The sequence below is a fragment of the Abramis brama genome (assembly GCF_963993115.1).
Source record: "Abramis brama genome assembly, chromosome: 20".
NCBI classification, from domain to species: domain Eukaryota; kingdom Metazoa; phylum Chordata; class Actinopteri; order Cypriniformes; family Leuciscidae; genus Abramis; species Abramis brama.
The window spans coordinates 24,825,574-24,969,752 of record NC_139982.1 but is presented as its reverse complement, the minus strand read 5'-3'; the positions used below and the strand labels follow the sequence as shown (position 1 = coordinate 24,969,752).

Here is a 144,179-nt window from a genome sequence, read left to right as displayed (position 1 = left end):
ATGAGAAAAACATTGTACTAAGAACATAGTGAAACAGATAAGTAAAATACAAATTCTTTTGTTCAATTTTTTTTTTTACTGAAGAATAGGAAGGTCGATTAATGCAGGGCTACAAACTAAAAATATCTGGGCCAATGGCTTCTAAAATTTTTAGTTGCCAAATTACAGAATCACTCTATAGCTCACTCTAGATTTATAATACAGAGAGAGAGAGAAAGAGAGAGAGAGAGAGAGAGAGAGAGAGAGGTTTAACACTTTTATTTTAACAAAAATTATAAACAAATATATTTGTTCACCACAATATGATGATGATGATGACAATCATTCATCATCACAAAAAAAAAATAAACACTAAAATTTCAACACCAATTCAACTTCATAAACTGTACATAAGACATGGTTTATGCCCCAAATTTCCATAAAAAGTGGTAAACGCCCAACCAATTTGTAATATGCATATTCCACTCTGAGACGAGAACCCACTAGGCCCAAAAACATAAAAATTGGATTTACTGCACATTGTCCTGATATCTTATTTTTCCTAGTTTTCCAGATGGCTAATTTAGCATTACCAAATAAGAAATTAAGTAAAACCAAAACATTATTTTGCTCAATGGTGTACTTTGGACTAAAGATAAACAACTGAAAAGAAAAAGTTTCACCCAAAGATGTAACCCACTCTGTTAACAAGGAAAAAAGATCCATCAACCTTGTACATTGCATAAACAAGTGAAAAACAGATTCAATCTCTGCACAAAAAGGACAACCCACACTTACACTAGGATCCAGATGCACCACATGTCTGTTTGTAGCTATAGATCCGTGTACAATCCTCCACTCGAGGTCACCAGTCCGCTGGTCGATCGGACGTTTGTACAGGATATGCCAACTACCTTTAGGGGAAGAGTCAGAACCAAAAACGTCTGTCCATTTCGTTGACAGAGCCCCAGTCAAAGAATATAAATTAGACACCTTTACACAGGTGACACAAAGGGCTTTCTTTCCCACTGACTCAAATCCATCCATTTGTGGAGTTCTGAATGACAGTAGACATTTCTTCTCTTCCTGCCAGTCCCCCACAGCAGCTCTCACAGTCAGAGAGGGAAAACAATACTCACATCCACTTCTCCATTCATCTATCATAGCTGAATTGTCCAGGAAAGAACGATAGTTAAAATCCAGTTCTCCAATCACCTCTGTGGTGAGTTTTTGTAATATTCGCGTTGACTTAACCCCAGCTTTCTTGCCCAAGAATTCCGAACTGGTGTGTCGTATATGACCCAGCTTTGTGCACCAGTAAACGTGAACGCAGAAAGGTTGAGGATAAAAGTCTCGAAGGCAGGAAAGAGTTAATAAACAATGGTTCCTCCAACAGCCACATCCCAGCAGGTACTTCAGGTGATCTTGGAAAAAAAAAAAAAACTTTCCAGGCTTCCAGAACAGATTTGTAGAAAAGAGTAAGCTCAGTCTCTTCTAGCTTCATCAGAAACAAATGGTTATCAAGTCCCATTCCACCAGCTCTTCTCAAAAGTGCCACTGCGGTGTCAAACCCAGCACTATCATTGTTGTATAATAGTCTCTGGGCAGCTTGTAAACGAAATGTCATTAGCCTGGACCTGATATCCACCAAACTGTGGCCTCCTTCTTGTATCGGAAGAAACAGTACAGAGGAACGCACTGAAGGGGGTGGATTGGAATCCACTGCTGCTTCAATGTATATGTAATGCGTGATTATAATCAAGGTATTAATCAATATTTTTCGTTCTAAATATCAAATGAGTTGAATGACTTCTCTGGAGATTTTACTTTGTTATAGAAGTTACCAGTGTGATTACTGAAATGTTCTTTTCATGTATTCTTTAATGTCAGTATTTGATATCTGAATGCAGTAACATTGCTTGCCTATTTATCCAGTCTTCCAGAAATGAAATAGGGACTGGTTTTGTGTTTGAGAAAGGTCTTTAACATGTTAAAACATATAGGGGTCATTGAAGTCTATAGTTTAAGGGACTATTTATCATTTAAATCCTATTTAATCCACTTAAATCCATTTAGACTAAAGTGTATCCTGAGAGAAAGAACTTGTTATCTTGATGTTTTGAGACGAGACTCCTGTTTGTAGCTTGGAAAAGCTGTGTGTCGGGTGTATGTGTTAGTCTTCTTGCTTACAGGTTAAGGAACCACTGGCATTGTTGGAGACTGACTGAGTTGTTGTTCGAGACATGCTGGCGCCCAGCAACCCAAATCTGCGACCTGGAAGGTCACGATGTGTCTAACTTCAGGGTCCGAGTGTTAGCTGCATAATCTATTGAGATATGCTTCTGTCTATCTGTATATGTGTGGAAAATTACTATGTTTATCTATTTCTTAGCCAATTAGAATCATTCAACCTGTAAGCAATGACGTAGCTTAGACCTTGGAAATGGTATAACTGCTGTGATCTTTGTAACTGTAAGCAGGGCGGCCTACGAACTCCTGTGTGAGTCTTGAAGCAGACTTCTGCTCATGAAACTGCAAACTATCTTCAGTAAAACTTTTCTTACATTTTTTATAATTCTGACTCCGGGTCTTCTTTCAAACATCTGGTCCATGGGTCCTAAACTGTTAACCCCTAACAGCACCCAATGTTGTCCGGACCAGAAAAAGGTCACCAACTTTCTTTGTACTTCTTGCACTAGTCCAGCAGGTGGTCATAGCACATTAAATCTGTGCCACAATGTGGAAGCAACCAAGTTATTGACAATCAAGACTCTCCCCCTGTAGGATAGTTTGGGTAGCAAGTTAGCAACCAGGTCCAGCAAGACAATCGGGTGCATACTTTCTCCATTACACCCTCCCAATTCAACTTCTGAAAATCACTTGAACCAAAATGAACTCCCAAGATTTGTAACCCTTCTTTGCCCCAATTAAGCTTTCCTGGCAGTGATGGTAAACAATGTAGAGTATCTTGACCTGCCCAAAAACTTTTGTCCCAATTTACTTTTGCAGATGAAGCCTTCTCATATGAATGAAGGACTTCAGACAGAGCATTAATATCTTGCCCACCGCTAACCAACACAGTCACATCATCAGCATAAGCAGTAAGAGAAACATTTGCATTCTGAATCACATTTGGTATTGAAAACCCACATAAAAGTCTTTCTTAAATTAAAAAGTAGAGGTTCAATGGCAATACTATACAGAAAACCAGACAACGGACAACCTTGCTATATTCCTCTTTGGACAGAAATTGGTTTACTCAAACCGCCCCCAACTTTTACCACACATGAAGCGCCAGCATTAAGGAGTTGTATCCAATTTAAAAAACCTTCCCCGAAACCAAAAACTTTAAGTTGAATAAATAACTGTGATCTACCCGATCAAAAGCTTTTTCCTGATCTAAGGCTATCCTAACTAATCCAACTGCTAAATTAAATGTTTTAGAAATGTTTAAAATGTCTCGTACTAAAAACAAATGATCCATTATTGACCTATTTGGTATGCAATATGTCTGATCTTTATGCACTATTTTATGTATACATATTTCTTTAACCTACTAGCAAGACATTTTGACAAAATCTTACATTATGTGGTCAGTAAGGAAACAGGACTACAGTTCTTTAACAAAAACAAATCTTCCTTTTTAGGAAGCAAAGAAAGAACAGCACAGCGGCATGTAACGGGCAAAAATCCATCTTTGTAACATTCACAGAAAACCTCATAGAGATCAACACCAAGAAGGTTCCAAAAGTGTTTGTAAAACTCTAATGTCAAACCATCAACACCAGGGGAACGCCCCAAGCTGAGCTGTGTGGCATCAAATGAAAGTTCCTCGAAAGATCAAAAAAGAGTCCAAGGCAGTCTTTGAGTCAGAGTCCAATTTAAGAAGACCTTGAAATAACTGTTCGGCACAATCCGAGTCACAATGTTCTGCAGTATATAAACAGGAATAAAAATTCATTGCATGATGATGCATTTCTGCAATGTTGGTGGTAACCCTTCCATCAGGCAGACGGAGGCAGGCCATTTGTTTGTGGTGTGCTACTGAACGTTCCAAGTTAAAGAAATATGCACTTGGGGCATCCATCTCATTTACTGAAATAAAACGAGACCTCACCAAGGCTCCTTTCACCCTTTCATTTAAAAAGGACCCCAACTCACTCTTTTTTTGTTGTAAACAGTGAGACAAACCAGGATCATGTCCATCCAACAAATCTTTCTCTATTGAATCTATAGATCTTTCAATAGTTTGAATAGTTTTTTGTCATATTTGTGGAATTGACTGTGTATTGCTGACAAAACATTTGTATTTGTGTTTTTCCAATTTCCCGCCATTGTCCCAGAAAACTACAAAATGTTTACAGAAATTAACATCTTGTAATAACTTAGTGTTAAAGTGCCAATATGAAGATTTCCTTGAAGACTGTGACAAAACTAATGACATAAAAACCATATGATGATCTGAAAACCCCACTGGTAAAACTGAACACTCAATGACCCGATTACTAAAACATTTAGATATATAAATTCTGTCCAACCGGGCAGCACTCACTCTATTATCAGATACTTTTACCAAAGTATATTGTCTGGCAGTATTATGTTTGGTCCTCCACATATCTAAAAGTTCAGTTTCTTTTAATAATTTAGACAGGTAAATAGAGGATTGCATATGAGGTTCCTCAGAAGTTCGAACAAAGGTAACATTTTCTGTGTAATTCCAGTCTCCCCCAATTATCACATTGTCAGTATTGTGACACTGTTTCAATATTCCACTTAAAATCTTAAAAAACGTGATTCTCTCATGTCCCACATTCGGTACATACACATTTATGAAACAAAAAAGAAAACCTTCAATTTCAGCCTTCACTAAAACAAGACGACCTTGTATAACTTCTTCGGAGCTTAAAATATTAACTCTAGTTTCCGGAGAAGAATTGCCACACCTGCACTAAAATTTGTCCCATGACTAATTATCTGTTGCCCCTTCCAGCGCATTTTCCAATCGGCTTTATTATCTACATCACTATGAGTTTCCTGAAGCAGAAGAAGTTTTCACTCAACGCCACTCTCACCCCAAAACTTCCAGCATGCAGAGAGAGAGAGAGAGAGAGAGTGTGAGAGAGAGAGAGAGAGAGAGAGTGTGTGTGAGAGAGAGAGAGAGAGAGAGAGAGAGAGAGAGAGAGAGAGAGTGTGTGTGTGAGAGAGAGAGAGAGAGAGAGAGAGAGAGAGAGAGAGAGAGAGATTTACCTTCCTATCAATTCAACATTAGAGTTGGAACTCATATGCCAAACAATGACCTATAAAATATATTTTGGGAAATATCTGAACATTTGTTTGTTTTTTGGAATATCATTTATTACAACACAACCTCTGCAGTGAATATGTAGCTTTGATTATAATTAACGGTTCCCACTCCTGTTCTGACATAACCGGAAAATGATTCGCGATTCAGTGAGGGAGTCATTTGCAAACTCAGCAATGGCTCTGATCGATTCACTGAGTGAGTCCGATTCAAATCGCATGAGTTTGAGACTGATTTAAACTCGCTCTGTGTTCATTGTGTCTCGCCTTCCTACATTTTTAATGATTGGGGGGGGGGGGGTTGGGAGGGGGTGCATTTCCGATCATTTTAGTTGTGATTTTGCCTACATAATTGAAAATTGAAGAAAATACCATGCTTTTCACAGGTATAAGAAGCAGCCTGTCAAAGACAGATTTCACAAGACTCAATCACCAGATCTCATTACCTCATCCTCCACTCTCTCGTCTCCAGTGGCCCATGTGACCTTGCCCGCCTCCGCCCTCTTCTTCCCACTGCTGCCCTTTTGCCGTTGGAGGCCTGTGTGGCCCCATCACTCTTAGTGCTGGTCTCTCTGCCAAACGCCAGGGCTAAAAATATCTGTGCCAACAAGGCAGAGTGGGTTCAGCCCTCGAACAGGAATAGCAGAGGAGCAGTCAACTGCTGTCTGACAGAGTCGGTGGAATTGTCAGCTTGTGAGAAGCACAATGCCCTCTGTTTCTCTTTCATTTTCTCCCTCTCTGTTTTCCTTCCATAGGTTAGACAACATCTCCGTCCCCTCTGATTCATGACAATGTTTCAGACCAGACTGCTGCAGAGAGGAGGAGTTGTTTAGACAGAGGAACATGCAAATAAATACACCATGCTGTGTATGAACTCATATCAAGCACTTAATACCACCCACAAACGTTACATTAATCTCACCATGGACCTCAATTAGGGTTGGTTTGATTGATTAGTTAATTCGGTTGTACTGTTATGTACCTCGGTGAAACGTTCAGCCCACAACACATTGAAAATAAGACTTTCCGACAAAATACTAGACATCAGTTGGGAAAATCAGACATTTGAACACGCTGTTTGTTATAGAAATCAGGTATGGTGAAAAAAAATCATCTATAATAACCCCAATTCACATAAAAAGGTGGTGTGTTTTGCACTGAAATGTCTTAATTTAATCAGCACTTTTTCACCATTTAGCACCATGGTTAAACTGTATGTTTGCATTTTCTTTTTCTTTTTTTAAATTGCATACTGCATTTAAAGGGTTTAACTGTATATAAATTCACCCCTAACATTGTACTTATTAAATGGACAGCCTTCTTTCATTCAAAATAATTTACATATAGACCTTAGTCAGAGTAGAAGCCACATGGGTCAATATATGAGCATGCAATGATTATTTTAGACTATGAATGGTGTACATTAAATTTGACTCCTGGAGTTAAGAAATACATGTTTCTCTTTTTCTTCTCATATTTGTGAAATCATTGCAAGTCTGAGTCACTCTCTCTCTCTATTCTACTGTGGTCATGATGAAATATTCAAATACTGCTCAAGCTGTTAGAAAGCTAACTATTGCCATCTAGTGGTAAGATACAGAAAGACAGTAGCAGCCAAATTCAAGCTCATGAATAATTAATCAATATTGCACAAAATCACAGTGCAGTAGCTGAAATAGGTGAAGATTTATGATGTGTAAATGCTTCTGTTCCACTTTGATTGAATCCTGACATTAGCATTTTTTAAGCTTAAAGTAAAACAACTGTTTCACTAGTACTTTTCATTTCGTAAGATTTGGCACTAAACACCACAACCACATGGGGGCGCTGTCATTGGCTGAAAGCTTTTGATTGTTTGTTGTTGTGCATCAAATAGACCTCGAGATACATATTCAATTGGTTGCTTATGTAACATCCATGAATGAGAATTGAATTCCTTTTGTTTGGGCTTCTGGTGTGTTACCACATCCTAGACTGACTCTTGAGCAGCAGATCTCCAAACAAAAGCTCTATGACCAATACATTTAATTGAGTTTTATTCAATGGTCAAACAGCAGGAACTGTGGGGATTATAGTTAATGCACACTGAGAGCGATTGTGTTAGCACTGTCAGGAATATTTATTTATGTGTAATTGTAGCTCCCTTCTTGTGCATTTCCAATAGACCTCATGTCAGCTTAGGAATTATTCCAATTAAAGCATTTAATGCTGAATAAACTGTCTTAAGCGTGTGTTTAATATTGCTTGCAAACAATAAATATTGGCTCACACTTTATTTTATACACCACACACATAGAATGATGAAAAGCTAAGAATTGTTAGTTGCTTTATAACAACGAAAACTGTTTTTTTTATTATTATTATTACAAATTGTTAACCTGAGTTTCTAATTACTTGTAATTTTATTATTATTTAATAAATCTGCTACCATGTCTAAACAAGATGTGCGAGTGCATTAAAGATAACATTATAAAGCAAACACTACATAGGAAGGTAGGTTTTTTAGACATTAATATAAGTCAGAAATACATCCAAAACCTGTCAAACTGCAAGCAAATGCATATGTTTTAGCTAAAAATACCTGACACAGCATGGTGTTATTCCGCGTTTGAGGATAAACTCCCAGATCTCGTCCTCTGGAGAAGACTTCCCTAAAAGTAGACAGAGAAATCAATAACTTGAATCATTAGTCTGGCTCATGTGGGCAAATTATATAAACATTAATTGGATATGACAGAGAGAGATTGCTTTTTTTAGCCATTTCCCATAAGCATTTGTCTTCTTGTAGTCTATTTGGTTAAGACAAGCATCCATTGTTGTTTTTACTGTAAATACAGCTGTGCTTAAGAAAAAAAGTGTAAATGAAATTGTTAATATTATAATATAATATAGTTTAAGCCCTTATATTCAAATGTGTGTCCATGAGACTACAATGATGTTCATGTAAAAATAATAATAGCAATTTAAAATGAAATCTCTAATGTATCCTTAAATTCTCATAATTATATCCTCTGACCTAATCAAAGCCAAACAGGCAGTTTTTATCAAAGCTTTATATAGAAAATAATCATGCACTTTTTAGTAGCATTCTTTTTGGAGTCAATCTGATAGGCTACCAGAAATCACATTGTTAAAAAACAAAAAACAAAACAAAAAACATTAAAATAAATGTAAGAATCTAAGAGCTCCAAACGGGGTCTTTGTATTGCACGTTATTAAAGAACAGCTACTGTGATTAGCACTGCCCTCCTCTGGTTTCATAGAGAAAAGCTTGCAATGGAGTAGGCTACGTGTGTGCTGACGTCTTTGACTGACGGCAAAAAAAAGTGACAAAAGACTTCACGAATCCATGGGTAACCTGCTCAGATACTCTGAAAAAGAAAAAGCAGGTGTTATTTTTCTACCCTGGTTCCTTTTAAACAGGATCAGCATGTCTTTAATATGAAATATGCACGTGTTTACATGTGCGCACTCACCACATGGTGGCAGCACTGCACTAGCCATACCAACGAAAAGACTTCCACCCTACTTTTCGGCACAGAGGCTCACCGGGGTAAAACCCACCTGACTCGATGCCTATTTATACAGACAACGCTTCACTTTCATCCATAATGTGATTATGCCGTCCCGGGGAGCAAAACGATACCACCGACCGCAAACTGTCAATATGAGTCTCCATGTGCCTACTGTACCGCCGGGCACGCGTTGTGTTCTGCCCGTACCCCGCGGCTAGGGACAGGTCACATAAAGATTAGTCGGGTCTCTTCTCATCAGTAGGGGTCCCGACTCCCATCAGGAGAAATAAGCTTCTTCCAGGGAGGTGACTATTATAAACAGGTGCCTCCTTTTATTCTGTGTGTTGACACAAGGTGGTCTAATTTCGCCTCTGGATCTTTCGGCACCATATTGTTTCGCCTGTTCTCTTTTGGCGCGAACCTTCCTCTCACGATTTTTTTTTTTCACTCGCGAGTTTTTTTGCAAATATTAATAGGTCTTACTCATTTTGCCTCCGCTTCTGTTTCTGTCAGATTTGTCTGCTGTGATAATTGGGCTCAATCAGAGATTATTCATGGTTCTCTCAGACATGACCGAGCAGCTTTGTTTGCCTTGTGCCTCTCTGACTGAACCAGCCCACACGTTCGGTTTCGAAAATGCCTCTACCTCACAATGAGTACCGCACTCATCCTTTTTGTGGTGCTTGCATGTCCTTAATTATGACCAATTAACGCGTGGACGCAAACGCGGTAAAACATCCTACTTCTAAATGGACATACCCAGGAAAATAACATGACAACCTCACCACAAAAAAAAAAAAAGCACATGGTACATCATGCAGCAAAATAACCCCCCTGTATGTTGTAGTATTTTTCAAAGAAAGCAAATCGCTGATATTTTTCGAGTAGTACATCTTGAAAATAATTACAGCGGTAATGACTTTTTCCCGGTAATGCCGGGAGACGAGGGAACAGAAGCCGGAGACATGTAGGCCGATAAAATATCAGCGTCCAGGCCTCCCGGTGCGCTGCCCTCCGCAGCCCCGCTACGGCCCAGTGTCTACACAGCTGATAAACCATTAGCCGGAGCCGTGACTCACTCGTTGATCGTAGTGAAGTGCGCTAGCGGACAGCCTGGCCCAATACTCCCAATTGTTCCCCTAATATCTGTCTAATGGCCTCCATTTAATCTAGGGAGGATGATTATTACGTATCCGTCCCCTCCCTGGACGAACATGCAGACACACAAAGCAGTGGTCGTAGCAGATGAATACATCTCGGTCATCAGTGTAAAGTAAAACATAATCAGTGCATTTTGCTCCAGTGCATGAGTATGCTAATGAGTTAGCTTCGCTGTGTAATTTTAGATTATGTTCCGATAGCGACATGCAGTGTCCGTTTGTCTCGGGTACGTGTTGCACGATCATTCTCCGCGGTTTTCTTCCTATCCACTAAGAGGGGTTTTATGGGTTTACAGATTAATTGAATGCAGATTATTATCCTACATTTAATTAGACAAAATTTGGTAACTTTTATGGTCCTAAAATCCTACTGTAATGGTCTCCCTGCCTGGCGGCCAAGATGGTTAAGCTAAGCAGTTTTGATGGTTTTTAGATGGGTTTTGTTCAGCTGGTTAGGTTAAATAGCTGAAAACTAGCGTGGTCGGGATGAGAGACCGGTTAACCAGCTAAGACTGGTTTGGTTTTCTGCAGGGAAGCAAGAGTTGTTGTCCCTCTTATTTTTCCCCTCTTCCATTCCTTTCCATTATTTTCCCTCTTCCAGTATTATTGGACTGATTACTTATTTTCCTTCCTTCCTCTTGTAACTTATTTTCTGTCGTCTTGCTTTATCTCTGTCTTTGTTTTCCTTTTGTTTTCTTCCTTCCTCTATGCAACATTCTGTCGTCTTTGTCTTTTTTCCCTGCTAGTGTTCCTTTATTTTCTCTCCTTCCTTCTTCCTTGCAACTTTCTTTCTGTCTTCCTCCTTGCCTTCCTTCCTTTTTTCTTTCCTTCCACCTTCCTCCTGTTTTCCTTTTGTTTCCTTCCTTCCCCCTTGCAACGTTCTTTCTTTCTTCCTACTTTTTATCATTTCCATCTTGCTTTTCTTCCTTTTCCCCTTCATCCTTCCTACTTTTTTGTTTTCCTTTTGTTTTCTTTCCTTCCTACTTTATTTTATCTTCCTTCCCCTTGCAACTTACTTTGCCTTCCTAATTTGTCTTCCTTTCCTCCTTCAAGCCTTCCTTCCTTTTTCCCCTTCCTCTTTCCTACTTTTGGTTTTTCTTCCTTCCTAGTGTCTTTTTTCCTGTGGCACTTTCTTTGTCTTTCTTTCCTCCTGCATGCCTTCCTTCATTTTCGTTCCTTCTTACTGTTTTCCTTTTGTTTTTTGTCGTCTTCTGGTCTTCTCACATTCTTCTTGACTTACCTACTTTCTCTAATTTTCCTCCATCCTACTGTATTGTTTTCTATCCTTCCTTCCTGCTTTCTTCCTTGCATCTTTCTCTACAACTCTCTCTCTCTCTCGATTGTTAACGCCAAATCAGGTGTGGTGACTGGAAAGGAAATTAAGTCAGTCCTACACTCACTACAACACCCTGGACATGCACCAGCATGCAGACCTTCATTCGCAATTCACAGCCGGCTTGAAGCTCCCGTACAGCTGGACAAAATCCAAGGAACAGCAAGTCCTAGTCAAATATATTTAGTCAATATTTAGGCTTGTTCTGTTTCTTTTTCCGCCTCAACAAAAGTTTCATTTTATTGAGTGTCTTTGCAGGGTTTTCCGTCTCTTTGCAGGATTTTGGAACAATTGACCCTCGAGGTGCTCATAGAAAATGAACTGCAATTCTCAATCAATATTGGTCATATGAAGGAAAAGTCTACATGGGATGATATTAAATGTTGACAGAGTGTTCAAGACATGAGGTTCAAATATTGTGCCAGCATTTGGGGATATAAAAGTGCCCAAAATATGATGCAGAGATGGATTTCTTCTGTTCTCTTGGTTTACAAGACTGTTTGAGGTGGGTAAATAAAAGCAACAAAGACAGAATTGTACTACAGAAGTACCTCTGTATACTTTTCAAAACTAGCAATATTCTCACAGCAAAACAAAATATGGTGAAAAAGTGGGGGGGGGGGGGGGGTGGGGGGGGGGGGGGGGTGGGGATTCTGTCATTCATTCTACTCCGTTCACATTCTTAATTCTTTCTATTTGACCAAACTCAGAGTGACAAATAACTGTAATATAATATAAAGAATATAACTATGACATAACACAATATCATGAACCAAATATGGATATAATACCTTACCGTATGTGTATATGCCAGTTCAATTGAAGCTTAATGTATCTGGAAAACAAACAAGAACAGAGGCAGTGTTTTGCAGATCCAAAACTATTTTTACCGGCAGGTTGACTTAGCTTGACTCCAGTGTTGTTTATTTGTTTAGTTAGTCGTTCATCTATAAAAATGGAAGCACACGGCAGAAGCCGTTTGTGCTATTATCCCACTTAACCATGTTTCCAGCATTTCGAAAAATAATATCATCCAGTTCGTATGGGCTCATTAGCTCCAACTATGACCTTGTGTGCAGGAACAATGAAGGTAACACTTTTATAAGTGCTCTTCACTCTGCATACTCTAACAGAGAACTATCAAATTAGCTTGATTTCTTGGAGCGCAGGCCTCGGTTAGCGCACCTGACACATGTCGCGGTGCGTTATTGGGGCAGTTACCTTTCAGACATGTGCTGAGGAGTGAACAGGGAAAGGTTAGAAGGTTTCATTCCCCAGTTAAAAATAGTAGAGCCTTGGTAATGGGGGAATGATCATTTCCACCGTGCAGCGAGGTCTTCGATGGCTGCTGACAGCATTAAGGGCGTAGCAAGGATGTGAGCTACTTCAGAAGAAACTAATCAGGCGCAATACGTCTCACTGAAAAGGTTTGAAGAAGGCTGCAAATGGAAATGGAGAGCAAGGGAACTTATTTAGAAATATATCTAAATATTTGCACAGCCACCGCCGCACGTTTTGTTAAGAGGTAGATGAAAGTCCTATTAAGATAAAGCATACGTTCATTGATTAGAAACGAGGATAGTGATGGTATACACAAACCATTTGCAAGAGCAAAGCATTTGTAAAAGTACAATGGATTTGCTTTCAAAAATTAAGAATGAATGACCTACAAAAGATTTGTCCAAAACAATCTAAATTTAAAGAGTACAACGGAAAGCACACATCAAAGCTGCCGTTTTAAATTGTCTGCAATACACTGAGATTATTTTGAGTTGGTGCTGAATGCAAATGTTTCTGGATCAGAAAATGGGTGAGAAATAACTATAGTTTTGATGTATGCATCTCATGACTCTGTATAAATTACTTGTATATGACACACATAAATTCACACTCAAGAGAAAACAGTAACACAAAATCCTTACGCACATGGTCGTTTTTTAAACTCAATGCCCACTAAATGATCTCTGGAGAAGGCTTTAGCTTTTTCCTAAGCTACAGTTTCTCAGAAATGTTTTTAAACTAAACGGATTTGCAGTGCTAAATGTTTATAGCATCCCATTTATACAGTCAAACTAAATGAGGAAATTTGGGCTAATTTACAAATATTGTGAGTGAGCAATGGAAATGTATACAGTGCAGTGTAAAGGGTTTTTTTTTTTTTCAGGAATGAATTACTGAGTAAAAATCAGTGTTTCAAACCTTGTTTTTGCCATGCTGCATCATAGGGTAAGCCTAATGATTTAATCGGTTTTGATGGGACAAAGGTAGAAAGAGAGGGACGATAGAAAGAATCCACCATGTACCTTTAAACACACTGCAGCTGCAGTACAGAAATCTTTATATTAAAATAGAGCTGTCAAATCGATTAATTGCGATTAATCGCATCTAATATAAAAGTTTGTAATTATATATATATATATATATATATATATACATATATATACTGTACGTAAAATTGCCATTTACTGGGAATGTTTGGGAATAACTTGGAATAGGCTATAGTGCACAAGTAGCCAGTTTTATGATGCTTGTATGCTGCTTTTTGTCATGTTGGAGTCCTTATTTTCTTTCATTTTATGGAAAAGATTGCATTAAACAGTATTGGCAGCTTTTTTTTTATAATGTTGGGTCCATTTTTACATCAGCAGCTTATATATCAAGAATTAAAATGTCCTTAAAGTGCATTCATATTGACGTTTTATATTGCTGTTTTATAAGGTACAGTGGGCTAATTGTGTACATTATACAAAGAGTTACTGCAGAATTAAATTAAGTGAATTATTGGACTAAACACGCACATTAGACTCATTGTCTCCTCTGAATGATGATGTGCACATCTCACTCCGGTGAAAATCAGTGTAGGTCCTCTCTATTGAATTACACGATAACACACGATGCGACACCAGACCAGGCCCTTTCCGTTTCATATTACACTGCTGTCTAACAGGTGGCCGACAGCCCATAGTCGAGGTTGCACTGAAATAAGTGTGATCTTGTAAGGTCAGGTGTGTTATCTCACTTTATTCTAACCTCAAATACACAGATTGAAATGTAGTCTTGTTTGCCGAAGGAACGCCAAAGGGAAGAGGCTGAATTCTTCTAATGAATACATACATTTGTTGCAGATTGTTAACCATTTTTTTCCAGATTACACTGGGCACCTTGTTGCCAAGACAACAGTAATTAGCAAGAACTGGGTTACCAGGCAGACAGCAGCTGCGTCCCAATTCAGAGGCTGGAACTTTCGAAGGCCGATTGCATCACAGCGGCGCGACAAAGGCTGTCCACGAAGGCTCCTTCAAATGCGGCCTCGAAATGCGTCCTTCGTTCCCCCGTGAAATGAAGGATACAATGGATCAACCCCATTTGTTAATTTATTTTTAGATTTTTTTTGTGGTATCATCCACACATGCATTGATAACATAACTGAAATAAAGTAAGTAATAGCCTACTTAGCATTTACTTGTTTGCATAGGATACTAATGTATTTTATTTTATTCAAGCACCTAAAAACTTATCAGTTTCACAGAATTTTTAAATCAAAGTGCCATGGGGTCAAACTAACTTTATTTAACATCTTACATTGAACGTACATTTCTTGTCATCTCTTGGAATATCTGAAAGCCAGGTTTTTCCTGATCTGTCATTATTAGCAGAACACATTTTGGGGAAAACCAATTGTTTAGTCAATACTTTAAGAAGGTCCTCTTGATTCTAACTTGTACTTGAACTAAAAAGTGACATAGGTCTTGTAATTGTTTAACAATAAGGCTGCATTTGTTACAGTAAGGACCTTAATTACAGTTAAGACCATTGATGGCTCCTCATTACCATGCTACAGCCAATGTTAACTTTTTTCTTCCTTTTTTCATTTGTAATGAAAAATAGCTACCCGTATATTCAGAAACTATATATACAACATGCCACCATTGTAATATAAATCTTTATTGAAAAATATAGGCCTATTCCATTAAAAATAGGCTAATCTATTATAAATTCTACAAGTTAATCAAAATTTGATTTCGCTCATTTAATTTCGTTCACTCCTTGCACTGCTTACAGTGCACTCAAATGCTCAAAACTCATTAGTTAATGAGTGAACGAGTGAGCGGTTTCGGACACAGCTTTTGTGAACACTGTTTTGTTTTCAGTCAGTTGAATATAATTATAAAAGGTCCAGTACAAACGTTACTGCCGCTCGTCAACGGCAGCTGTCACAGTCACAGAGCGGCGACGTCCCACTTAACTCTTTCCACGCCACTGACGGAATTTTCCGACTTTCCGTGTTTTAACTGATACGGTAGAGGGGGCGCTATTACACATCTTCTGAAAGAGTAGAAAATCTCCAGATCAAAACACAGGCAAAAAAAGAGCAGAAACAAGTGATAAAAGCATTGCTTATGTACAGGGGCGGATCTAGAAAAACATTTATAGGGTGGCGAGAGGGGGGCAGGAATTTTTTATTTGATTTGATTTGATTTTTTTTGGCAACATATGGCAGACGTATACTGAATTTAATCACAGTTAAATTGGCCATAACTTTTAATTCGTTGCTGCCAACTGGGGGTGGCAGCAAGGGTGGCAAGGCTTTCTTTTAGGGTGGCATTTGCCACCCTATGCCACCCCGGTAGATCCGCCCCTGCTTATGTCCATAGTCTTTGGTGGGGAAACGCGATTTTCTCAGCTTTTTTGTTTTGTATTTAATGAAACTTACCCACATTCAAGAGTTGATCAAAATTAAGCTAGAATAAAACAGGGTGTTTTTAAAGCAGAGGCTTGTTCTTTCTTTTGATAGGCTATATTTGATGTTCAGATATTTATACTACACATTCTGGGTACCATGAAAATTTTGCAAAAATTCTCAAAAATGCTGGCTGGCAACTTAAAAAAAAAAAAAACTCTGGCTGGGAAAGAGCTAACAACGCTTGGTCCAGCCTTTGAAGTCCGCTTCCTTCGAAGAATGCAGCAATTGAATTGGGACACAGCTGTTAGCGGCTACAACAATGCACACATCGTAACCATAGTAACCAGGGTCAGGCTAGAAACGCATTTCCGCCTTATCATAAAGACTGATAACACAACATGAATGCTGCAAACACTAACATATGGTCCATGACCTCTCATAATTAACCTCAGGTTAATGTTTCACTAAAGCAACTGACTGACACATGAATTTCTGTTGCTATTTGTACTGCCCACTCACCGTTAATTCAAACATTGACCTTATATGAAACCTTTTACCCATTTTGAAGCTAACAGATCTGCAACATTCCTTATTAACAGATACAGACACCCATTACTAAACATGCAAGCATCTCTTCATATTATTATTCAATAATCTGATAGGCCTGTCCATCATACATCCATTCATTTACTGTATTAATGGGAAACAATTATTTTTTGCGTTACATTTTTTTATAGCCTATATGAAACATTTTATATGCATTTCAGTAGCAGTAATCAGTCAGTAGCTTATACATTTCACCGACCTTTGCTGAAAGCGTTACAGTTCAATTTATTAAAGTGAAGGATTCGGCAAACTGATTTAACCCTCATGTTATGTTCGAATTCTGCATAATCTTGTTGTTGACCCCATTTGTATCCAATAATTCCCCAAAAATCACACTATGAAAAAAAAAAAAAATAATCAGCTGAAAATTATTGACTTTTAATATCAATACTTTACACACATTACAAAGAATAAATATCTGAATTTATGATTAATATTATGTTTTTAAGCACTATTTTTAAGATGGCCCCTCCCCCACACATCTGGGATGATTGCGATTACACATTTTTAACAATAATATCTTAGTGTCAAGTAATCTTGACAAACTATATATCATTTAAAAGCTTTCAGACTCTAGTTTTCATATTTGGTGACTGATTTGCAAAAGAAATGACAGAGCAATAGATAGATAGCGAAATTTTCTTCATTTGTGATGTGGTGCCAACCGTAACGCATGCCCTGGTTCTTTCTGTATGTTTTTATGTGGGTTTTAGAGGTTGAATTCAAATCAAATATTAACATTACTGGGCAAACCAGTACTGAATAGGATGTCTACTTCATAAATATTATGGAAATATATGATTGAAATCGCTCAAACCATATATGGAAATGTCCTTATATGGTCACCAGTGGAGCCTGGATGTCATCTAGTGGAAAAGTTTGGTACTGCGCCAAAAAAAATCGTGCTGAAATTGAGAAAAAGTCACAAAATGTTTAGAAAAAACTCATTTCAGTTTACTTAAAAATCGAAATGGGACAAATTGACCCGTAACATAACATGAGGGTTAAACTAGTAACTTGTGAGTTTGTTGAACAATTCAATGGCTCATACATTTCATTTGTTCGTGAATCAGATTACACTGTTTGGCCTGTAGCCTACATGTTTGGTCTACTAAAGAACCAGATTATGAATCATTTCTTTTATGAATTCGTCGTGCTGTATGATTGTGTTCTTCACGCGAGGACAGTTAAACAGAAAGACGTGTTTTAAATGTTAATTCGCGGTACACTGTCTTTTGCTCGTTCACATTCAATATGGACTGTAAACGTGCATTTACAGCTTGTTATGAAACTTATTTTTCTGTACAATGCACAGTACTTTCATCACTGCCAAAAAGCGGTGCAGGAAAGACTGGATTTAATATTAGAGTTCGTTGAGTCTTTTAGGCTCGAAACCTAAAATGTGTCTAATTTATTAGTAGCACTTTATTTTAGAGTCCTGCTCCCCATGGATGTACTTATTACACTAACTGGGTAACCCTGAACCTCCCCCTAAACCTAACCTTAACTCATTATATTACCCAGTAGGCTACTTTCTAAGGAAAGTACACTGCTAGTGCACGTACTGTAAAATAAAATGTAACCAATTTATTTTTAAATCGTTCAGTCCAGTGAATAGAATGTATGGTTTTATATTTTTTTGTAAGCCCAAAAAGCAAACTGCATTGTATTTTCTCCCTCTCTCTCTTTTTTTACAATAGGGGTCAGTATACTTTTTTCTCAAACCACACACGGTTGGAGCCCGATCCCTCCCACTCTCATGTCCAGAGGCTTTCCCCAGGTGTCCAGAGGTCGTCAGAATGTGTTCAATTAGCTTGTGTAACCAGAGGCAGGGCGGACACTTAATCCCACAGCACCTGCTGCCTCTTCACAGGTTAACCCCAGTCAGCATGTCACTGAGGGAGGCAGGATATCACACGTTAGCCCAGCTCAGTGGCCCTGGATTTACTTGGCCGTCTGATTGGACGTGATCTCCAAGCTGGCCCGACCGGAAAGCAGCTGGACACCTAATTAGGCGGCCGAATAAACCCAGATGAAGTTTTTCAGGTGACCCGCACTCTCTCCGCATGCTAGGTTGCTGCCATTTGTACAGACCTAATTAACACAAAATAAGTGCGCCTGATTAAAAGTTTGAAGAGCCTGTACTTATAAAAAGTGGAAGTGTTGCAGGGCCATCAAACACTTGCCACCTGTGTCGTTTCAAAAGCACAGGCAAATTCAAGACAAATAGGCAATCATAAAATGCATGTAAAATTGATTAAAGATACATATTCAAAATTATGTATATATACGGGAGACCGAAGCTAGGTGGATTTTTAAATAGACGCATAACAAAGAACAAATTGAAAAATCCTGCGTTATTGACCAAGAAAAAAAAAAAAAAAAAATCAGGGCATGTTGTCACACTGTATGAGGTAAGTTGTCACAATGGAACCTGCTAATAAAAGGCATCTGGGGAAGAAAAAAATAATTAGACAACAAAAATGTAAAAGGTACAAGTTTTGCTTGAATGTATGCCGGTGTTGTGTGCACTTGTTTCCCAAACCGCTATTTTAACTAGTATGATTAATCTATAAAATTAAATAGTTTTGACTCAAGTCAAGTCATACATTCACACACACACAAAAAAAATCCAATCCTGTTTTAATTTATACAATTAGTATTTTAATTTATAAATCAAGTCATAAATAAATGTAAAAATATATCAGACATTCTAGTAACTGAAACGTAGCCCTTAAGACAACTTCTCTATTGGAGAATTTTAAGAGTGCACCAACATTCAGCTCAGTTGATTTGTCAACTTACAAAGTACAAGCATGCTAAAATTATGCTGAACTGAATTTCTAACTACTATTTTTGTTTTATGCCATTACCTAGAGTAGTCTGTCGGTACATTTAAATGAAAAGAAATCTTGAAGTTGTAGTTCTTATATAAGTTAAAGTCGTTCAGAAGTGAGAACCAGCCAGACATACACAATCATTATAAGTTTCAAACTGCAAAATACTGCAACTAACTCTAACTTCAAAATAGACTAAAAGGGATTGTAATTGTATATCGTAAAAGGCTTTGTGACAAGTTAGGGAAGAAGACAAGTGACCTATGCAATGAGTTCTGCAACTTCACATGTGGCAGAGCCTCTATAAAAACCCATGAAGCAAGTTGAAATGTCAAGCTACTTTAACTGTTCCTTCTAATAAGTCACTAGGTTGGAGAAAAAGCACAGATTTTCAATTGAAAACACACATATATCCCATGTTTTACAAAGCGCGCCCATGATGGATGGTTAGGGTTCAGTAACACCTTTTAAACCAGAGCGATAAAGACTGCAATGAAAGACGCGCTCTCTCTTTCTAACAGCGCAGGCAGCCACAACAATGACAGCTATTAAAGCTCGCGACGAGGTCGGACTGAAAGAGCATGGCATAACATCTCTGTCGGCAACCAATTCTGTTGTGGTAAATGTTTTAGTTCTTCTCTCTCTTTATCTAATTAATTATCTCATACCCGGAGCAATGTGGATCATTTGCGATGGGGACAGGTCAACGCGACGCATAATAGAGACACAAAAGGAGGAAGAATGCGATGGAAAACGTTGAATAATGCAATCACAATTCACACCGTTTCACTTAATTTTCTCCTCAATCAAGTGTTCCGTGCGTTTCACCTTTCTTTCTCCCTCTCTTCTTTCTCTTTTTTTCTCCATGCAGCGCAAAACTGAACTGATTGCGCAGGGAAATTATAACCCTGGTAAGATTTTTTTTGTTCCGTACCGCGGCAGCACCATTACAGATGAATTAAATGAGAGAGAAGCCCTACGAAGCACAGTCGACACCCTCCCACTCCCGCCCACGCCGAACCCTAGGATCACACTTTTCAATCCGGTCCACGGCTAAAAGCATTCATTCCTGCGTTCAGGGGCCCCGCGCACAACCGTGCCTGGAGCACCTACAAGAACGCGGCCATCTCACCGGACGGGAAATTTCTGTCAGTAACTAGCGGGATATCAGGGATTCGTATTCATAAAGCCTTGAGAGAATGATTACACTTACAGTAGTTGCACTTAGGGGTCCACTCAAAAAAAAATGGCACTCTGGGGAACTTCAAGAAAAGAAAGCTTTTAGACTGGTGGGGGGAAATTTGACATAGTCCTTTCCCACCGAGACAAACGACTCCAAACATGAGTCGCCTGGGATTTATGCGTTCGATTTATTAGTTCTAATTGTTTTTCTTCATTATGAAGGGGGGGAAATCTTCCCCCTCCCTCCGAGTGGAAGTTCACAACACAGCCGTTTTAAAGCTGTCACAATCTCCCGTATTTAAAATTGTCCTTCAATCAGCGCTGAAGTGCTTGTTAAAACAGATGCATTTTCTTCAACCTCTGCTCTATCAACTGAACAATCGTATTCCCACAGGGAAGCTTCTCACTTAGTAAACTGGCTATAATGAATCATTTTCAGAATTAGTTTTTGTTGTTATTATGGCATTAGTGTTGGTGTGGTGTTGTGTGCTTCGAACCCACCTCCGTTTTTTTGTTTGTTTTTTGGTTAATGCTGGTCGACAGTGGGAGCTGGCTAGGTAATGGAAGCTGAACTATTTCATTAGGCTTTTGAGGGGGAAAACTGCTAAAAGGGGGCATTAGCATATTCTATACTTTCTCAGCTATTTAAAAATGGCAGTAGATGAATGTCAACTGTGAATATCTTAATGTTCTGTCATCTGTTTTGACAATAACCTTTCACTTTCAGCGAGAAAAGACAATACACACTATAAAACAATACAATACTATAATATAAATATTAGAAATTTGATTTATTTTGCACACTGCTTAGTAAACTTAGTTAAAAAAGATCAAATATATAAAAGCATTTAGTGTATGTGCATGAAAGACATCACATTTGTAATAAATAAAACTTTAATATAAAAAAGGATGTATAAAAAGACGAAAAAAAAAAAAAAAACTCCATGAGTCTCTCAAATCACACATCTGTACTCACACATGCAATATCATACGCATACGTGGCGCATGTGAAAGTTGACAACGTATTCGGCGTTGGTGCGCTGCACAGAGATGGCGAAGGGCTCGAAGGGATGGAAGGTGAACGCGACCAGTCTCCTGACAGCGTGGTTAATGGGTCTGCCCAGCAGGCCTGCCTGGATCTTAAATTTCAGCAATCCAGAGTCCCTCGCGTAGAACCTGCGGGAGGGGAAAAAAGCAGTGCCAGTTTATTATGATGGCAAATGGCATGGCGACAGCAAGAAACCCGTGTATTTTACAGCATAAGTGAACTGTCAGAAAATTATGGTAACATTTGTCAGTTTGAAATTTTTGAGAGCTCTCAGGAAGTGTTTTAACTATCGCCTGTCATGGCATGAAACTACACATCAGTGTTTCAAGATTTAACAAGGAAGTTGATGTAGACCTCACGCTGGGCCTCATTTTTCACTATACTGGGAAAGTGGGCGTACATTCTGGCCTCTTCTGCAATTCACTCTCTTTGTCAACAATATTTAGTCTGTGCGTATATCTACATTTAAGGATAAAATAAAAACTCAATAATATTCAGGAATGCTTTAAAAGTCAAAAATGTTTTTAAATAATATTTAACAGAAGGGACTCTTAAGCTTAGAGGTACCGTATGGGATGATCGCCACAGGTCTTTGGCCGCTCCATGACAGACACCCACTTGTCATCGTAGCTGAAGAGGGAAAGATCCAGATACGGGCTACTGCTGTAAGACTGAGCACTGATGGGCAGCTGCCCAAGAAGCCTTCGGACCGCTTCTGTGTGCCCTCCGTATTTGGCATTCACGATGGTGTCTTTGAACCTGCGCACAAACAAACCTGACCATAAATAATGTGCAGACTTATGGAACTCACATTAATTAACTCTTTCCCCGCCAAACGTGGAATTTTTTCCCGGGTATCCGTGTTTTCACTGTTATACGGTAGGGGGCGCTATTAAGCGTCTTCTGAACGAGTACTGAATCTCCTGATCAAAACACAGACCAAGAAAAAGCAGAGACAAGCTCTCTCACAATGCAGTCATATGCATATGTAAAATAACACGATCACGAACATTAAACAGCATATAAATCAAAACTGCCTAACGTTACTGAATGAAATGTTGACCCAGGACGGGCTGTAGGACTGTGCAAGCTTTGGGGATGTTGATGGACTCGATCTACTCCATCTGTGATTTGATCCTCATTCTGAATCCCATCCAGATGTAGCTTTTGACAAAAACATGATTTTCTCAGCTTTTTGCTCAAATTGTTGCTTTTTTATTATGAAAATTACCCACATTCAAGTGTTGATTAACAAAAAGAATGTATGAAGCTAGAATAAAATGTTTTTTGTTTTTGTTTTTTAAAGCAGAGGGTCTGTTCTTTCTTTTGAGAAATTGCATGTTCAGATATTCATACAAAATAATATTCTGGGGGCCATGACATTTTTGTGAAAAATCAAAAACTGCTGGTGGCTGGCAACTTAAAAGAAAAAAAAAAGCTGGCAGGCAAAGAGTTAAACAGCAAAACCCCTTCAGTGTGGGCGGTGCTACCAAATGTGATGGCAAACAAATAGAAACCAAGAAACAGCTGCTTAGGAAAAAACCTTGGATCAAAATGGAAGAGAGAGCTTGTCACCTTGGTAGGGGGAGGTGAAATATTACAAGATTATTATTATAAGTTTATACAAATTGTATTACTTGTAATTTATACAAAATTACAAGATATGATAGGTAAAAAAAAATATTTAGTTTGATAAATACTTTTGTCAGCAATAATAAAATAAAAAAATCTGGTTTAGACACTATGTACACAACTGTTGGGTCAGTTTTTTTTTAAAGAAAATGTTATTCTTTCAGCAAGGATGCGTTATATTGATCAAAAGTGACTGTAAAGACATTTATAATGTTGCAAAAAATTGCTATTTCAAATAAATACTGTTTTTTTTTACTTTATATTTATCAAAGAATCCTGAAAAATTGCATCACAGTTTCCACAAAAACATTAAGGAGCACAATTGATTTCAACATCAATAACAATAATAGTTTTTGACCACTAAATCATTATATTAGACTGATTTCTGAAGGATCATGTGACACTGAAGACTGGAGTAATGATACTGAAAATTCAGCTTTGCTTCACAGGAATAAATCACATTTTAAAATATGTTTTAATAGAAAATGGTTATTTTAAACTGTGATAATATTTCACAATACGCAGCCTTGGTGAGCATAAGAGACTTATGAGCATAAGAGAATGTTTGAATGGTAGTGTACAAACAAAAGTCTGCCTGCCTCACTTAAAGTTTCAGAAACTTTTTTAAAGCAGCCTGCATTTGAGACATAATTCAAGTTTTTAATATCAAAAGGTGTCAGCATGAGTGAGTTCTCACCCAATATGTAGAGCTGCACATTTATGCTAAGTCATTATCAGGCCTTTTGTGAGAAAAAGTGAGGCAGGCCTCCTCTCGCTCGACCATCAAACCGTGGCTTGTGAATTTGGCAATGCTTGATATTTATATCTCACCTGCGTTGTACCTGACGGGCAAAGTTATTGCTGGAAGCGGAGCAGGGGAACTGCACAGCCTCGCTGTGGAGTGTAGCGTTACGGAAGAGGTCGCAGAAGTTTTCAAAAAGCTCCAGAAGTTTGTCAGAAGTGTTCTCGAAAACTGCAATAACCTCGGTGGTTAGCATATTGTAAACCACGAAGAAAGAGGGCTAAAAATGAAGAGAGGAGAATGAGACGGTAGTTTACACATTGATGGTTTCATAGAAACTATCGACTACACAACCGATCCACCAAACATGACTTAACACAAATCCCACCTGTTTAGAAATTCACAACAAAACGATAATAATAAACATTATGGTTTTACAGACAAGGCTTAAGCTAATCCCAGACTAAAATGCATGTTTGAGTTGTCTTAACTGAAAGCAACTTGCACTGACAAATCTTAAAATATATCAGTGCCGTTGTTTTGTCTCAAGATGCACACCAGTAATGTTTTTCTCTGAGGCACATTTACAAAAGCTACTTAAATGTCCTAATTGAGCTAAGGCTTAATCCTGGCTTAATCTAAGTCCTGTCTGTGAAACCGGGCCATTATCTTACACTAGCAAAGATTAAGCGATGACGCCAGCAAGGGCATATCTGATTCAGTCTCTGGTTACTCCAGTGCATGTGTTTTTTTTGTTTTTTTTTACCTGCGAGGGGTCGGTGACCCTCAGTGTGACTACATCTTCGCTGGTGTACTTGATGAACAGGTGATGTTCGTCCAGGAGCTGCATCTTCCACATGCGCAGCTGCCTGAGCTGATCGAAGAATTGAAAGAACCGCCGCTTGGCCGTGGCGCTGCCGTCCTGCTCTGCCCTCCTCCACAGGTACACCAGAAGACGGTGTTTCAAGGAGTTGATGGTTTTCTCCTTATAAAGGCGGGAGAAACCGGGCTGGCCTTCAGCCTGGGCCTCGGAGTAAACCGCAGACAGCGTCAGCAGGTCGTCCTCGTAACAAAAACGGCCGATGGTGCGCACGTCAAGGAAGGTTCCTTCTGGTGTCACCTGGGCAGGAGGAAGGATCGAAAATTAATATAGTTTAATAATTTAGTGTAAATATTTTTGGGTCAATACTAGTAATAAAAGGGGGGGCGGGGCACTTTATTTGTCTTTTTCCAATTTTTATTTGTACAAACAGTAGAGAAATTACAGAAAATGATGGAGAATGGATTGGACCAGTCAAACATACCAAACTGGGTTGAAACCTGCCGCCCACCTGAGCAACATGGTCTGACAAAATAAATGTACTTTGATAAACAATTGTCAATGCATGGCTATGTCACACATGTTTCTACCCCGATAGTCATGGCAGGAAAATACTATTAAAACTCAATTTGTGAAAAATACTATTAATGCAATAGAGTGAATGACAACTGTCTGTGGTGTTCCATTGACTGACATTATGGCAGTGTAGTGTTAAAGGAGAAGTTCACTTTTAAAATGAAAATTCTGTCATCATATAATCACCCTCATGTTGTTTCAAACCTGTATGAATTTCTTTCTTCTGCTGAACAGAAAGGAAGATATTTAGAAGAATATCAGTAACCAGACAGTTTTTGGGTCCCATTGACTTCCATAGTATATTTTTTTCCTACTATGGAAGTCAATGGGACCCAAAAACTGCCTGGTTACTGATATTCTTCTAAATATCTTCCTTTCTGTTCAGCAGAAGAAAGAAATTCATACAGGTTTGAAACAACATGAGGGTGATTATATGATGACAGAATTTTCATTTTAAAAGTGAACTTCTCCTTTAAGTGATTAATTATCTTAATCTTACATTTCATAATGAACTCATTTTCTGTCAGTTCTTTTTCGTGAACTGGAATGTGTGCAAAGAATTGTGAGTGACTGATGGACGTGAAGGATACACTTGATGCATTCTTCAAAATGTGCTAAATGAACGACACAACGAAGACTGCCTTGCAAGTATCCTTCAAATTGAAATGGCTTTCCACAGAGCCTGATGACGTAATATCTGCATATCTCACCTATATGCAGCCTTCCATTTGAGTAGCATCCATTCACTCACCGGCCACTTTATTGGGTACACCTGTTCAACTGCTCAGTAACGCAAATGGTAGCAACTCAATGCACATAGGCACGTAGACATGGTCAAGACGATCTGCTGAAGTTCAAAATGAGCATCAGAATGGGGAAGAATGGTGATTTAATTGACTTTTAATGTGGCATGGTTATTGGTACCAGACTGGATGTTCTGAGTATTTCAGAAACTGCTGATCTACAGAAATTCACACACAACTATTTATAGGGTTTACAGAGAAAGGTCTGAAAGAGAGAAAATATCCAGTGAGCAGCCGTTCTGTGGGCGAAAATGCCTTGATGCCAGAGGTCAGAGGAGAATGGCCAGACTGGTTCGAGCTGATAGAAAGGCAACATTAATTCAAATGACGTTACAACAGAGGTCTGCAGAAGAGCATCTCAGAACGCACAACACGTCAAACCATGAAGCAGATTAGCTACAGCAGCAGACACAGCGGTGCCTCTCCTGTCAGCTAAGAACAGGAAACTGAGGCAACATTTTGCATGGGCTCACCAAAATTGGCCAATAGAAGATTGGAAAAATGTTGCGTGGTCTGATGAGTCTCGATTTCTGCTGCGACATTCAGATGGTAGGGTCAGAATTTGGCGTAAACAGCATGAAAGCATGGATCCATCCTGCCTTGCATCAAATAAAGTAAGGTCTAACTGTAGTGTATTCAGGTACAGATATGTGTGCATATGTGGCACACTTTGGGCCCCAATGACCATTTAAATGCCACAGCCTTTGTTGCTGACCATGTCAATCCCTTTATGACCAAATATTCCAGCAGGATAACGCAACATGTCACAAAGCTTAAATCATCTTAAACTGGTTTCTTGAACATGACAATGAGTTCACTATACAAATGGCCTCCACAGTCTCAAGATATCAATCCAATAGAGCATCTTTGGGATGTGGTGGAATGGGAGATTCGTACCGTGGATGTGCAGCCGACAAATCTGCAGCAACTGCGTGATGCTATCATGTCAATATGGACCAAAATCAGTACCTTCTTGAATCTATGCCACGAAGAATTAAAGCAGTTTTGAAGGCAAAAGAGGGTCCAACCCAATACCAGCAAGGTGTACCTAATAAAGTGGCTGCTGAGTGTAGTTATCTCTTTAATAGCATTTTTGGTATTTCTATTTGTCCAAAATGTACAGAAATGGCAAAAAATAAGTAAAAAATGGGTACAAATGTGGTGATGGGACTGGCAAAATGACAAGCCAAATTCAAACCTGTGTCACCCCCCTTGGGACACCATGGTCTGACAAAATAAAATTCTGTTTGATGAACAATAGAGAACTGACAGGGAATAAAAATAAGATACAAATACAACATTTTAGAGACAGTTCTGAGAGATTTGTGCTGGACAGTGAAGTCTTAGACGCAGTTACTCTTACCTGAAAAACATGAATGGTCTGTTGCTGCACAGAAAGCACAGCCAGTATATTTCTGTACAGGTACAGTCCTTGATTGTGTGACAGGATGATTTTGTCACACTTAAAGGTGCGTGTATCACACAGTCGGCCCGTGTGCAGGTCTATGATGTGCAGCGAGTAGTCTTCAAGAGGTGAGCGTGGGTTTGGTGTCACGGATTCGTTGTTTCTGTACACCTCGAAAAAGTGTGCATGAGGTTCTTCTGGCAAGTAGGCAGCAGAGCCGACGATCACATAGCGGCAGTCGTCGGTGAAAAGACTGCACTCTCTATTCAAGTGCTCACCGTTGGAGGCCACATTGGTGACGTGGAGCAGGGAGAAGAAGCGTTCGAAGAGTCTGCCTCTGATGTTGAGGGAGCGCTGGTCGTTCCCATTGGCCAACGTTTCTCCCTCCTGACCCTGGAGAAGATCTTCAGCGGCTTGGCATCCCTGGTACTCGTAGATTTCCAAGGAAGTTTGATCAGAGGAGAACGCAATAAAGCATCGTCCGTCAGGGGAGAACTTGCGCAGGAAGCAGGGCGGCTTCTCCACGTTGACCACTGTGAAGTTGGGGAACAGGTTCTGGTGGAAACAGCGCACCCGGTACCAATGAGCCCCGAGTGGACCGGAGCAGATCCGACGCCTCTCTAGCCTGTAGACCACATTCTGGTTCTGGATGCGTCTCGGCTTCAGAGTGGAGAAACTGTCCTCCGATGTAGTGTTGCGGTGAGCAGCCATAATAACAGCGTTACCACTGTAAATGAGAAATTAAATAACCAAGTTAATAAATGCAGGGGAGCAGATCTCTCTACAAAGTAGTTTTATATAATGCTAATAATAAACAATTAGGCTGGTAGGTAGCCATACTAACAGCTTTACCAATGCAAATGTGAAATTAAAACATTATTGGAAGAGATTAATAATGAAGTTAATAAATGAAAAGCAGAAAGGGCAGATCTCACGACAAAATTATTGTATATTATACTTGCAAAAATATAAACAAACAGACAGGCAGGGAGCCATGATGACAACTTTACAACAGCAAAAGAGAAATCAAGTTAATAAATGTAAAGCAGGCAGAGCAGATGTCCCTGCAAAATATATTTATATAAATACTTTTTATAATACAAATATATAGACAGAAAGGTAGCCATAATAGCAGCTGTACCATTGCAAATGAGAAACTAAGACATTATTGGATCATAATAACTTGATAAATGCAAAGCAAGTAACGTTAGAGTAGATCTACTTTATATACAAAAAACAAACAAATAGGCAGACAATCAGATGCATAAACAGACAGATCTTCCTGCTATGACTCTTTTGTTGCTTTTTCGGGTTTATTATATACTTAAAGCTTAAAATAAGCTCTTTTAAAAATTCAGCAAAATAAAACATCAGTATAAACACCAAAACACACGCAGTTGATTAAGTTATGCATCTCTTACCTGGACGTTCATTTAAACACTTCTCATGTTCATATCTGTGCAGCTTTATCTCTCAGGGAGTACAAGCATGGCCAAAAGGCAACCTACACCCGCATAAAATAAAACATAAGAGCAAAAACGTTTGAAAGGGAGGTACAATGCTGTTTAAAAGTTTCTTCAGGAGTGTAAGTTTAGAAATCTGTTCGCTGTCTAACCGGCGGAAGTAAGTGGCATCGGCGACTCGGCGAGGTCTGCGCATAAACAGTGACATGAGGTGCACAGAGTGTCAGAGCGCCCCCTTCAGCAGCGGCGAAACAGCGCAACTACACCTCTGTGGGGTGTATACCCTGCTAATCAGTTTGATTTTCCGAGTAGATTATTTATTACTGTCTGTTAGTGACGACATAGGCTACAATCAATTATTTAGGAAAAAATTTCTGCTGATAAAAACCGTCTAAACCGAACTAAGCTGGTTTGCTGGTCTCTCAGCATGGTTAGATTGGTCAGGCTGGGAGACTAGCTTGCTAATTTAGACTTGCAATTTTGGGCTGATTTAGGATGCTTTTTCAGCAGGACTATTGGAACATGCAGAAAATAATAAGAAATTGCTTGTTGATGATTGTGCTGGTGAGAGCACTAAACCCTGCTTAAACCAACAAGCTGATTAGCTAGGGATAGATTTAAAGAGGTTTTGGGCACTTTTCAAATGGTCTCACTTGATTTTGTCCATGTTTTTTTTTTTTTTTTACTGTTTGTTGGGAAAACTTAGAGTCTGCATCCCAAATCTCATACGCTCTTAAGAAGGTACTTATTTTGAATATTTTGAATGACTGCTAAAAAAAAGTATGTTCTATATGTGTATGAATGTAATCTGGATGTACTAAATTCGCCATGCTATCATTATCATGTGACCTACCGGTGTCATTTATGTCGCTTCACTGCCATTCATAAATCCTCCCATGTGGCCTCATGGGATTATAAAGTGTCCATAGTATGCACACTTCAGAATCTCAGCTGAAGTAGTAGGTCATCCGGGTACTTTTTGCCTACTCTTTTATGAGTAGCTACTGTGAATTCAGTCATCACCTAGGCTGCTATATAGTAGGGAAGTATGCGATTTCAGATGCTGCCAGAGTGTTAAGGATTAGAGTGAGTAAAAACAAAATGGCCACCCGCAGACAAGACATTACCTGCATTGCCATTTCATTGATCACAATCACAGCACTAAACATCCAAAATGCATTATTGAGAAGGTTGTGAAGTCTTATCAAGATGGAGACTTTTGTTTTGTTTTTTATTTTTCTTCAAGGTACAATATTTGTATGTATTGGTAATTGTGTGTGCCTGATGTGTTATTGTTCCTTTAGTTGTACAGTAGTTATTTAATGATGGAGTTGAGTTGTTTGATTGTTTAAGCTGGAACATCTGGTAATGCTCACAGATGAGTATAAGATTACCTGTTGAGCAGTGAATTGATGAACAGAAGGCTTTTAGTTGAAACTTTTATTTCCCTATTGTAAAACAAATAAAGAAATGTCTTAATTTTGTGTTATACTCACCTAAGGCAAACATCATTTTGACCTGGATGAGAGACCGGCATTTTTTTTATTTTTTAGCAGGATTATTAAATCTACTTTTCAGGTATAAGACATTTCTTGGTCAGGGTTTGGTTGGCGAGAGGTATAACAAAAGGAAAATTTAGAACTGATAATTAGGGACAAAGCACTTCCCATTTATGCACCCATTAGCAGAGTACACTGAAAAGGCAAAGCAGTGACAGATGAGGTCATCTCACTCCTTTGTCTTCCCTTTCTGCCATAGAAAAAAATGACGAATGCTTAAAATGCCTTTTCACTTCCACGTTTTATGGAGCATTTGGACTTTGTAAATACACTTTTAATTCCGTATTCAATAGGCAGCATGCTGGTCTTCCAGAAAATGTTTAAAATTATGATATTAACAAACCATTTTTAAATGTCAATTGACACGGTAGTTCCATGATGATTAGGACAGAGGTCAATAAATCTTTACAGAACACCACTAATGGAGGTGCTTTTCTGGTACGGTTTAAAATTGTTATGGTGAGTTTTTTGGGGGGTTTACTTTTTTGTAGCAAATATTCCATAAGTGAGATTACATAATAAAAATCAGGTACTAAAAATAAAAAAAATTAAATGTATTTAGCAAACTATATATATGACCCTGAGTGAGCATGTAATGTTAAACTCTTTGCAAATGAGACAAAGATTATTGCCATATGTAAACCCCATTTCAGTGTTTCTACTTCAAAAGTTTACGTTTACTTCAGTGTTACTTGCTAATTATTTGCTAGCAATTTCTGAGTTAAAATTGAAAATCCTACACCATTTCCCCCCCGTGTACATTAATATACTGGCTGATTCATACACACATGCGTTTGTATGACCGAATAAGATTTTAAGCTCAATCTTTTGCAGTAGTTCTGATGTGGAGCTCCAAAAAGGGAACAAGAGATAAAGTCTAATTTGCCCAAATTCATTTAGTGTTCTTTCTCCAAAATGGATTATGAGGGCTGAAAAAATTGAAAAAGAAAAATGAATAAGAACTGAGCACAGAAGGAAACCTGTGCGCTTGGCCTTGAGAGTATGATAATGGATTTGTACCCAATTATCCTCGACCCAAGTATGTAGAGACCCAGTTGGTAGATTATATAAGTTGTAATCTTCAGTAATGGCAGGTTGTGAGCATGAAAGGTATTCCAGTGGAAAAATATGGAAAAAGAACATTAGAGCCCTCCAAATGCTATGTGCCAGCGTTTTGAGTGCACTCTCTACCCATGGGCCAAAGCGCTTCGCTTAGGGGCCAAAAACATGGCAGCTATAACATTATGGTATAGGGTTTGCATTTGAGATTTTTCCTAATAATGGCCTTTCATTCGGCTCTTTTCTCTTTGTCAAGGGTCATCATCTTCCCTTTCAGGTTTTGTTTTTGTTTTTTTACGTCCCCCTCCTCAGTCTCTGGCAAAATGCACGAGGACCCAGGAAGATTAATTTCCTCTGCATCCAGAGCCCGAGTGGTAGATGGAGGGTCCTTAAGGCTGGTTTTTAGACTGATATGAGGGCCTAATGCCGAAGAAACAAAACAAAGAGCACAGGGAAATCACAAATTCTGTAGTAATGAAACTTTCACTGCCGATTCCAGACTAGAAAATGATCAGGCCAGTAGCAACTCCAAGTACACTCAAACCGCTGGCATATAGCCTTAATTACAAACCTATTGCATGCTAGCCGTAATTGAAAAAAGCAGTTTTAAAAGGTTGCTTTTTGCGCAGAAGAAGCGAAGATGCTACTTTTTTAACATTTCTGAAAATCTACGTTGCATAGAGGCAGTGTTTGACATTTAAAAAGAAGCTTTTACCTTCTCAATGTTGGTACTCAGCAAAATAATAGAATGTTGCCGTAATTGTAGCTTCCTTCAAACTTTAGGGGGATTTTTTTCCACAATGTTTTTTTTTTTTCAAGTCACAATTCCTTTTCTTAATGCATTTATGTCCAATTGATAACATATTGTACAGGCAGCTTGACTTATATTCATGCATATTCTGTTTCTCTAAAAAGAAAAAAAAGGAATTATTTTGCACAAAAAATAAATAAATCTAATAACACAGATCAAAAAGCCCATCAGGGAGCTTACAATAACATGCTTGAAAAAAAAATTAATTCTCATTGTTTAAAGTTCTGACACATTATGACCAGAATAGATTAAGCAACAGGTTGCATTTTCCTTTGGGTGTGTGTTTCATATTATCATGCTTCATATCATAAAGCTATAAAATAAAACTTTATCGCAGAGTTTCAAGCCATTTTGTGTCACATTCAGAAGAAAAGACCTTTATGGACCGAACAGAATTATGTAGATCTGCCTGCTGCTGCTTGGTCAGTGTGTGTAAATATATTCTCCTAACACTAAACCCTCACAGATAGAAATAAAGGCGTGTGCTCCCTCATTGGCTGACCAGAATACATGGCTGCATTCTATTGGTCGTCCTGATCAGCTGACAGGATGCTGTTGCTTAGAAACATTGTTTCCTACCAAAGCCAACCCTTCTCTGCAGCCTTGCCAGTCAAATCAATGTGGTCACAGACTGCTAGCTTAAATCTCATGCTGTATTTCGAACGCGTCTAAATGTGTTGCATCTCATAAAATCATCATTCTTATAATTGATTCAAGTGCCTCATTTAAATGATTAAGTGGACTAGTAATGTTTAGATAACTGATGAGGATATCGATACACTTTCTGTATGCAATAAACATGCATTTTGTGAGCGAATGAGTGTCGTGGTCATCAGAAATCAAGTTGTTTGCACGCAATACGGATTACAGATGCTACACAACACATTTCAGCCTTGTCTTTAAGTATCAGGCAAATTCTAATTCTTGTTTCCGTGGAAACCTCTCAGAGCCAAACAATGGATGAAGGGTAAAGGACAAGTGCAGGATGCCGATCTTTCTTTTGTGGATGCGTGTGTGAGCGTGCATGCAAGAAGGCTTGTGTGCGATATGTGTGCGTGTGTGTTATGGGGGAGGGAAACATTCTGGACAGGCATAGTTGGGTTCATAATGAGCGCGTACAGCGTGTCATGGGACTACGTGTAAAGAGTGCTCGCATCTCCTTGTACATCAGTCCTCGTTGAGAGCCGGAGACTGCAGGGCATGCAAATCAGGAGTGATTTCAACACCCTCTGCTTCATCTCCTCCACGTATTTCGCCAGATTTTGAGTTTGTTTACTCCTTGTCATATTTCCCTTTCAGCAAATATGCCCATGCGTATCTTTCTCATGAATTCAGCCTTTTTAAAAAAGACTATGAATGACTGTTTGTAGGCGATAAAACAAATGGTTTATAGCAGAAAAAGGTTCTTTAGAACACAAAAAATATATATGATCAATAAGTTATGACAACGTATGTTAGTAAGTTTAATGTAATTTAAGTTGAAATTACTTAAACATCCAAGTTGATTGAACCTACTTAAAAATTTAAGGCAGCAACTTTTTTTTTTTACAGTGAATATTAAAATGTTCTTTACACTACGTAAATAATGCTTCTTTTAAGAACTGTTCTCTGAAAGGTTCTTTGGGGAATCCAAAATGGTTCGTCGATGGTATCATCATAAAAACACGCTTTTGGAACCTTTATTTTTAAAGGCCAATTCACACCGCTCAAACAAACACTAACAAACATGTTTCATCTGTTGGCGTAGGTCAGGGTTTGTTTTCACCTGACTGAACATGTTCAATCAGTGTTTGTTGGTGTCTGTTGGGGCAGTGTGAACGAGTTATTTTTCATAAAATTCTAAATCCAACGGCCAACTTGCTTGTGGAGGTTGATATACCACAACAATCCTGCAACTTTGCATCCCGCAAGACCTTGAATTTGGTTGCCGGAGGTTCCATGAAGAACCTTTAACTTCCATTGGATCTTTCAACTGCAAATGGTTCTTTAAAGTGGAAAAAGCTTCTTTAGATTATCCAAATGCTCACAGCATTAAGAAAATAGTGGTTCTTTTAGAAACTGTCCACTGAAATGTTCTTTGAGGAACCCAGAATGGTTCTTCTATACTCTTAAAAAATAGTTTTCAAAAGGGTTTTCGCAGCGATGACATAAGAACCATTTAGGGTTCCTCAATGTTCATAAAGTTCATAAAGGGGACATATCATGAAAATCAGATTTTTCCGTGTTTAAGTGCTATAATTGAGTCCCATGTGCATCTACCAACCCTGAAAACGTGAAAAGTGACTTTCTCTGCAAGCATGTCAAAAATTAAGCCAATCAGATTTCACTCCCCTTCTGACGTAGGAAGGGGATTTTATTATAATATTACCACCCCGTATGTTTCCACCCTTGGCGCCGCCATTTGGTTTTCGCAAACAGCAACAGTGTAACCATTTCAAATGCAATGACAAAAGTTTGAGCAAAGCATACAAACTGTTCTGTCGTTGCTGCACAGACGAGCAGAACACTATTTGACCAAAAAATGTAAGAGCTGTCTTATAAAGACCTCAGGGAACTGTCACCTTGTGTAAAAGTTAAACATGACAGTGCATGCAAGTCAATGAGATTAATCAATGTAACTCCACAACAACTACATCCATGTATCCACTAACCATTCAGAAACGTCCAGATGTGTCTAAAAGTTACAAACTCTTCCTGAGTCTCTCTGTAAGGCTGCACTCCGGGTTATTTCTGAGAGTTGACTGAAATTTGCGTTTGTTATTGCTAGAGTATCCAAAGCTCCTGTAAATTAGAGGTGGGGAGCAGCAACTCATTTACATTTAAAGGGACACACACAAAACGGTGCGATTTTGGTCACACCCAAAAAGGGGCAACTTTGACAAACTATAATAAAAGATCTGGCGGGGTATTTTGAGCTGAAATTTCACAGACACATTCTGGGGACACCATAGATTTATAATACATCTTGTGAAAAGGGGCATAATATGTCACCTTTAATATAACCATTTTTCTCAGTGTGAAGAACATTTTAATAATTGAAGAAAATGTTTCCACTGAAGGACCTTTTGTGGAATGGAAAGGTTTCATGGATTTTAAACGTTCTTCATTGAACCATAGATGCCAAGAAAGTTTACTTTGGCTCATTGGAGTTTCATAAAAGCATCATTGGGGTATCCTAAATGGTTCTAATATGGTTTTTAAAAATGATACAATGCTGCAAAGTTGCATCACGCAAGACCTTGAATTTGGTCGCCGGGTGCAAAGAAAAGGCGGGAAAGAATCACACCAGATGATGGTGAAAATGTTTTAGGCGCCTTAAAATGGCTTTTGTCTCGCATTTCTGTAATTGCAGCCACTCTCCTTAGCACACACTGATTGCTTCGGGAGTCCTGTTTTCTTGTTTTTTTGCTTGTATGGATCGCAAAGCTTGAGCTTTTATGGGGCTCCGGAGGCCAAAGTGGAAGAGCAAGTAGGACAATATCAGCAGCTTTTCAGAGAGGACACCTCTCAGTTTAGGTCAGCAGAGATGGACCAGAAGTTTAGAAAGAAATGATTTCACCATTTCATCAAAACACGCTCTTTACAGGCAGGCAAAGAGAGGTCAAGTGCAGAAACCACACTCAGGCAGAATTACCTTCTCACCCCTTAAGAAAGCTAAGGGGGTTCTCAGCAGGGAAGCCTGGGCACCGCACCACGCCTGCGCCGAGAAAGCCGGCCATCAGCGTGCAGCGGCAATTTCTGCCACTTGGGGATCACAGGTGAAAGGAAATTGATGGGCACTTTTCTATTATTAGTGCCAGTGAAGGAAACATTAGTGTCAGAAGAACTTGTCGAGCTGCTTGTGGTTCTCTCCCACCCATATTCCCCAGAGGACTTTATACTTTTCTTGCCAGGCTTGATGCGTGGGTGCCAGAGTTTGCAAAATCCCCAATGTGAATGCTGGGAAAATAATCTTCAGCGCTGAGATCATTAGCTGATTAGCACGGCTACCTGGAAAGGCTGCACCTTCTGCCGGGTAATCGGGGTTTCCTCGCAGGGGCTGCCGAACAGATGCTGCTTCTCGCTAAATGCAATGAATTACTTATGGGCCGCTTAGCTAAACAAGGAATCGCTCTGTACAGGTTTGCATAACACAGATACGGACATCTGTCAATGTGACTTTTGAACTGCCTCTGCCTCGGCCTGGCAGGTAACCTGACGCTTATCACTGTGCCGTTGGGCCACGGGGTAGATTAGGGACACCGGCAACCATAGATCTCTTTAATGAATAATGTAAACACCTTTAGCCCAAGCTGACCCTTCAAATCGGGAGATTTCCTTCGCAGTTAGCGTTTATAAATTAAGAATCATGTGTATATATAAAAAGTCTAAAATATAACATTGGCTTTGGTTTGGGATGCAGAGGTCCAAATAAACCCTTACCAGCACCTCAGATGACAAAGTTCAACCAGGTATTTTATATATGTATATATATTCACTGTAAAAAATTATATGATCAATAAGTCATAACAATGCGTTTTTACATTGCTTTATCTCATCAAAAAGTGTTAAGCAATTTTTTTTTTTTTATTATAAGTTTCAACTAATTTTTCAAGTCAGTTTAATGTAATTTGAGTTCAAATGACTTAAACATCCAAGTTGATTGCACTTAAAAATTTAATTGTGTGTGTGTAGTAAACATATATATACAAAACATTACAAAATGTTCAGCAATATGTATATGTATAATATTTACTTTTATTTATTATTTAATTACAATGCTGAATAATTAGTGTGTGTAAATATAGTGGATCAAATATACTATAAATATATAATCTATTATACTTATTTGTTATTATTGACTAATTTTGGCTATAATTTTGAGCATGTGAAGCAGCTGTGTGATCTGACACTTTTTTAATTTTTAAGAGGGCACTTTCATCCCTGCATCAAATTGGATCTCAAATTGTCCCTGGTTTTCCATGCATGCAGTTTGACAATTACATTGTATACCAAATGCCAATTTGCGCATATTGAGATTATTGGTTTTAATTAATTGATTGCAATCTCCATGATAAATACCCTCTTAATTTGGTCCTAATTACCCACATGTCATTTGTGTGGCGTGACAGCAAAGATACAAATTATTAGTGATTATGATGAACACAAATCTCCAAACACTTGTGCCCTTTCAAACATGCTCTTTGTGAAGTGTTCACATCTCATATTTACTCTTAAGATCGACTGATGCAGCTCCAGTATTGTTTACAAACCCTCTTAACAAGCGTGCACTTCTGTGATCAGCGCTTGCAAAACAGAATCAGGGATTCATGTTACGCTGTTTTAAAATTGCCTCCTTGCTAAATCAAATAAACAAATGACAGTACCTACACGATGACCTCTGTTGTACAAGCAGCCTTGTGCTAAAATAGGTAGAGGAAACAGTGTTGAAATACAAAACCAATCATGCAAATGCCTGATAATGTACAGTAGAATGGCACAGAAATCCACAAAGGCCTCACAAAACAACATGATGAACCAAACATTTCAGTCCCGGAGCACACCAAAATAGTGCTGGGAACACAATGGGGGGGACAAATAGCACATTTGTGCCTGAAAATACACCTCTTGTGGCTTTTTCCAACCAAATTATGGAAATGTAAAATGGCTGTCTGCACTTCCTTGCAGCTGCCGTCTCCTAAGTGGATAAAATTCATGCTAAGGTAAAAACATAATTTCCCAATTTCTTTGTTGAGCATAGACAGCACTTTAATCCCATTTATTATTGTGAAGGAGATTCTGGCATTTAAAATTGGCCCATCTTATGAAGCACACAAAGGTTCTGAGCTGAAACAAGAATGTGTTAAATTTAACGGAAAAGAGGTTCAATTTAGCTGGGGAAATATGGCAAACTAAATGTTCCTAAATTTTCAGAGGAGAAGTGCATAGTCCTGTTGCATCCGTTTGGACATAAAGCCACCAACATGTAAAGCCATAGGATGTTTTTTCTTCATTAGATCAGTTGCAAGGTGATGGACACTCAGAACTACTGATCTAATGTCTTGTGGAATGAATCAAAGCCGTTACGACTTACAACACAGAGTCGTGTAGGTTTTGTAATCGAGTAAGACTAGAATGGGGAAGGAAGAATGGGGCACCTCCCATGCGGACTCATCAGTGTCTTCTCCAATCGTGTAACATCTTCACTTCCTCGGCACACACTGAGGACTCGCATCGATCTCACTTACTGAGGACAAACCATCATTAGGTGTCCATTTAATGAGCTTGGAAATCAGTATCCTGGGTTTGTCACATCCTAAAAGACAGTACGAATTCAGAGTATGCTTTAAATATATACAATATTTCATTAAACATGCAACATTTCTTGAAATAATTTCAAGCAAACAGCTTGAATAAAAAGCTCTTATGGGAGTGATGGAGAGTCTGATTATAATATTCAGCACCTGCAAGATGAGTAAAAGATAAACCAGATTTAAACTCGTTCTGTGGTTGGGGTTCATAAAAATAATGAATTAAAAGGCTAAGCAGAGACTTTATATTTGAACCTGATGATGCCTGCCTGGCTCATTACAGTTAGCTGCTTATTCCTGCATAAAAATAATTTAAATCAAAGGTCCACTTGGTTATTACATGGTGATCCTTTTAAAATCAGCCCAACCCTGTGTCTAAAATGGCTAAGAGCAAAATATACTGTGAAGGAGGCAGTATGTGCAGCAAACTGAAATTAAATATTAATTAATAAATAAACATTACAGTAAAGACCAGTTCACACCAAGAATGATAACGATAACTATATTAGCGTCCACACCAGAAGACAATATCCTTCAGTTTATTCTAAAGGCCCGTTCACACCAAGGACGATAATTTAAGATAACGATAAAGATATAGGTTTAAAAATCGTTCTCAATATTAAAGAATAGCAGAGTTCACACCGCAGCTATAACGATAACGGCACAGAGAAACAGTATCATTGGAATCACTTTCAGAGCAATTTTATCCAGGATTTTTAGAACTATAGGCTATATATTTATCGTTATATTTATAATTATCGTCCTTGATGTGAACGGGCATACACGGACAACTACACTCTTAAAAATAAAGGTTCTTAAAAGGTTCTTTGTTGGGGTATTCACTGTAAAAAATGATTTTTTGGTGAAGTAAATACTACTGGAAAAAAAACAATGTAATTTACATGAAAAAGTTATTTCAGGCAAGAATTAAAAAAACTAAGTAAATTCCATATCAGTACTTATTCAAGCGAGTAGAAATGAAAGCGTAAATATCAACTCAATAAAATTAAGTAAAAATTACTCAACTTTTCTGATACTGGGGTTCCCATCATGCACTGGACCTTGAATAATTAATGAGGTTCATTTTTCACTGGTTTCCAGCTGTATTTACACTGTTTTATCATTGCTTTTGTTGTCAGGATTAGTAACTTGCCATTTTGTGACATTTCGAGTAAATTTTCTGCTCAAAATGACACATTCAAACACAAAAATGATCCATCAAATGTTACCGTCATAGTGTATTGTCTACCAAGTATTGAGGTCTTTGTATTCACATGATGCTTAACATCTGACATGATGTAGTATGAATTACTTAGATAATCTAAGTAAAGCACATACTATAAATGACTGGTATAATTCAATATTATTGTTTGAGTCAAATGTAATGCAAAGGAAATTTCAACTAAATCGATATTAATCAACCTTTAACTAGCCAAGATAAAATTACTTATTTTCTTTGTTACTTTCACTTAACTGGGTTAAGTAAAGTTTACTTAATTCCATATTCCAAGTAAATTTAACGTAAAGATTTCTAATTAAAGCTACTGATAAATATGTTTAGGTTTTTACTTGGCAAATCTTTGTAAATTTACTAGCATTTTCTGAGTGGAAAAAGTTCCCTAGCTTTTTTCAAGTAAATCCTACTCCAAATTTTTTTCAGTGTGGTTCCATGAAGAACCTTTAACATCCAAGGAACCTTTCCTTTCCATTTAGATTATTAAAGGGTTCTTCACCATCAATCTCATGTGACCTCACATTGTTGGAGTAAATTTGTGTTTTCCATACATTGATTTATTTGTGGCGGCCTGCCACAATATCTACATTGACCGCCACAAATAGATTTGTGCTTCCTATATGTTAACTAGACTGTGGCGGCCCGAAAATATATTTAAACTTACAATAGTAACATAAAAGGAACCTTTGAGAAGGGTTCTTTGCAGTACCGAAAAAGGTTCTTTATGGCACTAAGAAATAAATAGGTTCTTCAAGGAACCTTTCAGTGAAAGGTTCTTTGGGGAACCAAAAAAGGTTCTTCTATAGCATCGCTGTGAAACCCCCTTTTTGGTTCTTCCTGGCACCTTTATTTTTAAAGAGTGTAGCTCCATAAAACCCCTTGTGAATGGTTCCTTGCTGCTTTTTAATGTTTTGACAATGTGCGGGGGAAAAAGGACACAGTAGGCAATATGAAATCACGGAGTAGCCTACTAATCGGAAGCTCTGAATCCAGTCAATAAAATCAAAGTGAAAATTGGAATGATAAAAAAAAATATGTCTCTTTTCTGTGTTTAATACATGACTCTTTGCATACGATTTACAAACTGTTTTTTTTTTGTGTGTGTGTGCCTGTCTCTTCTGCTAAAACCAACAATGTACCTTCCCTACACTTAAAGGGAATGGTGCAAGCCTAAAATAATAATAAATAAATAAATAAATAAATGCTGCTACCCATTTGCTTCACGCAGGGCTCTGGTGCACCCTGACCAAAGTTAATCAAAGCCCTTCGGAACAGGGCATTGTGCATTGTGCAATTTTAGGGCTTTGTAAAAATTTGAGGTCATGATAGATAAAGATGACGTGTTAAACATTCATTTTAAAAACTGATTTGCATCCACATGCATATGGGATATATAATGCAATACAATTTACATGCAATACACTCTTAAAAGAACAGGTTCTAATAAGGAACCTTAGAGGGTTCTGTCAGGCACTTTATGTTCCCATCATTTTATGGATTTAATTTGAATTCATTAATTTTGTTTTAATTCATTCTTTAGTTTAATTAGATTTTATCAATTAAACAGCTCATAAACATACTTTATCACTATAAAAAAAACATTGAACATCATTTAAGTATCCTTTTATTGAACCTTTTTGGCTTAAAGGGTTCTTAAAAATTGAGTCAATAAGGACCCTAGGCTTCTATATAGAACCCTACTGAACCTTTTTTTTTTTTCTAAGAGTGAAAGGAAGATTCAGGAAGGTTCTTTGGGAAACCCAGGTTCTTGTTTCATACAGTTGTTACAAAAAAAATAAAATAATAATTTTGGGACTTACACCCGTGTCTTATTAACGCACATGATTTACATCATCAGATCACTAGAACAGGATCCAAGACCTGAACTGTGAGTGTCAGATAAGAGAGGCATCCAAAACAAGGATGGATACGATTAAATGTGAATGAACAGAAAGAAAATAGCCTATATATAGCCTACTGTGTTTTGAACAAAGCAAATATCCTTATATTGTTGTTGTGACTAGACAAATCTGCAGGTGCCAAGGAAAAGCACGATGCCAACTGACACACTGCTGCATCTAAATCATGCTGTGTGTGGGTGGGCGCTTTACATTACACACATTAATTGCATGTTTTTAACCTTCGTATTCTACCTGGCTGCTGATGTTGTGTCGTCTATTTATGATGGTGATGAAATGAAGCAAGCAAACAAACAAACAAACGAAGAAGTAATTAAATAAAGAAGCAATCAATTCTGGATAATCAATAAGATATATTCTACTGGGGGAGGGAAGCTTGCTGGTATTAATTGGTCTCCCACCCTGGTCAGCAAGATAATTACAGTTTGCTATTTTTTTATTTAGATTTAAATGCTTTTCCCTCCCTTTAGTTGAAATTGGGGGGTGTGTTTTTTTGGGGGGGGTTTTTTACCATTTTTTTACCATTTTTTTAAATTTTGGTTTTGACATATATTTTAATTTAGTTAATGCAATAATGAACATTATTTAAATATTTTTAATGTCATTAAATTTAACTCAGACATTTACCTAATTATTTGTTGAAAAATAAAATAAAATAAATAAAAAAGAAAACGATTATGAGATTAATCGTTTAAAGGATTAATTATTAAGAGATGAATTGAGTATTAGAAAGATAAATAGCACATCAACACACTTTTGGGCATTCTTCATGTTTAATGAAGGTGACTTGTAAAGGTTAAAACTGAATAATAAAGTGTATAAAAAAAAACCCTAAAAATGATTGTGGTGTTTTGAAATCATCCCTGCTAAAATTGATAGATAGATAGATAGATAGATAGATAGATAGATAGATAGATGGATAGATGGATAGATGGATAGATGGATAGATGGATAGATAGATAGATGGATGGATGGATGGATGGATGGATGGATGGATTTGCATGTGTTGCATAGTTTGATGCAGTCTAGGTTTAGTTTTCTTTACAAATGTCCCAATTATGTAAGTTTTTATTCCATTCATTGAAAATATTTTCATTTACCTTTTACGTTTTATTTCATGTTAACATTAGTAACTTTGCTGGTCAGGCTGGTTTTTAGAATGGGTATGGGCACTTTTGGCTACAAAAAAAAAAAGAAAAAAAAAAAGATAATAATAAATAAAATAAATGATTTTAAAAAAGCCAGGTAGGGAGATAATCTTAAATCAGATTAAAAAAAAAAAAAAAAAAAAATATATAACAGGCAAAACCTCTTCGGTGTATTGACTAAAATCCCGAATGACTTTTATTATGAAAGTTGACTCACAGCTTTTTCAGCCATGCGGTGACGTCATTCAGATCCGCTAAATTGACAGGCCACCTGCAGGGATGCAGCAAGGCTTTAAAGGGACAGGCATCGGATGCATGAGATGCTTTTGTTACAGCACATGGCGAGAAGAAGACGGGCTGTCATCTCCGGAGAAGCGTCCTCCGAAGCGCATCAGCAAAGACACGTAAGATATCCTTCATTTCATATCTTTCTGTCACAGAAAAAAAAGAGGTTTTCGAGAGATCTAGGACAGACGATGTCAACCAAAAACAAAGTGATGAGAATAGAGTTCATTTAATATTTTTTTAAAAATATTTCTTCTTTAAACATACAACGCCCTAAAGCGATCCGAACAATGTATTCTGGTGATTTCTTTTATAATCCAGAAAATATTGTCTTTCATATCAAACTATTAGTGAAATAATGATTCGAATTTGTAACAAAATGTGTCTAGAATATAAACTACAGAGATTGTGGTGTCGGAGCCGAATGCATTTGGTGTCAATCACATTTTTTAACACTAAAATAAAATGTGTTTTGTAGGGAAAGTTGCAACAAGTGTTGATGATCCTGATCAACAGGTTACAAGAGCATCAGTATGTCTTCTTGAAGTCACTTAGATGTAATTTGCGGTGGGATTTGCATGTCGAATGTCTGTGTAAAACATGATGAACGTCTATTGTGAAACCATATGAATGCAGCCCTTTATAAATGACTCAACAGCGTTTTTCAATTGAAAAGGCGGAATTTTTTTTCCCCTCTATTGAAAAGCCTCAGGGTCAGAAACGGCGGCATTATTCATTATTGTTAATTCTGTTCTATCTCCTATTCAATCAAAATAATCGCTCTCCCCCCCAAGTCAGTATGCTTTTGCAAAACTTCTATTGATTATAGGAGACGAGCTCCTTCAAGATCCCTAATTCCCCAGCTGGTGTGTTGAGCGAATGACTACAATTAGATTTGAAGAGCTGTTTATTATAGTTATCCTTGGCAAATCCAATATCAGAGCAGTCCTCAACATCCTCATTTTTCTGCCGGTGCTAATCATATAGAGGTGGTCCTGCTGGCCTTCCCTCAACGTTTAGCTCCGATGTATTCCGATGGCAATTTAATGCAATGAAGTGACATGCTCTCCTGGCTGAACTCCAGCCCTCGGGGGGAATATGTGAATTCACACATCTCCAGGTGGGCTTGTGTGTGGAGTCGCTCATATCTTGTTCAGTACGCAGTGAGGGGGGGGTTAAAAGGCTTGCTTAAAGGGATAGCTCAGCCAAAACATTTAAATTCGGCCATTTACAATTCCGAGCTGACTGACTTTATTCCGTGGAGCACAAAAGGAGATATTAGGGACTGACAGCCTCAGTCACCATTCGTTTTCATTTCATCTTGCTCCATACAATGAAAGTGAATAGTGACTAAGGCTGCCATTTTTTCCTAACATCTCCTTTTGTGCTCCATGGAAAAAAAGAAAATAGGTTTGGAACGACATGAATGATCATTTAGGTGCTCCATCCCTTTAATCATGCAATTTTATCTTTTACAACACAACCCCCCCCTTAAACACATGCATTAGGGGTAATAATTTGTATATGCATCTTTAGGGGAAAATAACTGTTAAAAGACCCAGTTTATGTTGTTGTCCTGGGTGTGGAACTCAAGCAGAATGTAAAAAAAGGTGTGTGTGTGGGGGGAAGCATCAAGGAGGTGGATGAACTCTTGTAAACATTGAAAACAATGTGCTCAAATGCCCACTTACAAAAAAACATGCAAGGAAAAGGGCGCATATAATTAGCTTCCGCCGGATATGCACTAGGCATCTGCGCTTCAATCAATTTCAGCACCACCACAGCGGTGGACAGCTCCCCGTGTCACTGCACAGAACAAGGGAGTCAATGGCAATCATTTCCAACAGCACGGGATCAGCCCCTGGGACAATTTAACAAATGAATGATTTATTTGGAAGCAGACACACTAATGTTAAAGCCTCCCTGAGCAAATCACAGTTTTGACCCCTAAGTACTCCTCATGTTAGCTTTTGCTTTCTGAATGTATATTGTTGTTGGTGTATGTAAATCTAGGCACTATTTAGTGCACTACAGAATTTCAACACTAAAATTGAAATCAAAGTGGGTTCAAAGTGACGAAATCATGAACTCGAGTTGATTTGACAATTTAAATGGGTGGAAACAAAGATGTTGTTGTGAATACAATGAAAAAAAATTGACAAAATAAATCTTTTTTTTCTAGATGAACAAATGCTAGGAGGTGTAGGCTGGTTAATCTAGTCAGAATGAATTATTTCTTGCGTGGGGCTTAGTGAAGAACCTCTGAAGCACTGAACAGATGTTCTGAACCACCTGTTAGATGTTGATGCGAAAGTGCATGTTGCGAGATCCTTAAAAATGATTCCACTGTTGTCTCAGTGTTGTCTCGATGATGCACCGCACTTGGTGATGTTCTGTGCAATATTGATAACCACTTTTCATTATAAATATAATAAATAAAAGGTGTTATCTGTCAGGAAATTAAATTAAGCGTGCTGTATGTAATTATGGCTGGTCACTCTTGTGGTACTGTCTGATTTACAGATATACATTATGTGAGGGAGAGACCCGGGAGCTGTAAACCTGTCAGTTTTACCAATTAGAAATGAGCTAGGGGAGAAATCTTACATTGACCGCCACCCTAAGGTGACATTTGAAAGTTGTCTGTGATTTTTTTTTTTTTTTTTTTTGAGGACAAAAAATAAACACAATTTTGAGGTAAGAACCACTGGTATAATCTGCATCAGCAGGTTTCGCATTCACGTAAGCTTTAGCCTACATCTACATGTTAAAAACTTGAGGGTTGCAACACTTTCTAGTGTACTTTAACTGGATCCACAGAATGAGAAACATGACATGGGAACACACTAAATGGGTTGCTAGCCTATATTTTATGTATTTTTATATCAATTCTATTTGCTTTGAAATGTAGGCTAATGAATTATATTGAACAATGATATTTGGTTACCTTAGTAATTCATACACGCCCATGTTTTCTATTAGTGTTACTGAGAAAGGTTGTAACAAGGGCACACTGGGATAAATAGTAGCTATATTTCTATAGGCTACTACTTAAATTTGTAACGCATATACATATTGGAATATTCTAGCAAAAAAACACCGAGTTACAGACGTTTAAACAAATTGTGTTACACTCCCCGGTTTCACGTACGAAGACATAGGCTATATAAACTAAAAATCTTTAGTACTCCTATAGTCATGCCAATAAACCATTCTATCAGCCTGTTAACTGACAAATAATCGCACAAAATGCTGAAATGGTTGATAAACAGCGAAATCATCGATAATTCCTTGCTGTTCTATCGAGTTACATACAGAATTGATCGATCACGTGCGGATGCTGTGGATGCGCGCGACTCGGCGCGAGCAGGCGGAGGTGACAGGTTGTCTGTGAGCGTCGTGATGACACATTTACATGGAAAAACACTTCCAGAAATGGCAGTCCAAATGGTTCGGTGCGTGTCGCGGTCTGTACTTCGCAAGCAGGGGGGGGAATCGTTTACAGCAGGTGTTCAAACAAGAGGATATGCGCAATTAATGCAATTAGATGCAGCTTGGTTACCAAAACACGGGAGTAGGTCTGAGTAAAATACAATGTGTTGACTTTTCACATGTAGATAAAATCACCAGAGCCACTAAACAAAACGTTAAACGTTGCTGTCTTGTGTCTGTATCGTTTTCAACAGATGGTTTTAGTCAGTGGATCCATTTAAAGTGACAGGCAAAGAAAACATTTCGTTTAAACGTATGTAACTCGGTGTTTTTTTGTTTTTTTTTTGCATTAGCCTACACGTCTCAGATTGTCCTCATATCTGTAAGCTACAAAATCAAGCTGTTTAGAAATGTAGTTTATCCTTAAACGGTCTAAATTGATATCAAGTAGTCTACAAAGAGTGCTGTTGTTGCAGCCTAGCTGAATGGTAGCATTAAAAGAGAAGATTCTGTGCAAGAATTAATGTGATAATCAAATTTACACATTTAATTTCACTCCCATCACCATCCTAATTTCATTTTAAGCATTTTAATTCAAAATGGTGACTATATGGCAAAAAATAGCATATAAAATGGCATACATAATAGAAATCGTTTTTTACATAGCCTAATGTGTGAATGTTGCATATCAGATTGAAACGTGAAGCTAAATCATATAAATCATTTTACTTGATAGCAAATTCTAAACAAAGTGTTTGGTAAAACCGTTTTTATCAGGAAGACGTGGTCATGTACGATAGTGATTTCAGCCCATCTCTAATCGGTTAGTCTGACAGTGTTACAACTCCCCAGTCCAATATCAAATAACAGCTGTGTAAATATATATAAATCTTAAGAGAGCCTCTGCTTACTTAGCTCCCCGGCAGTAACAGGTTCCTCCTAGATAGTGTTTGCTATCTAGACCGTGCTGCACATTTGAACTGTTGCTCTGAATTGGATTTGAGCTTCAAGAGGATTTGGCTCCTCTTGTTGGTGTTGATATTTCAGAGCGATATTAGACTGCAGGGTAGCCCTGTGTAATATTGTGGAATCTACTGAAGCATCATCAAGACCTCAAGGGCCTTTTAACACAGCCGTTTTAACATTGGCCCCTAACCTTGAAGATGGCAATCCGTTTTTTTCCACATACGCATTTTCCAGAGTGGGTTGGACATCAAAACGTGAGAGAATCTGCGTACAAGCGATGGCCATTTGTGGTGTGTGTTTGAAGTGTGAATCAGCCAATGCCAGTGACAGTCTAGCAGTGGGGGACGCGAGGGTGGATGTGGAGCTGTGGAGCAGCTGTCCGCTGAGGGACCGGAGGCGTTGGGAGGGGTCGTAAGAGGCCTTAAACTACACCCGCTGGTACAGAAAGAAAAAATAGTAGTGATTAACAGCGTTTATGTTCACTATTATACTTTGACTAGTTGTGGAAAAACGTCTTAAACATATTACATTAATAAATTAGCAGACACTCTTTTTTTAAATTTATTTTCAAACTATTTACTAGTGATCCAGCAGAATACTTATTCATGGTCCAGTGTGTCATTCGCCTCCACGGAGAGCCAAGCACACGGATCCCAAGGGTATGTAGGCTAAGAAGCTCAGCTTTCCTCTTGGTGAGAGAGTGTCTGTTAGGCCATGCAATTGAATTACAAAGCAGGAAGTGAGCAGGACCAAGATTGTGCACAACAGGCTTCGGCCGCAGTGGAGGAGACGGTGCATGTACGCTGTGCAAATCAGAGCAGGTCTCGGGAGAGATATTGCCATCTTTTCCGCTCTAGTTTTAATTACAGATAAACATCGACCACAGAGACTTGAAATGATGTAGAATGGGAGTCGATATGTGCATTTATCCGTTATGCAACCATGATAATTCTTATTTCTTTTCAGGTCTTCACGAAACAACTGTGGAGAGAAGCGTTGAAGAATTGGTGCTGTGTGAGTATGCATTTACAATTTTATTTTATTTTTTATATCGGCCCATACCAATAATCAAATAATCCGATATTATATATATATAATATAATATTAAATTGCACATTTCCCCTATTTTCATATTTAGATTACCTTTGCTGTCATAGTGCTGTTTTAAACTAATAATTCAATAACACTGTTAACTGTAATATTTAACAAATCTTGAAATAACTATCCAAATTTCATACTGTACCTTTGTTGTGATGCCTAAAATCAGTTGTAGCATTTCAAATTAATGACTTTTTTACTTTTTATATAAACCATTTATCAGTTGTTGGCTTTTAATCAGTTGTTTTCATCGTGTGAAAAATGATCGGTTATTGACCGTAACATGTAGTAATTAAAAACAACTATCAGCTTATCGGTATCGGCTCGAATATTTATCCGTACCCTTTTCATCTATAATCCAATTTTATCCGTACCCTTTTCGTCTATACTCCAACAAATCCTGACCTGTGCTGCCTACCTAAGCCCTACCTATCGAAACAATGCATTGAACCCTTTTCGTCCTGGTTGCCCTGGTTACGGCCACTTATCAAGAAGAGGACTTAAAGATCAAACAGGTGTGGTATCCAGCTGCCGCGATCCTCCCGTTGCTATGGACCTTTGTTCGGCGCCAAGTACAGGTGCACGCGGAGTGTACACAAAAACATGATGGAGGGACAAAAAGCATTTCGCCTCACCGCTGCGGTGCCATAAACTGCCCAGCGACCTATCTGTGCTTCAGAAAGAGGAATGGGGGTGGGGGGCAGAAAGGAAAGGAAGGGGGTTGGGAGAGGAAAGTCAGACTGAAATTCGACATCAGAGGTGGGCACAGCGAGGGGTCCTGACTGACGGGGAAAGCTGGAGTTGACACACACGCACGTCTACTGATCGCTAACACCGTTCGGGCGTCCACCCCAGGAAACTCCCCGCTAGCACTTCCCCCACACAGTCATGTGACGCATATCGTCATGTTGCCGTTTTTAACAACCGTCACTCCATTTGCAGCAGCCGTCTTCACCATCCCCTCCGTCTCTTTAGATTTTTAGCACTAGAATCCTCTATTTCGCCCATCCAAGTGTTTTGATAGCGGCAGGTGGCACGACACGTCCAGGAAACGGTGCTGTATTTCGCTTAACTCTCTTTGAATGCAGCCTGAAATGTGTTAAATTAAATTTCGACCTATTAATTAACAAGATACGTGCCCGTTCCAAAACGCTCGGGCGTATTGAATGGACGACGGTGACTATAAGAGACAATCGGATTCGATTTGAGCGCAATGGCCATGAGGTCATCTGACTTCATTGCGACGTTCTGCAGTTTAGAAAATGGCAGAATTGATTTTTGATGCTATAAAAGCAGGCTTGGATGGTTTGCCATGGATGCACAATCGAGGTAATCTGATTGCAGCCTAGGAAATCTTAAGTGAATCAGAGGTTTACATTCTGTATGCAGGTGTTTATTTAAAAAGACCAGGCCGTGTCCATAAAGGAAGTTTTTGGTGAAATTCGCCTTGGTTGAGATGTATTCCCATCTAAAAAGGGAGAATTATCACAGACAAACATAAAACAGCAGATATATACGCACTCTCAGACCTCCACCGAATATTTTTCAACATCCCTCTGACAGGCAGATTGGGGGGTGTGGAGCACATTCACCACCTCCACATCTCTCCAATTTCAGCACTGTAAAATAAAAAGAAAAAACGGTAAAAGGTCGTTTTGACTGGGCTCCTGGGAGCGAGCATGTTCAGGTAATTAAGTGTAGCTTCACTCAGCCCCCTTGTCAAGGCAATTACCGTAAATCATATGCTCTTACCCGCGTTAATTACCGAGAAATCGGTCTGTACACCACTGACTGACAACCACAGTCTGGCCTGCACATATTTACAACAATAACAATTATCCGATGTTACATCTGTAACAGCTGTGGTCAAAACAGATATTGCTTGTAAAATGTAACCAAAGCTATTTAAATTGGGGAAAGGGGTAAAGTTCTGCGCTATTAATTTAACCTATTAATCATTTATGATAGTTTCAAATTCAACTTATTTTCACTGAGATTAGTTTCAGACATGAAATGGTAATAGTATATTGCATTTATTATGATATATAGAGCTAGATTACAGGCAAAATGGTGGAAAATGAATTGGAGCTGCATGGAAAACTTTGGTTTATATAAATATTATAAACACTTAAGTCCTCAGTGAAAATCTGGCAATTCTTTAGTGAAAATAGTGTAATTATTTGGAAAAAGTTCAAACAAAAATGTTATGTTAAAGAAAGATAGATAGATAGGTAGATAGATAGATAGATAGATAGATAGATAGATAGATAGATAGTAGTAGTAGTAGTCTGGGACCAACTTATGCATTGTCTGTGAAACCGGGGGTCAGAGATTTATGTGGATAATATACTTTTAAATGAACAAAAATGATTACATTTGAAAAATTCAAAATGGCATTTAAACTAATGAACTCCACTATAAATCACTTCTTTACTCCACAAATTTTTACCATTAATGTAAGAAATTTTATTTAGTGCCGACTTCTATTTCAGACTGTATATTTCTCCTCAGCGTTTCTATTATTGTAGATTTGTAACTACAGGAATGGTGCTGAGGAACCACAGGCACAGTTTGCCTCTCAGCTCAGCAGCTCTCTCTCTCTCTCTCTCTCTCTCTCTCTCTCTCTCAACTGCACACAGCACTCACAGCAAGTCAGTAAGAGATGGATTCAAGCATCTCTGCAGTGCTTCTTCCTCAAAGATACAGCGAGACGGAGAGAGAGCGAGTAGGAAGTGGGAAGTCACCTCCGTCACTGTAAGTCACCCACCTAATCAGCTCAGCTCAGTGCCTGGGGAGAGAGAGAGAGAGAGAGAGAGAGAGGAAAAGAGTGAGAGAGGTAACAATTTTAAGGGGTGACTGAACAGCCATGTAAGGTGTTCCTGCTATGTTCCCTCAAAGGACGGGTTCACTACATGTGAAGGGAATCAAATTAGGATAGGTGGCCATCTGGGTTGGGGGCCGACGTGACCGTGTTACTGTGGTGTTATTGCATTAAAGAAATATATCAGGAAGATTTTTTGATGCTTAGGGTTAGCGAACTTACAAGTGAGATAACTGATTATATTTGCTCACAGTGAATACAGTTTTTGCATTATGGTTGTCTTGTTTTTGTCATGATTTGAATCTATCTATCTATCTATCTATCTATCTATCTATCTATCTATCTATCTATCTATATTTGCTTTAAAAGCAGAGTTTTTGTTTACTTAAAATCGAAAATCGATTCATACCTGAACTCTGAGTTATTTACCGCTTCAGATGGAAAAAGGTGCTTTTGTAGTTAATTTTTTATTTTTTTTTGGCAATTAGTCATTATCACGCGCCACATCTGCCGTGGAACATTTTCATTTAAACATCTGAATGTGAGTCGAACACGTCTCTGACAAGATTTCTAAGCTAACTGACATCATTATCTGCCGTCTAAGCTCCATAATCGGCTGCCCTAATGCATTTTTTAATTGTTTTCTTTCCCCAATACATGTTCCACACATGAGTTGAGAAGGAAAAAAGTACTACCTATTAAACGAACATCTCGTCATCTGCCTGACCAGCTATTTCAGGTCTCTCCATTAGCGAGAGGCGATGAATCCGTCTGACGTCCGAACTGTCACATCCCAGAGCCTATAAAGATCCCTGTAACATGCTCAACAATCCAAAAAATGGAGACAATTGATTTCCGCCTGCCAAGAATGATCGTAATAAAGTTTTACAAGCATGACGAATCTCCGAGGTTATGATCTATGCACATTCTCAAAGGAAAAAGATTTCTCTCTCTCCATCGAATCATCTTTAGACAAATGGTGGCGACAGTATAATTGGACATTAGTCTTAATTCGCATGTTACAGGAGCTGAATTGAATGCTCGCTCCTCTTGGCTGGACACCGAGCTCTTTCTCTCCACGCGGCGCGTTTGCTTTTTCTAATTGTGCCCGGTGAAAGGCGGCCATCCTAAACTGAAGAGCATAATTTAACTGGCCTTAATAAAGGATTACTATTCAACGTAGAGCCCATTATTTTCCAGCCAGACTCCCGACAGGAGATCAATAGGAACGGTACTCTCACCTTTTTTTTTTTCTTTCTCTCACTTGCTCCCACTTCTCTGGAATCTTAAGTAAATGTATAAGTGCGTGCGGAAACGGGTTCAGCTACTTAAAGAAAATGAGAGGGGACCGAAAGAAAAAAGGACGGCCCCGACTTTATTCATACAAAGTGAAGAGCCTATTATGGCTAATATGTTTTTTTAATGGGAAAAACCATAGTTGATCCGAGCTAATTTCCCTTGTGCGGCTTGGGCTCTGAAAGTAATCCATCACCTCAGTATGAGGCGGTGGCGGCAAGTAGCCACGTCTCTAATGAAGCTCTCCTTCAGAGGGCTAAAGAATCGCGCTGTCAGTCTCCGCTCAATGGCGACTCCGACACAATGCCCTCCCGATTGTTGCTTTCTCTTTGTATGTGCTAACCCAAGCAGGGCCTTATACAAAATGAATGGGCCGATGTAACCTTAGCTTTGACGGTCCCCTGCCATCCCAAAACACCTGTCAGTCATGCTTTTGTTGTTCGCACAGGTGAGTTTGACGGAGCACGCCGTACACACTTCTGCGCTAAGACAGAATCTTGCGGTTCGCGTTACGTCGCGCGGGCCGATCCATGACCAAGGCTTTTTTTTTTTTCTTGGATTTTGTTGTTGTTTTTGTTGAGCCCTCCGCCCTTTCTGGACTGAAAGCAAATAGAGTGTTTCCTTCAGAGGGAAGAGGGCACAGTCCTGTCGCTCGTGTCTTCTGAGGAAGGTAGAACTTAATGCACTCAGCTGTCCTTCTTCAAATGTCACTATCAAAGGTCTAGGATATGTGTGTGTGGAGAGGTTTTAGCGAAATGATGTGCAAGCTATAAGAAAAGGCCAGCTCGCTGCACCTTTCCTGCCTCGCCTTTGCTGTCGCTCTCTCTTCCGTGCATTGATCTGTCATTTAAAACTGATCACTTCATTATCTACTGAACGGCGGGCGTTACGTGGGAGTCGTGAGCACGCTTAACTGAGTGCTTTCTGGTTTATGGCCAGCTTTTTATACTGCTTCGGTGGCTAATGGTAATTCAGGGAACGTAGGATTGATGGGACCTTAGTTTAATGCTTAGAAATACTAAGTGTCTTAACTATGTAACCAAGTTTCGTGCAAAAATGTTTCACAGGATTTTGACCAATGAGATTTGGTGGGCGGGGCTATGCAGTGCTGATGGTCAGATTTACGTGGCTACACTAAAAAATTGTTTTACGCAGGGTTAAAAATTAACGTTCAACAAACAGCAAATGCGAGTTATCTAATCTAATATAAATAATTAGATTTTTATTTATTTTTTGTAAATCAAAGACTAAAATATGTGACTTGTGGCTTCGAACAGCTTCGATTGTGGAAAATGTCTTGCATGAAGCCAAGCATTAATCAAAAAATAAATAAAGAGAAAATCAAATGAATAGTTGCAATATCATAACAACAAAAAATATAATAATTTAAAAATATTTTATATAATATATTTAGAAAATATAATACAATGCAAAATGCATATTTTATAATCTATATAATAAAATATTATATATAATATATAGTATATATAAGTAATAAAATATTTTTTTAATTTATATCTAGATAAATATGTATAGAGATATAAATAAATACATATTTATAATCAATATTAATATCTATAATTGTATATTTATAATAATTTTATTTTATATTTATAATGAATATTATAAATAAAAATGTTTATATGCTAAATTTTTTCTCATGTCACTTAACATTGGCAGGTGTGGCAAATACAGTCAACACTGTACTTTAATTCTTGGTATTGCATTTGTAATACTTGCATTTCTTCTCTATTTTTTTTTTAAAGGTTTCCACTTGTTAACCATTCGATGTGTGATTCACACCTAAAGCTTTTTCTGGGACTTTTCAAGCAGACCTGTTTTCGAACTAGGGGATTGTTGGCTGAATCATCTTTCGTTTTGATCCTCATCGGACCGCACACTAGGACACAAGGTTGCCACAGTAGCCTTCAGATACGGGCGACATTTTGCAGGGTGTGTGAAGTCTTCTCAATGGAAAGGGCAGGTATGCTTCAAGTAATACCACATTATGAGCTCCCGTCAGTCTCTGAGTTCTCCGGATTCCCACTGGCTCTCTGGAGAGCTTTAGCTCGTGTTGCTTCTGAAGCTGAAAGCACACACATAGAAGAGCTCTTAATAAATATTCATCTTCATAGACAGGAAGTCAATTCCATCTCCTATAAAATGTGTTGGGCACACTGCTGGTTTTATCCCAGTGCTGATATTGCAGAACATCCATCCAATATATTGAAAAAGATTACAGAAAGCCCTGTCCGCGAAGATATTGAAGTGACTCTCAACGCCTTCCACTTTAGTATTTCTACAAATACAGACTTCAGTTTCAGCCGATGTTGGCCTGGGCCGCTGTGGAAGACTAGTGATTTTGTTGTTGTTCCTTCTGCTTTCTGACAACAAGTCACAGTCTACCTCAGTGACCAGGTCCGTTGTCTAATGGTGTCTAAACCATGCCCTCTGCCAAATGAGAGGCTCATCTATGACCAGATGCGTTCGTTTTCTCCTTCATTAGACAGGTAAGTCGTGTCTGATTGTTGCTTGTAGCTAACGCTCATAATTAACCATGTTTTGGACCCATGAACATGCTGTCTAACAATGCAGCTGATTAACTGGCTTTGGTTTTTTTTTTAAAAACAACATAATTTTGAATATTCAAACAGCGCTGTTAGCCATGTCTTTTGTTTTGTATGTGTAAATGCGAAATTATTCATCTGAGAGTTGGATTTTATTTGCGGTGTTGCAAACGTAGCCCTGTAGGACGCGATTGCGCGGACCAACTTAAGGTGAATGTTTTTGTGTAGGAGGGTGATGTGTTTCAAGGCCTCGAGCTCTGAGTTGATCTTTTATTCATGCAAACCTTGTACAATTCTGATGAAGCAATTATCTCAGAAGCAAATCGCTTTTGTTCTGTCTGTTAAACGATATGCAATTGCATCAATATTTTCTTTCAAACTGATTAAAAACGTCATCCTGATACCTGCCTGAGTCGCCTCCTTTTTTTCTTCTCTACACAAGTTTGACTGAAACAAACCACGGAGAAAATGTAATTGTGCTTCCACACAAATGAGATGCACTCCTGTTGCTTTATTAATCAAATCAGCTGAGGTTATTAATCTAGTCCCTCTTAATTAAGAGGCCATAGATGGGTGAATTGCAGCATTTGTAATGGTATTGTGCAGCTGATGGATACACAGACCAATAAAAGCCTTTGGTAATGGCTTCGCTGTGTCTATGAATATGCATTAGCCCAGCGAACGATGAACAATGAGAGTGGGTGTTACCTTCAACTCTCAGCAAACGGTGTAGGATGTTTCCATGGCGACCACCATGGCAACGCTGTGCTGAATTACTAGCCTCGGCCTTGAGAGGGGCTGTTGTCGACAATACTCGCCGCCTGCTTTTATCATGCTAAAACTATAGAGTGCACTAGGTTATTACGACTCCATTACTTTAAGAGTAATTCATTTAATAAGATATTGCTCCTCCCAAAAAAGCCCATTCAGGGTCATCCACGGATTGATCTGAATGAACTCGTTCAGTGTTATTCAAGAGGGAAAAATGGGTTGGAGATTGAGAGAGTGCACCATTTTCATTTGCAATGATGCTTTACATTATGCTCAGATCTTTCCCTCTGTCCTCCGGCCCTGGTGATGGGTCAAAGGATTTCAATTACTGCCACACAAGCTCTCAACATCCTGGTCTACAGAGCAGTGTTCAACAGGTTCATCAGCTTATCATTTCCAATTGCACCAATAAGACCTTGCTTAAATATTTTATGAAGTAAACAGCATTTTCATTCTGAAATGTACTGCACTGGACATAAAATGACCCTAAAGGTTTATTAGAAATTATTAGATCACAAAGGGAAAACAAGAATGAATCATCCTTTTTACTTCAAACCAATATATATATATATATATACACAGACACACACACACACACATGCATACATATACACATATGTACATTATATATACATATATATATATATATATACACACACACACATATATATATATATATATATCTCAATTAATCACATCTTACATAAAAGTTTGTATGTATGTGTATATGTGTGTATCAATTTAATTAATTTATTGATTGCATTTTTTATGCATTCAAAGTTTCTGATGAAAGTGGTGATGCTACCATTTTGTATTGCAGTGGACCCTATATATATATATATATACATTTATATAATTTAATCATTTAAATATATATATTTATATAATTTAATCATTTAAATATATATATTTATATCTGTGTGTGTGTGTATATAAATATATATGTATATGTGTATGTGTGTGTGTGTATATATATATATATATATATACACACACAAACACACACACACACACACACACACACACACACACATATATATATATATATATATATATATATATATATATATATCAATTAATCACATTTATGAAGGACTAAAAATGACAGAACGAAAAATAAATAAATAAATAAATAAAAGTAGAAATAAATAAATAAATGCAGAAATAATAGTGAAAATAAATACATTTTGGTAACAATAAATGGCTATTTCTGTATTTTTACATGTATTTATGTATTTATACATTTATTTATATATTTATGTATTTATTTATTTATTTATTTATTTATATATGTATTTATTTCTACATTTATTTATTCCTACATTTATTTATTTCTGTATTTCCACATTTCTACATTTATTTATTTATGTATTTCCACATTTCTACATTTATTTATTTATGTATTTCCACATTTCTACCTTTATTTTTCCCTGCGCATGTATGCTAATTGACCAATGGCTAAGCCACGCCCCCTCCACTCACTCGGACAGACAGTCAACATTCGGTAACAGGAGCTTTGGCAGCTGTCACAGTAGGAGACATTTCACAGGAGGCAATTGATGATTTTTTGGAGACAGAAAGATTATATATCATCTCGATGTCACCAAAAGGGCCTTAAATATGCATTGGAGGGTTATATTAATAATTTTATTGTTGAGAACGTCGATAAGCTTCAGCTCCAGAACAAAGATTTACAGTTCACAGTGTAAACGTTATAGTTTGGTGCTATTTCGCTTCAAACGCTCGCTTTAAACGCGTCCTATTCGCTTTGGATTCAAAATGTTCAAGCGTCGAACTAGACGCGATACGCGCGAATTTGACGCTCTATTCGCGTTTGGTGTGAGCGCAGAAGAACAGGCTGCGATGTCAAGATTGCAATACTGGAATGTGTGTGTCTGTGTGTGTGTGTGTCAGAGAGCGGGCGCGATCGAACAGTGGAAACATAAAAACATACTCCATTTTGTTCATACAGGACATAATTAAAACTGCAAAGTGTTTAGCCTACTTATATTTGTGTAAAACACAACATTGTGCTTTTGTCAAACTGTAAACTCTTGTCAAACTGTAACCTACAACTGTCACCCAACCAAAATCACACACACACGCTGTTTAAAAGCCAAAATGACAAGAAAAAACATAAAAACGAATAAAAACTGATTAACTGCAATGCATTGCAATGGACGTGGAAGCAGAGAATGTCCGAGTGTATTGGGTTAGCTATGCGTACTGTGATTGGCTCATCTCGTTTGGGGGCGTGGCTTAGCCATAGGTCAATTAGCATACATGCGCAGGGAAAAATAAATGTAGAAATGTGGAAATACAGAAATAAATAAATGTAGAAATGTGGAAATACAGAAATAAATAAATGTAGGAATAAATAAATGTAGAAATAAATATATATATAAATATATAAATAAATAAATATAGAAATACATAAATATATAAATAAATGTATAAATACATAAATAAATACATATAGAAATGCATAAATAAATACATGTAAAAATACAGGAATAGCCATTTATATTACCAAAATGTATTTATTTTCACTATTATTTCTGCATTTATTTATTTTTTTCTACTTTTTTTTTTTTTCGTTCTGTCATTTTTAGTCCTTCATAAATCTAACATAAAAGTTTGTATATATGTGTATGTATATATATATATATATCTTGTTAGAGAGTTGCTCATCTGTCCACTGCAATACAAAATGGTAGCATCACCACTTTCATCAGAAACTTTGAATGCATAAAAAATGCAATCAATAAATTAATTAAAATGATTAAATCATCAAATGCATAAAACCCCCAATGACATATAAAGAGGATATAAGGGTCAAAGGTAAATGTCTAAGTAAAATCACACCGTAAGCATCATGTGAGTTACGTTTTGCTTTATAGTGCATGTGTAACACTGTGCATTAAGAAAATCTAAAATGCATCAAGTGTTCTTTTCTCCCTTAAAAGATCAAAATGATAAATGCTAATAAAATCAGATTGTGCAGTTAAGAACAGGGTGCACAATGCCAATAAATCATAGGCTATACACTGTATTTTGCAAGAACGATTCTACGTTATGCGCTCCGGATCATAAATGTTAGAATTACAGGATTACATCTTTTGTGTTTCGTGGCAGCTTTTATGTTTCTGAAAGCCGAAAGCAGGCTTGTTGTTTTAGAGGACGTGTCAGAAATAGCAGACTGCCTCTCACACACACAGTCCCTTGAGAAGCCTGACTGTAATCCTGACGGGCAGTGATTGTGTAAGAGCGCCACCTGCTGTACGCTGACAAACCCTACAGACGCCCAAGCCGAGTATGGACAATATGAGGCTAATTGCGATTTTATAATGAATACAATTACGAAACACCTTATTATGCTGCGATTTAACAAGATTCTAAACATTTTTGGACCAACCCGAAGTTGAGACTAAAAACTGAGCTCCGAAATATTGAATATGTATACCATGACACGATGCCAAGGCGAGATAACGGAGAGACATCGCAGATAAACCCGTGCCAACTGCACTTCCTACAGGACAGCTGCCATCAGTTGAGTGCCCAGCCGTGAGTGAGCCTGCCCACCATCTGATGACTGGGAGGATGACAGGAACACGGAGTGTGACTGGGAGTGATCCATAATAACACACACACACACAGACACACACACACACACACGAGCGCGCGCGTTGTGTTTTCATGTTTTATGGGGACTTTCCATAGACATAATGATTTAAAGACTGTACTAACTGTATACTCTATCATCTTACACTAACCCTAGCATCACATAAAACTTTCTGCATTTTTACATTTTCAAAAAACATCACTTAGTATGATTCATATGCCGTTATCCTCATGGGGACCAAAAAAAAAAAAAAAAAAAATCCACACAAGGACAAGGATTTTGGATATTGCCATCTCTGTGGGGACTTTTTGTCCTCGTAATGTAGGGTTTACCAGGCCACACACTCACTCACAGATCAATGCACATCTCTTTACATCAATGTCATGTGGTTGGTAAGAAAATTGAGATGTGAATATAAATGAACTGTCCTTCTTGGATTTACTTGCAATTTGCTTTACTGTCATGTTGCTAGTCTCTGTCTTTCTACAGTTTTATATGGAGACTCATAGGCTGTAGGCTATACTTAGTGGATTAGATTTTGATTTAGCCAACTTAATATTCTTAAGTTCTAATGCAACGTTTCTGTTACGATGTACTCTGATTTTTAAGTCGAACCAACAAGCAAAGCATGTGAATTAGATGCAGTTTTTTTCCAGGCATAAACTGGAAACATTTGTGGAGCCCCAATCCCCCTTCTTGAATAATTCGGGCATTGTTTGACTGTTTGCCAATTTAATTTACACTTTTTAATTTTGTCATCACGTTTACTATCATGTGTGATATCAGAATTGGGTTTTCCTTATAATGCAACCATACATTATAGGTTTTAGGTGGGTTTCAAACGTTTCAGTAAAGATTGTGCCCTGAAAATTACTTTTTCATTTACATTTAAAGATTAAACTACCAATTCCTGTGGTTTTTGTGTGCCATTTTAAAGTATTCCAACCATGTTTTGTCTCAGGAGCCACTAATAGAAAACCTGAGATCAAAAACATAATATTGAAAAAATTAGCACAACTGTTTTTAACTTGATAGTTTAAGAAATTAAAAGTCTAAAGTGCTGAATCTGAATAAGTATGGGGGTATTGTTTCGCAGATGTTGCAAGATATTATTTTCCAGAGGAATGTATAGCTACTGAACATCTGGGTGGTTTTAATTTGAGTTCTAACCTCCAAGAAAACAGGTTTTTACTGCGGAAATACTCATAGAATATGGATGACAATGTGTTGGATGGGATTTTTTCCCAGTCATATCTCAACGATGCATCTGCTGTTCAAATAATGCTGTAATAGTCATAATAATACTTTTTATATATTGTCTTATTTATGCATCTTAAAGTCTCCAAATAGCCAGTAGTTTGAACTGGGGTATGAATTTTAGAAACACATATTTAAGATTTTCCTTTGTCATCTAAAAAATAAATATGCTAATGTGTAATTATAGCACAGATGTTCCAGTTGCAAGTGAACCGCATCCAACACAACAGAAGGTTAATGGGAAAATCTGTGTGAGAGGGGAAAAAAACGTTCATATGTTTACCTATTAATAGCCTGTTGGTTAATTATCTTGTCCACTGTACAAAATGTTAGAGCACTGATGTCATTTGAATCATAAAATGTAAAAAAAGTAGTCTATTATGTGACTCATATGGCAAGTAAAAAAAAAAAAAAAGCTTATGTTGAGTTGGCCAAATTCCCCTCTAACTGTATTTTGTATTTTTCACCTATAAATGCTCTGCTGTTATTAATATTCTGCCGCATTTCATACAATCCACATCCACTCAGTATTCAAGAGGTTCAGTTTGATTAAATTAATCATTTTACAGCATGGCTCATGGAAGCCTTGCAGCTAACAATGCTGAAAAGTCTATATTGTTTCACTTTCATTTTCACGGTCCCTCTAACAACACCGATGAACATACCCGGGGCCTATACCATGATGGTAGTTACTTACTAAAGAGAAAAAAAAAAACATAAATAAAAGCCACAAATCTATTTTCTTGAAATTATCTATGACTCAGTCTCAACCCCTGTCTGACTCATCTCTCCACTACTTAAACAACAGTATTATTGCGTTTTATTATCTGGACAAGCATAGGCTAATGCACACTATAGCTTGTGTAAACTGTCTATGCAAAATCACAATTGTTTTGCCGTTTAAATAGCCTACTGTTTGAAAAGCCTGTTTAATGGAAAGGCCATTGCAACAAACTGAACCCATATCAACAACATGCCCTAACGTGTTAAAGGGATAGTTCACCCAACAATGAAAATTAGCCTATGATTTACTCACCCTGAAGCCATCCTAGGTGTATATGACATTCTGCTTTCAGAAGAATACAATCGGAGTTATATTAAAAAATGTCTTGGGTCTTCCAAGCTTTATAATGGGAGTGAATGGGTATATTTTTTTGGAAGTCCATCAAAGCGCATCCATCCATGATAAAAGTGCTCCACGCGTCTCGGCCTTCTGAAGTGAAGCGATGCGTTCGTGTAAGAAAAATATCCATATTTAAAACTTTATCGACTAAAATAACTAGCTTCCGGCAGAGGGCCGTACACATTGATTTACGGCGAAAGACTAACCCTTGAACTTGACGCACAATGTAATGACGAACGCAGTTGCCCAGCCCTGTTTTGAACCGCGAGAGGCGTCAAAGCTTGCGCTACTCCTACATCCTATGTCATAGACATCGTCAAGTGTTACTCTTTTGCCGTAACTCGACTTGTGTACGTTCGTCTGCTTGGAAGCTAGTTATTTTAGTCGATAAAGGTTTAAATATGGAAATTTTTCTAACACTAATGAATACGCTCTGATGGACTTCAAAAAATATACGGCCATTCACTGCCATTATAAAGCTTGGAAGAGCCAGGACATTTTTTAATATAACTCTGATTGAATTCGTCTGACAGAAGAATGTCATATACACCTAGGATGGCTTCAGGGTGATCATGACCTAACCATGGCCTAATTTTCATTTTTGGGTGAAGTATCCCTTTAAGGGAATGTTAAGCTAGCCTGAGAAATATTCAGTTGACAGGCTAAAATGATTATCTTTCTAGAACGACTTGAAAACAGCTTTTGTACAAATCCCGAGAATTCAGATTATGAACTCAGTAAGCCTATAAAATAAAAAAAGAACTGCCAAATACACAAAATGTCCTAAAATAATAATATGCCTCAGTGAGCCACTGTATAAAACTAGCAGTGAGGGATCAGAGAGTGACTAACCTCAAGCTCTTCCCCTTTCCTCCGTGTGCACGGCATATGCGCCGTGACCTCATAGATCAGCTGACTGGTTTGTTTTGCTGGGTAAGACAGACTTCACAGGACGAAGCAACGACACGCAACTGAATTATACGATTTCGCATTATAAAACACATTACAGATTAAGATTTGTTCAAGGAAAGAAAAGAAAGCAAAGTAGGCAAGTTTGCCTAAAGCATACGGTGTCTAATCTCATTTTAAACATGCCTTCGGAAAAGACATTTAAACAAAGGAGGACATTTGGTAAGTGCATCGAGTTAATATCATCAGAAATTTACTTTTGTACTGTATTTCTTAAATAAAATCCTCAGTATTGATTTTACAGCATGACACTTTACATTAGACTATATTCAGGGAAAGTTAATGGTTGTCCTTTATTTATGATCGTGTATACAGTAAGTTACCTAGTCCAGTAGTTAATGTATTGAAGTATTTATAAATGTAATACACGCATCTTCTATGATAATCGTATATTAATTGCGTTATATAAAAAATAGGTCTTGTTGCTCTGTAGTCAAACTGGGTTGTAGGCTAAGGGTGTCGGCCGGGTATAGGCGCTATCTTAATGTTCAGTCTGTACAAACATAGAGACTGCAGACTCATAACAAACAACATAAAGAATTACTCTTACTTTATTTTCAACGTAAGTTACCACAATTAAAACATATGTCGCAATGTCTTTGTTTGTGGGCAGATGTTAGCTAAACTCCGCGCTGCAGGATTGGGGGATGGGACTCGACGTTTAAGGTTATTTGGAAGGACTCGAGTAAACAACGATGCCGAATAATGATTATTACGTATGTTCAATTTAGCAACTGTTCACCTCGACAGTTTAAAAAAATATATATATTATTGCGGATATAACTTAGTCATCGTTGCGCTCAGTTACAGGCCTGTTTGAAGGCGAAGTAACGACGTTTAATTGTTTCCTTTTTCATAACCTTTACCACTCTTGTCATGTTTCCATCCCGTTTTGGGACTGAAGTGGAAAATAGCGGATAATATAGGCCTAGGGGCTAGTCAGAGACTTAAAGGGATAGTTCACCTAAAAAATGACAATTCTGTCGTCATTTACTCGTCCATATGTTGTTCCAAACCTGTACGAGTTTCTTTCGTTTTTTGAACACAAAAGAAGATATTTTGAAGAATGTTTGTAACCAGACAGTTGATGGCACCCATTGACTTCCATAGTTTTTTTTACTATGGAAATCAATGGCTACCATAAACTGCTTGGTTACAAAAAACATTCTTCAAAATATCTTCTTTTTAGTTCAACAGAAGAAAGAAACCCATACAGGTTTAGAACAACAGAAGGGTGAGTAAATTATGACAATTTTAATTTTTGGGTGAACTATCCTTTAATCGGGCAACATATTGGGCTTTGCATTCATAATGTAGCCTACTTTTTTTGATTGATACTTTTAAGAGAATAATATTTGAGATTTTACAAAAGCATCTGTTTCTTGTTGTAAATAGCTATAAAAACAAATCATTTATCAGCCCTTAAATGACCCAATTCATCTTACAACCAATGTTGGGTAACCAGCCCAAACAAGAACATGCTAGTAGCCGTGATGTAACTCATGAGTGTAAGTCTTTTAATAATTAATTAATTGAATGAATCGAACCAAACTGGATGTTGATGAATCGAACTCAGTAACACTTAATCGAGTCGGCTGAACGTGTTTTGACTCACAGTGATTCGAAATATGTTTATGACTTAATTGTATTACAGTTTTATGAACACGCATACCAAACGTAATTTTAATGAATGTCATTACCTCAGTAATGTATATAAAGGTTCTAAATTGCTTTGTTTTTAAAAGAACTGAATAATCATTCATGACTTCAACCATCTGAACTGCTCCACATTAAGCTACAGTGAATGCTCTTGTTAATAAAACATCATCAAAAGGATGAACCAGGTCTTTAAAATGAAACTAAAGGACGAGTTTCACGGAAATGAGTGTGGTTAGTTGTCAGGCCTCCTAAAGTTACCACAGTTGCTCAATATGCACGTGTGATACATCAGCAACATGTGCTGTCATGAACAATACTCACACACACATTTCCTGAAATATCAAAGCAGTGTTTTCTAGAATAGACGTTTTATTATTTTATGGTTGCTTGCTGTAGATACTGTCTTGCGATCTCATGCTGAGTCATGCCTTTTGTTCAAAGTCTAGTTAGCATGGTACACAAAGGACTTCCTTGTTTCTTCTTTATTTCTGTTCATTAACTCATTAAGAGAAAATGATGTGGAACAAATGCTTATACAACACAGAAATAAACTAATATTCCAAGCAATTTAACTCGGAAGAACAGACATAAACACAGGAGTCTTGTTTTTGAGTGTGTCGTTAAAGGGATAGCTGACCAAAAATGAATATTTTGTCATTATTTATGCACTCTTGTATGCCAACAGAACATTTTTTATCTGGAACAGAACCTCCATTGCGTCGATGACCTTACTTGTTCGGTTGAAACTGAGCTACAGAATAGAGTTGACAAGTTTAACTTGGACCTGTTAAACACATTTCAGCTTGGTCCATTAGAGAATGGATTGATACTTGAGACCCATATCCATCCTAGTAAAATGTCTGTGGTTTAATGCGTCCTGTATTGTGATCTTCCTGTATCTAATATCCGCTCCTACTTCCTCTCTACAGAGCAGCGGGTGGAGGATGTTCGGCTGATCCGGGAACAGCATCCAAACAAGATCCCGGTAAGCGGATGTGTGTGTCTGTGGAGCTGGAGATGAAAATTAAACTTGTTAACCAATTAAAAAGGCTTCCACACTTAGCATGGGAGATGTTTTTACCAGTATAGACCTTGAAATGATAAATAATTAAGTACATGTAAATTTAATGGAATTGTTACTAGAATATGGTCACATTTTTCCTGTTTGTTCTAGGTGTGCCTTTTTTGAGGAAGTAAAATGGAATAGCTCATTTACTCATCCTCATATGTTCTTTTTCTGTGTAACACAAAAAAGATATAAAGTAAATGTAAAATTAAAAAAATTAAGTAAATGGCCCAAAAGCCGATGGCCTCGGGATCAAGGCCATTATGTAAAAGTTTAAAACATGCTCAGCTGTGTGAATTGGACAGAATAGGTTAATCTTATGAATAATCTTAAAAGGAAGGTTGTCAATAGACCTAGTTAAACAACTAGCATATGAATGGCTGCGTTTGCATGTATGTATAGGGTCTTTATCAACCTCTTAAAGACCAGTCATTGGTATTGTAGCCAGTTGTCACCTCTATTGACAGCGCCTCAGGGTTACCAGAGCCAATTGTTATTCAAGCTGACCAGGATAGAGTGGTCAACTTCCCTTCTGCTGAACACACACAAACCTCCACCCAGAGCAGCTCTTTTCAATGGGAATGTCTGGACACACAAATATTAAACTTTAAATTCAATGTTTTTTTGTTTTTTTAAATGGGCCAGAAAGTGGTAGACAAAGATAATATTATAAATATTTAGGAATCTAATTTAAAAAACTATAAAAATGGCATATATATCGTTTAAAAATTTTGAGGGTCAGTTTATTTTAAATAAATTAATACTTTTATTCAGCAAGGGTGCATTAAATTGATCAAATGTGACAGTAAAGTTACAAACGATTTCTATATTACATAAATGCTATTCTTTTGAACTTTATTAAGCAGCACAACTGTTTTCAACATTGATGATAAGATAAGAAATGTTTTTTTAAGCACCAGATCAGCATATTAGAATGATTCCTGAAGAATCATGTGACACTGAAGACTGGAGTAATGATGCTGAAAATTCAGTTTTGCATCACAGGAATAATTAACATTATTTATATGTATAAATTACATTATTTATATTTATATGTTTATTTATATGTATATAGAAAATTTCATTTGTAATAATATCTCACAATATGGAATTTTACTGAATTTCAGATCAAATAAATGCAGCCATGCTGAGCTTGAGACAGTATTTTAAAACATAAAAAATCTTACTGCTATATACAGTATATATTACATTTTATTAGAGCTGTCAAATCGCATCTAACTTAAAAGTGTGTGTGTGTGTGTGTGTGTGTGTGTGTTCCTTCACTATTTAAAAATAAAATAAATTATATTTATGCATATATGCTAAAGTTTTAAATGATTCTGTTTCAGGTCATCATTGAGAGATACAAGGGAGAGAAGCAACTGCCGATTCTTGACAAAACTAAGTTTTTAGTTCCTGACCACGTAAACATGAGCGAACTTATTAAGATAATCAGGTAATGTCTTTACCTCTTGCCTTTCGTTATTATTTATCTCTTTCATTATTGGAAAAAAAAATCAACTTTGTTAACGCATTTCTGGTTTTAATAGGAGACGCCTCCAGCTCAACTCCAACCAGGCTTTCTTCCTGCTTGTCAACGGTCACAGCATGGTCTCTGTGTCCACTGCCATCTCTGAGGTCTACGAGCGCGAGCGAGACGAGGACGGCTTCCTGTACATGGTCTACGCATCCCAGGAGACATTTGGATCTGTGCGTCCTCTGTAAAAAAAGGGCAAAACGATTGGCTTTCACTCTTTTGGACAATGATACAACCTACCCTGAACTCTAGACCTTTCCTCTACATATATCCATATCCACTTTCCTGCCCCCCCCATTCAAACAGGAACCATTTGAACTTTTAGTCATTTGGCTCGAATCCCTCACCAATCCCAGACATTACCAAAGCTCAATCCTAACTTCCCACGTCTCAGCCCCTTAACCTCAACTCCCTTCTGTTCATTTGTGTTTTCATAATGGATGAGGAGTAATTGTGTTTAGGTTGTAGGACAGGTTATGGTAAATTGAACTAATTCTCCAGGTTTACTCAACACAAATCTGGAACGAAAGACTGTGTGTAATGATGGAATCATCTGTTTAACTTGGCGGTTACATTTCCGAAATGGCATCTAGTGTAACGTTAGGCGGCCAAATAGTTTTGGAGGTTATTCGTTAGGTCCATTTCAGCTTGGAGGGGTCGTGTTGCTGCCAGCGCGCTCTGGTGACCTTTAACCCCGCCTGTTGTCCGTCGAATCTCTTTATTTGTGGAGTTCGGCTGTGTTTTCTGCCGTTCCATTTTCCTGTTAGAAGCAATTCAGTCTTTCCACCCCCCCCCCTCGAGCTTTTTGCTAATTGGGTCATGAGCGTGGAGGTTCTCGGATTTCACAACTCTTTGGACAAGTCAAGGTTCAAAACGCCGTCTTACTTGCGTTGACATTTGAAGTATGCTCCAGTGGGACGTACCCGAGGAAAATAAATAGTAAGCTATTTAAAATACAAGAAATTCTGCGTTGATTGTTGTGTGAAGCTTTGAAAGTGCAAGCTTAGGAAGAAAAATAGAATTATAATCAATGGTACATTGAGCGAATGAATGTGGCTTTAGCGATTGTGGCCTCAATCCATGGACGCGGGTGCTGCCCAAACATCCTTGCTCTTGTAGATGCACGCTTTTTAGACTTTCAATTTTATTAGAAGATTATTTACGCCTTTATAAATACATAACCGTGAGCTGTCGTACCTCTTTCCATCTGTATGTCTTACAGTAATCTGTACAGATAAGCTTAGATGCCTTTTCTCCTGAGCATTTATTTGCTCTTATTTAAAAATTTTTTTTTTTCTTCCCGTTTTGTTCATGCAAAAAACATTCATATGTGATAGTATTGTGCAATTTACAAAAGTGACTGTTTGAATGAGAGTTTAACTCATTATCGAACTAATGTCATTTCTGTGTTTCTCCTGCTCAGATTTACAGCAATATTACACTTCTATTTCTGTTGATATTTTAAAAATAAAAGAGGAATATGCATCCTGTTTGGCCTTTTCTTTGAGAATGTCCCTCAAAATTATTTAATATGGGAAACATCACTGCATTTAAAGGTTATTTTGTATTGGTTAGGTATAGGAAAATTATGACTAATTTATTAATTTAAACATACATGCATTACCGTTAAACCAATATTTTGTCCTTTTTTGAAAGAAATGAATACTTTTATTCAACAAGGATGCATTAAATTGATCAAAAGTGACTTTAATAATGTAAAATATGTCAATTTCAAATAATTTCTGGGGGGGGAGGAAATGTTGAAAACTGTTTGCAACATTGATGATGATAATAAGAAATTTTCTTGAGCAGCAAATCAGCATATTAGAATGATTTCTAAAGGATCATATGACAGAAGACTGGAGTAATGATGCTGAAAATTCAGCTTTATCATCACAGGAATAAATTACATCGTTAAATATATTCAAGTAGAAAACAGTTATTTTAAATTGTAATAATATTTCATAATATTATTGCATAACATAACCTTTACCGGTTAAATCAATCTGCTTAAACCGGAATTCTCAAAAACATTTTTAATTCATTTTAAAAAGTGACAAATTGATACAAAAATTCAACAATCAATCTTCAATGAACATTCACCTCTGAATATAAAATGGCTGCGTCAGCATTGTCGTTTTAGGTCAAAAGCTTTCCTGCAATAATAATAATACACATAATATATACAGTACGTAGTAATTCATCATCAGGCAACATGCATATCCAGCAACTGCAAGATCTATAATTAAAAACAGAAATGTTCTGTAAAAGGCAGCTAGACACTGAAAAACACTGATCATAAATATCACCATCTGCTTTGAAACAGCATCAATGGAATGGCATCTATTGGCTAAATGGGTCTTATTGTGTAAGTCTGACCCTTTTCAACACTTTGGAAAAATGATATGCCCATGTAATTGAGAAACAATGTGGGAAAACCCACTGTTTTGACCTTTTTAGTGTGAAATATTAAAAATGGTTTCCTCTAGTGTTCAGTTCTCAGTTCAGAAGCTGAAATTCATACATATGGGAAGCAATTTCTTCTTTTTCATTACAGTTTTAAAAACGCTAGTAAATTGAAAAGTTCGACTTCAACGGTCTCGAGTGCTTTGACTGTATAAACGTCTTTTATTTTAGTGTCCCGCTGACATGGCACCTTTATTGCGAAGAGAACATGGAACATGTAATAAAAATATAATTCAAAAGTAGCAAAAACCAGGACATTAACAAATATACCATGATTACAACATAACACATGATGATTAAGAAGACGTTCGGAAGTCAAAAGGCCAAAAAATTACCTCTTAAGATGGAAAACAACATTTCCACTTCAATAGTCAGTTTGTTCTTTCCTTTATGAATTTACAGAAAAAAAAAACTGCCAGTATTTTATTCCCAAAGGTTGACTTGTCACACCAAGAGCAAAAAGACTTGGCCATCATTGCACGTTATTTGGCTAGCAAAATCTGTCATTTTACCTCTTTGTTTTGCTTCCAAGAATGACATGTGCGATAAATGTTGACTGGCTGCTCCACAGTGACTTGCTCAAGCGAGTCTCAAGTGAAACGAACAGTGTGAAGAGTATGAAGAACACACTTCTTTGAGCATCCCTTTACAAAGATCCACTGTGAAGTGATTCTTTGGCACAAGGCTTTCATCGGAAGCCATATAAGTGATCAAACGCGATCTTCCTGTAAAGAGATACTGTCTTTGCTCAGCGGGGGTCTCACATCAAGTATGTTTACACACACTGAGGAAGGTGCAGGTCCAAACCAGTCCATACTCATCGTTTAGTCCCCTGAGTCCTGGCTGTCTGACTGCGGAGAATATTTCAGACGAAATGTCCCTGCAAAAACAAAATATGTTGTTGTTTTTTTCTTCAAAAATAACTTCTTTTTTTTTTTTTTACAATTTCTGAAGAAGATGTGGGTAATGTTTGTGCACACACGCATGCGCGCACACACACACACACACGTCAAATCGATTTGTGTAACATAAAAGTAAATATACTGTATGTGTGTGTGTGTGCGTGTATGTATGTATGTATGTATGTATGTATGTATGTATGCATGTATGTATATATATATATATGTATATATATATATATATATATATATATATACATACATACATGTATATATATATATATGTATATATATACATATATATATGAAGAGTTCAGATGCAAAAGCCTCTAAGTGCCATCTGAAATTTTGATCATTTTTATAAAGCTTGTATATTTAAGTTAAGTAATTTCACTTAAATGACAATTAATAGGTAATTTGCATTGCCATTTAAGTGAAATAAATTATTGAACTTAAATATATGAGCTTGATAAAAATGATCATTCTAGAAGAAAATTTCAGATGGTACTTAGAGGCTTTTGCATCTGAACTCTTCATATATATATATATATACTGTATATATATATATATATATATATATATATTTTTTTTTTACAAACTTTTATGTTAGAAGTGATTAATCATGATTAATCGATTTGACAGCAATAAAAAAATAAATAAATATATATATATATATATATATATATATATATATATATATATATATATATATATATATATATATATCAATTAGTCACCAATCAACATTTATTTTCCCCCTAATATTTATATTTTATTTCAGCTTTATTTTTTATTTTTTTTAACCATTTCAAATATTTTGTAAATAAATTAATTCATATAATTAATTTATAATTATTAATTATGGTGCAAAGGTGTTCTGGATGGTTGTTACTATGTGGTTGCTAAGGTGTTCTGAATGGTTTTTAGCAAGTTCCTCTGCAATTGTTAGAATGTTGCGAGTGGTTTCCAGGTTATTTCTTTGTGGTTGTTAAGGATTTATGAATGTTGTTTTGTTTTGTCGTTGTTGGAGTGTTCTGAGTAGTTGCTACAGTTAGGCCGTGTCCACCAAAGCATTTTTTTCACGCGGCTGGCATATTTTTCCAATTGTTTTCAATGGGAGCGCCGCATTTTTAATACACCAGGAGCGTAACGAGGCGCTGAGCGTCTATTTCACGCTGAAGCACTCTTCACTGTCACTTTTTACCTAGCTGTCCAATCACAGTGGAGGAGGCGCGGTGACAAATACCACACCGACCAACCTTCACATTCTGCTTGTACAACGTCAACAGATGACAACAACAAGCATAATAACAGAACAAAATAATTTAAAACAAGAGCCAGAGCAAATACTTTATCGACATTTTTATATAGAAACAACACAGAAACAAACTGTCTGTGAAATGAGATGCTAGTAATACTTCCGCGGATATTCCGCATCATAGCAAGCAAAGCGTCTCAGCTGAAAAACCGCTGCGCTGCCAAACCGCTCTCAAGCGCCCACAGCTAGGCGTCTTCAGCTGGCTAAAAACGCTTTGGTGGACACGCGGCCTTCTTCTAGACAGTTGCAAGAGTATTCAGGATGGCTGCTAGGGCGTTCTGGAGCATTCCAAGAGCTTACTATGTGCTTGCTTGGGTTTTTTTGAGTGTTTTTTAGTACACTGCTCTATGGTTGATAGGGTGTTCTATATGGTTGTTAGGGTGGTTCCTAAGGTTTGTGGAGTGGTTTTACAGCACATTCCTCCATTTTTGCTAGTGCGTTTGTAGGTTGGTGCAATAGGTGTTCTGGTTTTTAGCAAGTTGCTCTACATTTGTTGGGATGTTCTTGGCCGCATTTCCTGGGTGGTTTTGGGTGGTTGCTTGGGCATTGCTAATTTGATGTTACGGTGTTCTAGGTGTGGGTTCTAGGTTGCTAATGTGTTAGGAGTCAATTAGCGAGTACTACTAATAAACAATGCTGTTACCTTGTTGTGCTGAGTCCATTGCTGGCTGCTTGCAGTCTTGTGCACGATGCCCACTCAGCCCACAGTTATAGCAGGATACATTCCCTGTTTTCTTATGCCCAGAGCTTCCGTTTCCCATGATTCCATGGGGCTGGTACACACCACCCCCTCCTCCAAGAAAACCCTGCACTGGCGGAAGCACAAGATTCTGTTGAGAGTCATGTGATAGGCTGCTGTTGTAGATAGGCGGGGCCACCAGGGGGTAGGAAAAAGGGGAGGCGGTACCACTTCCTGTGAGGAGCGGGCTGAAATGAAGCAAAGGACCTAACGTGAACACTGACGTTCCTGAGAACGGATGTGGAAAGTAGCCGGCGTAGCTAGCTGGAAGTGCCCCGTAGGAGCCACAGTTGCGGCTACACCCGCAAGAGCTACAAACGCACAATGAGGAACTGGAGTTAATGCTGTTTGCTTGCACCGAGGCGTAGCCGCTATTCTCTGTGGACGCTGGGCTAGAACTGTGCGTGACCACAGGTGTGCTGTTTAGACAGTAGGTATTGCCAGGTACTGCCGCCATAGGAACACTGCTGGCCGGTGAGAAAGAGGGTCTGGTGGAGGAACATGATGACGGGCAGGAGGACGGGGGAGAGAAATGGTACGATCCTGTGCTTGGAACAGAAGAAGACACTTGTAAGTGTAAAGGTGGGTGAGAGACGTGGTGGAGGGTGTTAGATGTGGCGGTGAGAGCAGTGCTGGTCTCCACCATGAGACCTGGAGGGGAACGAAGCACCGCGAGGGGCCCACGGGGGGACGACATGTCCTGGTGTCCTGGGGAACCGTCAAGACTCAGCCCAGGGAAAATGTTCTCAAGTCGGACACCCAGAGCAACTCCGGACCCCACTGGTTTAGGACGTTCTTCTGAACAGAGAGGGGGTGGGCGAGGTTTGCGGGGGGAGTTGAGAACCCGGCCTGGGGAGAGGAGGGGTAGGGAGGGAGGGGGCAAACCCATTTGGGAGGGATCATTCTGGACTGGGAGAACTTGGGCAGTGGGACGGGTAGGACCGGTGGATACCGCATGATTGAGGAGAAAGCATGACCGCTCTTTCTCACCAGGATCCAAACCAGACTCCAAACCTGATAGAAGATAAAGACCAAAAGTGAAATATGCATTAATTTAATTAACAATTTATAAGTATTTTTAAAAATATAACATGATGATGATAATAATACAACTAAAAACATTTAAAGTTTTAATTTTAATAAAAATGTGTTTTATAAATAATAATATTTATTCATTGTAATTCTTAATAATTTTAATAAATGTTTCATTTTCACTGCATGTTAGTTTTCAATTTACTTAATACTCCAGTTACCAACTACAATTGCCAAATGTGCAGTATACAGAAGTAATCAGACTACTGGGTACTGCATCCCATAAACATTCAGGTTAATGAATGAACCGCTATTAGATACTTTAAATATCCCTTTCTTGATTTATTATATATTGACACAAGCAAACATAATTAAAATATGTAATACATAAAAAAATAAAACACTCTGTTTGGAATGGGTTTTTGTATCATAGTGTACTATATGTACACTTATTGTAGACAATTTAATGTCCGTTCTAAAAATATGTATGATAAAAAAAAGTTCTTACGTCTGTGAGGGTCTTTGACTCGGTCGAAGGAAGTGTCACGTGATAAAGGGGTCATCGGACTGGAAGGAGCACTGGAATAGCCCGAGGAGGAACTGCTGTCCCGTGGAATGGGCAACGAGCTGTTCTCGACGTCTACCCGTAACTCTTAACATGCACACACACATAAAAAAATATTATAACCTCTTGCAGTGTGTTGCACTTCAAAAAAGTAGGTGGCATTCCTTTAATCTTTTGGATATTTTCATTTAAATGCAAAACATATTAAATTAGTATGATTTTTCAGGAGTGTGTGTACCAGTGCCACTTCCAGGGTGTATGTGTGTCAGGGGTCCGATGTGACTGGAAGGGGTCACTCTGGCAACCCCACCACAAGAAACAGGAAAGTGAGACACCACATATCTTTTCTCCAGCTTCTCTCTGACAGAAAAACAAAAAATAAAGTTTATTTTTTAAATATACCAATTGATTATAAACAATGACTGGATCCTAAATGTCAAAGGTTTTTTTATAGAACATAATTTCCCAGCAATGACACCTAGATGGCGCTGTGTACAAAAACATCCCAGCACTCAATGCATGTGCATAATTTTGGCAGTGCATCAGCTTAAATCTGATCATCTATGTAGATACTGACAACTTCAGTTCAAGTGGGATTTTAGAAACAGTTGTCTGATTTGCAAGACATATTTTTAAAATATAGTTGATACGGCTATGTCTGTATAATTAGGCTGGTTCAGAACTGGACACATTCCTTACAGGGCCTTTCAGTTCAGACACTTTACCACGTGGAATAAAAATAAACACTCTTTAAGTTTTAGTTAGTGTCAGTGAGAACTGAGAATGAGACCCGTGAACCAGTATAACCTTGCATTTGTTGTTGTTTCCAGGCATGGAAAAGCTGTGGATTATTTCCTGTTATCTGTTTGATATCTTTGCTCCCACAGCTCTACCTGAGCAATGGAAACTTGCTGATGTGATAAATGGAAAAAGAATTAGAATGGTGTGTTTTCACAAAGGAACAGTGGTTTGCTCCACTTCCGTGCTGACAGTGAACTTTCAACACCAAACTCTTATCTGAAGGAAGCGATCTGCTCTGCAACAGTGCAAGTTGTCCATTTACCAACATGTTAATTGCTTGAAAATTCACAGATTGTTAACATGCTACAAATACGTGTCAACAAACGTGTCATAATTTACTCCCCATCATGTCGTTCCAAACCTACATGCTTTTATTTTCTCTCACTTGTATTAAATAAAATCTACATGCATTAAAGTTCAAAAGTTTGGGGTTGGTATTGATGTTTTTGAAAGAAGTCTCTTCTGCTCACCAAGGCTGCATTTATACTGATGAGCCAAAACATTATGACCAGTCGCAAGTGAAGCAAATATCATTGATCATCTCCTAACAAGGCCACATATTAAGGACTGTGTAGAGTAGATGGAAAGCAAACAGTCAGTTCTTGTAATCAGTGTGTTGGATGAAGGAGAAATGGGCAGGAATAAAGATCGGAGTGACTTTGACAAGGACCATATTTTTATGGCAAGGCGACTGGGTCGGAGTATCTCTGAAACAGCAAGGCTTGTGGGTTGCTCCGGGTCAGCAGTGGTGAGAATTTACCAACAGAGGTCCAAAGAGGGACAAACCACAAACTGGTGCCCAAGGCTCATCGATGCACAAGGGCAACGAAGGCTATCCCGTCTGGTCCGAGCCAACATAAGGTCTACTGTGGCATACAGTCAAACAAAATTTTAATGATGATTATAGGAGGAATGTGTCACAACTGCTGCTTATTGGGGCTGTGTAGCTACAGACCAATCAGAGTGCCTATGATGACCCCTGTCCACCGTCAAAAGTGCAAACAATGGGCACATGAGCGTCAGAACTGGACTGTGGAGCAGTGGAAGAAGGTCACCTGGTCCTATGAGTCTCGTTTCCTTTTACATCACGTGGATGGCCGTACATGTGCGCCGTTTACCTGGGGAAGTGATGTCATCAGGATGCACTGTGGGACGAGGACAAGCCGGTGGAGAAATGATGCTCTGGGAAATGTTCTGCTGGGATACCTTGGGTCCGGCCATTCATGTGGATGTGAATTTGACGTGTCACCTACCTAAACATTGTTGCAGACCAGGTACACCCCTTCATGACAATGGTGTTCCCTGGTGGAAGTGGCCATTTGCAGTGGCCAATGCAGACATTGTTCAGGAATGATTTAAGGAACACGATAAAGAGTTCAAGGTGTTGCCCTGGCCTCCAAATTCCCCAGATCTCAAGCATCTGTGGGATGTGCTGGACCAACAAGTTCGATCCAACCTACTGGACGTGAAGGATCTGCTAGTAACGTCTTGGTTCAAAATACCACAGGACACCTTGAGGGGTCTTGTAGAGTCCACGTCTCGGCGGGTCGGCGCTGTTTTGGCAGCACGCGGAAGGCCAACAGCATATTAGGCAGGTGGTCGTAATATTTTGGCTCATCTGTGTTTGATAAGGTGCTAAATGTCCTAACTGGTTGCGGTTTTTACACCCATGGAAAGCAAATGTAAAAGAGATGTTTGAGGGCATTTTCTATTCATCATAGCAGCAATAACTGCGTTTAAACAACTGAATGTTTCTAAGGTGGTTTATGGCACGATACACACAGATTTAAATGTCTCAGTGTCATATTATGAGCACAAATCACACTCACTTCTGAAGCTCCAGCTGAGTCTTTAGTTTCTTTTTGGCCCCCTGAGTGAGGTCATACTTGTTGAGATCCTCTTCTGTGAGAGCGAGGAACTGAGAAATTGAATAAAGAGATCATAATTTAGATAAGTTGTAGTGGGAGAGATTTGTTAGGAAGGACAGATGTATTTCTTGGCTGCAATATCCGAAATCTGTTCCCTGAACCTAAATAAATTTAATCTCTTCTCTGAGAGATGATTCTCATACCAAGGGAAAGAGCCACTTTAAGTCACGTACCTCCTCCATGGTTAGCTGTTTGAAGACAGGGTAATATTTATGCAACCGTAGTTTACGAAGCCAGTCCAGGATGCCGTTCTGCTCCGGGCTGGGCTGCTGGGATAGGGGTCCGGGGTTTATGAGGTGCGTCTGTGGTGGACTGCCCTCCCCCATAGGAACAGCAGTGCCGGGGAGGATGGCCACCGCTGTCTGAGGGGGGAGAGGGGGCAGGTGGGCAGGGGTGCTCTGCGGGAGGGGGGCATGGACGCTTAGGACAGGCTGGATGCTGGCGACACCACAAATGGGCCTGGGACAGAGTGACAGAGGATTATGGATGGAGAGAAGAGAGATGTGTTAGTGTTTGGGGTGAGGGGTTGTTAAACTCACCTGCTCGCTCCCCTATACTGAAGCAAACAGCCCAGATCTGAAAAACATGGAAGTGATAAAGTGTGATTAAGGAGTATAGGATTATTTGACATGAAAAGATGCATGTCAAAAAAGGACAGAACAGAACATCTCACATACACATCACTTTTCACATCAAAATGAAAAAATATGTAATTCATTTGAATGATTATTTTAAATATATATATAGATTTATGATTTATGTACACAAACTTTATTTTGAGTTGTTTCCCCCATGAGCCAATTCAAGGGGAAGGTTATAAAACCGACATTTTAAAGCTATAAAAGTGGTACAGGCCCAGCACTGCACCAAATGGCCCATTTGCACTGATATTATTTCAACTACAGGCTATTGAGTTGTAAACAATCGTAATATTAACAATAATAATAATAGTGTCCATAATGAATTGTTTGCTTATTGCAGAGCCCTCTCTTATTGTATTTGATGGCTAATATAAGTGAAAAATACATCTGCAATGACTATTCTACAATTCACATTATCAATAAATAAGAATTTTGCACTTATTTCTATCCAAGGGGGTGTCTGTCCCTTCCCCCACCACTAAAAATAACATCACAGATACACATCTAGGTTCTAGTGGCCTTTCGCCCTATTAATAGTTTCCCAAGATGAGGTCACTTCTGAAGCATCTCAGCACAAGCAGGTCAAATCAAATTCCATCTGAGCTGAAACAAACTCCAACCCCGTTTCCCCAGGAGATGGTGCGGTCCTGAAACAAACCTCTATGGTGAAGTGGCAGGGATGAACCATTGCAAGGGGGAAATAAGGGGCTTACTTGTGCTAGTAGGGAGCTGCGGTGCGGACGAAGTGCTGAAGAATAAACAGACTTTGTCGTGTTTGAGAACATGAGGCGGAAAAGAGGTCAAGCATCTGTGGGATTGAGGAAAAATCCACAAATTTAATACAATTTTGATTAGGTTTTGATATAGCAAAAACCAAGGCTGGACGATCTACAAAACAAAATATGAGATACAAAATGAATAAAGAAATGTAACAAAATAAATAAATGAGAATGTATATATATATGGCTAAACACTAAGCTTTTAATTGTTTTAACCACAAATTATTGATCAGGAATTAGCTAAATTTAAGGAAATGCACTACTTAAAAACCATTGCTGTCTCAGAACAGTTTTTGGCAGAATATAGGAAGTTTGACTCAGAGTGGTTCAGCAGAGTTGTGGGGAGAATTGTGAGAACTTTGATGAATCACAATGAAACATGAGTTGGATGGTGATTTTTAAAAATCTTGTAAGAAATATAATAAAAAATGCATCTCTAGCAAAGTGAAGCATGGAGGAAGTGTGTAATTGTGTGGGGACTTTTTATCTGCTGGTATTGGTGAGCTACTTCACTGTGAAAAGTCATTTAATGCTTCGGAGTACAGGAGAATATTGCAGAATGGCTTGCATCCCACAAATGAAAAGTTGTTATCTAAAGAGGAATGATCAGATGTTATTTTTCAACAAGAAGTGGCTTGAGAATGAGTCCATCAGGCTCATGTTTTGGCCTGGTCAATTGGTCTCACATTAAACTTAAACTAACTGGGAGTCATATTTCACCTACTAATGAACTATTTGAAGCCATAAACATTGAGTGGAACAACAATACTGACTCTTCTTCCTGTAAAAAATTAATTAATTATATATATATATATATATATATATATATAATTTTTTTTTTACAGGAAGAATAGTCAGTATTGTATATAAAATCTAACAAAATAAATAAATGGACAATTATATATATATATATATATATATATATAATTATACATTTATTTATTTTGTTCGATTTTTGTTAGACACAAAATCAAATGAATCAAAAACACTGCTACTTTTTTGTCAGGATTCTTTGATAGAAAGTAGATTCAATTTTAATGAATCCTTGCTGAATAAAACTATTAATTTCTTTGAACTATAGTATATAGAGAGAGAATGATATATCTATACTGTATATGTGATATATATATATAAGTTATTTTATTAAATGAGCATTTTAATTTATAACAATATAGAATAATAAACAACATTTCCCCACATATATTTCTACTTAACCTTTTAATACTTAAAAAAGGCCTTTTTTGCAACTGCATTTTAAAATCTATCTGTCTGAAAATATATTGTAAATATTACATTTATAACCCATCCCTGATAAAAAAAAAAAACATTATATAAATGAGATTTAGTGTATCTGTTTGCGCATTTCGTGTTAGGATTCAGAAGCAGAAATACCGAGGATCTAGTTCATGAGTGGAATCAAGTCCAGGCATCTGAGGCAGAAGTTTCTCCAGACATTCATCAGGAAAGAGCTGAGACAGCTGAAGAGAGCGAACAGAGACACAATCACACTTCTTCACAGTTCATTGTTGAGTGCTGACAGGTTGGGAAGATTCACTGGTTTTCAACTTTACAGAATTGATTATTCTTCAATCAAAGTCAATGCATTTTTCGACTATTCAACTTTCCAGCGGTTCCAGTGATGGGCAAGCAATTGGGATGAACAGGAATGCTAATGTTTTATTTTTAAGACTTTTGGTCTTTACGCAACAACATTTCTAACACGCATGTAACGACACACACATGACTGTCACTCACCTGGGAGATGAACTCCAGCACTTCCTGAGGGGTTTTGCTGACAGTCGACAAAGTGGAGTCGGACCACAAGGCCTTCAACCAAGACAACAGTATGACAAACATATAACACGCCAACTACATTTTACATTTTGGCTACAATTATTCTGTAAAACATATGACACAACTACAGAAAGGACCTCTTTTTGCTTGAGATACAATATCGATAATAAGCAGGAGATTTTGATCAACGGTTACTGTTTTTCCAACAAACTTTACTGGAAACTGACACAAAACTCACCTCCAGGATGTATTCTGTTGGTTTGTCTGATTTGGGTGTAACTCCTCTTAGTTCAATTCTTTCAACATAAACTGAAAAAAAGCACAAAAAAAGACAAGAAAGGTTCAAATCTGTTTGGTTACAGAAGACTTTAAAATTGTTGCGTTAAATGCATCACGGTTTCCACAAAAATATCAAGCAGCACAAAATTGTATGATAATAAGAAATGGTTCTTTAGCACCAAATCAGCACATCATGCAGAATATATGAAATCATATTCGCCACAAAGTTGAGATTTGTCTTGAAATGCTGGATTGTTTCACTCTTGCATTCCACGCATAAAAATATAGTTACATTTACCCCAAAATAACTGAATGAGTTACATTCACTCCCCAAGCTTTGAATGTGAATTACACACATACTCTCCATAATGAATTATGGTTGTATTATCAAAGACTGTTTGGATTCTATTAGAGGAGAAGAGTATGTGAGAAAATCCTCCAGAACTTAACAACCTCTCAGACGGTTTCTGGCAGGTCAGAACGCATTCAGCATATTCAAGAACCCGAGAGAAGCCTCCAGGCAGTTCATTTCACAACATATTTTGGTGGCAAACCAGTGAAGTTCAAAACAGACAGCAAGGTTAAACGTGAGTAAGAGCTTCAGAGAGAAAATAAGGAGCGACAGAAGGCAATATATATTGTTTCATAACTTTGTCATCTTTAAATGGTTTGATGTTAAAAAGTTTGGGGTTAGTGAGATTTCCTTGAAAGAAAGTTAATACTTTCGCTCAGCAAGGATGCATTATATCCTAAAAGTGAGAGTAAATGCATTTAAAATGGTACAAAAGATTAATATTTCAAATGCTGTTCTTTTGAACTTTCTATTCATCAAAGAATCCTGAAATAAAATGGATCACAGTTTCTACAAAAATATTAAGCAACACAACTGTTTTCAACACTGATAAGAAGAAATGTTTTTTAAGCACCAGATCGGCATTTAGAATGATATCTGAAGGATCATGTGACACTGAAGACTGGAGTAATGATGCTGAAAATTCAGCTTTGCAACACGTATATAAATTACATTTGAAAATATATTCAAATACAAAACCGCTATTTTAAATTGTAATAATATTTCACAATATTACTGTAATAATACACCGTTGTACTGTGTTTTTCACTTTAAAAAAAGCAGCCTTGGTGAGCAGAAGAGAATTCTTTCAAAAACGTGAAAAAATGTAAACAACTCCAAGCTTTGGTATGGTAATGTTCGTGATATTCATATATTATAAGTGTGACTTAAGTGTCCAGCTTAAGTGTGTACATATGCACACACACACACGTTCACAGCGAGCAGGAACACATCCGGAGTCTGCCCACCGTAAACATGGGCGAGCGTGTTTAATATACCCTGCAGAGTCAGCACTTCCTGTAGAGTGTGTGTGTGTGTGTGTGTGTGTGTGTGTGTGTGTGTTTGTGTGTGTGTGTGGACAAAGAGAGCTGAATGTACTTCTGTGAGCAGAAGATCGCCTTCAGTTCACTGAGATAAATATATTTTATTTCTAAATATAAGATCAAGCGACTAGCAAAATGTGGTCCTCAAAAAAGAAAGTATAAGCCATACGGATCTGAAACGACATGAGAGTTAGTAATCGATCGCAGAACTTTCTTTGTTGTTGCACAGACTTTAGAGCTTTTTCATGGTCTCATCTCTTTCCGCAACTCCGGCAGGCGAGTGTGAGCTCATCTGGAATGTTCCGGAGAGCAAGAGGCTTTTCCCTTTGGCAAAGAGAGATGCCTGTCTGCTCCTCCCATTCCACCCACCAAACCCCTCATTACACTGTGTTTTTATGTGTGTGTGTGTGTGTGTGAGTGTGTGTGTGTGTGCGTGTGTGTGTGTGTGTGTGTGTGTGTGTGTGTGTGTGTGTGTGTGAGTGTGTGTGTGAGTGTGCGCCATGGAGTGAAAGTGAACCACAAACCCAGAGAGAGGTCACCGCCAGAGGAGGAAGAGATTTGTGAAGTGGTTTGAGATGACAGATGGACAAAGGCAAATGTGTGAAGTACAAATGGGATGAGATGCAAAGTATTTTTAATCTGGAAGAAAAAATTATAATTTTAGAGTATTTGCTCAAGTGCAACATCACTAAAACATTCCATGCCAGATGTTACAATTACATTCAGGTGTTTTCATGATGTTTATATAATATATAAATGAATAATATATGATTATATAAAATAGAATGTGATGCATTTTCCTTTAGAGGATGTAATTTTAGAGTATTTTGCTCTGAAACACTCTATCACACTAAAATATTTAACTACATCAGTTCTCCAGTAGGTTATGCATTTTTACACTATTGTTGTAACAAAGCAGACTATAAACAATTTAAATTATTCATGAATCACAAAGAGCCCAAAAGCAGCACATAAAACATGAAAATCCTGTACAGAACAGAAAGGCAAAATGGTGTAAATTTTACATTATGTTATTGTTGTATTTTATATTAATTTAAAAAATATTAATAATAGCAATAATAATATGTTAATTTATAATACATTTATTTTTATATAGCAATAATAATAAATTATTATTATTGCTATATAAAAGCTTATATTACAAAAATACATGTTATTAATGATACAATTATTATATTTATATAAAATATATTGGATTAATATATAGTACCAACATATTTAAATATACTATTGATATGTATTATATATAAAATATATATAAATAAATATATATACAAATATTATTATTAATAATTATTATTATTATTATCATTGCTATTTAAAAACTGGTGTAATATTAAGTGAGTGAAAAATACAGCAATAATATTCGAGGACACAGCACAAATACATCGTTCATTATCCTCCCCCTCCCTGTGACCTTTCACTGCAGGCATCATTGCACTTTTCAAGCTTTGCTCACTGTACAGGGGCATTATGGGAACACACCTGCCATCTCTCCTGTCCTCCCACGTGAGTTTTCAGCACTGGGCTCTAATAACTCATGGATATGCACAGGTGCAGCTGACCAGAACAAGTTGTTTTCTTTCATCTGTCACTTTTTGCTTCTTTCTTTCTTCACCTCTCCTGTCTGAACCTCCTGAAATGATAGAGGTTGGTTTTCTATACGGTTATGTCATTTTACTTTGAATGTTTCAAATGAGTTATGGAAACGTTTATTGATAAATACACCTCCATTCAATGGTTTGGGGACAGTAAGACTAAAAAAAAAAATGAAATATGCATTAAATTGATCAAAAGTGACAGTAAAGACTTTTACACGGTTACAAAAAAAATAAAAATGTTATTTTCAACGTTCGATTTATCAAAGAATTCTGGGAAAATACAGCATTGATAATAATAACAAATGTTTCTTGAACATAAAATCAGCATATTAGAATGATTTATGAAGGATCATGTGACACTGAAGACTGGAGTAATGATGCTGCTGAAAATTCAGCTTTGCATCACAGGAATAAATTACATTTTAAAATATTTTGAAATAGAAAACAGCTATTTTAAATTGTGTAATAACTAGTGCTGGGAAAAAAATTAATCGCGATTAATCGCATCCAAAATAAAAGTTTGTGTCTGCATAATATATGTGTGTGTACTGTGTATAATTATTTTGTATATATAAATACACACATATGCATGTATATATTTAAGATTTTTATTTATTTATATATAAATTATTTATATTTATATATAATATAAATTATGTATAAATGTATATACAGTATATACATGCAAATATTTCTTAAATAAATACATGCATATGTGTGTATTTATATATACAAAATAATTATACACAGTACACACACATATATTATGCAAACACAAACTTTTATTTTGGATGCGATTAATCGCGATTAATTTTTTTCATTTTTTTTTTACATTTCATAATTCTAACTGCATTTTTTATCAAATAAATGCAGCCTTGGTAAGCAGAAGAGACTTATTTTAAAAACATTTTAAAAAATCTTATAAATGTATTTTTTTAATTATATATTTCAGTATGAATTAAAATGTTATCATACACAAAACATAAATATGATTATATAAATATTAGATGATAGTAATAATTAATGTTTGAAATGCCACCTATAAAATTATATATTTTATCATTAATACTATATACAGTTCATTATATTTAAAACAATTAACTTTCATTTTATGAGGAAACATAATTTCCCAGAAATATCTAATCTACACCAAGTTTCTTTGTCAATATTGATTTTAATAAAGTTTGAAAACAATGTGATCTATTATAAACTGTTTTGATATGAGATGAGAGAGAAATATTTATACATTAAAAAAAATACTAAATATTAAACCAAAATATAAGAATAATTAGTTAAAACTAATGATGTGATGATTATTTGTGTTTCGTCACAAAACGTTTGAGTAACTGTGCTGAATTTCTTTGAAATGTAATTCAGTAATTTCCTTTTCCTTTCATTCCAATTCAAAGTCAACATCCTGTCAGGCCAATTCAATCACTCATGAAAAGTCTTTTCATGGTCAGGAGGAGGAACTTCAAGTTTTCTGCAGGATGGGTTTCCATAATACTTCTGCACTCAATCGTACCACACAAAATAACTATTCGGTTTTTAGATATTGAACACACCACATTTGAACACACACTAGGGTTGTCAAGGTACCAAAATTTCAGTAGTCGGTACCAATACCACTAAAATTTCATGGTTTTCGGTACCAATTTAGGTACCAGAGCAAAAACTGTTGAATTAAATACTTAAAAAAATGTCCAGTTTGTCTCGTCCGTTGGTTATCACTGTCAATCATCGCAGTTTCTGATTCAATCGCACATTTAAAAACGGTTATCAATCCAAAAACTTTGCCTTGCACTTTGCATTGTGAGTGGTTCATTAACAGAAAGCAAGAGAAGAGCCTCCCATTATACCACTATATATATATATATATGACTAAGGTTGTCAATCTCTAAAGCGCAAGCTCACTGAATTCTGCACTCTCACGAAAACTCCCGTTATAAAAAAAAGCTGTCTTAATTGCACAAAGAATCTCTTCTTTAAATCATGTTTAATCTTTGTTGGTTATAATGAAAGGATTAAGCGGTTAAGGTTAAGCGGATTCTGACTAACATACTGACTAGCACCTCTGATTGGCCATTCCGGTCATGAGCTCAAGACAGATACGATTGTGATTGGCTACAATGCTCAACGCTTGTAAAAACACGCTGTAAACAGAAACCTTTGACGCACAGAGAACGCTCAAACAAACACGAACGAGAACGTTTAAAAACAGCGTCTATCAGCGGTTAACGAATATACCCGGTATTTTGTTGATCCTGGAACAATATTCCTGTCCGAAAATTTAGTCCTAACCTTATCCCAACCCCTAAACCTAACCCTACTCATAACTTATCCCTAAAATCAAAGGGAAATGATAGGTGAATAAGAATGGTTGTAAGCCAAAACTTGACATACACTGTTAACTGATTGGTTGATTGGAATGTACTTGATGAAATCACGTTCACAACCCTATAACATCTCTCTTTGTCTCTTTGTATCACACAAATAAACACATTTCTATACTTTTTTTAATACACTCCCACACACATACCTTCCTCTCTATGCTCTGTATACTTTGGATGCCCTGGGGCTTGCAGTTGGCGCATGCCTGATGCCAGGCCGGGTAATCCGAGGCATTCTCCCATTCTTACAGCTCTAGTTACCCAGCGAGCATTATAATGCACACATCATAACTCAACACACAGACAAACATTCAAGAACAGACAAGCAGATCTAGAGTCATGGATGCATACACATCCTTTCCAACATCAACTCGACAAACAGCCGAACTTGGCCGAGCTTCTGGGAATTTCAAATGTCGTTATCATTGTGAGATCCTGTGAAGAACAGCTGTTTTGAAAGTCTTTGATTCGACTCGTGTACATGTATATAAACCTCACAGGTTTTAACAAAGTCAATATCCAATGGGAGTTGAGTATGTTCGATTAAACCCAATAAATATGAATGTGTGTGTGAGGGTGTTGACGGATTGCTACGGCTCGTGCTGAAGGCATGCGGTGAAGCATTGAGGTAATGCAGCAGAGAAGCATTAAATTACCAGCAGACAAAACTATCTCTATCTCTGCTCTGTTCAATTCCAATGGCCAGTGCCTCCAGCACACCCGCTGAGCACAAAAGCCTTCCTGGACTGACATTTCCATTATGTTATGGTATAGATATGCAATGAACGGAGCAATATGATCCCAGGTCATAAGAATAAGCTATATACACAACCGACCATATCTTTTAGCTTCAGGCATTTTAGTTTTATATATATACACAAACACATGGTTCTTCATGTCAAACGTCACTGACATTTTCTTTTGCAAATGTAAAAATCTATAAATATATTATGCTGATGAAATAGAAATAAAACACTGAGATAAGATGAGAATATGCACGACATGCTAGCATGCAAGTGTTTTCTGGGGAAAAAAGAGCAGTTTGTGGATTCCTGTTGTTCTGCTATCCAGAATCAGGTAATCCGTCTTCCTTTTGTGATCGTTTTTCAAAGCAAAATTGGATTGGATCACCCTAATCCAGATACATACTTATTCACATTACCATATTAACAGTGCTGTAAATGGGATCACAATGACTACAATTACATGGACAGCAGCAGTAATCTAATTATTGACCTTATTCTGAATAAGACAATATTCTGATTAAGGTGTTTACATGAGTTGCTTTTAGAATGTTCCTTTCATGTTCCCATTTTACATGTTATAGAACACAGATCAATTAATGGCACGTCATTACGTCACCATATCACTGACGCCGTCCGACGTTCCCTCCAGAATTTCACGTATCAACATACAGTTCATCTTTGTTATGGTACCATATACAGTTTTTCATTTTTAATTTCACAAAAGCTTCAAGTGCAGTTAATTATTTGTCATGCTATACGTGCTAATAGACGGCGGCTGTTGACCGGTCCCCCTAAAGGGACATGGTGATAGGAAAAATAGGGGAAAATAGGGGAAAATCTCCATCCGTAGATCCTCATCTGACCCAACCCAAATAAATAATAATAATATTAATAAATAAAATCAAAAATAAAAACAGACAATACAATAAGGGACGCAATATTTAGATTGCGTAGATTTAATTTGACTGTCTCTGATGATTGAGTCATTGTAATTAGTATGCAGTGTAAAAAACTAACACTGTCAGTTAAAGTTAAATATATGAATTTTGTTTGATATTGGCAGCTGTTTAGGGGATTATTTTATGGGGACCTTTTTTATTTTTACTATACTGTATTAAAAGATGTAATAGGTAGCCTAATTTGTACTTTAACACTTTAACAGTTGAATAAAAATTAAGTTCAAAATAGAAATAAATAGGTATACTACATGATTCTAACATTGTATTATTTGACCAATTTTAAATCCTGATTTTTTGGATCGAAGTTACCCAATCCTACTAAAATGTTTTGAACAACACATACTGAAGTTTTGATCCAGATCAAAACCCAAATGGATTCCTTGATCTAATCTGATTTCAGAATCCCTATTTTCTTATGAACAACCCATTTCCAAGATCTAATCCAATCCGCTAGCCGAAATCTGATCAGATTACTTTTGAACAACTGGGCCCTGCTGGTGCTACTGTTGCATTAGCCAACAGCGAGACAAAATAGGACCAAAAATACACACTTATGCTCACAACAGAGCGTAATTCAAGAAATGACAGCACACATCCCAGGAAAACGTGTGTGGACATGTGAGTCTGTGTAAGATGTAGTAGGTTGTGTCTCTAATATTCTCCTCAGGATTAAAACAGAAAACTACACAGTCTTTCAATACCACACAAACCAGTCTTGAAAAGTGCCAGGCCAAGATATTCCATTAAACATGAGGCAAACTCTCTTATGTTCCACAAGTTAAAAATGCAAACTCTGTGGATTCATACCCATGTGTATTTACAGTCTGTCCACAATAAGACCCAAAGGTTCACGCAGAGTGCAGAGATCAATGATCAAATATCTCATAACTAGAGCTAAAGAAGCCAGTAAACCTGATAAGCAGACCCTTATGAGTGAGGCTCAATCTTCAACCAGAAATGGAATTCATAATAAATGGATTTCATGTAGCATGCATTTCGGTTCTAATAACAATAGAAAAAAACATTGCATTCCAAACCCCATAAAGCAATGTTAAAACTCTGGAAATTAAAACTATACTTTTAATAATATGAAAATAAACTATACTTCGTCGCGGTCGGGCTGAAACCTTGTATCTCCAAAACCTCAAGAAATGGAAAAAACACTGTATATTTTTAAATAATTAAACACTGTGCTTTATATATGTTCAGACACTTGCATGTGTCATTATATTATTAACATTTTACCGAAATCAAGCTCAAATGGAGTTACGAGGTTTTTGACCAGCACATTTTTGAAGAATTTCAGACCGCATCTGAGGCAGTAAGTGCATTGCGTATTCATCAACTTACAGGTTATAAAGTTTACTGCAGCTATGTGGGCGCTCAGTTTTTCCTGTCATTTGGCCAAAATCTCATGTTATAAAAAACGTCATTCACACAGGCTATTTAAGACAGAATTGGATATGACTCAGTCACAAATCCTAGACTAAGACACTCTTCTCTGCTCCTCAAATGCTTGAGTAAAGAAAACGCAGCACTCATTCAAAGAGTTATTTATTTTCCATTGCATTGCAAACAAGCAGAGCCGGTCCAAACAGTGCACGGCACTTCATTCAAGATTGAGCTGGAGTGGAGTTATGAGGTTTTACTGAGAGTTTGAGGATCCAATGGAGTTCCAAAGTTTAGTCACAAGCTCTTTTTTATAGTTTTCATTGGTTAAATATTTGTTTAAAAAAAAAAACCGACAGATGTAAAGGGTGACCAATAGTAATGATTTATAAAAGAAAATAAAAATGACGGAATATGGAGATGCGAGGTTTGTTAGTGAGGCAAAAATAAACACAACAGCTGTCCATACTCTGTTGGAAATGCAATTTATTTAATATTATTTAATAATAACTTCTATATTCAGTACAACAAAGCCCTTGCTTCTGAGATACTGCTTATTTAGTCTTTGTAGATCTGTGTGTGTGGTATCAACTTAGGCTACGTTTACACGGAAACGATCTGAAGAGAAAACGCAAAAGTGATCACTTTTTATTCTGCGTTTAGACAAGCGTTATGGGGGGAAAATCTGCGTGCATATGGTGACGCAAAAGTGTGTGAAATTCAATGTAGTATGCACTCCAGGCGGCTAGGTGGCAATGTGAAGCACTGATCGGTGCCTTCACTGTCTAGCAGACTTTTGCGTTTTTACCGTTTAGACGGAAAACGCGACGGTGGAGCGTTTTTAAGATTTCCACTCTGGAGGGTGGTTTCACTTTTTTGCGTTTTTAAGCCCCAAAAACGCCGTCGCCGTCTAAACGAAAGGCACATCTGATAAAATATTTTTACGTTTTCACCCGCGAGCGTTCTCATGTAAACAGGGCCTAAATCTCCTGTCTGGGAACATTCTTGCTTCCCAATACGTTACAACAGCGATGGTCAAAAACACGTGGACAAAACAGTCACTCTTTGTAAACTTTGTTCGATGTGACGTATTGGTAAGCCATGGGTACGAATTGTTAATTCGTGGCCACGATATACATATTTTTTCCTGCATGTCATGTGTTGGCTCCACATGATAATACAAAGCATACAAAAAAATACATGTCTACTACATTTGGACATCGCAAGAGGTCGCCTCATGGTTGCTCTTGGCTGAAAACTACCAATTGAAACGGTTCAGGTCAAAAACTGGCTACTGGCTAGATATAACAGATCCTGGATTACAACCTAAAACTAATCTCTTTCTGCAAACTAACTGTCACTCTGATTAATTTATCCTCCTCTGCTGGAAAAGGCCTGAGAGGAGGGGAGAACATATTTTCAACTAGCTGTCTCACATGAATGAAACTTTGGTTTAAAACATTTCAGCCTGCGCATTCTTGTTCCAGCTTCTGTATTAGCATGTCTTGCACCCAACAATGTGGAGTGCGTTTGTTAATCGTATTGCAACTAAAGTTGCGGAACTCACCTTTGCTGGGTTTTCGGACGTGCACTTTGAGTGGCATTTCCTGGCACAAGAGCGACGGACTTGGCGGCACCATTTCAGGACCCAAGCCTTCATCTGTCTGACCTCCTGTGACCTCTCGTTGTACAGTCTGGAAAAGAAGTTTAAACATGGGTCAGGTTGAACACGGGCGTACTGTCCCATTAGTGCTGTCACACTTGGGTGGGTGGGTCTTGCATTTAAATGCATTTGCTTTTTAAACAATGTGGCGCAGGACGTGAAAATGATAACTGCGTCAGGCTGAAACTAGCAAAAAAGCATTGAGCCGGGTGTATGATAGGGCCCAAAAAGTTGAAATTACAATAAAGTCACAATTGCAAGATACCAAGTCTCAATGTGACATGTAAATTCAGAATTAAGAGATATAAAGTTGCAATTATGAGAAATAAAGTTGTAAACTTTTTTTTTTTTTTTTACTCTTGTATGTCGCTAAGCAGTTTTGTTACTATGTTGTTGGCAAACATATTCATGTTCAATGAAGCAACTTCCTAAAAACTGACTAAAAAGTGAGTCATGGACTTCCTGGTAGTAGATGACTGTTCTATAATTAGTCATCCTGGTAATCAAGCCAACTCAATACACATGAGCCATTATGTCATTTTCTTCTGAACAGCACATCTAAGAATTAAAAATAAAACATATAGGCCTTATTTCACAGACATGACTTAGTTTAAGCCAGGATTAAGCCTTAGTTCAATTAGGACATTTAAGTAGACGTGCCTTAGACAACGTGCCTTAGAAAAAACATTTATGGTGTGCATCTTGAGACAAAACAATGGCACTGTTATATTTGAAGAAATGTCAGTGCAAGTTACTTTCAGTTAAAACAGCTCAAACATGCATTTTAGTCTGGGACTAGCTTAAGCCTTGTCTGTGAAACCAGGGGATACATGCAAATGTTTCCCATTTTAGCTTTGCTTTATCACATAATCAGATTACAAATTCCACAACCCATTCTGATTTCTGATCTGAGGTTACATCTTTTCAGCTTGCTAAAGAAGAGTTGAAGCAAAAGGAGGCCGGTACCACAAATGCTAAGCACAGCAGCTAGTAAAAGCCAGCTCTGAAACCAATTAGGACTACCGTACAGTCCACTGCTGCCACATCCACATCCCACGCTGCCAAATCTCCGTTCCTCTCTTCCTCTCTTTGAAAAACATGCCCTTCTGTTGAAGACTCAGCTGAAGTGTGGATCATAACACAAAAGAAAGAACTCCTTGGAAAATTACAGCTGAGAAAATCCGTTCATAGCAGACAAAGAAGAGCAAGGCGATAGACAAAAAGTGAATTAGCCTTATTTTTAAGGATTATTTGACAAGCTGTGTTTGATGTAACCAAAAATATTGTTTTTGTGTCAGTTTAAAGTCAGCATGATATGGCCTTCACTACTCCTTTTACTAAACAATCTGACATACAGTAATTTAGTGTAAAATAAGAGCCAATGAAAAAATGATTTTATCCATCAGGAATTGACTGGAACATGAAACATGGGCGTTTATTTATAACAGATTATGACAATTTTGGCAATGTTGTATTATTTTAATTGTGGGATACAATCGAGAAGGTCAAGATTTCTGAGATGGGACAAGCCAAAAAACATTTGGATACCGACACTGGATGCGTTTAAAACTAGCTATATAATTGTTTAGTGAACATATAACTACAAAAGTTTGGGGTCAGGAAGACTTTCAAAAATTTTGAAAGAAATCTGTAATGCTTACCAAGGTCAAAATATTGGTGATATTTGCTATTTTTTTATTTAAATATTAAGTTCATTTCAGCAATTGTTATGCATGTGTTTGCACCCATCTCTCTAAGATAATGGCATCGGTCAATCAAAAAATTAACATCGGTTAACCACAAGTAAAAACAGAAATATTGTAATTATTTTACAACTTAAAACAACTGTTTTCTATTTTAATATATTTCAACTGTAATGTATTCCTGTGATGGCAAAGCTGAATTTTCTGCAGCCATTTCTTCAGTCTTCAGTGTCACATGATCCTTCATACTGATTTGGTGCTCCATAAACATTTCTCATTGTTATCAACCGTTGAGCTGCTTAATATTTCAAAAGAACTCGCAACTTTCAAAACTTATGTCGTTTTTGTCAACTGAATTTTTTTTTTTTTCAGCTGAACAATTGACACACTGTACCTCTATACCTCACAGCCTCGTCTTCATTCCTGTCAAACATTATATGGTGCCTCTATTGCTTTAAAAACACAATATGTTGAAAGTGCTCAAATGGGCCCAATTTGGATGTCATGGCATCTTTAAACAGTGCTATCAGACATGTTATTCAAATAAATGTTGGCGATTACAATCAAAGTACAGTATCACAAAAAGATTCTCAAAACAAAAGAGCATGTGTTTTTGTTGATGTTTAGGCTAGTATAAAGGTCTCTTGAACAAGCGAGCAGTCGGTGCTTCCTGATGAATCACAGGAGAGTTACACAGAGGGCTGATTTAAGCATGGAGAAATGTGCTGAGCTTCACTTCATGAAAGCCAAAACCAACAAATCACTAAATAGAACCGCCTTCTCTGCCTTCACAGGGTACTTTCCCACTACACCCGCTGAAGCACAGGTCTCGGCAGCATGTGTGCCTCATGAGCCCATGTCAGTACAGATAACACTCCACTAGAGATATTTAGATCTGACAACACTGGGATCACACAATAAAAGACTCAACATACATTAGGAAGTGTTTTATCACATTTTGCCAACATGCATTTTTACCGTTTTAACCGCACATTGATCCTTCACTGTAGTACTGTAAGTATAGAAACCAATATTACATAACCAAAAAGTTATTTTAATCACAAAATTACAATAAAAACAAAACACACACTGATTTCTGAAGGATTACGTGACAGCGGAGACTGAGGAAATGGCTGCTGAAAATTTAGTCAGTAAAATACAGTAAAATTCAGCTTTGCCATCACAACAGTGAATCACCCTTTAAAACGTATTCAAATATTTAATATTCAAATTTTAAAACTTTACTGTATTATTGGTCATATAAATACAGCCCTGGTGAGCATAAAGCCGAGGACACACCAAGCCGACTGTGTTGTCGCCTCTCATTGGCTGCGTCTCGGCCAAAAAGCTGCACTTGAACACACCAAAAGGACTACAGGCGACTGTCAACTAGTAACTAGTCTATTTTCGTCATTCAAAAAGGGAAACCGAAAATAGGACTGCAGATATACAAACCGAAAACAAAGCAGTTCTTGCTTACCATTTGGAATATCATTCATTCTGATCACTTTCTTCATTATAGCCAGCTCATGTTATTAAAAAATATTTGTGTATTCGAATGCTCAGGTAAGATGATGCAAAAAAAAACAGCCTTCTGTCTGTGCTTTCATGACTTCTTTGCTCGCTTTCATCATTTCGCTTTTATTCTCGTGCGCTGACTCGTTCGCTAAGCAGAACAGCCAATCAGAGTTCTCTCTCTTAGCGATGGCCTGACGCCGATTTAACTTGCTGAATCGGCCCAAAAAAAAGACTTAATGGCGTTCGACTAAAGCCAACGGTGTGGAACATACAGAAGAAACTAAGCCAACCAACGCTCAAAAACGGCCCGATATTCCAAACTTTTGACTGATAGTGTTAGTGTGTATATGTTACCGGCAAAGTGTGTAATCCGGCATTCTATAGAATGCCTAGGTAATGTATAGAATTAGGTAATGTATTTTCTGCAAAAAACATCAGAAATTCTATACATTGCCTAGGCATTCTATACAATACCGGGATTTCACACTTTGCCGGTAACATATACACTACTGGGCAAAAAATAGTGAATATTTGGTATCACATTAAGCTTAAAGCCTTAAAGGAGACATATCATGCTTTTAAATTGTTCCTTTTTACATATAAATCATACATTTGTAGTCTTGTAATTATATAAAGCGGAACTGCAATGCTTGGGTCTGAATTCCTCATTATTATAGCTCCACAGGCCCCTTTTCTACCCCTTTTCTGATGTGCGTCTGAGAGCAACTCGTTTTGGTGCGGTCTCTTTAAATACAATTGAGACACTTCATACCCCGCCCACACTCGGTTCAACTCCACCCCGTTCGGCCATTTTTGTAGTTTGATAGCAGAGATACGATTATCTAGCGGCACAGAAACTTTTTATTCACACGTTATTAACAAAATGTCAACAACGGAAGACTTGTCCAGCCAGCCTTACATGTTCGAGCCAGAGTCGGAGCAGGAGCGAGATGAAAAAGAAGACGACGAACCTGTAGAACAACGTCTTCATATGGATGTATCGCAATGGTGTGTTACTGTATTTACACATGAAACTTTGGTCTTCCGACCTTTTACCACCGTGTCAATTTATTTTGATTAATATGTGCGAGGGAGAGAGAGCAAGACAGCGGCTAGTTTGGAGACGGTGATGTCTTGTTTTTTACACTTTCGCCTGGCTCTGAAGAGAGAGAGTGAGCGCGCGCGCGACCGGGTCTCTCTCTCTGCTCGTTCTTTCAGTTAAACATGCGTCCTGTAACAAGCGCGGCAGTTCATCTACATTTAACGGCGTAATGACATGTGTGGGTTACTACATCCAACAACCGAACATTTTAACTTACTCTCTCGTAACTTCTGCATCCTTTAGCTTGGACTACAAAATTGCAGCGAGAAATAAAAATGGCGGATTGGGCCGGAAGTCAATGTCCTTATTTGGCAGTTCCGCTGCAAATACTGTGACGTAATAGTTCAAAAAACGTCATAGATAACAGAAAAATCGGAACAGGTTGAAAAATATGACCAAAACAGAATATAAAGATATCAACGAAGCACCTGAAGAGAATAATTTCATATTTTCTGTACTTCTAAACACTCCAAATATACAACAAAATGCATTTAAGGGCTAAAAAAGTGCATTTGGCATGATATGTCCCCTTTAAACTTAAACTGGGAGACATTTTTCAACTACTATGAACTGATAAATCCAATAAAATTGAGTGAAAAAGCTGTAAAAAGCTATTCCCGTGCTAAGTTACTTTATCTACAGTATTTGTGCAATTCTTGCTAATTTCCTGAACAGTGATTCGTGATTAAAATGAAAAGTGGTGTGGTTCTTTCTTTCAGTCTCAGTCTCACACAGACGGTGCTGTGGAGGCATTTCTATCTCTGCTTCGACATATCAAGAACAAGATGACATTAAGACAACAAGATGCCATAAAGACAAACAGTCCTGGTGTGGTTTTAATAACACCAGCTAAAAGCAAAAAAAAAAAAAAAAAAAATCCATAGCAGATGCTATGCAATATTCTTCAGAACTGTGTGTGCATCGTGTCAGCACATTTAATGTCATTTTTACATCTATTTATTCTGGAACTGCTGTATAATATCATATTCTATAATTAAAGGGTTTTGCTGCTTCTGTCAGTTTTCAAAGCCTGTTTGTTGACTCACCAAGCTAACATTTTTGAGTTACAACATAATTATACATTTGCAAAATTACATTACACGCTGGGTTTAAGAAAGTGTAAGTGTGAGTCTCGCGTCATCGTAAAGGCATTGATTCATTGAGATCACTCCTGCACTTGGAACCCCCATGAGAGGATGGAGAAGAGTTAAACAGTAAACACTCATTGGTTGGAGTTGTGTGAGATCTCATGGCTGAATTGTTTGTCTTTGCCAGATGACCCCAGTTCATTATTGTTGCTCTTGGTGTTCCCCATAGATACTGTTGAATAAATCAGGTCTGATCTGTATATCTTGGGGTGTATGGCCTAGCGCTTAAAAGTTTAAGCTAGTAAGCAAAAAGGTTGTGGGTTCAAACACCAAAAGGGGTTTTATGAACCATCAGCATTGTTGAACTGAGACACGTAACCCCAGGTCGCTCAAAGGGGACAGTCCATGTTGCTTTGGATAAAAATGTCTGTCCTATAAGGAATTAGTTATAGGCTAAATTAATCACACTAACATTATTTAGCATACAATCATAAACTCGTTTAACACCTTAAAGGGATAGTTCATCTAAAAATAAAATTGTCACTATTTAATGACATTCATCTTGTTCATCACCTTTTCTTTGTTCATCACCAAGACTTTCTTTGATTTACTGAAAACAAAAAAGATACATTTTGCACATCCATTGTTTTCCATACAAGGAAAGTGTGTGGATATTTTTATTTAACAAAATGTTGTATGGGCCATAAAAATAAATAGTCTATTCAACTAAAGCAATATTAGTCTTCTGCAGTTATACGGAAGCTTTAAGTAATATATATATATATATATATATATATATATATATAGCCTATATATATATATATGCCTATATAATGTGGATCTTAAATTTAAAGATGCAAATTTTCTGAGAATTAGAAATACTAATAATCTATTTAGATGGGTAATAATCAATTAGTCAACCATGTGACCCATTCACTTTCTTTGACATTCAGCAAAATATCTCTTTTTGTGTTATAGCCTATGGATGAAAGTCAGTAACACAGGTTTGGAGGTCGCAATGAAACGGAAGTAGTGCATATCTTTTCTTTTGTATTGTGACGTACATTAAAATATTGAAAAAGAAAAATGTAGGGCAGGGAATTGGTTTTATGCATCGGTTGTTGATTGGATTTAAAAAATGTGGGGCTTTGCACACAAAAGTGAAGGCAGATGAACAGGGTTTAAGCAGACTAAATGATTGGAGAGGTCCTCCATACATCACCAGACAGAAGTCTGTCGTTTTCTCTGGAAGATGCAGTTATGACATTTTGATGAAACTTTACTAAAATGAAACGTGCATGGATGAATGGTTCACAATAAGATCAATAAAAAGCATTTGAGAGAATATGCAGGGCGAATTCCATTACATGCAGACTCTAAATGTTTCCCACCTTGCAGCACGGACATCCGGCCTGGCAGGAGTTTAAGGTGGATGAGGTGATGAAGGAAGAGAAGGTCGGGGTCACGCTCACGTTTGGGAGAGCAGCAGCAGCACAAGCCCCGCCCCCATGTGACGTCGACGACGCCTCACCAACTGTCACCTGTAGGATCTTCTGGATTTGTGTCAGCTCTTGCCTCAGCACCTGCTTTTGATGAAAACTAAAGGCGGGATGGTTCGAAGCCATGGTGAAGAGGAGCAAAAATTGCTCTCCCGTCTGGCCATCGTTAAGCTTAAGTCCGTAGTTATTAATGATGGTGTCGATGTGAGTTAGGGTGCGAAACAAAACTCCTGCCGCTACGCGGTTGTCCGAGCTGAGGAGCGCGAGTGAGACGAGCAGTTTGCTCCTCACGACCACATCCGTGATGTTGGCCAGGTTGGCGAGGTCAGCCGGGTTGTTGGCTTTGATTTCTGCATCCCTCAGAGAGTGGTAGTCTTTTCGGGCTAGGTCTTCCAAACACGACCCGAGGAAGCGCAGCTCAATGGGAACGCATAGGTCCAAAAGGCCGCAGAAGAACTCAGCCCTCTGCGCCGAACTCAACACGGAGAACCAGCGGTAAACCTCCTCTCTCTGAACAAAGCATCTGTTCTCAACCATCTTAGACAGCACTTATAAAATGCATCAGATATTAAAAACAAAGTTCATACAGCAGTGGTCGATGGCCTTTACGAACTTTACAAACTTCCAAATCATTCACTGACGTAAACATCCATGAAGTTATAGGCAGTGGTCAGTCTGAGCGTCTCAGAACCCCTACAACAAGACATGCTACATGGTTTCCTTCGTGTTTTATATGCCAGCGATTGCATTATCTCGTCAAAGCCATATCAAGTTGTTAAAGAAACAAATTGTGTTCACTGTAACGTTAATCCCAGACGCGCGGCGGCGCAGCCCCTCTGCCCGCCCGTGTCTCTCCTTTTTCGGCAAGCCCCCCTACGTGATCCCCACGTCAGCCAGTTATTCAATAGTCTCCAGGACACATTATAAAACAAGCACATTTCTTTCAGATCTTACAGTATCCGTTAGAACGATTCGTCCAGATGAAATTATCGGCATTGCTGTGCACGCGCAAAGGAACCGTCTTCGGGCAATAAACATTTTGTGTGGAAAACTCCCCGGTTTTAACAGTTTGACTGGTCGAATGGACGTCAATATATCCGTATATTCCTTCCTCGGACGATTTGTTACATTTTTTTAAAAACGTGACACTTTACCCGCTGCTTTTGTTTGCACTTCACGCGAGTGAATTAATCTACGGTTTCGTTGCCTATCATTATCCTGTCTTCAAGTCGAGTAAGGAGAACTGAGTGTAGTTCACTATCCCGAACTTCACGCAAACCCTGCCCACTGCTGATTTTTATTGGATGAGCACCTTGTCAGTCATCACATTCTGCGCCGTGATTGGCCAAAACGCCATTCTCTTATATCTCTCAAGCGCCTGCAGTCATATTTAATGTGGACTGTAAAATATTGTATTATTTAAAGAGATAGGGTACATTCACTTAACATGCATTCTTAACTGAATTTTAGACATAAGGTACATTTATAATAATAAAAATAAAAAAATACTATGAATCATTCCTGTGGCAGTCTTGTACAGGAAAACCCCTTTTATGAAGTATGGCTTTGGATAGCCACTAGGCATATATTGGAAATCTCTGGTTTTGTCATTTAATGATGTCAACTTTCCCGAAGATGGCGCCAGTTGTCCCAGGGCTCCATCAAGGACCAAGTCATAATATCCTCACCCAATCTAGTGGATTCTATATTTTCTTAATACAGTAACTTAGTATTTCAAAAAAGTTAATCAAAGTTGTCCTCGGACAAGAACGGGTATTGTTCAAAATGTATGTATAACTTTGATGAAAGGTTTTGATCCATTTCAAATGTTGACTACTGTACTTTCCACTCTGTCCTATTTTTCTTTGTAGGCTATACAACCTAGTACAATAGTAACGGTTACTATTTTATTTTCCCCTAGTGCCTTGTTGTTGTTTATTTTTAATTATATTTTTTGCGTTTCAGATTTGGAAGACAATATTGCTTTATTAGATTTAAAATAAATTATTTTGTATTTAAATAATTTAATAATTAAAATGCAAAATCGTCTTAAAATATGCATCATAATTCTTATTCTAGATAAAAAGATTTACTTGCAGGGGTGAAACTATGGTCTGACAAGTGGAGTGGCCAAAATTGAACGTTGGGTGATGATTTGTAATATCAAAACAAATTTTGATTCCAAATGTTGTAATTTTTATTTGAATTATACCACATTGTTATAATGTGTCATCATAGGACAATTGGTCACATATTTAAGTAACTGTAAGGGTTTAAATCAAATGAGAAACCCAAAATATGTATTTGTTGTCAGGCTTCCTGCAAAAGGTTTGGATTTTGTGGAACTGAATTTTGAGCAGAAACAGCATAAAAGTCCAAACTTATTACGAAAATAATATGGCTAGTCATAAAACTTCGGACCGTTTTGGACCGTTTTGGACCAGCTCAAAAAGTTGTTTCAGAGAAAAAAGCAAATTGCACTACAAGCTTTGACAAACATTTTCTACATTTACGCTAAAACAATTAACCAGATACAGGACACATACTGTCAAGACAAAACATCTCAAAAAAGACAATAACATGACACCACTTATTGAATTGAATCTCAAAATCACCCAAGTTATTCATAAATTGCACATGAAGTTGTTGATCTTGTCCTTTCGTGTGTTTGTATCGTGTTATAGTTTCACTTCTCCGAAAAGATTCAGTGCATGCATGAATGAACTGTAAACATAGTGTCACTTTTTATTCATCGGGCAACAGCATACAAAATAGTTTTCTTTGTTTTTCTTTTTTTGGTCACCTAAGCCATTTTCATTGGATCTTAAAACGTTTGTAGCGAAGTTACAAAGAATGTCCACAGTAACAAAAGATTAATAAATGCTGTAAAAACGGTTGTTCATTTTTAGTTTATGACATCTAATTTAGAACCACTGATATCTGAGAAGACCCTACTGGTAATTTTTTTATAATCAAATACAAATGTAGAAGATGAGTAAACTTTAGTATAACTATACAGTGCTGGCAAATTAAACTGTTGCTGATCAAAAATGAACACTAGAGGGAGCAGTTGGCTCTCACTTTGTGACTGCAATTTGAAAGCTTTTTCTGTGCTCAAGCAAAGGTGACAGGTGATCACGAAAACAAGGATTGGTCATGATCATGCATGACGTAACTTTTAATGAATTCAAAGTTATACATAAACTTGTCAAATAATGGTGTCATTTTTAATTTAGTGTCAAGGTATCATTTTCAGTGGTACTTTGTGGACCAATTCATGATCAGACATCAATTTACTCCAAAACTACACAAGGTCAAGCTAGCCGCGACGAAAATAGAGGCGCACTATTTCTCAAGATAATTACAGTAATCAGCAGGAAAAGCAAAGAGACATTCCATCCCATTGGCAAGTGAATGGGATGCCAAAGATGTTTGTCTGATGTATATAGAATCACATTTAACAACAATTCAGATTTAAATCATTGCCCTATATATGTACTGAAGTATTTGAGTTGATTTAACATGCTCATTACACACCCTCCAAAAAAACCTGAGTTAGCAAATGTTCCTGTTTCTGCTATTACTGCCCTGTGGTTAAACAAGTAAGGGAAGCTAATTTAATAACTCTCCAAATTTTCAATAACAGCCTTGGGGTTTTTTTCAGTTGTGCTGCAGGGGTGCGTGAGTCATCTCGGCCTGTTTTGCTAACAATTCTGAGTGATCTTGTGTCTCTGGGCTTAAACTCATGGTAATGCTCCTCAGGCCTCAACCATAGCGTGTCTGCATCAAATCCTCCATGGTGAAGCAGAAACTATACAATTATTTTTTCAAAATGTAAGATTTGTGGATCAGAACAGGATAACGCCAATGCAATTAAAGGTAATGAATTATAAAGCATATGCATGTTTGTTTTTTTGGTCAAAAATATTATTTTAATGGTTAACATGGCAATATTGTTTGGCTTTTGATGTCTAACTGTCAAATTATTTCTCTCTTGTAGGTTTTTCAAGAAAGGGTGTAGTTGTTTGCAAAAGAACAACCTTGCAAAATCCGTAAATCTGAGAGGAATGTTCGCACTTCCCCTGCAATCTCTATCTTATACACACACACATACTCCCACACTATGCCTGCTGATCCCACTTCATAAAATCTCCCTCTCCTACTCTAATTCTAATCAAGCCAACAGCAGGCTATCACTAAAATAGCCTGATAAGCTAAACCACCAGAAGCAATGAGTTAGCATTGCTCAGTCAAAGACATGTAGTGTAATGAGTCAAATACATGAATCGTCTTGATTCAAAATATAGGTGACCTGTTTACTGCATGAAACTTGGTTCTCAGTACCTGCTGAGCCAAAGCAGCATGTCAGAGTATTTTTACCCAGCTCTGTCAGAGTTGATCCCCTGTAATTGAGAGGATAAATATCCCTCCTCCTCTTTACAAACAGATTGTTACACACAATTGCAATTTTAATGATATGATAACATATATAAATCAAGTCTCTTGTTGTCGTGTATATAAAGAATTTTACATACTGTATTTTGAAGTACAGGTACGTCTCCATGTACCCTCTTGAATCCTCATGGGCTTTTTTCATTACAGGATACTTCTAAGGAAAAGTTGTTTGAGAAGGAAAACGGAGAAATACTGTAATGCATTGTGTTCTCAGTAATCTCAGTGATGTGTCTTCAATTATAACCTATTTTGTCTACAGTATGAATCGCAAGTCGCCACAGTAAAAGAGACCCTTGTGCCTTACAGATACCATGGAATCCAGAGAAGAATAGTCAGGATGATCAAGAGCCAAGGTCAACAGAGCAGATTTAATATGATCTCACCTGCAACAAAGAGATTTAATGCACCATCTCAAGCCATATCGTTAACTGACAAATGCTCTAATTATTCTATGAGGGCAAAGCAATGGAGATTTAGTGGGAGGGTAGGGGGAGGACTAAGCCGGGCAATTAGGAAAAGCAATCTTTGCTCCCTGAGGTGGAGAGAGAGAGAGAGAGAGAGAGAGAGAGCAGTCAGTATTAACGCAGTACATGTCTCTTTAAATGAAGGGAGAGCGAGGGAGAGAGAGCATGTGCAAGGGGGAGGGGGAGTTGGCTGCGTTGGAACAGTCCACCTCTAATGAGCAGATTTGAGAGACACCAGTGTAAGAGAGAGAGAGAGAGAGAGAGACATCATATGGGGGAATAAGATGACGACGGAGTAAAAGACCATCAGCGTCACATGAAAATCATTCCAACAGCGTGATTGAATCAAGGAAGAACAGAAGAAGGTAAATCAGGAACAATGAATCTGGTTTTCCCACCTGCAAGCAAACCGGAGCACAGGATTTTTATACAGACCTGAAAAGAGAGCAGAGAGGAAAGCAGAGACAACGACGAAACAGTGTCCAGATAAGGAATTAATCACATCAGTTTGTTTACGATCAAGCTGTGCGCTCATCCAGTGCTGGCGAGAGCGTGCATATATATGCATGCGATTGTGTGTGGATAGAGACTGCATTGCTGCTAGAAGACAGAGACTGAAGCTTGCAAAATCCATCGCTCTTTTTTTCTTGTTTCTCTTGCACTCAGTCTCCCTGTGTGGCATCAGCATGTCGGGTGGATTTGGTACAACAGTAAGTGAGCTCCTGGCAGAGGGGATGCGTTTGTAAATGCTACCTGCTTGCTTCATCTATCGGCCGTCACTCTGAGTTCTCACAGGTTTCTAGGTGGAGCCTGGTGGTCTCAGCGACTGGGAGGGGAAGTGAAACAGCTCAAAGCCCCAGAGAGGGAGAGCGGGAGTGAGGGTAGGTGCGTGCTGGCACAGGTGCCCCTCTGTGGAGGCAGGAACGAGGAGGGGGCCAGAGCACCAGAACCGAAAGAATTGTTGCTGCGCTGGTAACGGTAGAACAAGGCGCATGGCTGGCGTGGGCCCACTTTCATCACTAAGAAGCAACTGCAGGAAAGCAACTTGTGAATAAAAAGCTCCACTCCTGGAAGAGGATGGTCTGAGAGGACTCAAGCTGCTCCTGCCTAGTTTGACAGGAGGGGACTACTGCCCAGGAGGGCACCTCTTTCTTTCTTTTAACTTTTTGCATTGTTTTTTAAAGGCCAATCAAGGGAGAGTTTATAGGTTTTTTCATTCCCTAGCTTTCCACCAACACCCTGGCCCCATTTCCAAATCTGATTTTGTTTGGGTCTTACTTCTTTTTCTTTTCTTTTTGAGATTTGGGGTATTTGCCAAAACCTATTTCATGCATGTCCACTGGGGGCAGGTTCAACTTTGATGATGGGGGATCATACTGTGGAGGGTGGGAAGAGGGAAAGGCCCATGGCCATGGCATCTGCACAGGACCCAAGGGCCAAGGCGAGTATGCAGGCTCCTGGAGCCACGGCTTCGAGGTGGTGGGCATCTATACATGGCCCAGTGGGAACACCTATCAGGGGACATGGGCGCAAGGTAAGCGCCATGGCATTGGTGTTGAAAACAAGGGCAAGTGGGTTTATAAAGGTGAATGGACACATGGATTTAAGGGACGCTACGGTGTGCGGGAAAGCACAGGAACCAGCGGCAAGTACGAGGGTACATGGAACAACGGTCTACAGGATGGATACGGAACGGAGACATACTCTGATGGAGGTAAGAGTTATGAAATTGTTTTGGTAAAGAGTTTGAGTTCAAGTTTTAAAAAAGTCTTCCAACTAAATGACACCACAAAATAGTGACATCTCTGGACAAGGGATAATTTAATGGAATCCCTCTTGTCATTACAAACCCATATGATTTTTTTTCTGTGGAACACCCTAACGTTGGACCCCAGTTTCTTGTGTATTCAACAGAAGAAAGTCATACCAGTTTTGAACAACATGAGGGTGAATAAATGTTGATGGGATTTTTGCATGAACTGTCCCTTTAATGAATAACACAAAAACTATTACAGCAGAGAGAGATATTTCTAGAATACCTTGTAATTTCCATTTTTGCACCACTCATCACTTTTTTACTTGTAGTCTGATTTTTTTTTAATTCTTCCTCTACTCATCATTTGAACAAGCGGATTCCTCCATCCTCCACAAGCTGCTGAGGAGATCAATTTGGAGGCTCAAATTAAGGCCAATTGGACATCTAGAGAGAGAGAGAGAGAGGAAGAACGAAAGATTCTAGTCAACCTACAAGTCTTGTAAAAGCCCTTGACAAAATACCAGAACACCCTATTTGGGCTGGAACAAGGTTTCCGTTTTACTGTTCTGGAGACAGTACAAACTAAAATTGCCAAAACAAAAGTCAAGATGATATGAAGGCCAGATAAGTGACAAAGATCAATGGCCATGAAAGTAACAATAGGCTAATTTACTTGAAACAAGCAAAACCACCACTGTAGCATATACTTGACATAACACTCATGCAATGGCTTACCTTTAACTGGCCTAGAGTAAAAAAAAAAGAAGAAATTTTTTAAATAATAAATTGTCCTGTCAGTGATTATTCAAGAAGAATCACAGTTGTTGGATGTAAATGCATACCAGTGCAGAGTCACGTGATCTGAACCCTCAGTTCTGTGCCTTTTTGTAAAAGAAATCTCCCATTTGATCACCCTTAGTGTCTTTGTTAGTAAAGGTGCAATATTAATACGTAATAGGTAGGTAACATTGTAATACCAACTATTAAAGGGATGGTGAATTTAAATTCTGTCTTTATTTACTCACCCTCATTTTATTCCAAACCTGTAATACTTTATTTCTTCTGTAGAAGACACAAAAATATAAAAATTTTAGATTGTTTGAAATGTTTTTGCATAACATTGGGCTTTCACATGAGAGTGAGTAAATAATAAAATAAATTTAAATTTTGGGTGAACTGTCCCTTTAAGTTAATAGGTAGAGTAGGAGTGTGACATACTCATATATTGATTTTTGTTTTATTGATCTAAAGGTAGCTGAATGTATAAATGTGGAGAAACATATCCAAATATGCATCCTCGCACTCTCTGAAGATATCGTTTCAGTGAGTGTGAAAAGTAAAATCAGCACCCCTTTGGCTGTTTTAAGTTGAAGAAAGTGTCAATTCTGGTGAATGAGGCATACTTGTATCAACAGTCTATCTATTTTCAGAGCAGCATAACCTCTCTCTCTCTTTGTTTAATTTTCTTTGCATTATGGAAGTGTTGCCTGTGAGTCTTTTACACCAAGTTGCTGTGGAAACACACACAGACTCTGGCAGCAGGTCAGCGTGTCACTGGAGACTCAATGCTCGCAACTCTGATTGGCTGGCTGACTCGCTAATGGCGTTTACTTACTTTGGTACTAATCTGGACCACTTAATCACAACCACAGTAAGCAGTCAGTGAAGACAGAGATTGATAAAAAAAAGAAAGAAAGAAAATGAGCCAAAGAAGGGAGAGACAATACAAGAGGAGGTTAATAGGGCCACAAAGAGGTTACAGTGGCATTATCAGCTCTCAGTACTGTCTGAGTACACTACAGCTGCCACACATGAAAGCATCTGTTCACATTATGACCTGAATTTCACCATCACACTAAAGAGGACAGGTTTTACATTAGCTTCTTCTGCTGAAGAAGAGACTCTCATAGTATGCAATATTATAAACACGTCTTTGCTATAAATATAAACTGACATTTCTAGGCTTGCTGTAAATATGTGATATTGCATTACTATTAACGTTACATCACATGCATTAATCTTTGATTCAATAACATGTCTTGTCATGTTTTACCCCTCAGTCGGCCCCTTAGGGATTACTTGTCTACAGAGAATGGCATTGTACAGGATATGGATGATTTTTGCTTTTATGGCTGCTCTGATTTCAGTTTCTGATGTAACTCTAATGATTATTTAGAAGTCAGGGAGTAAAGTACTTACATACATCGATGTGGAACTCTGTGTTGCTTGAGGCCAACAGTGTTACCATGTCCACTATGGGGCTTATGTACAGCAATTCCCTGCACTTTTGCATGACTAAAACTCAAATGCTGATAAATGTGGCCTCTGAAAAGCGCCATTCTGCATTGCTCACTTGCAAATCGAAATACCTAGAGCTGGCTTGACAACAAAAGGAAGCATACATATCAGTTATGTGGTTCAAATACATTGAGAATTATTTTATTATGTTCATAATCCTAAAATGGGGACTATTCCACTTCTCAAATACATCACCTACATAACATTAAAAAAAAGAAAAGAAAAGTCAAACTGAAATCCCCTTAAACGGATAACAGCCTGCTAGTCTATGTAGGCTTAGAGAGATTTGGTTTTAAGTGTAGCTTTATTTTGTATTGTGGAGCGTTGTCACAATACCATTGCCCCATATACAGAACACATTGCCTGAATAAACAACAATTTTATGGCATTGTTTCTATAAGATTGACAATGCTATAAAAGTGTGTGGTTTGCATCAGGGTAAAGTCGCCATTGGCCTGCCATGTGAAGCACCTATTATTTCCAAAGCTATAAATGCCCAATGGATGGTTTATATTAGAGTAGGTTAAGGATAAGAGATCTCTTTAGTCCATCTATGGATACAAACACCTGTTTCATTCTGAGAAGTGCACTGTCCTGGATTTAAGGCCACTAGAGATGAGCGTGGCCGACAGATGTGTACTCTGCAAGAGTCTGGCCCGCAACCACACGCATGCAACAATTACTCTGCTATTGCTGACTTTGTGAAAAAGACAAGAGATTAATAATTCATGGAAGAGCCGATCCAAACAGACATTCTGCCTGCTTTGCGGGAGTCTGCCTTTTCCTGGTATTAATTCTAATTAGTACTGTATACGAGATATTTAGGCCAAGTGAGCCACAACGCCATCATTTCTTTAGACAGACTTGTCCCTGATCACGACACATGAAAAGGAAAAAACAAGAAGTATTCAACCTCGAAACAGAACAGCAAGCATTGTTAAAGAAACCATTATAAATTCAACCCGGGGGAAGGCGCGTGATTAAATCTGTCCTGTGATGTTTCCGCATCTTTGATCTTTCCGCATTAACCGTTTCCGTTCTGTGTGCCCCGCGCTGTTGCACAATGCATCTCATAGGCCTCCGGCAGAAACGCAAGCGAATTAGTTTTGACATGTGGGTTGCAGGACTCATAGAAAGCCAATACCGGACCACTAATCACATAACCATGTGACCCATGTGGGATGTCCCATGCTCATACAAGGCTACTGTTGTTTGCATGTCCCATACAGTAAGTCAGCATTTTCTTTTTTTGCTACTGCATTTTCATTGGTAATGCTGTTTTCACAGCAGTGCAGTGATTCAATTAGATGTTCCTCTGATTAATACTAACGTCTGCATCCTCAGAGAGCTCCCGCTCTCTATATTGCATATTCACACTTGGTTTGTTCAAACAGACTTGTTAGATCTCACAAAGCAAGAGATCTGACATCTACCTCATGGAAAGAATACACATTGTATTGGATATCTGAACATCTTAACCTCCTGAGACGCAGCAAACAAACAAACACAGGTTTTGTCATTTAGATTATTTCTTCTAACAAGTGACAGATACATTTTTGCGAAAATACCAGATGCACAGTTGAAATACCAAACAGTTTGATCAAACGTGCGGCCTTAAACAGCAAAAACCAATGATTATAAGGGAATAATTTTCACTTCACTTTTAAAATGTGATGATCCCATTTCATTTATATATATAAACTAAGCATGGTTTATGGTTAGTTTATTAATTTCAGTTCATTAATTGCATTTTGGATTGTATTTTCCCCTGATGTTTGTGACCCTATAAACATAGAGATATATTATATTATAAATAGCTTTACATAATTATATCATATTATTATAATATTGAATATGAAAGAAAAGCCCAGGATGTCCTTTTCATGATATATATGAAACACTTCAAACTGCGATATATATGGTCTAAGAGATATTAGCAAACAGCTTATGTCCACTACAGTGAACAAAAATGAATTGCTGAATCTCAGGAGGATATAAAACTCAACTGAAACAGGCAGGCTATACACCCACTCTTATCTTCAGAACCATGGAGAGCGCCAGCAGCGCGCCAGTGTCGTGACTGTTCTCCCTCTATCTCTCTCCCTGAGAGGAGCTTTCCCACGATATCATAGTAATACAAGAGAAGAGCACACCGATTATCTAACAAATTCTCTTCATTAGGCCCACCTGTCATGCTGTTTACTTCTAACACCTCTTTAGCCGCCTCTTTTAATGAGAAGTTCCTATGACTACCAGCAGAATTATCAAAGGACTGGAAGATTGCGTGTGTTTGTACCACAAGAGATCTCACTTTCACTCCCCTGCCTGACCTCACTGGGAAAACGTACATAAGGGACCCTTTAGAATTTGTTTTAACCGACAATAACATTTTCTGAACGTCAAAGTGTGAAATCGAAAGAACTTCATTTGAATAACAAATGTCCAAATAGTTGATTTTTTTTTTATCTTGACTGTTCCTGTTTCAAAATGAAGGAAAAAAAAGTTAATTTATAGATCAGTTCAAGAGAAGAGTGCTAGCAAACAGTATTTTGACACATTTTGCACTTCTCCAGATGAAGTATGACAGATATTGACATATATTCCAAGACAAAACAATACCTGAATATACACAATTTATCCAATCCAAAGTTTACATACCCTTGGTTCTCTATATTGTGTGTTGCATCCTTGAATGACTCTCTGGTTTGTCCTGAACAGTGAAGCTGTCCACTTATTTTGAAAGAAAATCCTCCAGGTATTGTAAGATTACCAGCATGCTTTGAATGGTTGCAATGGCTATATGATGTTGAGATCCATATTTGCGACTGCAAAAAAAAAATCAGTTATAATCAACACGATATTAAAAAAGATTTGTATTTAAAATCTTGAACATGATAATTACACTAAATTATTAAGTCTTATCTTTTAATATAAACATCTGCCTAAAGAGTATGCAAATTATGAGCCTTACTGTAAGAACTGAATACTAACAAACATGTAGCCTACTTAATGTTTCATTATTTTGTGAAGCTGCTTGTAAACACACTGGAATATACTTTTGTACATAAATATCATCTAATGTAAAGTGTCACTAATCTTTTGCGCTTCTTGCACATCCTGTTAAAAAGAGTGAAGATTGCATCTTAATTTCAGTCACTGTGACTTGGGAATCTGCCCGAGGCCTTCAAGGAACACAGAGCAGTTCAAAGGCTAATCAAGGACAAGTTTCCCCTTCACATACCTCAAACGGGAAGACGTAATGTACAAAACCATTTCAGCCGGTGGGCGTATCTTGTCCTCAGTCCGCCAGACTCCGAGTCGGATGCTTAGTTTCGTGTCTGTGCTAACGCTGTGCCCATCAATCAGAGCACTACGGACGTCAGCAGTTTTACATCACTGTCAGGCTGCCTTTATTCTGGAAGGCCTGCCAATGCATCATAATCAAAAATCCTCTCTCGTCTATAATCCGTTGAACTATCTATTAGATTTGCTTTTGTTTTACGGATGCTAATGATGTTACTGATTATCCACAAAATTTGTTTACTATACAGGTCTGTAGAGATCTATAATTGTGAAAAATGAGAACAGAGATGAGATTTTTTCATTTGTGGCTTGTAGAAGTTACAATAATGTTAGTATGATGAAGATATTTAGCTATTGTTTTCTCAAAATCTTGCTTTATTTGAGCTGTTACGGTTAAATCTGAAGCGAGCAAAAATGTGCAGTAGATAATGAATGGAAGTGTGGGTATGTGTGTGTTTGTGCGAAAGAACTACACTGTGATTGTTTGGGAGGTGTGAACTGATGCCTCCTCTCTTTCTATGTGTCGGTGTGTGTGGGAACTTTCTGAGCTAATCCCATCACTTTAGGTCTGTGTTTGATCTACATATCACACAGCACGCAGCTGCTGCCCGACAATATGAAGAAAGCATCAGCAAGATGTTGGCCACTCCGCTGAATACAGCATCAGAATGACAACAGCTACAGGCCTGTGACAGTGTGTCAGTTTCCTGTTCTCACTTCAGTTGCAGTACTTGCTTTCACTTCTTCATACACACCATTTGCCTGCAAGAATTCTTCTACACATATAATTATCAAATCTTTGAAGGGTTTTTCATGAGGAAAAAGTAACTATTTTATGAGTTGGCAATTTGGTATGACTTTGTATGAACTGTGTCACGTGAAGGTCTATCCCAAACCCTAGGGTAAACCTGACCCCTGTTGGGATATAAGCAAATAGTAAAAAAAAAAAAAGGATGAATGAGATCATATGAATTCATACAAATTTGCCACCTTTGTATGAAGTTGTAATATAAAAAGGTTACAATTTTCATTGAAGTGTGGGGTTTAGATAGATAGATAGATAGATAGATAGATAGATAGATAGATAGATAGATAGATAGAGGCAGAGCTGCTTGTGAGCCAGGAATATATGTATACTGAAGTGGGGGCTGGGAATAGATAGATAGATAGATAGATAGATAGATAGATAGAGGCAGAGCAGTTTGTGAGCCAGGAAAGTATGTATATTGAAGTGGGGGGCTGGGAAAATCCACCATGCACAGCTCCAGCCCCATTGAGCCATCCAGCAGCCCTCGCTGACATGCCAACCCACAGAGATCAATACAGGCAGAGGGAATGGGGGCGTTCGTATGGCTGTATGTGTATGCATGTAGCTAACAGGATGAGAAAGCTGATAATGTAAAGACAAAAGGGATGGGAGAGAAGAAAAAAGGGTGAGAACGGATAAGAGGTGGGAGAGATGGTGAGATAACGGAAGTAGCACAGTGAGCTGTGTGTGTGTGTGTGTGTGTGTGTGTGACTGCCACAGTAATAGTGCCAGCATGTTCTAGAATGTTGGCCAGGATGAATCATCAGCATGTAGGGATAGTGGTTACATCAGAGGTGATCTCATAGAGCGCAAAAAAGTACAGGACAGATCAGGTGGATCATGAATATACACGTTCCGGTATAAAAAGATCAATGCTAGATGAGTGCAAACTATTAAAGGGATAGTTCACCCAAAAATTGTCATCATTTACTCACCATCACATTGTTCAAAAATCCCACGGCTTTATTCTGTGGAGAACAAAAAGTACATGTTTATATGAACACTCTTTAAATACATTTAAATACTTTTTGAATATAATAATTCACAAGTTGTACAAACCACTTTTTTGTACTTTTTGAGCTTGACAGGTCCAGTCTGTATTCTCTTACATTATAAGGTAAATGATGACAATTTTGGTTCTGCGGTGAATTTTCCCTTTAAACATATCTGTGTGAAAGTGTGTTATCCCAGATTTCAGCACCACAGAGAGAGCAACTCTGTAACTGGACTTGGTTTTAAGTGTGAGATCAGAAAACCTAGAGAGAGACAAAAAAGACGTATGGATTACAGAGCTCATCTCAGTCTGGAATCATATTTAAAGCAATGTCTATTTGCTTCATTTGTTGATTTTGCTATCTTAAAGTGACATGGGCAACCAATTACAAATCAGTTATTTTAGAAACCGTAATGAGTAGGGCTGTCAATTTAATCCGTCAATTTAGTCTGATTAACTATTAGGAAATTAACAATAAAAATAAACACAATTAATCATGCCTGAAATGCAGAAATCTGAAGATGCGTTGTTGTTTTTTTTACATTTTAACTACTTGTAACATGACTAGGCATCCAAAAGACAGTGTTTAGCTAATATGAAAAAAACAAACAAAAAAAACAAATATTGACTTCTAATTCATCTATTTAATGCTTTGCTCAACTATATAACGTCTTAAATTATCTTCGTTCTTGGGCTTCTCTCAGCAGATATTGATATATGGCATTAGTTGCGATTAATTAGGCACCAGCCCTAGTACTGAAACAACAACTGTAGGGATTAAAACACTCTTTTTCTTCTTCCAGTGGCAACATTTTCAGATTAAGGCCCATCAGCACTGTTCTTATCACGTGCGAGAACTTTAGTGTTATTGGTTACCCATGTCACTTAATGAAGGTTCCAAGATGGTCATCCATCAAGACTCCTGACAGAAAGATCAGGCTGCCAGCGCCATAAAGGAAATTTTGCAGAACGCGACATTCCATTATTTTGTTGGCACATTCACCAATAAATAACACTGCTGGCGGCTAAACAGATGGACATTGTGATATCTCATGGAGATTAAGATCGATGAGATGAACACTTGGTCCTCTGGGGGAACCATCACAATAAATGAAGTAATAGAGCCAGGTCTGGAGATCATGGCTGCCAAAAACACTCTTCCACTGTTGCCATTTTGTCACTTCCTGTGCTTGCCATTGATGAGGTTGGTCATGCTGATGATGGTACAAGTGATCACAACTGGAATCATGGTGTGCATCAGTGCCCTAGATGAAATGAGACAATTGTAATTCTTTATATAAGTACAGTATAATATGTGTTAAGAGCAGAAGCATTTACAGTCCACATTCTCAAAAATCTGATGATCTGATCAACTTCTTGGTCTAACTCTTCAGGTGGTATACAATTGCTTGCACTCTATTTAAACATGCAGTTGCTGTATTGAAGTATCGGGCACCTTTTACAAGTTATTTTTATGCACTGCCCTGCTACATTTCATTCTTTTTTCATTAAGTTGTTACTCTGCCTCATTGCGTGGCACAAAAGCAATGAGAGAAGCATTTTATTGAGCTCACGAGAATTATTACTGTTTGTGCCTGGAGTAACACGCACTGTAATCCTCTCCCAACTGTATTGAGTTACTCAAAAGGCACAAACATTTTACAGAGATGCGAACTGCAGTATCATCTCGGTCACTGTGATTTTGCAGAGTAAGACAAGTTCCTGGATCAATATATTTTGTTGATCCTGGAACAACATTCCTGTCTGAAACCATATCCCTACCCCTAAACCTAACCCTACTCATAACTTATCCCTAAAATCAGAGAAAATGTGAATAACACTGATGGTTGTAAGCCTAAACTTGACATGAAGTGTAAGGTTGTTCCTCATATCTGATTGGTTGATTGGAATGTTGTTCCAGGATAAACAAAGATGTTGATCCAGGAACATGTTGCACTTGGTGAAATCGTGTTCACTGTATGATCTCTCTGGTGGTTAAGTTTATAGTGCCAAGGCAGGTAAAAGGGCAGTCCTTTGGTTCTCAATCACATTCACATGTTCAAAAGGACTGAAACGCAAAGCACCTGTTTGTCAGTACAAACTGATATCACATAAGGTCACTTTCCATTGTCATCAGCAATTTAAGTTACGACAGGCATATTTTTGAAACTTTCCATGAATAAGATAAAAACAAATAGTCAGTGGAGGTGCTTAACCTCCAGAAAATGCTGATGATAATTTGGGACATGTCTAAGTACAGTATATGGCAATAAATAATGTGTACTATTTTGTAATGTTGTAGCATAAAGACAATCAATATATTATATATAAAACATTAAAATAAATAAAAACATTTTGAATATAAGAGGGTAACTGGAATGGTTTAACAAATGCGTGAAACCATTGTGCAACTAGCTGTTTGGGAGCTTTTTCAAGTTACCCAAAACCATTAGGAAGACTGATTTCTTTGACAAGAATTCGTCGCTGTGACCACCGCTGCTAAAAGGTAGCCTATTCAGAACATTTTCTTTATATAATGCTTTTCTCAGCATAGTCACAGGGCAATTGTAAAGACTACCAGAGCTGAAAACATGAGGCAACTCTCCAAACTGGAGAAACCCAAGGGCAGCAGACTCAGCAGGGGAACTCTGGGTTTTACATCTGCTGCAGTTCTGCAAAATCCTGCAACAGACAACTTCATTCTGAATTAAATTGTTGATTTATTGTGTACAGCTGTCTCTTACCTCCTGTCTTTTCGTGCAGGTACATACCAGGGCCAATGGGTGGGCGGCATGCGGCATGGATATGGCGTACGGCAGAGCGTTCCGTACGGCATGGCGGCCGTCATCCGTTCACCTCTGCGTACCTCCATAAACTCTCTACGCTCCGAGCACAGCAATGGCACAGCTCTGCTGACGGGCGATCGGGCGCCTGTGGCTGGCGTGGGGGGTGGCGGCGTCCTAGCAGCGGGCAGCCCGGCCGTGTCCCGTGGAGGCTTTGTTCTGATGGCCCACAGTGAGGCAGAGCTGTTGAAGAACAAAAAGAAGGGCCTGTTCCGTCGCTCACTCTTGAGTGGCCTCAAGCTGCGAAAATCCGAATCCAAGAGCTCATTGGCCAGCCAACGGAGCAAGCAGAGTTCCTTTCGCAGTGAGGCCGGAATGAGTACGGTGAGCTCCGCTGCATCCGACATCAACTCAACCATCAGCCTTGGGGAAGGGGAGGGCGAGCTGCCGGTGGGCGAGGACGACGTAGACGCCACTACCACCGAGAGTTATGGCGGCGAATGGAAAAACGACAAGAGGACGGGCTGTGGGGTGAGCCGGCGTTCGGACGGACTGCAGTATCAGGGCGAGTGGTTGGGCAACAAGAGGCACGGCTATGGATGCACCACATTTCCCGACGGCACCAAAGAGGAAGGCAAATACAAACAGAACATGCTTGTCAGTGGCAAACGCAAGAACCTCATCCCGCTACGTGCCAGCAAGATTCGCGAGAAAGTAGACAGAGCGGTCGAAGCGGCAGACAAGGCCGCTGACATTGCGAAGCAGAAGGCAGAGATTGCACTCTCAAGGTAAGACGCAGGGTTTCACTTTGAATATCTTTGCTTGCTGCTTGTCCTCAAAAAGCACTTGACTAACCTAATGCTAACATACATTCTCAAAGCAAACCAAAGCAATATCCTCATTTTGGGGTGAAAATAATGCTTTTAATTTGCCCCCAACTTCATGATTTTAATAAACTGGCTCCTAAATGGTTCAATGACCAATTTGACAAGCACGGTTTGCGCTACACAAATGTTTGTGCAATCATATGCTAAATTACTCCTAATAGCACACATACATTTTCCGAATAGACCAAAAATGTTGATGACTCATTTTGCACTACATAGATTTTTTGTCCAATCAGATGCTTTATAATAAGTATGTCCTTTCCCCTTAATAGCAACCGACTGGTCATGACGTAGCAAAATCTTTTTGAAACAGAAAGTTTGGGCAGGGCATCCTGAAGCGCTCTTCAAAAACAAATAGCCATTATAAGCTTTAGTTACATCACAGCCATGAACCTATGTACGTATGTAGGTTGCAGGTGGTAAAAAGCCAAAAGTTAAAAATGCTGGAAAATGTTATTGTTTCTTTTTTTCGACTGTGAAACAATGGTCGGGCCAGTGTTGCCACATTATGGACCAACAAATAAATACATAAAAAAAAAAAAAAATCAAGGGTCTTTTGCGAGCGCAGGTAGAATATGCGCGTACTATACTGATGATGAAATTTATGTCACACTTCGCGCACTGCATGCACGCTAGGGTAAACTAAAATATATGTTGAGCTTAAAGGGATAGTTCGCCCAAAAATGATATTTAAGCCATGATTTACTCACCCTCAAGCCGTTCGAGATGCATACGTCAATCTTTTTTCAGACGAACACATTTTCAGTTATTTTAGAAAATGTCTTAGATCTTTCAGTGGTTATAATGTGAAGCAATGGGGTCCAGCTGATTCAAGTCGGAAAATGTACATGCATCCTTCTCAAAAATAATCCATCCGTCTCCAGGGGGATAAACGAAGGCCTTCTGAGGGTAATCCGTGCGGTTTTGTCGTAAAAATATTTATATGTTTTTATATATTTAAAACATATTTAAAACTTTATAAACTAAAATAACTGGCTTCCGGTGGCGGTCGGTGCGCGTTCAGAGAGATGAATGCTGGCGTATTACGTATGACGTAGCGTAGGAAGCGTCGTGACGTAGAACGAACGTTGAGTTTTGTTTTGCTCTGCTCTCTGGCTCCGCTGTCACGTTCGTTCTACGTCACGACGCATTCATCTCTGTGAATGCGCACCGACCGCCACCGGAAGCCAGTTATTTTAGTTTATAAAGTTTTAAATATGTATATTTTTACGACAAAACCGCACAGATTACCCTCAGAAGGCCTTCGTTTATCCCCCTGGAGACGGATGGATTATTTTTGAGAAGGATGCTTGTACATTTTCCGACTTGAATCAGCTGGACCCCATTGCTTCACATTATAACCACTGAAAGATCTAAGACATTTTCTAAAATAACTGAAAATGTGTTCGTCTGAAAAAAGATTGACGTATGCATCTCGAACGGCTTTAGGGTGAGTAAATCATGGCTTAAATATCATTTTTGGGCGAACTATCCCTTTAAGTGGGAGGGTTGTTCTCAATTTAGAAAGCATTTGATTGGACAAAATCTGTGTTGGGCAGGATGAGTCATGAATATTTTCGTCCCATTTTCCTGGTAGAAAAATACTGTAAACATGAAATGAGTATTTGTGCTAAAAGCTCATTTTTTCCAACTCATTTTAGAGTACGTTAGCAAAAATATGGCTTCAGAGCTAACAAACATGGACAAAGTAACCAAAACTCTTCTTGAATTAATGGAGTCTTAAAGTTGATAGCGTGTCCCTTAGCATTAGCAAGCACACTCAAACAAACATATGCTTGGACTACACAAGTGCTTGTTGACATTAGTGTATCGTTCTACAACATGTATCCTATCGCTTTCTTTACACAGCATCCAAACGAAGGCCATATTTCTAGCGGTTGCTTGGGACCTGTTAAATAGGGCTTGCTGGTGCCGCTATGTGGTGTGGTTGCTAAGGAAACGTGAATGATTTGTGTCGGTGTCAGCGTGGAGAGAGAATACATAAGTCTGGATTCACTTAATGAGAGTCATGTAGATTCTGGGTGTATCAGCAGACTGACTGATGTCTTTATTGATGCAGAGCAACAGTGGCACAATCAATAACATGGACATGTGGAATGTCATAGTCATAAATTGCCTGATGCTGTTAAGGTGTGTGTGTGTGTGTGTGTGTGTGTGTCTGTGTATGTGTGTATGTGTGTGTGTGTGTGTGTGTGTGTGTGTGTGTGTGGTGTGGTGGGGGGGGGGGGGGGGGGGGGGGGGGGGTTGATAAAGTGTTTATGAACCGTATACAGTTTGGTTTAATATTGAATGCTAATTGAAAAAATGCAAGCATTTTTCACCTTGTTGTCTGCCATGTCTCTTTGTTGATGTTGTCTAGAAGAGCAGTGTTTTCCAACCTTTGTTGTCTTAGCACGACAGACACATCAGATCAAACGCTCCTTCACTGACACCAAAACAAAAATGTGTTCCAACTGACATTATACTGAATTTCCTTTAAAAGGGGAGAAAGAAAAAAATTACTGTAATTAATTTCAAAACTGTGCTGTTACTGTTAACTGAGACTAAAACTAATCAAAATCATTTTCTTTAATTTAGATAAAGCTGAAATAAAATGTCATTTTTAGATAAATATAAACATAGAAAAACTTACAGAGTTGCATTAGCAACTAACTGCAATAAAATAAGTTGAGGTACTTAAAGTACTAAAATTTAAAATAATATTAAAAACTAAAACTAATAAAAATGACAAAAATTAACTAAAATGTAAACTCAAATTTAAATGAAAACTAAAAATATAAAAACAAGCCAATTCAAAATATGAATAAATACTATAGTAGTATAACTATTACTAAAATCATACTGTTTCAAATGAAAATTAAGTCATCATTTGCCTAATTTTGTTTCAAACCTGTAGGCCTATGACCTTTTGAAAAACAGCAATGTGAGATTCATGAAATAATCTTTTTTTTTATTCAAGTCTCTTAATTGAATCAGTTGATTTGGTACACAAAATAGGTCTGAATGATTTGTTGACAAATGTTTTAGTTTGTCAACGAACAACTGATTCAGTTGATTTTCAACTCACTGACTCAGTGATCAGCAGTTTATTTATTAAAATAATGATTTACATTCCTCACAATAAGCTATCAAATGACTTTAGGAGAAAGTCACGTTTCTCGTTTAAAGTGCCCATATTACGCTATTTTAAAGGTTCCTAATTTTGTTTTGGAGGTCTTCTACAACATGTTTACATGCATCAAAGGTAAAAAAAAACAAAAAAACTTTAATTTTCTCATAATATACATTGAACATCAACAAATGTTTTCAATGATTCTCAAATGACTCGTCAGAAGATTCAGTCTCTCTAAATCCCTCTTTTCCGAGAGTCTGCTCTGCTCTGATTGGTCAGATGGCCCAGTTTGTTGTGATTGGTCTACCGTTTACAGCGCAAGTCAGAAACGAAACCCCCATTACCATAACTGAACTTCAGCTCCAGAGGCTTCCTAAAACTCAGTGATTATACACACTGTAAAGACAGTAACGATAGCGTAAATTTTACCATATCAATCCAAGTGCAAGTTCGATGATGAAACATTGGAAGAACTAGTTATACAACCCAAACCTCCATCGCAAGGACAACTTGAGGAGAACGTGTATTACCTAAAATTGTGTCCAATAATGTAAAATGCCTGTTTTTCTTGCTACTTTGAATAATGATTGTGATACACTACTCAGTTGGAGGTACATTATGAAATGTTGCACCTGTAATTCCTCACCATCAGCATTAACAAGTATGTCCATCAACAAACCGATGTGTATATTTCTAATTTATTGAGATGTACATGAAGGAAATGTATCATTAACTGTATCAATAACAGCGCATACGTCAGCTGAGCACTAAGGTGAATGACTGATGTAACATTAAAGTTTGTAAAACAAATCTTGCGCCATCATTATTCAAAGTAGCAAGAAAAACAGGCATTTTACATTATTGGACACAATTTTAGGTAATTTTGGGCCCTCAGCTGATTAGCAGTTAGCCGGAGACCTACTCAATATAACACACAAAACTACGTATTTTGAACAAGCGGTAGAAGATATATACATCAATAATTAATCATACTTACAGGTTGTGATTCTGTAAGTTGGTCTAAATAAAGTGGGTACTGTCCCATCTTTAATGAATAGGCGTTTTGTAAATCCCATTTAGACCTCACAGAGATTTGAGAAGCAATCATCAGAAAAATGAACACAACAAAAGGTTATAATTTTTAACCACTGACTTCACATGAAGTCTAAGCGTGTACAAAGAGAATTTGCTTTAGCAGAGCACAAAACAGCGTCTTCTCGACATGTACACAAGACGAACCGGATACGGAAATATTCGGAAAAAGCATAATAGGGGAACTTCAAATACTTTTATGGAGCTTTTGTGTTCCCCATTCATTGTAATGGCACGGAAAACAGCGACTAGCACAGTCTAAACAATATCTATTTTTTGTGTTCCACAGAAGAAATAAAGTAATGCCAGTTTGGAACGCCATGAGGATGAGTGCATCATTTTTCGTTTCTAGGTGAACTATCACTTTAAGTCTCGTTTTGTTTTAGGTAAAAAAGCTAAAGCTAAATCTTTCCAAGAACCCAGTGGAGTACGCTGTTCACCCCTGGATAGGAATCACTGGTCTAGTTCAGGTTGTTTAGGTGACACATAGGTCAGCAGAAGAAAAAGGAGATTGAGATAGGGTTCAGGAAGAGAAACCAGGAGAAAAACGAGGGTGACGGAATCAGAAATTTCTGCATTATGCCAAGAGTTCTGGAGACTTGCCGGAGATAGGCAGGCAAAATTGGAACTAAGCCAGTTTGCCTATTTATTTTTTTATCACTCTATCCATTTCAAGCACTCTCAAACCCTCACAAACTCACAGTAGCTTATTGCCTCACACATGTTGTGGACATGCACTGTGTGCATCCATGTGACCTGCACAGACATGTTAGGAAATGTGTGTGTAAGCACATATGTGAGTTTATATGCTTGCGCCTGCCTATTGATGGCGCCTACATATGTTTGCATTCATACAAACGTGCATAGGTATGCATGTGCTATATTAAGAGCGTCACTCACCCCACAAATCCCACTGACCTCATTATATTCTCAGCAATGCTATCACTACAGCTTAGCACTGCCCCTGCCAACACACACATACACGCATATGCACACAGCGCTCTCGCAGCAACCAATGAAATTAAGCTAGAAATGTAGAAATAAATCATTAAATGATTTACACTTTTTTCAGGTTCTAAAGGTATTTATTATTACATAATTTGCAAACTCTTAAGGAAAAAACATAAATTTAACATGTTAAATTGGAAATGAACCAGTGTTATTTTAGTTTTATTTATATACTATTATAGAATTTATTAATATTTTGAAGTAGATTTTTTGTTTTCATTTTAATTAATTTTAGTTAATGTAATTGTGTTATGCTGTTATGTGCCTTCATTACTATATATATATATATATATATATATATATTTATTATTACTATATATATATGTATATAATATATGTATATATATATATATATATATATATATATATATATATATATATATATATATGTATATAATTATATATATATATATATATATATATATATATATATATATATATATATATATAGTAATGAAGGCACATAACAGCATAACACAATTACATTAACTAAAATGAATTTTTATTTATATATATATAAATAGTTTATATATAAATATATATAAATAGTTTTTATTTATATATATATAAATAGTTTAGTTTTTTACCAAAGCAACATTTCAAATTTTCGTTTCAGTTTTTCACGTTTGTTTTTGATCCAAGATTAATATTTTACTTACAGTTTTATTTCACCGGAAATTATTTTTAATAAAAAAATAACTCAAAATTGACCCAATTATTTCTTAATGCATGTTTCTGATCTTTATTGTAAATTAATTATTGGTTCATGTTATTCAAAATGATAAAAACTACTGTTGTTATTGCTAAACAAAATCCTATTCCACTGAAATGAAGACCTTGCCATCCAAGATAATATTACAATTTTTAATATTCATATTTCCATATTTTTTGTTTTTGTTTAATATATATATATTACTATTTAAAACATATCATCCATGAAAACATTTGAAGCTTACACATTTGAAACCATGTAATGTAATGTGTAAAAAATTGGGAACACGTGCAAAATGTCAAAAGCCACATGATTTTGTGACATTTACAAGTCAAATTCATGTTTTTCAAAAGAAACATTCACACATCTAAAATGTAAAAAAACGCTAACATTTACAAACTGCTTGACGATGAATTGAAGAAAAAAAGACATTCACATTATACTTGTACTATTGTGTGTTTGTTGATGGAGAGGGTGGATTCTATTTTTTTAACCATACCTGTAACAATTTACCCTGAATGGATCATTCCTTGGGGTTCGCCGTGTGACCCAAGGAGAAGAAAACAAGAAAAGATTGTTTCGAGGAAAAGCCTAATTGCTCTAAAGGGAGTAAGAGTTTGAGAAGAAAGGATTGCTAATGGACTCTCAACTATCAAGCTTACTCTAAAACATTGTTTTTCTAAAAAAAACACATCTCAAACCATGATTTTTCCAAAGCAAGGAGTCATGCCATGCATTTTTATATAATTTTGTTCCCATAAGATCCATTTAAGCAAAAACAGTCATGATTTAGTTTTTCTTTGCAATTTTCCACCCTCTCTTTGACCCTACAAATAGGCTTTGACCCTACAAATAAGCTGTTTTTTTCTTTCTGTGAATTCTCTCTTTGCATGTGAAATGATAAACAGAGCTTTGCAGAGCTTACTGTGGGTTTCATGGCCATGAGTCAAGCTTCTTAACACTGAATACGCGTCATTGACGTTTATGCACTGAAAAAAAAAACTTAAGGTACAATCAACTTGGCTGTCTTAAGTCATTTCAACTTAAATTACATTAAACTGACTTAAAAAAAATGAGTTGAATCTCACTTAAAAAAAACCGATTTAACTTATTTTGATGAGTTGAAGTGATGTAAAAACATATGTTGCCATGACTTACTGATCACGTCATTTTTTACAGTGTGGCCGGTTATCCGCTGGTAGTTCAGAACTGTTTTTGCAACTTTGTTTCGAGGAGGAACTTTTGAAGAATAATTGAATCTTTTAGTCCAAAAGATTAAGAAAAACTTGATTTCTAATGATATAGTCCTTTTTAAACTATACTTTTATAAATTTAAAAAGGGTAGTCTAGAACAGGTCCATCAAGATTTGCCATACAATTCCAAAATATACAAATACAAACACTTCCGGCCAAAATGTACGCAGACACAACACATAACAGGATGCAGGATAGACTACTGGAGATCTAAACGACTGAGAAGATCACATAACAGTTAATCTGATTAGCTCGCTAGGGCTGACCTGGTCAAAGTAGATACTACAGTAGACCTGCGCTGACGCGCTAACACCGGAAGCAGCCGTGACTCATCTGCAACTTAAAGCTTTGTTCTGGTGGTCACGGGGCGGCTTATTTGGGCCATCCATAGGACGTCTTAGTTGTCACAAGAAATCCATATTTGGACTTTGTTACAAATGTGTCAGTATATTATTTGATCAAATACAAAAAGTCACCACCCATTTTTTCAGAGGCTCTGGATCTGGTATTGTTCCCATTTATTTTCTTAACATTTCACACACAAAAAAACAACAACACAATTTTCAAAACCTTGAATTCATCCAATCAGCTCTGAATCACAACATTTAACTCTAAATAAAATGATTCACATTACAACATTTGATTCTGAGAGACATTATTATTATATACTAAATTTACATTACATAATATACACTATTATTATAAACAAATTAACTGAGCAAATGAGCACTTATCCTACGAATCTTTTCGAGTAAGGGAATCAACACAACCGCTAACATATAAAATCACTGGTCACATAAAATCATCTATAAGTCATTGTGAACAAATTAACTTCTCATCCTATTAATATTTTTGAATAATGTAGAAAATAAAAAAGCACTAACATAAAATCACTGACTTTAAGTAATTATGAACAAATTAACTGCTCAATATGAATATTTTTGAATAATGTAAAATTAAAATAAAAACGCTAATATAAAATCAAACTAAGTCATTATGAACAAATCCAACTACTCGTCCTATGAATCTTTTTGAATAATGTAACATAAAAAAACTATGACTATAAGTGATTATGAACAAATTAACTACTCATCTTATCAATCTTTTCAAATTGTGTTATAAAATCAACAAACAAAAAAAAAAGCCAGATCTAAAATCATAAATGCTAACATATAAAATAATTGACTGTACAAAATTTTTACATATATACAAATATAAAAGTAAATTGACAGTGTAGAGAGACTGATTTGATTACCTCAATCACAATACTTCATGGGCCTGAGTCTCATTTAAGTCAGAATGCCATGATTCCTTCACTAATTGATGAATCTTGTGGTATTTTACTAGGATTTTGACAATAAACAGATTTAAAAATTATTGACTTGTGGCTTCTACTGAAGCATATCGTCATTGCTTGATCACAGAGATCAAGGTAGGTCTGAGTTGAAAGTTTTGTATCTTTGTATGGAGAAAACGAATGAGATTTTTACTTACGGAACCAGATTGTTGTGTTGTGCTGTATTGGCACTGATGCTTAAACGTGGATGTCATACTGTATGTTAATGTGCTTGTGGTTTTGATGTCATAAACATTGTTTCTAAATGACCCACACCATTATCTCTGAGTGGACTGGGGCGAAAGCTTTGCATTGTGAATATTAGCATATATTAGCTCTTTTTATATCAAAAATGCAAGAAAAATGCTGTTTACCATTATAAATGCCTTTAAATTAAGGTGACTGGAAGATCCATCTTTTTAAATTGATGGTGTAGTTGCACTGTAGGTGATGGATGTGTGAATGTGATCCTAAAAAAGAAGGCCGGGTGCCCAGATCATTTAGTAAAGTCACGCGAGTAGGAGAATGTGAATGAGAGGCAGGGCTTTAGAAAAAAAAGAGTGCGTGTGTATGAAAGAGAGTGAAAGAAGCAATGGGAGGTGCCTGCACGTGTCTGAGTGTTGAGAGGAAGGACGGAAGAAAAAAAGAGAGTGAGAATCTGTGTTAGCGTCAGAGAAGGGTGAGAGAGTTTGCACGTGGATGAGTGTTAAATATACGTTTAAAGAGATGAAAAAAAATGAAACTCATTTGATTCAGAATGCTGGTTCAAATCCAAATGATTTACTTTCTTGAGTGGAACAGAGTCATTTTTTTTTTTTTTTTTTATATCCTGGCTACTTTTTTTTCTCAATCTAATGAAAGTGAATGGGGATTGGAGATGACAATCTAATAACTGACAATTCAATAAATAATAATTTAAATATGATTTTTCCAATGACGTATGAAAAAGTAACTTTATTGAAGATATATACTATAGACCAAAGGTTTAAAGGGATAGTTCGGCCAAAAATGATATTAAACCCATGATTTACTCACCCTCAAGCCGTTCGAGATGCATATGTCAATCATTTTTCAGACGAACACATTTTCAGTTATTTTAGAAAATGTTTTAGATCTTTCGTTTATCCCCCTGGAGCCAGATGGATTACTTTTGTGAAGGATGCATTCACATTTTTGGGACTTGAAGGAGGTGGACCCTGTAACTTGACATTATAACCACTGAAAGATCTAAGACATTTTCTAAAATAACTGAAAATGTGTTCGTCTGAAAAATGATTGACATGCATCTCGAACGGCTTGAGGGTGAGTAAATCATGGGTTTAATATCATTTTTGGCCGAACTATCCCTTTAATGTTTTTTAATGCTCACAAAGGCTGCATTTATTTGATCAAAAACACAGTAAAAACAGTAATACTGTGAAATATTATTACAATTTAAAACAACTAAATATATTCAAAAATGTTTCAAAATGTAATTTATTCCTGTGATGCGAAGCTGAATTTTCAGCATCATTGCTCTAGTCTTTAGTTTCACACGATCCTTCATAAATCATTCTAATGTTCTTATTATTATCAGTGTTGAAAACAGTTGTGCTGCTTAATATCTTTGTGGAAACAATGATTCCTTTTTTTTCAGGATTCGTTGATGAATAGAAAGTTCAAAAGAACAGCATTTATTTGAAATAGAAATCTTTTGTAACAATGTCAAAGTCTTTACTGTCATTTTCGATCCATTTAAAGCATCCTTGCTTAATAAAAGTAAAAAAAATTTTTTTAAAAACAAACAGACAATTCTCTGAAAACAAGGCTTTTTTTGTTTTGTTTTTTGCTTCTTAAGTTAATGCATCATGTTTTAAGATATATATTTTTTAGAAATGAGCAACTCATTTGAGCAAAAAAAGAGTGGCCAGGTTATTCTTCAGAAAGTTTACTTTATGTGTTCAGTGGGAGAAAGTAAGTCAGTTGGGTTTAAAACAACACAAGGGTGAATAAATGAACCCATTTTTTGCTGAACTATCCCTTTAACTGTGTGAGTTAGCGGGACTTGCTGTGAAACAGCGTTTAGTCTCTGTTTCCATCAGAAAGTGTGTAGAAACATTGCTACTGTTCAGCAGTATATAAATAGAACGGTAACCAGCACAGCTCGACCCAGACTCACAGCGCCTATGGATCAGGATCCAGTGTGTGTGTGTGTGTGTGTGTGTGTGAGACCATATCATTTAGAAGCCCTCTATTAGTGAATGGACGTTTCTCACATCCAGCCCTCACTCTCTGACTGTACTCTCAACAGCATCCCACAATCCTCCTCTCATTCTCCTCTGTTATCTAATTGTTTGTCCTTTTTATACCCCACGCCATCTTATTCTCTCCCTCACTTTCTCTCCTCTGCCGTTGCCAGGACAACCGGCAAGGCACGGGGTGAATGCAATCCTAAGATCTCTTCATCCGACCTGCCTCGCCGTAGCTCACCGTCACACACTCGAATGCTCTCGCGCCCACATGTTCTGACCACACCACACGCTATAACCCCATTTAAACACACAAACACACTTTCTTGCACAAACATGCACTTGGTTTGGCTGGCTGGGTGAAGACAGCCTAGAGCAGAGAGGAAGAGGGTGCAATCGATGAGCATCGACATGCAATACTGCACCAAGACAGCCACTGCACAAACAAGCAGAGAACGAGACCAGGGGGAAAAAGTTCAGTGAGAAAGGGAGAACATCTTCATACCTGAGCTTTGTGTGGTCCACTCACATGAACAATCTCTCTGTGGCAGAATGCAAAACTTCAAGTCTGTCGAAACAACAAATGTTCATTAAAAATCTGAAAATAAGTACAATTAAGTATTTTTGTTTTATTTTCCAGCACAAGTATTATATTTTAATATTTATTCAAAAGCATATACTGATATTTGAATAATTTATTAATTGTCTAATAATATATGTATTGTTATTTTACTATAATTTAGATACTATTATAGTTTTTATCAATATTTTTTATTTTTATGTTTTCCATTTTCATTTTAGTTTTAGTTATTTTAGTAAATCAAGTTAAACTAAATTAAAATGTGAAATAAGTTTAAGATTTATAGATTTTATTTTATTTCAGTTTTAGTTTTAGTTATTTTAGTATATCAAGTTAAACTAAATTAAAATGTGAAATAAGTTTTTTTAATTTCAGTTAACATTTATTTTATTTCAAGTAACGGAAATGTATTTATGGTTTTAGTTTAAGTTTGAGTTTTAACTATAATAACCCTGATTAATACAACTTTAATTAAATTAACTACTACTACTTAATACTTCAATGTTAAAATTTACTCAGTAAAATGTAACATTTTATTAATAATATTTTTAATGAACTTAATCATTTTAATAAATACAATTAAAATAAAATGACTAAATAAAAATGCTTATAATAAACCAAAAAAATCATATATTATATATTATTTTGTCAATAATGTGTCAAAGTAATATTTTCCTATAGTGCACAATTTTGCCTCTCAAATCAGTTGATCTAATTTTATATTTACTGGAAAACTGGGCAAAAATACTGATTAAGAAATGATTTGTTTTGCAGTACGCAATCCCACATGTCAGCATGATGCTGTGCGTCATCATCATGCAAAGTCGAAGTCTCGATCGCACACAGGTAAAACAGAAGGCTGTGATGAATGGGGAATCACACATTAAAAGGCGAGGTTGTGAACGCTAGCTCTCTTTTATTCTCTTAGACACAGAGCACATTGATTTCCTCAGTGAATTATTTAGCAGCCGAAGCAAGCACTGTTGCCTGTTCTTAAGGTGAAGATGCACAGGGCAACTTTTTGGGCAATGTTGCTGGGCAATGTTGCCGTCAACAGGCAACCAGATGAGAAATTATCCAGATAGAAATGTATTGCTCATTTTCAAAGGGAAAGTGCCCAAGCAACAATCGCTTGACAAGATTGCCCAGCAACATTGCTCAAAAAGTTGCACTGTGAGGTCCAGATGGGAATTAGCAAACAGTACTTGTGTATTGTAGAGGATAATTGTAACATTTTGGAGGGTTGGCTTATTTGTTCAGAAAATGTTTAGCCTGAAGCTTTCACATTTTGCCTCAAACTAAATAAAAAAAGTTCCTGGAGAATTCTGCAACCATTTGACAGCATGTGATATTTACATTTAAATGTGGTTATTTAAACTGGTTTTACAGATCATGAAGTAGAGTCTTGGCAAGTTCACAGAGTTAAAACAAGTTAGAATTACAGTGTCAGAAAGGCATGACTCTGTGGAGTCCCGAGAGCGTCTCTCTGAGTGAGGATGTGTGAAGCTGTGTAATTGTTTGCCTTCAGCCTGTATTTATCGTCAACCCTTGGATAATCGGAGTGTCACGATCTTGGTGAAGCATGTGCCTTATAAACTTAATGACCAGATTGATCATTGGCTAAACCATGTACTTATGTGCATTTTGCTGTGGTCTGCCTCATAAAGCAAGGTTTTCCCAGATAAAAACCAAACAACAAAAACACCATCCATAAAACATGATAAAACTATAATGGTAAGCCTATACTTATGTATACTTTTGCAATAGGATTACTGAAATTTCAGTGTAAAACTTTCTTTAATGTGACATACCTTTAACCCTCATGTTGTGTTTGGGTCATTTGGACCCGGAGAGGATTTCCCGAAAATGCTATTTAAAGTTATCGCGTTGGAATAAAACTTACTGACTTTACTCACCCAGGGTATAACTACCTCGCCCAACAATTTTTGAGATTTTTTCTATTCTTTGTGATTATTTCCCCCACCTTGTTACAACTTGTGGTGTTCCTGGTAAAAAATTACCGGCCTACAAAAAATTGCTTATAAATCTCTCATTATTATATATTATCACCATATATTGGATTCAATCTTTTTGTCAACTTGTTTTCTTTCAATTAGGACAGGTTTTGTATTTCTTTTTGAAACTGATTGATCGTAGGCCTCCTTTAACTGAGCTTATGCCCCTTTTTTGACCAAAAATAAAAGCATTATTTGTGGGTAATTTTGCCATGAATGAATGGGGGAAATGGAAAATAAGATAAACATTTAGTGTTCAGGAGCATGTTAATCATGTTCATGTTCACATATTAACATGAGTGCTTGCAAAGATAAAAGCCTCAGACCTGTGCATGGATATACACACACACACACACACACACACACACACACACACACACACACACACACACACACTCACACACACACTCACACTCACGTAAACAAACAAACTATTTTGAGTATTACTGGCTTTCTTTTTCACAGAGATGAACTCTATCCTCAGATCAATGAGGCCTACAGTCAATAAGTTTAAAAAATAAAGAGTATTTTTTTTACTAGGTACACCACAATACTTTTTGCCATTTTGTACAAAAGCATTTCAAAACAAAGTTCCTGGTTAAATATTAAAAGCACACCAGTGTGATAAACGGTGCAATTTTTTTTCACATTTTGTTGAATGCTGACAAATTTATCCACAAATAATATTTTTTTCACTCAAAAACTGAGGTGCATAAGCTCAGATCAATGAGGCCTATGATCAATCAGTTTTAAAAAAGAAATACAAAACCTGTCCTAATTGAAAGAAAACAAGTTGACAAAAAAGATTGAATCCAATATTTGGTGATAATATAGAATTTAGAGAGATTTATAAGCAGTTTTTTGTTGATGTGTGTTACGTACCAGAATGGAGCCAGAATGAGAGTTTGCAAAAAAACATGCTTAAATATCAGAAAAAGGAAAAAGTAATTTAAGAATTCAAAGGCATGTTTTTTATTTGTAATCATGTGTGTAATCATTGGTGATATATTTACAATAAGACCAGGGACTTGCAAGTAAACTGGCTAAATTTGACTTTAAATGTCCCTGGTCTCTGTAGAATAATAATAATAATAATAAAAAAAAGCTTTTTAGCCTATAAAGATTTAACATTTTGTCTCAAACATCTCTGAAATAGTTTCTGGATAAAGTTTTGATAAAGTAGTCTTTAACCACAGCATGTCATATTTACATTAGAACATGTTTATTATATATTTTGACTTTAATGACAACATAAAATACATTTTAAAAATGAATAAATACACATGTGTGTGTCTTTAGTTGTCAAATATTTGAGTTTAAAACTAAAGTGTGTAATTGTTTCAGTGTTAAAAAGCATATTTTCAATTCCTTTTGGTAACCCTTGTGGTTCATAAAGTACACACTTCAGCTTAAATGCAAGACCACCAGCCCTGTCCTTTTCTAACCCTGTCTTTCTCTCTACATCTAAACCGCTTTGGCCCGGACCGCAACATCCACAGGACAGCTCACGCCAGAGGGAAAGCTGACGCCGCGACAACGGCAGCGCAGAAAGCCCAGGAAGAGAGCAGGCTGGCCCGGATCACCGCCAAAGAGTTTTCCCCTTCTTTCCAGCACAGAGGAAACAGTGAGTGCAACCAGCCGAGTCTGGAGACTAAAAATAACTGGGACTTCAAACTGTTTGACAGTACGACTAAGCTTTTGCGGTTCACTGCGAATGCTAAATATGCCAATTAGTTAACTTTACAAACACTCTCCAACCGTGATTTGAAAGCTGCAAATATTATTCACCGATTCTCTAGATGACTTACAATTTAGTGCTTGCGAGCAGCAAGAGGTAGATGTACACGTTAGTAATAGCTCAGTGTAGGAACAACAGAGTTACGGTGAAAGCGTCCATGTGCGTACGTGTAGGTGCCGGATGGGTTCAGGGCTGTAGGGGTCAATGCTCCTACCGTGCCGTGCGGGGGGAATGAGTGATAGAAGAGGCAATAAGAAGATAAGGGGAGGTCAGCGCTGACCTTTCCGACAAGCCCACGCGAAGCTAGCCGACATACACAATGAAATTTATGCATGCACACACAATACCCACACACACATATTCACACCACCCACACACATAAACACACATACTGTAAATGCAGTCACTCTTTCGGTCGCTGTCACACCCCCACACATTGGCAGAATTTATGCCAATCCCATCACAAAACACCCCTTTACAGGAGAGCTATAAGCACACACGCTGTGCTGGATCAGTGTATGAGACCTCCTGGAACGGTTGATATTTCTAAATGATAAATTTACGTCATGTGATGACCTTAGAGATGTTAGGACAAACTTGGCTGAGATGTGCTGACTTGCAACAGATTTGTAAATGATGTTTACAGTTGCAATACAAGCCTTTATAAGGTTAAGTTGAAAGTTATGTACGTACAGGCGCATAGGGATGAAATCTTCATTCTCATTAGCCGAGCTGATTCGAGCAGCCATGGTGCTGACTCAGGAAAGATTTGATAAGTTAAACTGTACTACCAGGAATGGTTCATGTGCTTCAAGCAATCAAGCGAGGTACAGGAATAATTCACCCCCAAAATAAAAATTCTGTTATGATTTACCCTTATGTTGTTCCAAATCCACCAACCAAGCTGTATTTTTTTTCTGTGGAACACAAAAGGAGAATTACTGAAGAATCTTCTTGCCGTTCTTTTTTCATATATCTACAGCTTTAAGTGACCATACCATCAAAAAGATTGTAAAAAACATAAGGGATGCACCAATATTAAAATTCTGGCTGATATGATAAGCTGATAGTTGTTTTCATGTCTCATAGCCATTAACTGATTAATGGTAGATATAAAATTCTAACCATTTTGTCTAAATAAAATACTCCAAATTCATTTTAAATCCTAATTAAGACAGATGGAAGCTTCTTCAAGAGCATGTTCCTATCCCATACACCCCCTTTTCAGTACATTTCAAGCATGTGGAATGACTACATGTTTTAAAATTAAAACTTAGACTTGTCTCTATGTCTTCGTGTAGGAGTGGAGTGCCAGCGACCCAAACAGCAGAACTCGAGTGAGAACGATGTGGAAGTGATCTCCAGTGGGACTGCGGACAGCACCGAGCTCTATATGAAGGGCTCCACACCTCCAGACCTGACCCCAGACGTGAGCCCTACTCCCAGCCGGCCCTCCACACCTCCCCGAAGCCCGACCACCAAATCTTCCCACCGCACCAAAAATGCCCGCTTCCTGCGACAGACTGCAGTGGACGAGGAGCGCGGGGGAACGCAAGAGATCCAGGTGCTGATGGAGGGGAGAGGTGGTGGTGGTTCGGGTGGAGGTGGAGAGTACCTGAGGGCTAACAGCTGGAGTGAGGACAAGCGTGCCTCTCGTGGGGGCAGTAGTAGAGGCGGTAGTCGTGGCAGCAGCCGCTCTACAACCCCTTCTGTACAGGACGAGGTGCGGGTTGGGGCGGCACGGGCCAACGGCCACAAGCACGCCTCCAATCATAAGCCTCGAGACCACAGCTCCTCCAATCACAAAACGCCACGGGAAAGAAGGCCAGACGGACCCTCTGCTTCCTGGACGTCTCAGCGGGTACAAGGGGACAGTTTGGCTCACTCCCGTCTCCTAGAGCAGGACGAGGAAAAACTGAGCAATTATGAAATGGAGATGAGGCCGTTACAGCCAATGGACTCCCATAACTCCCAGAAGCCCTATGGGCACGGGGAGGAGAGGCCTGGTCACTCGGAGTCCCGAGCACATACACTACAGCGACGGGGTAAAAATCGCGACCGGGAGCGGGACGTTCGCGATGCCTCAGGGCCCAGGGATGCCCGGGAGGGGCCGGCTCCAGACTCAGTGCAAAAGTTGGACAGTCTACGAGTGGGGGAAAAGTTAGAGGCACGGCCCCTCCGCAGGGACCTCACACTCTCACCCCCACAGAAATCCCCACCTATTGCACTACAGCACGAAGACGAGAATCAGTCTCAGCTCAAAGTGAACTCGGTAAGTGAAGATGCACTACACTGAACACAGGGAGAGTTTACCCAAAATTAAAAGTTCTGGTGTCACCCTCAAGTCGGTCCAAATCTGTTTGACTTTCTTCTGTGCAACACAAAAAGAGAAATTGTTAAAGACTCAAGCTTTAAAGACAGAAGCTTTAAAGCTTTAAAAAGGATGCTAAACACCATAAAAGTATGGTAAAAGTGGCCATGTGAGCTCTGAGTGAGAAACAGATGACGGAATTGTATGACGGGGTATCCAATCCGGCTCCTGAAGGGCTAATATCCTGCAGTGCTTAGTTTCAACCTGGCTCAACATTTCTAGTAACTCTGAAGACCTTGATTAGTTCAGGTGTGCTTTATTATGACTGTATCTAAGGCCATGTTTACATCTGATATTAAGAAGCATTTTCGTCAATCCGATCTCAAGTGGGCGACGCTAAATACGAAGAAATTAGGACAGAAGTGGTCAAAAATTGACAAAAGAGACTGATTAAAACACCAGGTGTAAACGGGAATGTGTCTCCCTCGTCTACTGCCGATCGACCAAAACGCATAAGCTCTGCAGGATTGTGGCCCTCCAGGAGCAAGATTGGACGTGACAATTTTATGGTGTTTTTGTATCCATTCATTGTATTTGCAAGGACAAAAGTGACAAGTACAGTCTTCAGAATGTCTCTTTTTTTGTATTTCATGGAAGAAAGAAAGTCATATGGGTTTTGGAACAACATGAGGGTGAGTAAATGACAACAGAATCTTAATACTTGCCCAATAAATTGTGCAATAAAACACTTGAATATTGAATCATAAAATTTAATTATACTCTTTCAAAACAGATTGAATACATTTCTAATCAAATGCAACCACACCAGATGTTCTAGTATGCATCGGTGCCTGAGAACGCATGGGTAGGAAGAATAACCTCCAAACATAGTGTAGGCGTTCGGCGTCCCAATGGAACATAGGAGCCGACAACAGCCCAAGACACATAACCTGCACACATATCCAAACTTCAAACTGTCCCCTTCCACTGCCTAGCGGCCCTACGATCTCTTGCTGCACTAAGAACACCTTGGTAACAGCAAATTGGCAAAGTGGCTCCTTCCACAACGCAGCCCTGCATTGGCTGTCCCACACTCTGTTGCTAGGGAACAGCTTATGCCTTGCTCGGGTTGTGGCCAATCAAATGACAAGACTGAGTTCTAGTAAGGAGGGGGTTTATGTTTGTAGCTGCAGAGAGGCAAGCAATGCAGCAGACTTGTGTAAGACAGGTTAACATGAAACAGAAACACATCGGCACAATAGCTAGTCCTACCTCAGGAATTAACAAACACTGTCAATGCTTTTAACAACATTTATACATTCCCGAGATATCTAAACAACTGGTTAGCTTAGCACAGCAGGAAGAAGAACAGGTCCTAAACAGGGCACAACTGTCTGACCATACAATAAAACAACTGTGGAGAGCAAAATGTGGTTGTTCAACAGGAAGATGCGCTAAATGTGACTGTGTAAGATATGATTGTCCTAATTAAATGTGCAAAATCAACGCTCACGGCATCTTCTTAACAGTACTGTGTCCGGTTCGCTTGTCACAGCCTAATTTCATGCCTCACATGTGTCTTGCATGTGCAGCACGCGTGTCCCTCTGCTCAACGGTTGTAAACATTGTCCACGATACGCTTACATGAGCCCATTAATTACAAAAGCGTGCTCGACAAACGGAGCTCTTTGCAAATACGTTCGTCCTTACGAGGGCTGGCACAATGCAGTACAGACTCTCATTTCCATTCAGATAATACCGTATCTGTACGGTGAGCCGAGGGGAATGGAATAATCATGCAGGCTTTCTTTAAACACGCACTGTAGTGTGCAAGTGTGTTTTGAAGTGAATCTAGGACTCTAGTATGTTGACTGCTTAATACACTGAAGAGGAAATTCACTAAACAGTTGCACAACTTTAGCATGTGATATTTCAGCGCAATTTCACTGCGATATTCACGCAACAGCTTGAGTATTTCAGTCGTTGTCATTCTTTATCAGTGCAAACTGATGCAAACTGATTCCTTTCTATGCAAATTAGGTTTATTGAGTGCAGTGTATTCACAAAAGTGAGAACTACTTGCACTAATGTTAACTATTTGCAGCACTCTCACAACCAACTAAGATTGAGAAGAGCGCTATAACCAACTAATATCCAGACACAGAGTGTAGTCAAGTGCACTTTTGGGCATTTTAAAGAGCTTGTTTAGGGGCCTAGACTGTAGTTGTAATGCAATGCTGTAATGTCCCAGGAAAGTACACCTGACAGCTGCATAACTCCACAACATGGCAATTTTGGTACATACAATTCTGACTATAGACGTTCATAAAAATCTGTAAGGTTTGCTGTGATTATGTGTAGGGTAAAACCCAAAATATACTTTGATTTTAATGCATACACTATGGTTTGTGAGTGACGTAAATTTCAACATCAGCATAGTATGCGCATACTGTACATGCGCAGACTGATTTTTCTAATCGTGCTAAATCTGTAAACTCAGCTTGCACCACCCCATTGATTTTTTTGTTGTTGTTGCACTAATTAGTTTGTCTACAAGGTGCTAACATTGTGCCAGCCTATTGTTTCAAGGTTAAAAAAAGAAAAGGAAGAGACGGAACGATGTCAACAAACTACTGGAAACAGCAACAACAACAGACAGCCGCATTTACAAGCGCTTGTGTGAGGGGGTTGAGAGATATCTGCAAGTAGTTTAAAAGAGTACAAAGAAATTTGTATCAGTCAAAACTTCTGGAGAGAAATAGTGCAGACACTGGACAAGGTTGAAACTTTCAAGTGGGCATGTTTCAAGCGATTTACTTGATGCGTTTAAGCTATGCGTTCGGCTGCATCCATACATTAAGCGTTCTTATCAAAACTAAAGTATACTTTAAGCTTGAGCAACTTGGATAGGGTATAGGCTATGCTAGCTGAATGATAAGTTCACCTACTACCTAAAAAAATTTGAAATGTTTCATTTTTACTATCTATTGCTTCAGACATTAATTGTCATAATAATTTAGTTCAGACTAAAGTTAATTTGTAGGATTTCTAATCAGGCACTAAATAGAGTACTAATTAAAGGCTCTTTCAGCAAATGAAATCGTTTTGGGGTCCTTGTTGTGTAATTACACATTGTGTTTAGCACAGATTTTTGAGCGTGTTTGCACTGTTACCCGATTCTCATTATTCTTTAGTGAATCAAGTTAGACAGCATGCCAATAAACACTATTAGTTTTAATACTTCAAATACTGACCTTTCTCTTTTTCTCTTTCTCATTCAACAGGGCTCCAACTCTATTCTGGTAGTCATGGTGATTTTGCTCAACATTGGAGTCGCCATTTTGTTTGTCCATTTTTTTATTTAAACTCTGCATTGCCTATCAATTCCTCTTGTCCAGCTACACTATCATCAAATCAATACTAGTATCATCACGACTGATCTGGTTCCGGCCCGTTTTTTTAAAACAAACGACCAATGTACTTCTATCGAAGTTACAGCATGTCAGTAAGAAGACTGAGGAAGGCAACAACACAAAACTGGGCTCAGTGGTTCTGTCTGCTTTTCTGTCTCCAAAGAGCTCGTTTTGATTTCTTAATTTCCTTTTTTTTTTTTTTTTCTGAAATAGTTAGAAGCATCCTTTTGAACTTCTAGTTTTATCCTATGTATTCACTCACTCATTAATGCTGATATAAATTGATATACTTGTTTCTCTTTTTTATTTCATATTCTTACTTGCCTTTTTCTTGACAATGCTGGTGGCTTTTCTCGGTTTTCATTTGGTTTTTGGTTTGTATTTGGGTGTTGGACTCATTTGAACGGTGGCTTTGGTGAGGGAGGGTGTGCAAGGTGGCGTAAGGGTGAAGGGAGACCACCATCAACATCTTTTCGGGTGATGGCAGCGTTACACAGCTATGATGTCAACAGGTTCAAAGTGATGGGAAACGGCCCCTGTCTAACACCACCCGCCTCCCTCGCGCACCACTCCTAAGCATTGCTTATATTTTTCCATGTCTTCGTTTTTGTCACTCATCGGAATAACATGCCAAGCGCTCCTCTCATTTCCTGTACACCTCCATTTTCCTTCTGTGTGGTACGTCAAATACCAGTGGACCCCAGAATGTCATGGTGGGCCTGAAATGAGAATTAAAGACACTTTTTAATGATAATGGACCTAAACTGAGGCTATAAAGCTTTTTGATCTCTAAACACCTGTAAATTTGCCTCAATATGTTGCGTATGTCAAAAAAGAAATCGCCTAAACAAGCACAACCACACCAAAGTGGGTTAGTAAAAGTTAAAGTCTGAAACCACAGAGACAGTTTCTGCATTTGCAACATTTGCACTCGGGCGAATCTGACCCATATGCATTTGGAAAAATTCCCAGATGCAAAAGTTCTACGATCCGAAAGGGCTTTGTCATTAATCTTGCTCCAAATTTCAACAAAATAAATCATAACATAGTTTGACTCATTTATCTTTTCATAAACAGGTCCTGCATGTTAGATTATACACTGTACATTCAACAAAACGTAGCATGGGTTTGATCTTCGGAAGCACTTTCCTAAGTTTGATCTTTTTTCGCAGAATTCTATGTTATTTAAACATTGTTCGAATGTTGTATGAGGGCTAGCACATGACATTCTGTGAGGTCATCATTATAAACCTCTACCCCTCCTACACTCTCTTTGATGAAATCACAAGAACGTGCGAGCACCTGCCAACCTCACCATGCACACCTGAAAGCCATGCTGCGCGAGATGCTGGTGTTCCCAACCAGACATTCAAGAGACTGTTAACGTTTTTTTCCCAACTGCTGCTTTCAAAAAACTAATATTTATTGATAAAAGAAAAAAAAAAAAACTTTTTTAGCTATTTGCAAGACGTCTGAAAAATGCCGACTGCCTTGTTTTTCTAAAAGTAAAAGAAAAAAACAAAGTTGCATGCTAATGTATGTTTTAGTTTTGTATAGATAACCTTATCGGGAAAAAAACATATGGAAAAGTGTGATAGCAGTTTTGGACACGTTGTAAAAACAGATTTCATTCGGACTTGCATCAAAATGTTCATAAATTCGTGAGTAGGCTATTGTACGAATTGGCTATGAATTCATATGACCTCATTCGTAAGAAAATGTATGATTTGTTGGTAAAACTTCACCATAAAGGCCGACCCCTAAAACTAACACTTAAAGGGATAGTTCACCCAAAAATTATTATTATGTCATCATTTACTCACTCTCATGTCGTTCCAAACTTGCATGAATTCATTTCTTCTGCTGAACACAAAAGAAGATATTTTGAAGAATGTTTGTTACCAATCAGTTGTGGGGCACGACTGACTCCCAAAAATACTATGGAAGTCAATGGGGCCCATCAACTGTTTGGTTACCGACATTCTTCAATATCTTCCTTTGTGTTCAGCAGAACAAAGAAATGCACACAAGTTTGGAATGATGACAGAATTTTCATTTTTGGGTGAATGTCGTTCCTTCAAAGGAACGTAAGCAGACCCTATGAAAACGTACGAATGAGATTATCACCAATTGTCCAACAAACTGTCATAAGTGTTGAAATCTTTTACCTTATTGGCCAACGGCATGATACACAGTGGAACAGGTCTGATCGGGCATGCCAATGATGAACCCGAGGTCCAAGTGCTGGTCCCGGCATCCAGAGGCCTTTCCGCCCCAAAATCAGAGACGAAACTAAAACAATCAAAGAGAGGTGTTTTGTTTATTTTTTTATAGCCAGCTAACAGAACGTAAAGACTGAGATGTTTTTATAGCATGTGTATATGGGCTTGTACTCTCCCCCTTGAGTCTGTCCTCCTGGCAATGATTCACTCACAGTTTGTGTACTCTTTCTCTATCCCTCTTTCTCGCCCTTCCTTCCCCATATTTCTCCGTTTCTCTATCCAGCCGGTAAAAAAAAAGAATAGTAAAGGTAAAAAAAAAATGAAATGTACAAATGACAACTATGCTGATGTAAAGGAACGCAAGCTGGGGGCCCAAATGTATGGAGTTGTGCATTTGCTCACCTCGAGTCCTTGGGTTGGGTCCAGGAAGTTTGCGAATTGCTGACTGGCTCACTTTGAAACCACAACGGCTGTATGTGACGGGGATGGTGGGATTCCAAAGGGTCTTTGAAGCAGGGAGTTGCTGCAGTTGACCCGCACCGCCGGCTCTTGTACCGTTTGGCCTGGATGTATCCGTCACCCTATGCGCCTATAGCATGCCCAAGCATGCCCAGTTCTTTTATCTCTCTCTTTCTCTTCCTCTATCATTCAGTTCTTTACTTTACCTGGGGGTCTGTTTCTTTATGAGTTATATGGAGAAAATAATGAAAGTGTTTGAAAGTAAGCACTTGTGTTGTGGTTATTGAGTCTGGGTTTTTGTTTCTGCTGTATTTCTCTGTATCTATTGCAAAAGTAACAAGCGGTCACGTGGTGATGCATTTACAGAAGATGTGAATGATATTGTGGAACTCCAAAAAAAAAAAATTGGGTCAAGCTGACAAAAAAAGTCATGTTTCACCCCAAAACAAAAAAAAAGAAAAGAAAAAAAGAAAAAGAAATTATATATCTGGATACAGACAATGAAAACGGTTTACACTTTATTTTACAGTGTCCTTGTTACATGCTTTACATGTACTTACCATAGTAATAACAGTAAATTATGCATAATTACATGCAACTTCCCCTCAACCAAATCCTAATCCTATCCTAACACTATAGTAAGTACATGTAGTTAATTATAATTACTCAGTACTTAATTATATAAACACACTGTAACAATGACACCTTAAAATAAAGTGTAACCAGATATTTTTAACTGTGAGATTATTTATGGCAATTAAGATATCAATGCACTCTCCCCAGACACCTTTTACACCATTACTGTGAAGTGAAACTAAATTAAATTGTACGCTACTAGTAATACTACAGTGTAATATGTTATGAAAAACATTTATTCAAATAAAATTACTACAGCAATGAAAATTCTTAAATTACTGTAAGAACTACAAAAAGAAAAACAAAAGTAAACCATTTGGATGCATTACTGAACTGAGATTTTAGGGGAAAAGTGCTTAACTGTCATAAAAACAATGCAAAAAATAACAGCCATAAAATAGCCTTCATTGTCTTTACATACAGTAAAATATAATCTCTTATTTTTTTTCCTGATATTATTTGAATTGTACAGCATTTATACATTATTTCATTATGCTTGTACAACCTTTATGTTGATTTTAATAGAAAAATCATTGTATTACAGAATTTATTACAGTAATAAAGTAAAATAAATAATGAGAATCATCAATAAGATTTACAAAAAAAAGGCAATGAGAGGAGGAAAATTTGCTTGAAAATGTTACACTGCAAGAAAAAGTACAGTAATGGTCCTTCATTGTCTTTCGAAATAAAATTCTTATGTTTTTTCTTTTGATTTTGGGGTAAAATACAACTCAGACATCTTCGTAAGTTCATTTTACTCAAGTTACAGTGAAAGTGATGCAATATTCTCAGTGCAGACGACTGTGAACAAAAACAGACAAGCAGGTGATGCATTCATATTTCCCCGGTGAGAGTGTGTCATCGCAATATAGCAGCCTTAATATGGAATTGTTCTCCAGCAAGCAGGGGTGTGGCCAAGAATTAAGGGCGTGGCCTATCTAACTGGACACTTCACACATATGAAGGTTATCTTATTTTGAAAAAAGCACCGTTCGTATTTGTCAGGACGTCCTCTAAAAAGATTGTCATGAATGTAAATGAACCTACTTGATGGATTGCGAGTAAAAAAAAAAATGAAATGCACTGAAAATATGAAATACAGTCTGCAGGGGCACAAGGTCAATTCATTTTATCTTCAAAGTCTCTCTCATGTCCTTGTTTTGTCTCTTTCTCTCACTTTCATCCTTGTCCTCTCCTGCAGAAACTAACCCCATGTCATCTCTCCTATTGTCACATCACTGAATCATGGAGGTGGAATGCTTACAAATAAGCGTAAAAATCCACCCCTATAACTGACTTGAGATGTCCTCAAATCTTGATCTTAAAGGAATAGTTCACATGAAAATGAAAATTTTGTCATAATTTACTCACCCTCATGTCGTTCTAAACCTGTATGACTCTTTCTTCTGTCGAACATAAAAGAAGATATTTTGATGACTGTTCTGGCTGTTCTTTTCCATATAATGAAAGTGGATGGGGACTGGGTCTGTCAAACTCCAAAAAGACAAAAAATGTACCATAACAATTACATAAAAGTGGTACATAACCTAATTTGCTTTTATACAATTTAAGCTACTTTTTTATTTTTCGTGAACTATTCCTTTAAAGCTAGCTGGGTATAAGAATAAAGGCCCGTTCACACCAAGGACGATAACTATAGTGATAAAAACATAGTTTCTAAATGTAAAAGAATCTAAATGTAAAAGAATAATCTAAGAACAATCTAAATGTAAAAGAAAAATAGAGTCCACACCACAACTATAACGATCAAGGGGAACGATATAGTTGGAATCACTTTGACGAAAAAAAATGTTCAGCTGATGAACGATAAAAATTGACAGCCAATCAGAATCCATCCTGCTTTAAAGAGCTTGAGCATTTAATAAACAGACCGATATCGTGCGTTGGTGTGGACGCTAATATTGTTATCGTTATAGTCATCATTCTTGGTGTGAACGGGCCTTAACACTACAGCATATCAATAAACCACATATAGTGAACATAATACTGGAATTTCAGCATGGGTGCAAGTATGGGTTAGTTATAACCTGTGGGATATTCTAATGACATCACGCCAGCGTACTTCCTTTGACCCTACTGGGCATCGGTGGCATTTTTACATGGCTGCCTCTGTCTCCCCTCCACATTACTGTGCGTCTGACCGGTTGCCTGTCAGCTAGGAAGTTAAGCCAATTTTGTCTGAGATTACTGTAACAGAATCACTGTGTAGAGTTCAGCCTTGTCCCAGCACTAGAAGAGGATTATGGGTGATTTCTTTAAATCTATTGGTAAGACGGAAGTCAAGAAGGAGAGAGAGCGAGAGAAAGAGACAAAGATGACGTGTTCTAGAAACGACCCTTCCAGCGCATTGGCAAATCTCACAAAAACATTTACAGGTTATCTCTAAATCAAAGAGAGAAATTAAATATGTTTTGCATAATGAGTTAAGCCAATTATTAGGATAATTTTTTAAATGTAACATTATTTTCATGACAGTTAGGCTTACATTTTTATATTCTCATTATTGTAATGTGCCCAGATGCTTTAGTTTTACGGGGGTTTTTTTGCCATTATTCAAGTTGTAATTTTTGTAACTATATTACAGTAAAACACACTATAATACAATTATTTTATTTAAAACAGCATAAATTAAAGGTACACCAAATATTACATGTATAATTTAAGTGTTTTTAAAATTTATTACATTAATGTTTTTTTTTACTGTATCAAAGTTCATTATAATACAATTATTTTACATTAGCATAAAGACAGTACAACAAATGTTATGACAATGTAGAAATTTAAAAACAGTAATGAGAATGAGATTTTTTTTTTGCATTTTGGTGAAGAGAATGTTTTTATGATTGCATTCAATGCAATGCATTCATAAAAAATCGTACAAATAAAAATAGGATTATATATACACGCTATTATTCAGACGTTTGAGGCCATTAAGACTTTTTATTTTTTTAAAGATGTCTCATTTGCTCACCAAGGTTGCAATTATTTGATCAAAAATACAGTAAGAACAATAATATTGTGAAACATTTCTTATTATTATCATCAACGTAGAAAACAGTTGTGCTGCTTAATATTTTTGTGGAAAGCGTGATTACTTTCAGTATTCTTTGATAAATAGAAAGTTTAAAAAACAGCTTTTATCTGAAAAAATATATAATAATAATAATAATATTTTTTTTTTCGGTTCCTTGCCACTGTTGCCTTTGGCTTGCTCAGTTGGGGATATTTTGGGGATATTTAATTTTATTCTATCAATCAATAAATTCCACTAGAAACAAACTTTGTTGTATTATTTTATTTTAATACTGTGAAGCTGCTTTGATACAATCTGTATTGTGAAAAGCGCTATACAAATATACTTGATTTGATTTGATTTAATAATAATAATAATAATAATAATAATAATATTATATATATATATATATAAATATATATATATATATATATATATAAAAAATTTATTATTATTATTTTTTATTTCAACCCAAAATCAAAAGACATGAATATTTTGCGAGGTTGAATGAATGAAGTTTCAGATGCTTTCTGAAACTTCATTGTTACTTTTTGGTCAGAAAAAGATCATTAAATGGCTCCATTTACAAGCCTATTCAAACTGTGTCCAAACAAATTAGCTAATGTGAGGAAAAGTGTCCCCAAGCTATAGAATTAGTCAAGCCTCAATTATGAATCATTATCTTTTATCAAACTCTCTTTCTGATTGGTTCAGCGGACTAATGAGGTCATAAAGACAGCCACTAGGTAAATAGATTGAATTAATCAACTAATGTGACCTACAAACATCTTCGTAAATCTTAAAGAACTAGCAATTCTGTCCCAGTTTCTCCTTATTTAAATTTTTCTCTTTCTCTCTCACACACACTCACTCTTCCGACACGTCTCTGACGCCAGCAGTTTTATGTGCTTCAGGACGTCAGAGCAGCGTTTTAAAAATGGTGACTTTTTAGTTATTTATAAACTCTGTCTTTTTAAAAATGAAATCCAGAATTTTAAAAAAAGATGGAGATGGAGAGAGAATGAGGGGAGATGAGTAGACAGTTGGCTGCGTAATCGTAACCTCATCCATCTCTCTATCCGCCATTTATTATTCATTAGCTTCTCATTCTACATCGCTCATTCTTCACAGCCAACAAAAAAATAGGTCAATGTGGGAAGCGCCTTTCATTTAGAAACTGTGATTGCCGCCTGGCCATCCTCTTTAGCTTTCTCTAGCTCAAAGTCTTGAGGAAACTTCTCATGAATGTTTCTGTCTTTCACAAAACACAACAAAATCTGTCGCTATTATCTCTCACGTTTATAAAATGAGCTTTTTGCCACCCCATCCTATTGTTTTACTGGCGGCAAGAGTATTTTGTAGTTTTT

General features: G+C 37.6%; 4 protein-coding genes across 5 annotated transcripts; 2 read left to right on the top strand and 2 right to left on the bottom strand.

Moving 5' to 3' along the window:
* Positions 1-21,056: 21,056 nt before the first annotated feature.
* det1 (DET1 partner of COP1 E3 ubiquitin ligase) lies at positions 21,057-29,276 on the bottom strand. Its single transcript, XM_084095403.1, has 6 exons — positions 29,045-29,276; positions 27,582-28,350; positions 24,786-25,139; positions 24,109-24,299; positions 22,213-22,404; positions 21,057-21,773 (listed from the first exon to the last, which is right to left on the bottom strand). The coding sequence occupies exons 2-6, from the start codon at positions 28,332-28,334 to the stop codon at positions 21,584-21,586; spliced, it is 1,680 nt and encodes a 559-aa protein (XP_083951529.1). The 5' UTR covers positions 28,335-28,350; positions 29,045-29,276; the 3' UTR covers positions 21,057-21,583.
* A 33,954-nt stretch (positions 29,277-63,230) lies between these two features.
* On the top strand, positions 63,231-69,060 carry map1lc3b (microtubule-associated protein 1 light chain 3 beta). The gene is made up of 4 exons (XM_084095181.1): positions 63,231-63,475; positions 65,902-65,957; positions 67,388-67,494; positions 67,589-69,060. The coding sequence occupies exons 1-4, from the start codon at positions 63,436-63,438 to the stop codon at positions 67,761-67,763; spliced, it is 378 nt and encodes a 125-aa protein (XP_083951307.1). The 5' UTR covers positions 63,231-63,435; the 3' UTR covers positions 67,764-69,060.
* Positions 69,061-69,442: 382 nt separating this feature from the next.
* zcchc14 (zinc finger, CCHC domain containing 14) lies at positions 69,443-99,162 on the bottom strand. The gene is made up of 13 exons (XM_084095180.1): positions 97,783-99,162; positions 90,885-91,011; positions 80,776-80,846; positions 80,499-80,570; positions 80,136-80,221; positions 78,678-78,772; positions 77,863-77,899; positions 77,497-77,782; positions 77,225-77,313; positions 74,833-74,954; positions 74,538-74,681; positions 72,902-74,011; positions 69,443-70,921 (listed from the first exon to the last, which is right to left on the bottom strand). The coding sequence occupies exons 1-13, from the start codon at positions 98,425-98,427 to the stop codon at positions 70,866-70,868; spliced, it is 2,940 nt and encodes a 979-aa protein (XP_083951306.1). The 5' UTR covers positions 98,428-99,162; the 3' UTR covers positions 69,443-70,865.
* Positions 99,163-102,877: 3,715 nt separating this feature from the next.
* Positions 102,878-139,404, top strand: jph3b (junctophilin 3b). 2 transcript variants are annotated; one of them, XM_084094815.1, is made up of 5 exons: positions 102,886-104,523; positions 114,732-115,539; positions 130,496-130,620; positions 132,036-133,006; positions 136,330-139,404. In XM_084094815.1, the coding sequence occupies exons 1-5, from the start codon at positions 104,142-104,144 to the stop codon at positions 136,408-136,410; spliced, it is 2,367 nt and encodes a 788-aa protein (XP_083950941.1). In that variant the 5' UTR covers positions 102,886-104,141; the 3' UTR covers positions 136,411-139,404. The 2 variants fall into 2 exon arrangements, with proteins under 2 accessions (XP_083950942.1, XP_083950941.1); XM_084094816.1 differs by lacking the exons at positions 130,496-130,620; positions 132,036-133,006; positions 136,330-139,404 and adding an exon at positions 127,756-127,910 and having other exon boundaries at positions 102,878-104,523.
* Positions 139,405-144,179: the final 4,775 nt, after the last annotated feature.

What these genes read in the sequence shown, in the direction of transcription:
- det1 (XM_084095403.1), bottom strand. Translation starts at nt 28,334, where the DNA reads ATGGCTGCTCACCGCAACACTACATCGGAGGACAGTTTCTCCACTCTG. An exon ending in AGACCATTCATGTTTTTCAG is followed by an intron (nt 25,140 to 27,581) that starts GTAAGAGTAACT and finishes CCTCCTGCCCAG; the next exon opens with GTGACACCAGAAGGAACCTT. An exon ending in GGGTCACCGACCCCTCGCAG is followed by an intron (nt 24,300 to 24,785) that starts GTAAAAAAAAAC and finishes CTTCATTTTTAG; the next exon opens with CCCTCTTTCTTCGTGGTTTA.
- map1lc3b (XM_084095181.1), top strand. Translation starts at nt 63,436, where the DNA reads ATGCCTTCGGAAAAGACATTTAAACAAAGGAGGACATTTG. An exon ending in TAAACAAAGGAGGACATTTG is followed by an intron (nt 63,476 to 65,901) that starts GTAAGTGCATCG and finishes TCCTCTCTACAG; the next exon opens with AGCAGCGGGTGGAGGATGTT. An exon ending in GAACTTATTAAGATAATCAG is followed by an intron (nt 67,495 to 67,588) that starts GTAATGTCTTTA and finishes TGGTTTTAATAG; the next exon opens with GAGACGCCTCCAGCTCAACT.
- zcchc14 (XM_084095180.1), bottom strand. Translation starts at nt 98,427, where the DNA reads ATGGTTGAGAACAGATGCTTTGTTCAGAGAGAGGAGGTTTACCGCTGG. An exon ending in CAGTATAGGGGAGCGAGCAG is followed by an intron (nt 77,783 to 77,862) that starts GTGAGTTTAACA and finishes ACTCTGTCCCAG; the next exon opens with GCCCATTTGTGGTGTCGCCA. An exon ending in AATGGACTCAGCACAACAAG is followed by an intron (nt 70,922 to 72,901) that starts GTAACAGCATTG and finishes TTGTTTTTGCAG; the next exon opens with GGACATTTCGTCTGAAATAT.
- jph3b (XM_084094815.1), top strand. Translation starts at nt 104,142, where the DNA reads ATGTCCACTGGGGGCAGGTTCAACTTTGATGATGGGGGATCATACTGT. An exon ending in GCAGAGATTGCACTCTCAAG is followed by an intron (nt 115,540 to 130,495) that starts GTAAGACGCAGG and finishes CAACATCCACAG; the next exon opens with GACAGCTCACGCCAGAGGGA. An exon ending in CTCAGCTCAAAGTGAACTCG is followed by an intron (nt 133,007 to 136,329) that starts GTAAGTGAAGAT and finishes CTCATTCAACAG; the next exon opens with GGCTCCAACTCTATTCTGGT.